Source organism: Martes martes, assembly GCF_963455335.1.
Source record: "Martes martes genome assembly, chromosome: 1".
Lineage (NCBI taxonomy): Eukaryota > Metazoa > Chordata > Mammalia > Carnivora > Mustelidae > Martes > Martes martes.
This window is the reverse complement of record NC_137888.1, coordinates 150,248,490-150,373,250: the sequence shown is the minus strand read 5'-3', so window position 1 is coordinate 150,373,250 and position 124,761 is coordinate 150,248,490. Positions and strand designations below refer to the sequence as shown.

At 38.5% G+C, this 124,761-nt stretch overlaps 1 protein-coding gene and 1 pseudogene across 6 annotated transcripts in view; one reads left to right on the top strand and one right to left on the bottom strand.

Annotated features, from left to right (window-relative positions):
- Positions 1–1,487, bottom strand: part of LOC308346645 (SAP domain-containing ribonucleoprotein-like) — a 19,781-nt pseudogene extending 18,294 nt beyond the window's left edge. Inside the window, exons 1-2 of the transcript in view lie at positions 1,465–1,487; positions 164–287 (exon numbers count right to left, since the gene is read on the bottom strand). The product of the transcript in view is annotated as an SAP domain-containing ribonucleoprotein-like (transcript). The remainder of the gene's footprint in view (positions 1–163; positions 288–1,464) is intronic.
- A 1,757-nt stretch (positions 1,488–3,244) lies between these two features.
- On the top strand, positions 3,245–104,909 carry OXSR1 (oxidative stress responsive kinase 1). Of its 5 annotated transcripts, XM_080821523.1 has the most exons (18): positions 3,245–3,705; positions 24,691–24,803; positions 35,520–35,628; positions 44,031–44,172; positions 56,911–56,966; positions 71,231–71,340; positions 74,678–74,779; positions 77,147–77,280; positions 81,883–81,931; positions 82,580–82,645; positions 85,314–85,436; positions 90,561–90,596; positions 93,668–93,814; positions 95,286–95,350; positions 99,306–99,358; positions 100,843–100,911; positions 101,762–101,826; positions 102,235–104,909. In XM_080821523.1, the coding sequence occupies exons 1-18, from the start codon at positions 3,636–3,638 to the stop codon at positions 102,307–102,309; spliced, it is 1,584 nt and encodes a 527-aa protein (XP_080677649.1). In that variant the 5' UTR covers positions 3,245–3,635; the 3' UTR covers positions 102,310–104,909. The 5 variants fall into 5 exon arrangements, with proteins under 5 accessions (XP_080677649.1, XP_080677648.1, XP_080677650.1 ...); XM_080821522.1 differs by lacking the exon at positions 102,235–104,909 and having other exon boundaries at positions 3,258–3,705; positions 101,762–102,068; XM_080821524.1 differs by lacking the exons at positions 93,668–93,814; positions 102,235–104,909 and having other exon boundaries at positions 3,258–3,705; positions 101,762–102,068.
- Positions 104,910–124,761: the final 19,852 nt, after the last annotated feature.

Below are 124,761 nucleotides of genomic sequence, written 5' to 3'. Positions count from 1 at the left end.
CTTGGAGACACTTCCTAAATAAACTATTTGCATCCAAATCCTGGTTTCAGTGCCTGATTTTGGGAGAAACCAAAACTAACACAGAGTCTTCTTTGAAAATGTGAGGAAAAATAAGGTCTCTTCCCCCAGGAAAATATGTCATGCTTTCAAGAAATCTAGGTACGATTTGGTGAACTTTTGATATTAGGGCCAGGCTTCCAGAATCACCTAACTTCTCTCCCTCCTCCCACTCCCCATCTTCCAAAACATTACTGAGGGAGTCATATACAAGGACCAGCAGCAGGATACTAACAGGAATGAAAGTATCACTTTAATAGCTTCAAAAGTGCCTAAAACCCCTTTACCTATTTAAAATACTCTCTGTATGGTAGCTTCCTCTAGAGTTTTCTCAAAAAGGGTGTTGGCTAAACTCCTTAAGTATTTTCTAGCATGGTATACACACGGTCTCCGATTTACAATGGTTTGACTTACAATTTTTAGACTTCATGATGGTACATTCTACATTCGGTAGAAACTACTTCAAATTTTGAATTGGATCTTTGCCCAGGCTAGTGCTATGTGGGACAATCCTGTCCCATTAAGCTGGCCAGTGGCAGATGTCACAGCTCCCAGTCAGCCACATGATCACGAGGGTAAACAACCATACACTTACAACTATCCTGTACCCATACAGCCATTCTGTTTTTTTACAGTATTCAATTACATGAGATAGTCAACAGTTTTAAAACAGGCTTTGTGTTAGATGATTTTGCCCAACTCTAGGTGAATGTAAGTGTTCTGACCATGTTTAAAGTGGGCCAGGCTAAGCTACGATGTTCGGCAGGTTAGGGGTAGTAAGCACATTTTCAATTATAGTATTTTCAACTTACGATGGGTTTATTGGGACATAATCCCATCATAAGTTGGAGATCTGTACTGGCCTTTTCTGCATGATGCTTTGCAATGATTTACATATTTGCTTAGTTGTTTACTATTTCTCTACTAGACTATATGCTCCATGAACACAGTAACTAAGTCATTTTGTTTACCACTGTATACCTGGAGTTTATGACAGTGTTCTCACATGGAAGATATGCCATGCGCTGAGAACGAGGTTGAGGTTTGGACTCCTGGGCTCTAATAGTCACCAATTCCTCGCTCATAAAGAACATGGACTCTTAACCTCTATCAGGCCACATGGAGATAGTCAAAAGTAAATGACCGGATCTGCAGAGCAGATTCTGGCTCAACTACACCATCAGGCTATGTGTGGAGGAGGGAGAGAACTCACTGATGAATGTATAGTGACTCTTCCCCCAACCAAAAATGTGGGTCAATTCATAAACTATTTTCACTATTAGGTTTGTAGCTCCTTTCCATTGGGGAAGGGGGAAGGAGGAAGGTGGTCAGAATCTCTCCCTCAAGTATATATTATTCTGCGTATAATTTCAAGGGAGCAAAACAAAACAACAACAAAAAACTTACACAAACTTCTGAAGTCTGTCCATGGTCCATGCAGGCTAACAATCCCAGGTTAATAATCTCTATGGATTTTTTTTTTTACTGGTACAAACCTCGAGATCTCTAATCTTTACCATCAGCTTTAGCTCCTATCTGATATATTTGATCCTCATCCCTCTTCTCCCTGCAAAAAGAAAGGCAACACATGGCAGTAAATGTGTCAGTGGTGACGGCTGAAACCAATTGCTACAGCAAGGCCTGTGTTCTGCTTTCAAACTCGGGCAATGGCTCTTTGGCTGTCACTGGAATATTCCACCTTCTCAATTTCCACCTGTTGAAATCATGCTACCTTTGCAGGGCCTGGTACGAATGCCACCTCTTCCATGAGATACGTTCTCCAATTCCACCAACCAGGTAGAAACCTAACAGTTCCACTCCTGCGGCTCCTAGTTGAGTACTTTTGTTTTGTGGTCATCGGCCCTTCTATAGCTGAGCTCAGCACAGGCATTCCGGGCCTGGCAGGGTCTTGGCGAAGGTCCCTTTTTCTTTTTCTTTTCTTTTTTTTTAAATTTTTTAATTTTATTTGTTTGACAGACAGATCACAAGTAGGCAGAGAGGCAGGCAGAGAGAGAGAGAGAGAGAGAGAGAGGAGGAGGAGGCAGTCTCCCTGCTGAGCAGGGAGCCCGATGCGGGGCTTGATCCCAGGACCCTGGGACCATGACCCGAGCTGAAGGCAGAGGCTTTAACCCACTGAGCCACCCAGGCGCCCCGAAAGGTCCCTTTTTCTTAATGACTACTATTGGCCTGAAAGATGCTCAAGAGGGAACAGTTTCGCACCTGGCCCAATTCATGCCGATACTCTTTCTTCCATTTTACCAAGCGCACTCAATTTTCACCTCAGGGATTTCCCCAATGGACCTAAGTGGTCAACCTCAGAAAACTCAAGTTAGGGGAGGTCACACAAAAGCCGAGGCCCTTGCAACGATGCCAAACCACAGGGACCGAATCTCACTTGTTTAATGGCCCAAGCCGCGGCGGGAGAAAAGGCCCAACTTTTCGAGCCCCGCCTCGAAAAGACAGGTGCCCCTTTGAGCTCTGGACTCAAAGCTGAGACTGGACAAGAACTCCCTCCCTACCCAATAAGGTAACAAAGAGGGCGGCGATAGACGCTGCAGAGAGCACTTCCGCCTTGAAAAAGGTGTCGTCAAGGGGCAAGCTTCCAGTTCCATTCCTTCTCACAGCTCAAGGCCTTTCATCGTGGGCTGTTGTCCACACCCCAAGGCTACCACACCCAGCTGCGCCCTCCAGCTTCTCCACACCCTCCCGAGCCGTTTGCACGTCTCGAGGGTGTGACGGTTACGCCGTGACATCACTCCAGGAAAAGGGCAAAACGAGCAAGGTACTGGCGATCTTCATGCAGCCCTGGCGCCAGGAAGCGCGCGAAGAGTCCGGAGGCGGGACTAACTTTGACTGACGTCCACACTCACCCATTGCCTTTCCGAGCCCTTCTCAAACAAACCAATAACTGAGACGACGGAGACGGCAACGTGCCCCAGCCGCCAGGAGTGGCTCCGCCCCATTCATTGGGTCGTCTTTTGGTCGCCATGATTAGTGTGGCTGCCACTTTCTTGCTACTTTGGGCTCTCTAGCTATCTGATATCCTCTCTGAATTCCTTCTTGAGCCTTTGTTCCCTCTCACTGTCAACTTCCACTTTCCCGGGATTCTTGCTGGTTCGGTGCCTCTATAGCCACACTTGAGATGGCGGCCGGAGGCGGGGCCTGCCCGGCGCGGTGACGTCAGCGCGCTGCGTGTCGGCAGGTGGAGGGAGAAGGGAAAGTTTGGCCCGTGCGTGGGGCTGGGGTGGAGGGCGGGACAGAGGGGTTGGGCCCGGGCGAATACCCTGTCGCTGCTGCAGCTGAGGCCGAGGCCGGGACCTGAGCGGCCAGGGAGTGCTGGTCGCCGAGGAGCAGGAGGCGAGGTCCGCCGGAGCTTCGAGACCCCGCCGCTCTGCCGCGCGGTGACCCCGCGCCCAGACGCCGTCCGACCCGTGGTTGTTCCCGAGGCGGTTGGTGGGGGCGCGGCGGCGGCGGCGGCGGCGGCGGCGGCGGCGGCGGCGGTTGGGGGTGGGGAGAGGCGCGGCGAGGAGACGAGAGGTCAGCGAGTTTGAGGGAGGATCGCGAGCTGTGCAGCCGTCATGTCCGAGGACTCGAGCGCCCTGCCCTGGTCCATCAACCGGGACGATTACGAGCTGCAGGAGGTGATCGGTGAGCGCTGGCGCCGCTGAGGGGGGAGGCGCCGCGCTGGGCGGCGGGTGACACGCGGGAACGTGGGGACTCGCGGGAGCTCGGGGAGCCCAGGACTCACGGATACTCGTGGGCGCTCGTGGGGCCCTGGGTTTGTAGGGCGCGTGGGTGAGGCTCTGGGTTTGTGCGGCGCGTGCGAGGCGGGGAGGGGATTTTGTGGCGAGCCTGTGAGGCCGGCGGGATGGGGTTTGAGCGGCTCGTGAGAGATTTAGGTAGTTCCAGATATTTGAACCTGAGCGATAGATGGGTTTGGGAGGGGAAGAAAAGTGCAGGCACAGGACAGGCCTTTAGCAGGCTGTGTGAGAAATAGGCTGTTGGAATTGTGGGCACAGCCACCTATTTGGGGGATTGTGGGACGGGGGCTTTAGTTCATTCCCGCGCGGGTGTGAGATCACTTGAGTGCCCACGAAGTGCCAAACATTACTGGGGTGGAGCTGGGGATTCTCTCCGGATGAAGCTGAAGATGCCGGGCACCGAGACAACCTAGGCACAACTTCCCACTGTTTGGGAGTAACTTTCTGGTCAGAGAGGTAGACATTGAATAACCAGACAAATGAAAAGAATTTCAAGGTTTGGCAAGTGCTAGGAAGGAGATAAACAAGATGTTCTGATAGAGAGTGACCTGAAGACCTAGTTAGGGTGATTTCAAGGAAAATTCTTTTTCGGAGGCGTTGACATTTAAGTTGAGCGCTGAAGGATGAGTCGTCTTCGGATTCCAGGGAAGAGTTTTCCCTGCTGAGGGATGAGGAAGTGCAAAGGTCCTGAGGAGGGAAAGAGCTTGATGTGTTTCAGGACCTGAGGGAACACTGGCACGGATAGAAAGGGGATCTTATCAGGCTTGGTAAGGATTTTGGAATTTTATTCTAAGTGTATTGGAGGGCTTCAGGCAGAGACAGGACGTCATCTGAGGGATCTGGCTGCTGTGTGGAGTGGATTTGAGGTCCAGGAATACCAGTTGGCAGAGACCAAAAATTGCACAAAGGTGGATTGTAATTCTCAGGCACAGTGATGGGGGAAGGGTGGGGACTTGGGATGAGGGGAGTATTTGTTGGACAACAATAATCCAGTGACTTTAGAAATCAAAAGGGGGTAGGTTTAGCTACACAGAAGCTCAATCTCACTGACATGAGCAGACCCCTCTGTATTGGAGGAAGGAGATTGCCTGCTTTGCTGGATCAGCATCCTGTCCTAAAATTAGTTTTATAACAAAGACTGGCTGAAAGCTCTTTAGCTGCCTTAGAGGTGTGTTTATTGCAACGTGGCTGTATTTCAGAGAAACTTTATCTCATATATATATATATGTATATAATTATTATTATTTTTCTTTTTTTGCCTCTTGTTTCAAAACAAATCTGGGCTAAGTTTTATCTGAAAGAAATCACATCTTTTTCCTTAAGCCACATCGTGGGTGTCCTTTTTGGGTATTTGACATACACTGGTTGGTTCTAAAGACAGCTCGCTAGGTGTCTGTCTTGATTGATTGCTTCTGGGTCCCTCAGTTTCACATTGAAGAAAGAAATTAAGTGAGAGATTTCAAAATGATGCCTGAAAAGTAAAGAAAGGGGATCCTTATCATTGTTTTAGAAGAGAATTTTGCTTCCTTTCTGGGAAGGTATACGTCTTTCTGTGGTCATTTTTTATGCCTAGCCATTAAAGTGGCATAGGGTTCTAGATACTTAAAGACTTATTAATTTGGGATTCTCAAGCCAATAGGGTGTCTGTAAGTGGGCAAAACAAAGTCTTAGTCCTCTGGGATTGGGTTAGTTTTCATCTCATTCTTAAAGTGGACCATGGGTAAAAGGTTACTCCAGTGTGATTTGACCATCTTAGGTTTTTTGTTTTGTTTAAAATTTTTAATTTTTTAATAAACATATAATGTATTTTTATCCCCAGGGGTACAGGTCTGTGAATCGCCAGGTTTACACACTTCACAGCACTCACCATAGCACATGCCCTCCCCAATTGACCATCTTAGTTTTAAAAGTAACTTTACTGAGGTATTATTTACTGCTATAAAATTCACCCATTTTTAAGTACAAAATTCTATGGTTTTTAGTAGATTTACTGTGGTGTGCACCAGCCAGCGTAATCTAGTTTTAGAATATTTTCATCACCCAGTAAGATCCTTGTGCCTGTTTACAGTTAATCCCTGTTCCCACCCCCCAACCCAAGGCAACCACAAGTCTCTATAGGTTTGCCTTTTCTGGACATTTTTCTATAAATGAGATCATAATAACATATTGTCTTTTGTGTTTGGCTTCTTTCACTTCGCATAGTATTTCTTCATTTGTAAAAACAATTTTACTGGGTTATAATTTCTATACCACAGTCCACCTGTATAAGTGTACAATTGTATAATTTTTTAGTAAATTTACAGAGTTGTTCAGTCATCCCTACAATCCAATTTTAGAACATTTCCATCATTCCAAAAAGATGCCTCATGTCCATTTGCAGTCACTCCCTGTTCCCACCCCCTGCCGCAGGCAACCACAAAGCTACTTTCTGCTGCTATAGATTTGCCTTTTCTGGCTATTTCATGTAAATATAATCATATGATATGTGACCCTTTATGGTGGTTTCTTTGACTTGCCATGTTTTCTGAAATTCATCGATATTGTAGCCTGTTATCAGTACATTATTCCTTTTTATTGGATACCACGTGATGAACATTGGCTTATTTCTGCTTTTTGGCTATTTGGAATAATGTTGTTATGAGCATTCACTCAGCAGATCTTCATGTGAACATGTTTCCTTTTCCTTGTGTGGAATTTCTGGGTCATATGGTAAATTTATGTTTAACTTTTTAAGAAACTGATAAACCTTTTCAAAATGACTGTCATTTTTCATTCCCACCAGGCATGTATGAGGGTTCCTATTTATCTTTGTCAGCTTTGTTGTCTTTGATTATAGCCATCCTAGTGAGTATGAAGTGGTATCTGGTGGTTCTGTTTTGCATTTCTTTAATGACTAATGATGGTGAGCGTCTTTTCATGTGCTTATTTACTAGCTTTTCATCTATCTGCTTTGGTGAAATGTCTATTCAAATGTTCTGCCCACTTGGGTTGCCCCTGGGTTATTTTCTTATTGAGTTATAGGGTGTGTGTGTATGTGTTCATTTGGTTGTCAGTCCTTCACCTGATACATGATTTCAAATATTTCTTCTCCTGGTCTGTAGCTTGTGTTTTCATTTTCTTAATAGCGTCTTTTAAGGCAAAGAAGTTTTGAATTTTGACAAGTTTTAATTGTCCCTTTTTCTTTATTGATTGTACTTTTGGTGGCGTATCTAAGAAATTTTTACTAATCCAACTTCACAAAGATTTTCTTTCCTGTGTTTTCTCTTAAGTCTTACAGTTTTAGCTCTTACATTTAGACCTCCAATACATTTTGAGTTAATTTTTTAAGGTGTGGTGTGAGGTAGGATGAACCATCTTGTTTCACAGATGAAGACAGTGGGGGCATAAAAAGGTAAAATGACCTTCTAAAGTCGTAGAGCTAATTACTGGCACAGCTAATACCTGTGTCCAACTCTCCTGTTGCCTAATTCAGCATCCTTTTTCTATGTAGAAATTTGATTGGTTTTTGTATATAAAATGGAAGATAATAGTCATAGTCTGAGAGTTTAAGTGAAATTAATTAAGGGAAATATTCTTACAATGAAGGATTAAGGGAAATATCCTTACAGTGAAAGATCAAATAGGAGCAGATATTTTGAACGTGACCCTTTGGGATGTAGTAGAATTTTTCTTTTGTGTATCCTATTTTAGTTTTAAATGTCACCCCCTCATAAGTTCCTGAAAGTTCCTAATATCCTTCCATTCCACTCCCAAGAGGGAGGGGAAAAATTTTTTTTCCTTGAACTGTAGCTTATTATATATTATTATATATAATGTATTATATCATGATATACAATATATGCACTATATAAAATAATATAATATTATATATATAATGTTGTAATAATATAGCCTCAGCAAAGAGGTGTTTTTTTAAAAAATTAATTAATTAATTTATTTGACAGAGAGAATGGCAGGCAGAGGGAGAGGGATACGTAGGCTCTCTGCTAAGCAGGGAGCTGGACGTGGGACTCGATCGTAGGACCCTGGGATCATGACCTTTGCTGAAGGCAGCCGCTTAATCAACTGAGCCACTCAGTCACCCCAAAGTCGTGTACTTATTCTGGATTTGCTTCCATGCTGAAATATTTGGAATACAGTATTTTGAAATAAGCTATAATCTTCAAAATGAATCTTTGTGATTTCTTCAGATTACACGTAATTTTTTCAGGAAACACGTGATTGGCATTCAGAAAAAAAAATTGGGATCGTTTGAATTTTCTCTTTTCAAAGAATTGTATTTTAAGGCAGTGGTTAAATGATGCCTCCTTTCTGATCAAAGCACACGCTTTTATTTGAAATGTAATTTTTTTTTTTTTTTTACACTTTCTACTTAGCCTGTAATATTTGTAGGATTGGGGCACCTGGGTGGCATAGTCGGTTGGGTGTATGACTTTTGGTTTCAGCTCAGGTCTGATATCAGGGTCATGGGATCGAGCACCTCTTCAGGTTCCATGCTCAGAGCAGAATCTGCTTGGGTTTCTGTCTCCTTCAGGTGACACACCCCCTCGCCCCCCGACCCTTGCTCTCTTTCTCAAATAAAATTTTTTTTTTTTTTTTTTTTTGAGAGAGAGAGATTGAGTGAGAGCACTAGCCAGAGGTGAGAGGCAGAGGGAGAAACAGACTCTCCTTAGCAGGGAACCTGACATGGTACTCTGTCCCAGGACCCTGGGATAATGGGTTATGGGATCATGACCTGAACTGAAGGCAGATGTTTAACTGACTGAGCCACCCAGGCATTCTGAATAATTTTTTTTTTTTTAAGATTTTGTTTGTTTATTTGAAAGAAAGAGACACAGTGAGAGAGGGAACATAAGCAGGGGTAGTGGGAGAGGGAGAAGCAGGTTTTCTGCTGAGCAGGGAGCCTGCTAAGGAGCTCAATCCCAGGACCCTGGGGTCATGATCTGAGCCGAAGGCAGATGCTTAACAACTGAGCCACCCAGGCATTCCTGTCCCTAAATCTTAAAAAATATATATATATTTGTAGGATTAGTTGTTTCTCACATTCTGTTTTGTTTTCTCTCTTTCTGGGAAAATCCTATAGCGAAAAGAAAAATTCCCTTCCTAGAAAAGCATACAAATTGGGAATTCAGAGGACTTCCTTTTAAAGAATTGTATAATCTTAAGCATACTTTGGCAAGATTTGAAGTTCTTTAGTATGATTACTTGTAAAAGGTGTTAGTAGTATTGTCACTATCACTTACTCACCTTTTCAGGGTTTTTGAGCTTCTTGCTAACCATTATTATTGTATTAGAATTTTTGATGTGTTGTACTGTATTTGACATATGTTGAAGCAGCTGGAAGAGTATGGTCTTAAGGTTGTGCTGACCTAGATTCAAATCCTGGCTTTACCTTTTTATTACCTATGTGATCTTGGGCAATTTATATAACTGATTTTAGTGTCAGCTTTTTGTCTATAAAATCGAGATAATGGACTTAAATCATTGGGGCTGTTATGTAGATGAAGCATAATTGTGTACAGAAAATGTTTAGTTTGCATTGAATGCTTCTTTTTTTTTTTAATTTTATTTACTTATTTGACAGAGAGATCACAAGTAGGTGGAGAGGCAGGCAGAGAGAGAGAGGAGGAAGCAGGCTCCTCCCTGAGCAGAGAGCCTGATGTGGGACTCCATCCTAGGACCCTGGGATCATGACCTGAGCCGAAGGCAGAGGCTTTAACTCACTGAGCCACTCAGGCGCCCCTCCTTTTTTTTTTTTTTTTTTTTTTTAAGATTTTATTTATTTATTTGACACAGAGAGAGAGAGATCACAAGTAGGCACAGAGGCAGGCAGGAGGGGGAAGCAGGCTCCCTGTGAAGCAGAGAGCCTGATGGGGGCTTGATCCCAGGACCCTTAGACTATGACCTGAGCCGAAGGCAGAGGCTTAACCCATCGAGCCACCCAGGCGCCCCCACATTGAACGTTCCTTAACATAATGGTTTTTGTTATCTCTTTTTTCTCCTCCTAATGTTTTGTAATTTTTGATATTACCATGAAATATGAAATACTGTGTGATTTGTTGTAATGCTTATTGGAACATTACTGCATCTTTTTTTTTCCTGGATCTTTATTAAAGTTTAGATGGATTTCAGGATTTATGGTGGACATGGTAGTGTAGCTTCATAAGACCCTGCCACCTGTGATATTGTCAACAATATGGTATGATGGCAGATAGAGAAAACAGTCTGGCAGTGGCTGTGCCATGTGCCTTTTATTTTTCTACATCTTGAAAAATCCCCGTAAGTATTCACTGTTTACCTTGGATTAGATTTAGAAAATTGTTCATTAAGATCTATTTTTATAAGGTATGATTTACCTAGCTTTGATATTTGGTGAGGGCAACTCATTAGCTTTATTCTTTTTTTTTTTTTTTTTAAGATTTTATTTATTTATTTGACAGAGATCACAAGTAGGCAGAGAGGCAGGCAGAGAGAGAGGGGGGGAAGCAGGCTTCCTGCCGAGCAGAGAGCCCGATGCAGGGCTCAATCCCAGGACCCTGGGATCATGACCCGAGCTGAAGGCAGAGGCTTTAACCGACTGAACCACCCAGGCGCCCCCATTAGCTTTATGCTCTACTTTCCTCTCTCCTTTTTTATTTTCTTTATTCACTAGCCACACATTTCGATGTCCGTAAGTAGTGGTTGTCAGTTCCAGTTTGTCAGATTTCAGGATCTCACCTATAGCCTCCATAAATGTGAAAGATACGCTCTATCAATAAAATGATGCTTAATGCTTAGTGTATTTTCTCCCCGTGGTTGGGAGATTTCACTATGGTGATATTATCAGTAAAGGCCAGCGTTGGGCCAACAAGTTCATAGGGCTGTGTCAGGTAGGGCTTGCATTGGCTGCATGTGATGGATAACATATAATAGTGGCTTACTAAAGTACCTTTTTCCCCTTCTGTAACTGGAGTGGCAGCCTCTGTGCCCTAATTAAGCACCCAGGCCCCTAGTTTCTACTCCACTGCCCTTAGCACGTAACTCTCATTCTCATAGTTGCAACATAGTTGTACTCCTAGCCTCATTCTTGTGTTCCAGGCTGGAAGAATATGGCAAAAGGACAAAGGCATGTGATGACTGAGTTGGCTCCCTTGCAAAGAACTTTCTTTACTGGAAGCCTTACCCAGTGACTTCCATTTCTAGTTTATTGGCCAGAACCATGTAATTTGGCCATTTGCAAGGGAGGCTATGAAATAAAGCTTGCTGGGTACATTATTACTTCAAACAGAATAGGTCAAGGTTCTCTTATTAAAGAAGAAGGGAAAATTGTATGTTGGATAGGCAACTAAAAATGTTGGCTTTGGTGGTTTTTTTAATTAAAATAGTTAAATTATACATTACGAGTAAATAATTTAACCATAGTAAACAGTTAATAAATGTTAGCTTTAATCTAAGGAGGCAGTTGCTTACCGGTTAAGACCACGGTATTGAGTCATCATGTATTTCTGGTTTCTAGACCCAACTCTGCCTCTTACTAGTTTATGACCTAAGTCTTATTTTTATAATTATTGTTATTATTGTATTAGGTGAAAAAAATGAAATGCAAGTAAAGAAAGTGTTCAGCATAGTACTTGGCACGCAGAATAAGTGTTTGATAGATGTTAATGCTCCTGATGGTAATAATGAGCTCATGCCCATGAAGACTGGGCCATTTTTGTGTTTGCTCAGCCTTAAATGACTAATTTTTTCCTTGAAAATATATGTCACTGCTTGGCCAGTTCATCTAGTCAGCAAGTATTTATTGAACTTCTATTTTGTGCCAGGTACTGTTCTGGATGCTTGGGATACAGCAGTGAAATCCCTTTGGGTACAGCAGACGTAAATCCCTTTTTATGGAGTTTAGAATCTAGTGGTGATAAAGGACAAAAATCAAGCAGGGAAAGGGGTTGGAGACTGCTAGGGGTAGAGGTGAGTTTTTGTTTTGTTTTGTTTTAAAGATTTGTTTATTTTAGAGAGAGAGAGAGAGAGCGGTGGGAGGGGCAGAGGGGGAGAGAGTCTCAAGCAGACTCCACACTGAGTGCAAAGCCCAACCAGGGCTTCATCGCAGGACCCTGAGACTATGCCCTGAACCCAAATCAAGAGTCAGAAACCCAAACCCACTGAGCCACCCAGTTGCCCCTAGAGGTGAGTTTAAAATAAGTCAGGGAAGCGTCACTGAGCAGATGACATTTGAGAAAAGACCTGAAGGAGTTGGAGAAGTGAATATTGTGGTTATCTGCAGGCAGCTTGCTCCGGGCGGAGGGAGCTGCAGGAGTGAACCGCAGGAGTGAACGCCTGGAAGTGGAATAGAAGCATGCTCATGTGACTAAGGAGTAGGAGGCAAGAGTGGCTGGAGCAGAGTGCAGTGGGGTGAGGAGGCAGATGGGAAGAGATCAGAAGAGTAAGGCGGTATGGTTGCGTGGTCCTGACCATAAGATGGGGTGAAGCCGTAGAAGTCATTATGGGTACCTGGCTTTAACTTTGAGTAAGAATGAAAATCATTACAGGGTTTTGAACAGAGGATTAATGTAACTGTGTTTCAGAAGGATAACTCAGGCTTCTATGTAGAGAATAGTTTTGTAAGGGTGCAGGGGTGGAAGGAGAATTTATCCAGTGGAGAGGGGTAGTATTGGAGGTGGTGAGAAGTAATCAGATGCTGGATATAATATATTTTGGAGTTAGAGAGTTGCCATTGGTTTAGATGTATTCTAAGATTCTTAGAATCTTAGAAAAGATTCTAAGCATTTTGGCTGGAGCATCCGGAAGGATGGAGTTACCATCCGTTGAGATGAGAGATTACCAGAGTGAACAGGGGACAGAGAGATGATTCATTACAAAACCATCATGCTGTGTGAATAATTACTCAAAGCATATGGCAGTGTGTCTTATTTTCATCTTTGTGTGGAGAGAATAGCATGATTTTCATGATGACTATTCTTACAGCTGTTTTACCAGTTCTAGGAGCTTTGATTTTCAACATGATGCTGATAAGAGAAAAGGGTTTTCAAAATTGTAATTTCCTTGTATTTTCCCTTAATTCAGGTGATAGTGCCTTAATCATCTTTCAGAATGAAGAGTCTGGCCTGGCTTTTTTTTTTTTTTTTTTTAAGATTTATTTATTTATTTGACAGACAGAGATCACAAGTAGGCAGAGAGTCAGACAGAGGGAGAGGAGGAAGCAGGCTCCCTGCTGAGTGGAGAGTCTGATGTGGGGCTCGATCCCAGGACCCTAGGACCATGACCTGAGCCGAAGGCAGAGGCTTTAACCCACTGAGCCACCCAGGCGCCCCTGGCCTAGCTTTTTAATTGAATGCAAAACCTTACTAAAGAACACTTTAAAAAAATTAAAAAATAAAATAGAAAAGAACACTTAAAATCTTTAGAATATGTATCTGTTATAATGATGGCTGGCCAAAATTTGGAGGAAATTTATCTTCAACTGATTTTATTTTATTTTTTTCCTCATGCTTAGGAATAATATCCATTTTTAACTTTCTTTCTTACATTTCTGGGTCTACTAAAGTGGTCAGATACTAAAAATTTTTTTAGTCCTCCTCATGCCTTTGGGCATCTCCTTTTCTGTCTTGAGGGATGAAGTTACCCAATTTGAAGAGTTTTATTTAGGAGAAAGTTCATTCATATTTTTGTATACTTAGTCCATCCTGTATGTAATGTATGTTAAGACTACAGTTTAAGAGCTCACTAGGAGGGGTGCTTGGGTGGCTCAGTGGGTTAATCGTCTGCCTTTGGCTCAGGTCATGATCCCAGGGTCCTGGGATCAAGTTCCACATCCAGCTCCCTGCTCAGTGGGGAGTCTGCTTCTCCCTCTGCCTGCCCCACCCCCAGCCTGCTTGTGCGCGCGTGCACAGGCTCGCTCTCTCACTCACTCACTGTCCCTCAAATTAATAAAACCTTAAAAAAAAAATAAGAGCTCACTAGGAGATGACAGTAGAGTAGAAGAAATGGAGAGGTAGGGAGTGATGCAGGGAGGATACACACCTGTGTAAAGTATTGAAAGTCTGAATTAGGGTGTATTATTGGAAACTGATTTACATTTTCCATTATATTATTCTTAATATTAGGCCCATGCTTAGTATAGGGCATTAGAGCAGTAGCTTTTACACTTTTAACTAAAACGTTCCTGAGAGATCTCTTTTACAATTGCGTGTGTATTTATACTGAAGTAAAAGTTATACAAAATACCACTTACTTTTACTATGTGCCATGCATGCTGGTATTTTCTGTTTGACTCTATTCACTCTAAGAAAAATGATGGTTGAAACTCTGTAAATTGACTTGTAGTTTTGTTTTGTTTTCATTTTTGTTTTTTGATGTTTTAAGATTTAATTATTTATTTGTCAGAGAGAGCGCAAGCATGGCAGAGTGGCATGCAGAGTCAGAGGGAGAAGCAGGCTCCCCACTGAGCAAGGAGCCCAATGCTGGACTCAATCCCACGACTCTAGGATAATAACCTGAGCCAAAGGCAGCTGCTTAACCAATTGAGCCTCCAGGGCCTCCCTTGAATGGTAGTTTGAAAATTTTCTCATAAAGGAACATGCTTTAAAGAGATGAGTATTTTTAAAATTTGTATCTCTTTCTTTTTAAAAAATAATTTATTTTATTTTTATTTTAAGTAGTCTCCACAGCTAACTTGGAACTTGGACTCAACGACCCTGAGATTAACAGTCCGGTGCTCTACCACCTGAGCCAGCCAGGGGCCCCAAAATTTGTATCTCTAATCCTGTGTTTTCAAAGTCTTTTAAAAAATTGGTGATTAGTTAAAATGATTATAAAGACATTTTGAAGGTATCCTTCCTTATCCTCTTACCTACATTATTGATATTTTCTGTGAGTAAATTTTTTTCTAATGAAGATAGAACATGATTAGCTGTTCTGAATTAGTGGTAATGAGTTGTTACTGCATTACCATAAGACTTTATGTTAGAACTTCAGAATATTTCTCAATTGCTGAATAATGTTTTGGTATTTGGGGAAAATAATATGAAGGTCAATGAAAGTGATTTATTGTTAGCATGGAAGAAGTAGAGCCTGCAAGTCTCTTTTTATCATTAAATGTGGGAAATGCTTATGACTTTGTCTTTTGGCTTTTTATTAAATCACATCTTGCCTCTAGGGAGATTTATTAAATGAGTGATTCTTTGTGTAAAAGAAAGGTATTTTAGTGTGTAGACAATTATGATTGATAATACCTCGGTTTAGTGTTTCATTATTAATGAAATTAATTCTGTGTTTAATAATGACTAGGAATTCATAACAAGTGAACTCCCCAAATTGCTGTGTCTGTATTTTTAATGCCAGCATGGTTTTAGTTTACGTATCATATGTCATTAGTATGTTTAAAGCTAGTATTTCAGATTTTGTATAAATACACAGTAAATAATCAATGCTTGATTATCCAGGGGTAGAGTAACTGGTTTGAGAGTTAATACCAGTTTTAAAAAATACCACTAGGTAGCACATTTGCAAAAATTAAAATGAAATGAAAAAGCACCAGGGAATACATTTACATATTAGAAGACATCTGTTATCTAGGACTGAAGGTACCCTGTAGAGGCCTCATTGTGTCTTCTGTGACTTGAGAATGCCTCTCATCTTAGCCTGACAGATACGTGACCTGCATGATTAGCGTCCTTCCTCTGGGGTTTCCCAGAGTGAGGCAGTAGCCTCTCATTGAAGGCAAGAGAGTTGTTAAATTTTCTAAAGGGATTCCATGCAGAAAGAACTTGAAAAGGAAAGGATGGGAGCGGGAGAATAGTTAATGCCAGGCCCTACTGTACTGCCTAGTTCTGTCCCATTCTCATGTGCAAAACAAAGGAAGTTCAGTGAAGAAGCAGACTGCAAACTATTTCAATAGAAGCCTATTGGAACCTTCTTATCAAGGAATATGTTAGTAGTCCTAAGCTTTTGTCAAAATAATTCAAGTACACTGTTGGATAATGTCATTGAATACACATGTGTTCTTGAATATTGGATTTTTTTTGGATTTTGCATGTCATGAGCTTTGTGCATAGTTTTGCTTAGTTTGTTATAGATGTAATTTGGGTTTATCTGTGTCATTGTTGACTATGGTTGTATATGTATAGCTTTGGTCAGGGACTTTCAGATGGATTTTGGTATAACAAATTCTGTTGAATTATACAACTGTATATGTAAGTTGTTTTCAAATTTTAATATCTGTAGCACATTTATATTATTAGAAATCTGATGTCATACTTAAAGAGATTTTTTAGTAACAGCTTTACTGAGATACAGTTTACATACTATGAAATTTGCCCTTTGGAAGTGTGAAGTTCACTGTATTCATAGAATTATGCAACCATCACCTCTAATTCCAGAACATTTTCATAGCTCTTGAAACTCCATATCCATTAGCTGTACTCCCTGTTTCCCCCTTCCTCTAGTTTCTGGCAACCTCTAATCTATTTTCTGCAGGTATGGATTTGCCTATTCTGGATATTCTACATAAATAGAATCATACTAATATGAAATGTTGGGGTCTGGGAGCAAATGGTCAAGAAAGAATTCTTGAGACTTCTTCATTGCCTAAAAAGTGTGCTTTTATTAAAGCATGGGGACGGGACCTCTGGGCAGAAGGAGCTGCACTGGAATTGTGAGGAGTGACTGATTATATAGTTTCAAGTTGTAAGGGAGTTAGGGATAGCATAAGTCTCTAAAGAATTTGGAACCAAGGTTTCCAAGACCTTGAGGGGCTAGCTTTTGTTAGGAAAAGGTCATTTACTACTACTGTCCAGTGAAACTTTACTCATAAGACTCTTCAGATGTGTATCTGTGGGCCATATGCTTGAAAGATGATTGCTAACGTATATCTTGGGGTAGAGATAAAGGTAGTTTCTAAAGGGATTTTTACAGAATCCTAGAGGTCTGGCTAATGTCAAGCTAAGGTTTCCTTTTGCCTTAGCAAACAAAGTATTAACATTGAGGCAGCAAATAAGATCCTTGAGGAAGGTTCGTCTGCCTGTCTCAAGTAGGGCTGTACGTTGTAAGGAATTTTAATTTTTTTTCTTTTGCCTTTTGTGTCTGGCATAGTTAACTTAGCGTGTTTTCATGGGTCATCCATGTTGTAGCATGTATCAGTACTCAATTCTCTTTATTGCCGAATAGTATCATTGTACAGATATACCACATTGTCTTACTCTGTTCCTCAGTTGGAAATTTGGGTTGTTTCCACTTTTTGGCTTTTATGAGTAATACTGCAGTAAACAACTGCATGAAAGTATTTGTTTTTTGTTTTCTTGAGTATATACATAGGAGTTGAAGTGCTGGATTGTGTGGTAAAACATTTTGAGAACCTGCCAGACTCTTTTCTGAAGCTAATACGTTACTGTACAGTCCTACCAGCAGTATAGGAGGTTTCTCCACGTCCTTACCAACACTTGTTATTGTCTTTTTGATTACAGCCATGAAGTGTTATCTTGCTGTGGTTTTGTGAAGAGAGTTTTAAAATTGAAAACTTCGTATTACAAAGTGTTAGTTATTGTAGCTTGTGTGTTAATTCTTATTCTGAAATATTTGAGGGAATATATAAGAACAGTAAGTAGTAATTAATGAAATAACTTTTAACACTGAAATAAATGATAATTACAGAGGGTAAATTTAAATGACTGTGATGTTTGAGACTGACTTTTTTAGATATTTCACTACTGTTAGACCATATAAACAAAAGTAACTCTCAGTCTTAGTCTTTTTTCATTCCCATATTCTGGTGTTCATGTAAGTTGACTTGTAACTTGAAAATGATTTCAAAATCATTACCAAACTTTTTTTCTTTCCTAGAAAGAAATTTCTGAAATTTCCTAGAAATCCAGGTATCTTCTGGAGGATTTGAATATTTCATTTTAAGATGATGTGGTATCTCTTGGTCTCAATCTGATGGGGCCCCCAAATGTGGTATGACAGCCAGGTAGAAGCCAGCAGTGCAGGCAGTGAAAGGATTCACCCAAGACAGAATAAAGGAGAAAGGAGACAGAAGTTTATTGAATATACCACAAAGGAGAAGCAAGATAGAGAGAGGGACAGGGGAGAGGGGTAAGGAGGGAGGGGGAGAGATACACACACATACAGAGACACAGTGAGAGAGAGAGACAGAGAGATGGATGTAAGTAGACCATGGTTAGTTAGAGCCTATGGGTATTTTGATGTGGGTCGCCCAGGGGCTTGTGGGTCACTGTGGGCCCTTTCTGCATTCCATTGCTCAAGCCTATTTGCCTAAAAGCGGTCTCTACAGATGATAGAAATGGAAATTATTTCTTCTGATAATAAACATAATAGTATGACTTGTAAATTGGGGAAAATGGACATTTAAGGACAGAATACTGTGTATTTTTGTTTGTTTGTCTTCTGCTGATGATAAGCTCCTCCTCTCACTCTCTCTCTCTTAATTACTCTTAATTGTTCCTGTGGATTTTTTCAGAAAACTTTAACACACATATATCCGTTTGTAGAGTGTTTTGCTCTTTGATTTTTTCCACTTAGATATTTAAGTTTTAAAGCCCCAGGCGTTAAATTGCCGTGTACTTATCTTAGATGACCTAATTAGGTCTTTTTTGTTTTTTAAGATTTTATTTATTTATTTGACAGACAGAGATCACAAGTAGGCAGAGAGGCAGGCAGAGAGAGATGGGGGGAAGCAGGCTCCCCTCTGAGCAGAGAGCCTGATGCGGGGCTCAATCCCAGGACCCTGAGATCATGACCTGAGGTGAAGGCAGAAGCTCAACCCACTGAGCCACCCAGGTGCCCCTAATTAGCTCTTTTACAGGCTGTCATATGATCTTATTAAAGTTAATACCTCATTCTCCAAACTGAATGCTCTCCCTGAGAATGTTTTAGTATTTCCCCCCAAATATTGAAAGCGTATTGCATTTTACATGAACCATTGTGCTCAAAGTTATTTTTCTTAATATACTGTGCAGTACATAGAGCACTTTTTCTTTCCCTGTGTTCCCTTTTGCCTACATTTTATCAAAATGTAGGAAGAGGATGAGAGAAAGGAGGGAAAGGGGAAAAAATGTAATGATTGCTCATTTTTTCCTTTTTTAGTGTTTACAATTCATTTTTCAAGGCTGAGTATTTGTACCAGAGAATGTTTAGTCTGTGGTCATACCAATGGTTAAGGTAGTGAGAAACCCAATTTTAATGGAATGGGTATAGATGGGGAGTTTGTGAGGGTAATTTTTCATGCGTTTTGGTTAAAATTTAAGTACCTTAAAAGCATTATAAGCCTGCCTTATGCCAAATATTTGAGACACAGCAATGTCTTTTAACAGTTTAAACATCTAACAAAAAGATAAAGGGTGAAGAAATGAACAATAGTGACATTTATTGAGCATTTATGCGCCCCCCCGGCACACAGGCAGGAAATAAAGACAACTCTGCTAAAGGCAGTGGGGCTGAAGTTTGAATCTAAGTGTGTTTTCCATGGAGCTTCCTGAAGTTGGGTGAGTTACCAGTTGGGCTTTCAAAGGAGGGGCCAGTATGGATTAATACATAGAAAGCAGAGTGAATGGCTTTTACGGAGGCATGGAGATGGGGATAAATAAATTGCATCTGGAGTGTGGAAAACAAGTTAACTTGTTCAGTTATCCAGTGGTATAGTGTCAGGTAGCTGCTATGGTTGAGTGATCTGATGAGTGACCTTATGCAGATGGTGTTTGAAGATTATGTTATTAATGGCCAGAATGGGTTGAGGCCTAGGCTTTTTTTCCCCCCCCGAAACACAGAACTTAACTAAAATTTTAGTAGTTATATGTATACTGTACCTATTTGTATATGTGTGGTCTGTATAGTTCTGTGCAGTTTTATTACACATGTGCTTTTGTGGAACTGCCAGTGAACTCAAGATACTAAACTTTATTCCACCACAGAATTCCCTCAGGCTACCCCTTGATAGCCATACTTAACCCCTCTCTGCATATCCCTATCCCCTGACAACCACTTATCTGTTCTCCATCTTTTTTGTTATTTCAAGAATGTTATATACAAATGGAGTCCTGAAAAAGTGTAACTTTTTGAGATTGGCTTTTTTTACTCAGCATAGTGCCTTTGAGGTTCTTCCAAGTAATTGTGCTGTTAATTTTTTAATAGTCTGTTCATTTTTCTTGCTGATAGTATTTCTCTGTATGGATGGTTCTGTTCTGCCAATACTGCATTGTCTTGTTTACTCTATATCATAAGTCTTTTTGAAAAAATTCATCAATCAGCATTTATTCTTTGAGAACCCAATATGTGTTTTTTTATTGAGGTATAATTGTCATGGAGTATCCTCTTAGTTTCAGGTGTACATCATAGTGATTTGATATTTGATCCTTTTGAAGCAACAATGAGTCCAGTTATCTATTACCATGTAAAATTATTACAGTTTCACTGACTATATCCCCTATGCCGTATACTTTATATCCCCATGACTTAATTTATTTTATAACTGGAAGTTTGAACCTATAATAAGTCTTGAAATTAGATATTATGAGTCCTTCAGCTTTCTTCTTCTTTATAATTGTGTTGGCTATTTTAGGGCCTTCCCTTTTCATATGAACTTTAGAATGAGCTTGTCTGTGTACAAAATACCTTGCTGGTGTTTTGATAGGAATTCATTAAACCCGTATATAGTCATTTTGGGGAGTATTGACATCTTTAGTGTGTTGAGTTTTCTAATCCATGAACATGATAAGTTTCTCCCAATTTTTAGATCTTCTTTGCTTTCTTTCATCAGTATTTTACATTTTTTAGCATACATATCCTCTTCCTATTTTGTTGGATTTATACTTTAGTATTTCCTTTTGAGAGAGCAGTTATAAATGATGCTGCGTTTTAAAACTTTGGTTTCTACTTATTTGTGTTTGCATATAGAAATGAAGTTGATTTTCATGTTGATCTTGTATCTTGCAACCTTGCAAAACTGTCTTATAAGTTTGGGAACTTTTCTTGTGCATTCCTTCGGATTTTCTTCATAGACAACCATACCATCTAAAATAAGGACAGTTTTATTTCTTCTTTTCCAATGCGGATGCCTCTTCTTTCTTTTTCTTGCCTTATAATGAAGTTAGGATTTCTAGTACTGTGTTGCTTACGAGTGATGAGAATGGACATCCTTACCTTTTTCTTAGTCTTAGAAGGAAGGTATTCAGTCATTCACCATTAAGTATGTTGTTTGCTATAACTTTTCCTGTAGGTATTCTTCATGAAGTTGAAGATCCCCTCATTTCCTAGTTTGCTGAGACCTTTTTATTTTGAATGGTGTCGAATTTTTTAAAAAATTTTTTCTATGTCAGTTGATATGATCATATGATATTTTTTCTTTAGCTTATTGATATGTATTGCATTGATTTTTTTTTCATATTGTATCAGCTTTACATACTTGGAATACATGTTACTTGGTTGTGGTGTACTAACTATTTTGGGTTCAATTTGTTAATATTTTCGTAAGGATTTTGCAGCTAAATTCATGAGATATACTAGTCTGTAGTTTTCTTAATTCTTGTGATGTCTTTGTCTGGTTTTGGTATTGGTAACAATTGGTTTCATAAAATGAGGTGGGATGTGTTCCCGCTTCTTCCATTCCTGGACAGCGTGTAAAATGGCAGTTAATTCTTCTGTCAGTGTTTGGTAAAATTCTCCAGAGAAACCATCTGGGCCTGGGGAGTTTTTTAAGAACTTTTAAATTACAAATTTGATTTCTTTAATAGTGTTACAATTATTCAGGTTACCTATTTTATCTTGAGTGAGTTTCGGTAAGTTTTCAGAAAATTGGCCCCTTTTTTTCTAAATTGTGGAATTATGAGCTAAAGTGTTTTTTTGTTGTTGTTTGTTTGTTTTTTAAGATTTTATTTTAAAGTAATCTCTACACCCAGTGTGGGGCTCAGACTTAAAACCCTGGTTTCAAGAGTTTTATGCGCTACCACCTAAGCCAGCCAGGCACCCTGAGCCAAAGTTTAAAGTTGTTTGTACCTTTTTTAAGAAATTGAAGTAGAAGTTGTATAACATAAAACCTCCCATTTTAAAAGTGTACATTTTAGTGGTTTTTAGTATATTCATGGTATTTTGCAACTGCTGTCTAATTCCAGAGTATTTTCATCACCCCAGAAAGACATCCCTTTCCCATTAAGCGGTAACTTCCCATTATCTTCTTTCCTAGCCCCTGGCAACTAGTAATATATTTTCTGAATGGATTTGCCTGATGGGACATTTCATATAAATGGAGCTATACAGTTTGTGATTGGTTTATTCCACACAGCATAATGTTTTCATGTTTATCCATGTTGTTGTGTATACCAGTACTCAATCTTTGGTTCATGGTCCCATCACTCTGACCTCTGCTTCCATTATCTTATCTTCTTCTCTGACTTTTCTGCCTTTCTCTTATAAAAGAAAGACCCTTATAATTATCTTGGGCCCACCCAGATTATCCAGGGTAATCTTCTCATCCTTAATTTGATTTAATAACACGTGCAGAGTCTTTTTGCAGTATAAGGTAACGTTAACAAGTTTCAAGGATTAGGACATGGATACTTTGTGGGAGGCCATTATTTTACCTACTGCACGGACTTTAGATTTTTTTATATTATCCACTGCTCTCTGAGGCTCTCTTTTTTTTTTTTTTTTCCAGTCCATTTTCTCTTTCTTGTTCATTTTTTATTTTATTTTATTTTCGGGGGGGTTATCAAATTTTATATCAAGATAATGTTTAACAATATACACTTTTTTAAGTATAGGAAGAGATAATTCTAGCTGCTTGGAGAAACAAAAGAGCAAGTTGGAATTTACTGACAGTTTTAATTTATTTACTTAATTTGTTTATTATGTTATGTTAGTCATCATACGGTACTTCATCAGTTTTTGATGTAGTGTTCCATGATTCATTGTTTGTGTATAACATCCAGTGCTTATTGCAATACGTGCCCACTTCAATACCCATCACAGGCTCACCCATCTCCCCACGCCTTCCCCTCTAAAACCCTCAGTTTGTTTCCCAGAGTCCACAGTCTCTCATGGTTTATCTCCCCCTCTGATTTCCCCTCCCTCATTTTTCCCTTCCTTCTTCTAATGTCTTCCATGCTATTCCTTATGTTTCACATATGAGTGAGTGAAACCATAGGTGAGTAAAGTGTTGATCTTGTCCTCAGGACTGAATTTATCCTCCTTCATCTCCACTGTTGAACCTATATACATCACTATTTTTATTTTGGAAGTTGCATATTTCAGTTTTATACATAATTTCTGTTTGGTAGTTTTTTTAAAAAATAACTTCTGTTTCTTTGTTGAAGAACAGCAAGCTGAAATATTCTATTTTTTTATTTAAGAGAATTCTTAATTGTTTATTGAAGTATTTTTATGAAGATAGCTGTAAGATTCTTGTCAGGTAATTCCATATTGTGGTTCATTTTGGTGTTGACATCAGTATGATTCTGTTTCTTATTCGTGTGTGTTTTACTTGGTGTGTGATTTTTAAAAAATTTTATCCTGGACATCTAAGATATTAATATGAAGAGAGTCTTCATCCTGCTTAAGTCTTCTATTTTAGTAGGCAATAACTCTATTTAGGGTTAGTGTGTAGGTTCTGGCCTGCTTTGGGGAGCTGTGTATTTCCTGTGATAATTTAGTTTTTGGAGCTCTTGCAGTGCTAGTCTCTTTATTTTTCTGGCATCACAGGAGCTCCTGCTTGATCTCTACAGGTGTTGCCTGGGCTGGTTGGTGGTTTGGGTCCCCATCTCTGCTACTGCTAAGGGCAGATTGGCTGGACATTGCCCCAAGTGTGGCAAATCTGGCCCACTGCTGTCTGGGGATGGAGTGGAGACCCTGCTGATGCCGATGTTGTAGTGAATTGGGGTCCCCTGCTATCCTGGATAGGGGCTGGGGAGTCCTGGGGAGGGTCTGTCTCCCCGCTAGGTCTCTGCTAATCTTTTACAGCCCTTTGTCCAGAAAGCAAGATTTTCTCTTTTGTCTATCTGTGTTGGTGGTTCTGGGTTTTAGGCTGTTCATGGATATGTGGGAGATAAGAGGAAAACCCAGTGAAGTCATAGTGGTGCTTTTCCTCACATCCAAAGGCCCTTAACTCATCACTTTCTTTCCACCTGTTAGGGTCATTGTATGATTGTCTGTTGAATTATTTCTAGGGTATTCAGTTGTATTGAGAGGAAAGGAACAGGGAAGCGCGAGCCTGTGCCATCATACTCTAGAATTGGAACTGTAGCCATTTTGATTCTTCCTCCCTGCTGGTGTTTATTAGGAGTTCTATGAGGGGCGCCTGGGTGGCTCAGTGGGTTAAGCCGCTGCCTTCGGCTCAGGTCATGATCTCAGGGTCCTGGGATCGAGTCCCACATCGGGCTCTCTGCTCAGCGGGGAGCCTGCTTCCCTCTCTCTCTCTCTCTGTCTGCCTCTCTGCCTACTTGTGATCTCTGTCAAATAAATAAAATCCTTAAAAAAAAAAAAAAAGGAGTTCTATGAAATGGTCAAGGCTTTGGCTTTTATTGACTGACACCTTACTTTTTAGGGTGTTATCTGTTGTTGAGTGTAGGAACAAGGTAAGAATTATTCTCTTGTTTATTTTATTATTTATTTTTCTTTTTAGAGAGAGAGAGCATGTGCATAAGCTGAGGATGCAGGGGAAAGGGAGAGAGAACGTCTTAAGGGAGCCCAGTGTGGGGCTCAGTCTCACAACCCTGAGATCAGGACCTGAGCTGAAATCAAGAGTTGAATGCTTAACCGACTGAGCCACCCAGGCGCCCTGAATTATTTTCTTGTTTAAATTGTGTGGGAATTAGAAATGTCATGTTCTTATCTATTCATCTATTAATTTACTCATTTATGTATTTATCTTTAGGGAGTGGAGCAACGGCTGTGGTCCAAGCAGCATATTGTGCCCCTAAGAAGGAGAAAGTGGCAATCAAACGGATAAACCTTGAGAAATGTCAAACTAGCATGGATGAACTCCTGGTATGCACATCTCATATTTTTTATTGAGAAATATACTCCTATTTGTATTCATGTTGGAGTGGGAAATAACCTGAAAATTTTGATTACTTTTCAAAAAAAAAGGTGTTGTGATTGGCTCAGTAAATAATTCTTATTGTAAAATATAGAAAAATCCAGGTAAATAGGAAAAATTAGTTGTAATCCTCCCATTCTGAGGCTAACACTTGCTATATAGTCTTTCAGAATATAAATACAAATATATTTCATACATTAAAATATCTTTGTATTTTTACGATAATATCATTTAGTTGTTCTTTTCATAGAAAAATTTATCAAATTCTATCTATAAATATGAATTAAAATGCCTTTCATTATGTGTGTAGTATTCTGTTGCATTGGCAGACCACATTTTATTTAACCTATTTCTTGTATCGGACAATTACCTTTTTCCTCTTTTTTGTTGTTTTAAATAATGCTTCTTTACTTTTCTCTTTCCTTAAACTAGTTTCATGCAATGAAACTGGTCGATGGAATATGCTTTGAAATGCTTTGGCCTCCTAGGAACATGGTACCAATCTGCATTATGACCATTGATGCAAGATGGGAAGTAGAAGGTGGTGTTGCCTTCTCCAAAGGCTATGGAAAAAGAGAAGAAAGGGAGTCTCGGGGATTAATAGCTGCAAGAGATGTTCTGTGGCATTAAAAGCTAGACACACAGGGATTTTGTACTTCTTTATGAGCCATGGAACCCAGATTTGTTTGAAGTATGTAGTAAGTGCTCAGTAAAGGATATGAAGTAAATTTTCAAATTATTTAACTTTGTAAATCCTGTTTCTTTGGCTTAAAATGGAAATAATAACATCTGCTTTGTGTACCTCATGAGGTTTTTCTTTCTTTCTTAAAAGATTTTATTAATTAGTTAATTTACTTAGAGAGTGGGGAAGGGGCGAAGGAAGAGAGAATCTCAAGCAGACTTCACACTGAGTGTGGAGCCCGATGCAGGGCTTGATCTCACAACCCTGAGATTATCACCTGAGCCAAAATCAAGAGTTGGATGCTTAACTGAGTGAGCCACCCAGGTGCCCCCTCCATGAGGTTTTTCTTGAGGATGAAATGATCTAGTACTTGAAATGTATAAACTGCCATACAAATAGAGACTAATGTTATATTATTAAGTATTTCTTTTATTAAGTATTTCTCTAAGGTCACATACAGCTAGTGATAGAGAGGCAGGAATTAGCACTGAGGTGTTCTGACATTCCAGAAGTCATTGTGTTCCCAGGTTGGATTTAATTTCCGGTGGAGCCTGTACTGAGTATTAGGGAATATTGGAATAAAAGGAAAAGAGATAATAGAATTATGCATTGAACTTTTAGGAGATTAAACAAAAGCATGTCGGGGTGCCTGGGTGGCTCAGTGGGTTGAAGCCTCTGCCTTCGGCTCGGGTCATGGTCCCAGGGTCCTGGGATCGAGCCCCGCGTCGGGTGCTGTGCTCGGCAGGAAGCCTGCTTTCTCCTCTCTTTCTCTGCCTGCCTCTATGCCTACTTGTGATCTCTGTCTGTCAAATAAATAAATAAAATCTTTAAAAACAAACAAACAAAAAACAAAAACAAAAAAAAAACAACAGCATGTCTTCAGGAGTTGGTAATGTGTGAGTAGAAGCTAAAGAAAAAATTTGCTATAGTGATCTTGAGCCGCTTTCGTGAGAGAATATACACTTGAAAGGACATGCCGATGGAAATCGTAGGTAGTGATCTTGCATTTAGAGAGGCCTACAATACCTTGGAGCATCATTTGGATATTTGAACTGCAGTCATCATAAAAGAAGGCTGTAAATTGTAAACTAATTATTTTGAGGGAAAATCAGAATTTTTAGCCTATATATATTGACTGGAATTTGAGAAGCCCAGTATGAATTTGTATCATTTGCCAGTTATTTTACATAACCCATAAGGAGAGCATAAAGGTGAATGAAAGTCTTATTTATTACCTCATGACTAAAGAAATGGAAGTTCAAAGTTTAAATAACTTGACTGTGCTCACATGATAGTAACAGCAAACATCTTTTTAGTGATAGGCCCTTAAGTGTACTTTACCCTCATAAATGCCTCCATGAGACAGGTGGTAGCTCCATTTTAGATGAAGGAAGTAAATCATACAATAAGTGACAGTCTGGATTAAAAATCAGGTCTTTCTGAGTAAGGTCTGTTGTTTTCTACTTCATCTAATAGTAACTAATTATAATCTTGGTTCAAAAGTCAAAAGAGCATCTGTCAGATATTTGACATCTTGAAAATAATATTTGTGTTATTACACTAGGCCTTACTTGTAGAGGAGTGCAAATTTGGTATAGCATAATAAAAGAAAAAAAAATTAGACCTTCATCATTTTGTCTGCATAGTCCAGTAAGCTTTATATTACAAATACAGTATTTATATATTTGGCAAATAAGTAAGGGGGGGACGTGACTTTTAGTAAAACATTTAAAAAATTTATTTATTTGAGAGAGAGGGAGCATGAGTGGTGGGGAGGGGCTGAGAGAGAGGTGAAGCAGACTGTGCTGAGCACAGTGCCCCATGCAGGGCTCGATCCAAGGACCCTGGGATCATGACCTGAAGGCAGACACTTAATCGACTGAGCCACCCAGGCGCCTCTTGGTAAAAGCAAATTTAAAACAATTGGCCTTTTTGGAGGGCAAACAAGTAAGATCCCACTAAAGTCTGAAGAAACATTGGGAATATAAAGAAGTCTGGTTTATTTGTGGTGTTTGTAGTGTCAGGGACCTGAGATCTGAGTGAGAAGGGCTCAGTTTCTAAGAGATGAGAAGCCCTTTAGTTTTAGATCAGCATACCAAACTTGTGGTGTCGTGATTTTAAGTTTGTTTTCAAAATGGTCTCTGCTATAATGTAGAAAGGGTGCTGATGCGAACTATGTTCTAGGTGTGTATCCTGTGTGACAGTTACTGGTGAGGAGGTAGTATATTGCTCCTTTCTCTTGTCAAAATGTTTTCTTCCCTGACAACCTTTGCTAGGTGTGATGGGAAAATCAGCTGTAAAATCTTACTACACTTACCTTTTCCAGAGCTGTTACTCACAGGCACACTAGGCAGTGTTTTGAGCTTTTTCTCTTCTCTGGTAGTTGCTAGTACTAGATTCATTGGCCAGAGAGCTGAAGGGAACACAGGAGGCATAAAATGTCTCTCATTCTACTGGGAAGCTCACAATCCAGTTGAATGAAGAGTTAACACTCTTGTCTCCTGTACAGGACCGAGCGGGACAGATGCGTAGGAGAGGTGTCAACCACTGTGAAGTAAGAGGAGGAGGTGTGCTCCTAGTTACAAAGATGGAGGCCTCTGTGGAGATTTTTGTGTTCTGGCCCACCAGGGCTGGGGACACTTTGAACAGACAGAGATAGAAACTTTACCAGACAGAGGTTTAGAATTAGAAAAGAATTAGTTATGTATATATTCATAAATAATAATGTATAACTGAAACAATATTTTCATAAAACAGTTCTTGATTATATTCTGTAGAACGCACTCTGATTTTCTATTTCTTTTTTGTTTCTAACTTTATCTACTTAGTTTGTGTCGTGGCCTGTGTGGGTTGCAACCCATGGTTTGAGGTACACAGGGCCACACAAAGAGGTATTAAGACTCTAAACTCAGGCAGTGACAGTGATAAGGGAAAGAAAAACACATTTCCTAGACATTTTATAGATGGAAGAATTGTTAGTTTTATTTATTTTTTATTTTATTTTTTTAGTAGGCAGCAAAGCAGGGTTTATTGAGCAATAGCAAAGTGATAGCACAGAGCTCCCAAGGAGGGAGGGGACCTGAGAGGGGTGCCTGAATTGTTAGTTTTAGAACCCTGAGGGCAGGGACTTTATTGTGTTTAGTCAATAGGAATGAACGAGTAAATTAACATTGTTTGGGGACTGACTGAATGGTGTGAAGTGGAGGTAAACTGTTTGTGTTGGGGTAATTAGAAAACCAGGAGTAAATGTTAGAAATCAAGATGAGTGAGTTCCAGGAAAGAATGAAAAGTCGGAACCAGAAAAGACCTCGAATAGCCAAAGGAATATTGAAAAAGAAAGCCAAAGTCGGTGGCATCACAATTCCAGACTTCAAGCTCTATTACAAAGCTGTCATCATCAAGACAGTATGGTACTGGCACAAAAACAGACATATAGATCAATGGAACAGAATAGAGAGCCCAGAAATAGACCCTCAACTCTATGGTCAACTAATCTTCGACAAAGCAGGAAAGAATATCCAATGGAAAAAAGACAGCCTCTTCAACAAATGGTGCTGGGAAAATTGGACAGCCACATGCAGAAAAATGAAATTGGACTATTTCCTTACACCACACACGAAAATAGACTCAAAGTGGATGAAGGACCTCAATGTGCGAAAGGAATCTATCAAAATCCTTGAGGACAATGCAGGCAGCAACCTCTTTGACCTCAACCGCAGCAACTTCTTCCTAGGAACATCGCCAAAGGCAACAGAAGCAAGGGCAAAAATGAACTATTGGGATTTCATCAAGATCAAAAGCTTTTGCACAGCAAAGGAAACAGTAAACAAAACCAAAAGACAACTGACAGAATGGGAGAAGATATTTGCAAACGACCTATCAGATAAAGGGCTCGTATCCAAAATCTATAAAGAGCTTATCAAACTCAATACCCAAAGAACAAATAATCCAGTCAAGAAATGGGCAGAGGACATGAACAGACATTTCTGCAAGGAAGACATCCAGATGGCCAACAGACACATGAAAAAATGCTCCACATCACTCGGCATCAGGGAAATACAAATCAAAACCACAATGAGATACCACCTCACACCAGTCAGAATGGCTAAAATTAACAAGTCAAGAAATGACAGATGCTGGCGAGGATGCGGAGAGAGGGGAACCCTCCTACACTGTTGGTGGGAATGCAAGCTGGTGCAACCACTCTGGAAAACAGTGTGGAGGTTCCTCAAAAAACTGAAAATAGAGCTACCCTACGACCCAGCAATTGCACTCCTGGGTATATATCCTAAAGATACAAACGTGGTGCTCCGAAGGGGCACGTGCACCCGAATGTTTATAGCAGCAATGTCCACAATAGCCAAACTGTGGAAAGCGCCTAGATGTCCATCAACAGATGAATGGATAAAGAAGATGTGGTATATATACACAATGGAATACTATGCAGCCATCAAAAGACATGAAATCTTGCCATTTGCGACGACGTGGATGGAACTAGAGGGTATCATGCTTAGCGAAATAAGTCAATCGGAGAAATATAACTATCATATGATCTCTTTGATATGAGGAAGGGGAGATGCAAGGTGGGGGGGTTTGGGGGGAGGTAGGAAAAGAAAAAATGAAAAGATGGGATTGGGAGGGAGACAAACCATAAAAGACTCAATCTCAAGAAACAGACTGAGGGTTGCGGGGGGGAAGGGGGACGGGAGAGGGTGGTGGGGAAATGGACATTGGGGAGGGTATGGGCTATGATGAGTGCTGTGAAATGTGTAAACCAGATGATTCACAGACCTGTACCCCTGGGGATAAAAATACATTATATGTTTATTAAAATAAAAAATTAAAAAAAAAAAAAAAAAGAATGAAAAGTCATCATTAAGCAATGCTTGAGAAAGCTTCAGGTGGAGAACAGAGAAATCCACAGGAAAGCTCTGGCAGCAGCAGGTAACAGGACTTTAAAGAAAGTCCTTTCAGTGAGACGGATGGAATTCACTTCAGTGTGGGAGGGAGCTACTGGGAAACTTGAGTCAGAGTGAATATAGCACTTTCACAGAGCACTTACATACTTATTTTTGCTTTTGAAAGGAAAGGGAAAAGGATAACTCCAATGGGAGTTAAGATAAAGAAACCCCTCTCTACCCCCACCTTTAAAGAAATAGAAGAAAGGAAAGAAATATTTAAGGCCCTTCCAGAAGTTTGAATTTGATGGTTCTCTAGTAGTCTCCTGTTAAAGGACCTTGGTGGTTCCCTCTCTCAGGGTAGAGCTGAAAATGAAAATCCTTAGCTTCACTTTTAAGACATTGGACCATTTGACCCCAATTCTATGTGCATGAATTGTCACCCTCTGTCTCCCCTACCCTGTCCAGTTGGTCACCAAGTCCTGTGGTTTGTACCTCTTCAGTATATCTCGTGACTCCTTCCTTTCTTTCCATTCATATTGCCATGTACTTTTAATTGATTTTTATTTACTTATTTGACAGAAAGAGAGAGCACAAACAGGGGGAGCACCAGGCAGGGATCCCAATGCAGGGCTTAATCACAGGACCCTGGAATCATGACCTGAGCTAAAGGCAGATGCTTAACCAGCTGAGCCACCCAACCATCCTACCATGTATTTTTTAAAAGCTATTTTGAGGTAGTTTAAACTTCTAGAAGAGTTGCAGAGGAAGTACAGAAAGTTCCCAGATGCTGTTCACCCATCTTCTCCTAATAGTAATGTGATCACAGTGTGATTATCCAGACTGAGTGACTAGTTATTTATCATTTTTTTAGGCCACCATGGTCCCTCACCCAGGTCATAGCAATAGCGTTCAACAGTGTCTTTGGCTCTAGTCTTGCTTTCTCTCATTTATTTTCTATATTGCAGCCATAGTGATTTTTATGAAACAGTATATATTAATTAAGCCTTTGATGTGTTCCTTTGCTGTTAGGATGAAGCCTAAATTCTTTTTTTTTTTTTTTTAAAGATTTTTATTTATTTATTTAACAGACAGAGATCACAAGTAGGCAGAGAAGCAGGCAGAGAGAGGGAGAGGGGAGCAGGCTCTCTGCTGAGCAGAGAGTCCGATGTGGGACTCGATCCCAGGACCCTGAGATCATGACCTGAGCCGAAGGCAGCGGCTTAACCCACTGAGCCACCCAGGCGCCCCACTAAATTCTTGAACACAGTTACACGGTCCTTTATGATATGGTCCCATGTGATTAAACAGTCAAACCTATAAAGTCTAGTTACCTTTCCTGTGTCAGTGTAGTAAAACTTCTTATAGGAAGCCTTCCCTGATTATCATTCCTGTTTTCTGATAATTTGCCTCTCCAGTGAAGTCATGCAGTATCTGGTACTTCTCCTATCCAACTGTTTATCACTGTGTGTTGTTAAATTCATATTTGCCTAATGTCTTCACCAGACTGTGGGTTTCTTGAGGGCTCACTGTTGTAGGCAATCACCTAGCACTGTGCCTGGCACCTAGTAAGCGCTTGGTAGATATTTGTTGAAAGCATGAACCACTTACCCTAGACAGGTCTACTCATTGCGTCCTAAAATATGTCTTGTATAGTTCATCTTTCTTTCTTTTTTTTTTTTTTGTAATTGTGTGTGCCTTGCAGTGCTGTAATTTCCCCATATCCTGTAGAACTAACCCTCCCCTGAGAGGACTTCTTGTTTACCTTTACTCTTCTTTCCAATGAATTCTTGTAATATTTACTATCTTTACCACTCACTGGGAATATATGTTGCCCTATATTTCTCTCATATGTCTTCTCTTATTTCTTTTAATCTTGTGTAACTATGTCAACAGGGAGGTGCTTACTTTAGTTTTACTTAGTTTTTAGTTCAGAAGACTGTGCTGGTGACTTCGGAGGTTGCAGAAATGTTTATGACAAAGACCTTGCTATAAAGGAATTTACATTCAGTTAGAGAAGATGAGACAAGAAAAACTAATGTTCATGGAGCATTGCTTTTGAATCCAGTTTTGGGCAACTTCTACACAATTTATTTTTACTATACAAATATCAAGGTCATAGGGCAAGTACAGTACTTGAATAAGTAAAAAGTTTTATAAAGCACTATAGGATTTAATTCATTCAGTAAATATTTATTGTAGGTGTACTGTGTGCCAGGCAGAGTGATAAGTGCCAGGAATACAGAGGCTCAGCTTTCATTGAGCTTAAAGTTTTGTGAAGGATACAGAAAAATAAGCAATTATAGTATAATATGATAAGTTCTGCAGTATTTAGGGAATCCACCTTTTTTCATGGATTTTTTTTAATTCAAGTACAATTAACATACAGTGTTACATTAGTTTCAGGTGTGCAGTGTAATGATTCAACAATTCTGTGCATTACTGGTGCTCATCACGATAAATGTTCTCTTAATTCCCCTTATCTCTTTCACCACCCCCCTCACCCCACCCCGCACTTCCCCTCTGGCAACCACCAATTTGTTGTGTGTATTTAAGAGTCTGGCTTTTGTCTTTTTATTTTGTTTGTTTTGTATTTTAAATTCCACATATGAGTGAAACCATATGGTATATTTGTCTTCCTCTGACTTACCTCACTTAATATTATACCCTCTAGATCCATCCATGTTGTTGCAAATGGCAAGACATCATTCTTTTTTTGACTGAGTAACAGTCCTGTGTGTATATGCGCGTGTATGCATGTAATATGCACCAGCTTGCATTTAGGGATCCACTTTTAAGTACTTGCTTTCTGGAGTTCTCAGTCTACCAGGGAGGGATAGATAAATAAGTACCCAAGGTACTACCCAGTGCATATGTGCCATGATGTAAAGAGATACACAGGGAGTTTGGAAGATAAGAGATACCTAACTCAACTTGGGGAGCTGGTGGAATTGATATTTTGGCTAGATTAGAAGGAAGAATTAGCATTTTTAGCCAGGGTAGAATAATGAGGGAGGTGTATTTGAGGTAGAGGGAGCAATGCCATTAAATATCCATGGTTAGAAGAAGCATGGTCACCTGAAGATTTACTGTGGCTGGATTGTAGGGGTATATTGGGGTTGGGTCAGTGAGAGAGTAGGATTAAGATGAGAGAGGTAAGCAGGGCCCAGATCACTCAGGGCTCTGTAACTCCCTTTATCACACCCAAGCTAATCTAAATTCATAACCTGAGGTAGAGTAAGCTTAGAGGGAGCTCACATTTCTACTTTGGACTGGGTTTCTGACCTTGCCGTTTCAGGATATTTCTTATTAGAGCGAGAATTGTTGTTGTTGTTGTTGTTTTTTAATTTTTTTATTTTAATAAACATATAATGTATTTTTATCCCCAGGGGTACAGGTCTGTGAATCGCCAGGTTTACACATTTCACAGCACTCATCATAGCACATACCCTCCCCAATGTCCATTTCCCCACCACCCTAGAGTGAGAATTGTTAATTATTTCACAAAAATGGGAAGAAATAGTATTTTCAAAATAAAACAAAACCCACAAACCAAAAAGCACCCTCTACCTGAATAGACATTTTTCTAAGGAAGACAGCCAGGTGGCCAACAGACACATGAAAAGATGCTCAGCATCACTCATCACCAGGGAAATGCAAGTCAAAACCACAATGAGGTATCAACTCAAACCTGTCAGAATGGCTAAAATAAAAAAGACAAGAAGTAACAAGTGTTGGTGAGGACGTGGAGAAAAGGGAACTTTCTTGCACTAGTGGTGGGAATATAAATTGGTGCAGCCACTGTAGAAAATAGTATGGAGGCACCCCAAAAAATTAAAAATAGAACTACCATATGATCCAGTAATTAATTCTGCTCGTGGGTATTTACCCAAAGAAAATGAAAACACTAGTTTGAAAAGATATTTGCACCCCTATGTTTATTGCCATAGACAAGATAATGGAGGCAACCCAAGTGTCCATCTATAGATGAATACATTATGAATACATTAAAAAAGAGGTGATTTTACACACACACAGATACACACAGTGGGATACAGCTATAGAATGAATGGCATCTTGCCATTTGTGACAACAATAGGTCTAGAGGGTATTATGCTAGGTGAAATAAGACAGAGAAAGACAAATACCATATGATTTTTCTTACATGTGGAATCTAAGAAACAAAACAAGTGAACAAAGGAAAAACAGACTGTTATTTGCAGAGAACAACCTCACTGCCGTCGGTTCCAGAGATGGGTGAGACAGATAAAGGGGGTTAAGAGATACAAACTTAAATAAGTAAGTCACAAAGATGGAAAATACAGCATGGGGAATATAGTCAATATAATATATTAATATAGTCAATATAATAATGTATGGTGACAGATGTGACTACACTTGTGAGCAGTGAGTAATATATAAAATTGTCAAATCATTATGCTGTATTCCTAAAACTAATACAACATTGTATGTCAACTGTACTTAAGTACTTGAGTAATAAAAGTAAAGTAATGGGGTGCCTGGGTGACTCAGTCGTTAAGCATCTCCTTCGGCTCAGGTCATGATCTTAGGGTTGTGAGATTGACCTCCGAGTCTGGCTCCCCACTCAGCGTGGAGTCTGCTGGAGATTTTGTCTTCCTCTCCCTCTGCCCCTCCTCCTGCACATGTGTGTGCACGCTCTCTCTCTCTCTCTCTCTCAAATAAATAAAATTTTAAAAGAAAATAGACACTTTAAGACATGATAAAACAAAAACAAAACCACCCTCTATTTATTAGTAATTATCCTCTGTGGCTGTAAAACCAGATTTCCCAAGAGAGTTTTTCAAGAGCACCTTAAAGAAAAACGTGTCCTAGTGGAGGCCTCTGTGGTGCGATGTAAGGCTGTGATAAAGCGGGCGTGTTTCTAGTTAAAGAGGTTATGAGTGGAATGATCAGTCAGAATGGACTGAGGGAGTTTTTTGGTTTAACTGTAGATCTTGCAAAGGTTGTTACATAGTCTTGGGATTTTTAAATCTGAATTCACTAACTCGTAGTGTTGTTTAGGCTTGCATCTAATATATTATCATGTTTTCTCTTCTTCGTAGAAAGAAATTCAAGCCATGAGTCAGTGCCATCATCCTAATATTGTGTCTTACTACACGTCTTTTGTGGTAAAAGATGAACTGTGGCTAGTCATGAAGCTGCTAAGTGGAGGTGAGTAGAGTACAATGAAATGCTAACTTCCATTGGTTGGAAAGCTACTAAAAATATTCTTCTTTATCCTGGTTTGGTGTTCATGGATATTTGATTTTGAGGACATACTGAAAACATAGTATCTGCTAAAGATGCTGGTATATGAGTTGAGACAGGTTTCACACACTGCATTTGGTTGCAAGCTCTTAATCTGTGATGATTCCCTCCAGCTTCCTCTGTTCCATGACAGAAATTTGTTGAAGGTTCTAGTCTGAAGGGTCTGAGAATAACTGTCTTGTAGAATGACCCACATTTTGGATTTATCTGCTTATTTCTCTCTGGTGATATTTAACTTGATTTGTATTCCCCTCTTTATGCAAATTGAAAATTGGACCTAAAGGCTGATTAGATTTAAGTTAAAATTTTTTTGACAGCATTTTGTGGGTAATGCTGTGTATTCATAGTGCATCACACCAGGAAGTATTTGCTCTCTTGTTATATCTTTAATGGTGGTGTTACTTTTGATTGCTTAAGGTTTTGACAGCCAGGCCTCAGCATGGAAAGGTTAACTTTTTTTCCCTTTGCAGCTAGCAGGTAATCTGTGAGATGATACTTGGGCACTTGTGAGTATCCAATTCCCCACCTAAGTCAGTCAGTCTTTCTTTCTCTTTCTCTTTCTTCATTTCATTTCATTTCATTTCTTTATTTGAGATAGAGAGAAAACATAGGCAGAGGGGAGGGGCAGAGGGAAAGGGAGAAGCAGACTCCCTGTTGAGCAGGGAGCCAGACACAAGGCTCCAATCCCACATGACCTGAACAGAAGGCAGATGCTTAACCGACAGAGCCAGCCAGGTGGCCCCCCCCCCCCCGCCTAAGTCTTTCATTTAATAATTCTAGCATCCATTCACAATCCTTATTTGAGTCAGTTATTCTGTCAAGGTTTGCAGAATGGAGACTTATTGCATCCTTTCTTTTACACGTATAAACTAGCATTCTTCTGTGTAAAGGAACTTATTAACTGGGGCTCTTTGATTAATCTGTATTGTAGTTCCTACTAAAAATGGAAGATACATAATTGATTCTTTTTACTTAAGTACCTAATTTTCAGAGTAAAAAATTGGTTTAGTATTCACCTCCAGTGGTAGCAAATGAGAAGGTTTTTTTTTTTTCCATGTTGGGTAAGGCTTTCATTTTTTTTTTTAATGTCATTACATAGACACAAAGAATTTTACATATTTAGTGACTTCCAGTCAGTTTTACTGATGCCCAGATTATCCGAAACTTTGTCAGTGGGTCTCCCTTTAAGCTTACTCTTATGTCCTTTTGACGTGAATCCTTTAGGTTTTGGTTCAAGCTTTCTTAGGGTCACATTTCTTTTGCTTTTCCCAGACCCAGAATCAGCCAGTACTCTAAGGGGTTCTGATCTTTGTTAGAAGAAAGTTATTTAGAGAGCATAACTGGGATGTCGGAGATGTTGGGGATGTTCATTGCTACTACGTTGTCATCACTTCAAGTTCTAATAACTTGGAAATGCAGTGTATTAAAAATTATGATTTAGAATTAGTGTTTCCAGTTCAAGTTTAACATTATAGACTTTTAAAACTGCTTAAAATTATACTTGAATCTCTTTTCTCTTACACAGAAAATTTTGATCCCCAATATTAACATAGTTAATTATGGTGCTTTATCCTACAGTATGTATACAATTATTTCTGCTCAAGCCTTTAGAATAAAATGTAAGTATTGCTGATTGCCAACAGCGGACCATTGTCATGTATAGATTGAACATTTTGTTATGGTTACCTGAAGGCCCAAGTCATATAGTGAATTAGACATTTTGCCAAGGCATGGACTTGGATCATGAAGCAAGATTGGGAGGACCAGTGAGTGATGGAGCCACCAACCTTTCCATCACTATGCTTTATTTTTATTTGCATATGTATTTTGTATGGGAACATGATTTTCATTTTAGAATTGATAATACTGTATTTCATTGAACACCTTACTTCCCCAGAGAGGCTGTAAAAGAGCTCAGGCTCTAGAATTAAATCCCACTTTCCTACTTAGCAGGTTTATGTCATTGGGCAAACTTTTTAAACTCTTTGAACCTGTTAACTTTTCTGTCAAACGGGGATACCTTTCTGTATTTTAGGGTGTTGGGCTGTAGTCAATGAGGTGACGTATGTCAGGCATCTTTCATTGTGCTGACATGTAGATGCACAGGAAATTTAGCCATTAATAATAATCCCTTGTTATTTGATGCTTTTCAGTGTAGCCAGAATCACCTTTTTGTTTCAATCCCATTAGTGACACACTGGAGAAACTGGATGGCTTTGTTAAAGGCCCTGTTCATATGATGGTTGGAATCCTTGCTAACACCAACCACCTTTCAAGATGGTGGTCAAGCATGGTTCTTTCAGTATGGACAGATATGGGAATATTAGGTAATACTGTATCTTTCATTATTGATCACCTATAGCATAATTTGCTTTATTTGTAATTTACAAAAAATGTATAATACAAAGTTTTTACTGTTTTGCTAAAAAGTCCTTTGATGAATAGGAATACATTGTCTTGCTTTATTCCTTCATCCATACCGGTATGCAAACCCATCCTTTCTGCTACTCCTAAGCAGAATGAATATATATTTTTTAAAGAATCTCTGTTTTTCTCTGGGAATACATATCCTGATCTTAGAAGGGGCAGAACATGTAGGTGGGTGGGATGTCTTTTAAATGTACCTCTCTGCCTTTCCTGGTCTTAGGTTTCCTGGGACAGGAATTTTTCCAGCCCTGGACTCAGCAGATTTCCTGGAGGATAATTTTCAAACATGTTCCAGCCATTAACTCTCTTTTTAATTACTTCAATTTCTATGAGTCAACATAATCTTATATCTAAACCTTTTAAGATATTAAAGAATTGACATCTTAGAAAAATGAAGTCTTGCTTTTCTAGTTATAAAGTGAGTAAACATTTAAATTGAAGAGATACATTAAACTTTTTAAAAGCTACAACTAAGCAGAACTTTAAAATGCTTTTAAAATACAGAGAAACTGCCAAGATTTAGAGCTCAATTAACATTCCATTCATCAAATACTTATTGATCACCAATATATTGGTGAATCATACCCTTAGTTCCTTGCTCTTAGGGGCCTCATAGCTAGTAAGGAAAAGTTACAATTAAATAATTATGTAGAGGACCAGGAAGAAGTTTCAGGTGCCATGGGAACAGGTACCAGGAGAATGTAACCTAACTGAGGGAGAATGCATGCAGAGGGGTTAATGAGGACTTCCCTCAGGAGGTGATGTTCAGCTGAGACCTAGAGAATAGGTCATAATTAGCCAGGTGAAGTGGGAGGTGGAGGTGGTATCAAGGGAGAGATGGGGGAAGTGATGCATATAGAGGGAACACTGTGCAGAGAAGGTTCTGGAGGCAGGATGGAGGAGTATGGTGTGAACTGATGGGACCTACACCTGGAGCCAAAAGAGTGAGAGGAGAAGACCGTTGATAAGCAGAGGCTCCCTTTGAGTAATTAAATAATATAAATAACCAGAGTTGACAGAAGTATGTTTAGGCGACCTTCTTTCACATCAACTTTTTTAGCCAAACAAAAGCATACTTTTCATTTAGCAACATTGCATTGATGTAAAGTTTAATAAGCTAATAAAATTGTAAACTGAATTGCAGCTATCACTCTTACACCTACCAAGCAGGTGGACATCATGGTTAAAGTAAGTTTAGATTCAGTGTGTCAATATTATAGTCCTTTTTTTAAAAAAAAATTATTTATTTATTTGACACAGAGAGAGAAAGAGATCACAAGTAGGCAAAGAGGTAGGCAGGGGTTGGGGGAAGCAGGCCCTCCACTGAGCAGAGAGCCCGACTCGGGGCTCGATCCCAGGACCCCGAGATCATGACCCGAGCCAAGGCAGAGGCTTAACCCACAGAGCCACCCAGGCGCCCCTATTATAGTCTTCTTGTTGCTTTCTTGTAACTGTGATACTCCTCTGTGAATTAAACTCTGATATTGAATTTTGGAATTCATTAGTGTAAGAAGTTAATCTGCAGAAATTAGAAGCAGTTCTGATCTAAGTAAATATTTCTGCAATTTATTAGCACCAAACTGTAAGAGTTTCAGAAATCAAAGTAATTAAGAAAACTGCTGAAAGGAGAGGAGAGAGAATTATCTGTAGGACTTAGAGGTATGAATTGTGACACTGAAGAAACCTAATTTAAAATCACTATCTTAGTGAATTAATTTTGTTCTTCAGGGATGCTCTCAACTTTGTCGTCTTCCATGGGAACTTATGTAATATCTAAGCAGGACCCAGGTAAAATACCTGGTATTAATAATAGTCACCAACTTTGGTTGTTCAAGCAACAGTGGAGGAGCATGTCTGTTTGAAATGGAATACTGAGCCCAAGCAAATTTTGTCACCTTTGAAACCTTCCATGGCTCAGGAAGACAAGAACAAAGCCCAGTGGCTAAATACTGGTTAAAGCTTCTTGGCAGAAATTCTAGTAACCAAAATGAGGCAATTTTGGATTCAAAGAGTGTTTTTTCATAAAAGTAAACTGAGGAACATGTTGAATGAGTAATTTGAGCTGTAATTATGACACTTAAGTGTCTAAACCAGCAGCTGTTTTGCCACTTTTTCAATATTATTTTAATATTTAAAAATGATTTTCTGTGCAGTTAAAAGTTTTGCATTGCTTTTTTTTTTTAAGATTTTTTTTTTTAATTTATTTGCCAGAGAGAGAGAGAGAGAGTACACACAAGCAGGCAGAGAGGCAGGCAGAGGCAGCGAGAGAAGCAGGCTCCCCGCCGAGCAAGGAACCCGATGCGGGACTCGATCCCAGGATCCTGGGATCATGACCTGAGCTGAAGGCAGCTGCTTAACCAACTGAGCCACCCAGGCATCCCTTTGCATTGCTTTTTAAATGTTCTATGCCATGGGCTAGGAAAGCAGACATGAGATGGATTTTTTGGAATAGGTGTCTACATTTTAACTTTCTGCTTTGTTACCTGATTTGTACCCATTCCCTCTTATTTTCTATTCTGCTTTTACTCTGAGAAATGCTTAGATTTCAGTGGACACTGTTCGTCAGGTAGTCAAGTTTGTTAAAATACATCTTTTGGGACCACCTTATATCTCTTGAATGACAGTCTGCAAGATCTGGAAATCTGCATTTTTAACCAGTTTACCAGCTAATCCCTTCATGTGTTAAAGTTCGAGAACCGATTATCCCTGCGGAGTATTTTTTCCAGATTGTGCCCAAGGACATAAGATTGTCTTCCTTCATTATTCCTTCCCTCATTCCTACTTTTCCTTAGCTGTTAATTGAATCATCCAGTGGTATCTACAGTCTTTTTTTTGCTTAACATATTTTACCTTCACATTTCTTAGTTGATATGAAGAGATCTGTGTAATTTTGATATTAGAGAAAGGAGGATTGTAAGCACCATCATCATGTTAGATGCTGCAAGATGCTGAAGAAATCATATGGGAAAAAATGAACACCTTCTGGGACCAATATTTGTCAGCTAAAGATCAGGGTCTTTGTGACATAAATATCTTTCCACCTATAAGGGAAGACTGAAATGGAAAAGAGACTGTATAAGAAGAGGGGACTTCTTGGGGCACATGGGTAGCTCAGTCAGTTAAGTGTCTGCCTTTGGCTAAGGTCATGATCCCAGAGTCCTGGGATTGAGCCCTGCATCAGGCTCCCTGTTCAATTGGCACCCTGCTTTTCCCTCTCTATCACTTGTGCTGTCTCTTGAATATGTACTCTCTCTCTTTTTTCTCTCAAATGAATAAAATCTTAAAAAAAGAGAGAGAGGGAACTTTTTTTTTTTTTTTTTTGAGAGGGAACTTCTTATATAGCTTATTCAGAGTGTCTGTCCTGGACGCGTAGACTGGGAATGTGCACTGCTTTAATTTCCCTGTTCATCATTAATGATATGAAATCATTAAAATCTTGGAGGATTTTAGGGGCACCTGGGTGGCTCAGTGGGTTAAGCTGTCTCCGGCTCAGGTCATGATCTCATGGTTCCTGGGATTGAGCCTGGCATCGGGTTCCCTGCTCAGCAGGGAGCCTGCTTCCCCTTCTCTCTCTGCCTACTCGTGATCTCTCTCTCTCTGTCAAATAAATAAATAAAATCTTAAAAAAAAAATCTTGGAGGATTTTAAAAATGAGTCCCTCCTTCAAAGTCATTAAAAATACAGATCTAATAACGTTCTGTATGCCCTGGGATACCAGGGTGGCTCAGTCCATTAAGCTGCTGCCTTCAGCTCAGGTCATGATCCCAGGGTTGTGGGATTGAGTCCCACATCAGGGATCTTGCTTATTGGGGGAGCCTGCTTCTCTCTCTGCCTCTGCCTGCCACACTGCCTGCTTGTGCTTTCTCTCTCTCTTCCTCTCTGACAAATAAATAAATAAATAAAATCTTTAAAAAAACAAAACCAAAAACTTTATGCCCTAAGTCTCTATTACTCCATGTTTTTATCCCCCAGACTAGAAGTTCCCAGAAAGTCAGCAATTATACCATGAGTATCTTGACATATTTTGTGGTACCCAGAGCTAGGTCTTGCATATAATATGGCCAAATTTTTGAATAGATAAGTTGTGTTAATTTTTAATTCCTAGTAGGAATTTCTCCCTTTGCATTCCTTATTTTAGATGTTCTTTACATTACAAACATATAATTCAGTTGGCACTTATTTATATAAATGTCTTCTTACTAAGCAGTTCCTGTGTGGCCTGAATTTCTCAGAATGAAACATACGACCTTTTGGTATAGTTACTTTGCTTTGGGGACTAATATGTGATTGATTAAACTAAGCAGAACAAAATGTCTCCTTTAGGCCTCACCCTGTGTGAGTCACAGTCTCGTGAATCCCAGCAATAAAGAGGGGAAAGTGTGTAATAATGTATTTGAAAATGCCACTTGGAATCTGGAGCCTTCCTGGTTCATTGTCTCCAGAGAGTAAACTGTCTCCTGCAGGACGTGGGGAGTGGGAGGGGCTTCCAGAGAGAGGGGAGGAATTTGGGCATCTTTCTTCCTGGATAAATGAACTTTCAACAGTTTTCCTGGTTTCAGCCCTATTCTTCAATCCCCTTTTACTTCCCCTTAGGTAGACTTTGCTGTATGTATGTGCTCTGTAGGGATATGCTGTTTCGTAATTAACACACTCTTCCACAGGCATCTGGGTTTCAGATGGCTCTACTCTGCTTAGTTAGTTAACTTGTTCTGTTTTCCTTCCTCCAAAAAATGATTGATGTCTCTCCTCTTTATCTTCTTTGTTTTCTTTTTCATCCTGGATTTATACCTTTTTTTAAAATCAAGTTTATCAAATTAGTGGATTTCAAGTGGGAACTGAAGTAAATGTGTGTGTTTTGAAGGATTCCATCTAGACCCTTCTTTCCCTCTATTTGGAAATACATTTTTTCTTGTAAGTGTGTGAAATAAAAGCCCCCACTAGGGCAAATTTTCAACATAACTGTGTGGTTTAATTTTAGTCTTGATCATTGAGGTCTTGTGCCAAGAAATGGAAATCGAAACTTTTTTGTGCCATTTGTGTTATATTCTACTCTTTGGCATGATTTCTGATATCAGAGATGATTTTGTTTTGCTTCTCTGCTCTTTATGGGCCATTGTACTGCCAAAAATCTTAAGAATCTCTAGCAAACTTTTTTGATTATAATAACTAATTATGGTAGTCAGCAGTCTGTGATTTTATTACTGCGTAGGTGTTTTTTCTCTGTCTCCCCCCAGTTTTTAGTCAGAGTGTTATTTCAGATCCGGGGAAGAATAGGAATGATAATATATCTGGGCTGTTATTGAAAGAGAACTGCCGTTTTTATCCTTTACATTTTTTTTCTTGTCGTACCTATTTTATTATTATTTTTTAACCTGAAGAGTAATTTTAACCCTTAAGTTGGTTTGCATACACATGTGATCTTTACTTGCCAAGCGTTTCTTCTGTAATTTGACCTGCATTGTAATTGTATTTTTATGTATTTATTTATACAGTGTTGCATAATCTGATCCAATATTGGAAACCTAAATTAGTTTGTTGTATCTTACACTAAAGTGTTATTGATGGGTATGGTTTACCTAGGTATTTTTCAGATGCGGTTAAAAATCCTCTTACCTTTTTCAAATTCTTATTTTAATAGTCTAAAGGAAATGCTGGTGTAACACTGCTGTTTGGATATTAGGCTGCTTTCTGTTTTAGATTGCAATCAAGAATAAATTAATAATTTTATTAAACTTCTATATTTCTTTGTATTTGCTCTTTTTTCCTTTCCTACACATTTAAGTTTTTGAAAAGGCTTACATGTGGTTTGATTTCAAAATGTCTCTGAATTATATTGAACGATTCAAAAATTCATATCAAATTTTGTCTTCTGTTTTCAGGTTCTGTTCTAGATATTATTAAGTACATTGTGGCAAAGGGGGAGCACAAAAGTGGAGTCCTAGATGAACCTACCATTGCTACAATACTCAAAGAAGTGCTGGAAGGGTTGGAATACCTGCATAAAAATGGACAGATTCACAGGTACGTAACAGACAACTCTGCTTTTTTGGAAAATGTAGTGGTAGTTGTGCTCTATCATTTTGTTGAGACCATTCCCCATTCTTCTGCAGAATTGATCAGAATCTCTGAGTGTTATCATGGCTTTTTGTATCACTAGTCTCAGCATATTGTGGTTAGGGTTTTAGTTAAACAGCTAGCGAGTATTTAAAAAGTAACAAATATTTTAGTCAAAATGGAAAATACAAAAACATCATTTCATGCTGTCAAGAGGCAAGCATCACAGTCACTGGTGACATTTTGTAGTATTTCTTCCCAATTTCTTTTATATGCTTAAAAGATATAGAAAACAGAACTATGTATAATTTTGTCTGTTGCTTCTATTTTTTTTAATATTTTACCTTGAGTGTTTTTTCAAATTATTAAAAGCTCTTTATAAAATAATTTTTTGTTAAGACTTCTATTTTTTTTTTTAATGTGAAAAGATATGTATCATTGCATGGTCCAAGTATTCCTGGCTGCCTCTCTCTATTCAGCCTCTAGGTAGAGATAATAAGAATCCAAATGATGGTGGAATCTGTGTTACCCAAATCTATTTAATCCCTGGATTTGGCTTTCCTTCATATCAGGCAATCTTTTTAGTCATTCTTAAGGATAGTCTCACTGGATATAAGAATTTGCTGCTGACAGTGTTTTTCTCTCAGCAATTGAAAGATGCTGTATTACTTAATTCTGGCCTCCAGGGTTTCAGATGAGAAGTCTGTAGTTTGAATTGATCTTCTCATAATGTTATTTTCCCCTGGCGTCTTTCAAGATTTTTTTTGTCTTTGGTTTTTGAAGTTTGATTGTGATGTCTTGGTTATGGATTTCTTCAGCTTTATTCTGTGTTGGGTTCCCAAACTTCTTGAGTCCGTAGGATTTTGCCTTTCACCGAGTCTGGGGAGTTTTCAGCCGTTACATCTTTGGCTAGTTTTTTCAACCCATTATTTCCCTCCTCTTTTTGTGGGACTCTGTTAATACAAATGTTACCTGTTTTGTTATTGTACCTTAAGCCCTGAGGCTCAGGTCAATTTTTGTCATCCTATTTTTTTTCTCTGTTCAGATTCAGTAAATTCTCTTGCTTTGTTCTCAAGTTCTGATTCTGACCTCTGCATTCTGTGCTAGAACCCATTGAGTTTTTTCAGTTATTATAATTTTTTAGATAATTTTGTTTTTCTATGGCTTTTCTTTGCTGAGATTTTCTGTTTTTCATGTTTTGAAAATCCCAAACTGCATGTTGAAGCATTTTTATAATGGCTGCTTTAAAATTCTTTTCAGATAATTCCAAGATCTGATTGATCTCAGTGTTGATGTCAGTTGTCTTCTCTTATTAAAGTTCTTCCTGGTTCTTGGTATGACAAGTGATTTTTTTTTTTTAAAGATTTTATTTATTTATTTGTCAGAGAGAGAGAGAGAGCGCGCGCACAGGCAGACACAGTGGCAGAGGGAGAAGCAGGCTCCCTGCGGAGCAAGGAGCCCGATGCGGGACTCGATCCCAGGACGCTGGGATCATGACCTGAGCCGAAGGCAGCCGCTTAACCAACTGAGCCACCCAGGCGTCCTGACAAGTGATTTTTTAAATTGTATCCTGGATATTTTGGATATGTGTTCGGAGACTCTTGGTCTCATTTAAATATATAATTTGGCAGGTGTTTTCCCTGTTTGGGTAGATATAAGTCTTGGTGTATTTTGGTGGGCTGTAGTTCCAGTGACAGTTTGAGTTTTAGAGCTCTTACAGTGCTGTTCTGGTTTGTTCTGTTCACCTGGCACTGCTGGGGGGTTCTACTCAATTTCTGCTGATACAGTCATTGAGACCAAAAGTGTGCGTCCCTGGGTCTGGTGCTGCTAGGTGGAAGGTGGGAGATAGACGCTGTACCTGTGGGTCTGTGAGCACTTTTGTGGGCGTACTCTATGGGCCAGGCCACTTGTGCCAGTGGGGCTCCCATTCGTTCTCTGATGGTATTGCCTGTGGGGTTGAAGGCATATGCCTGAGCCACCTTTTGTTGCTGGGTTGAGAGTTGGGAGACACTGGGCCTGGGTTGTCCTTTGCCACTGTGTGGAGGGCCAGAAAGTGTTGGGCCTGGATTGTTCTCTGCAGCTGGGTAGCAGGCTGGGGTTGCTGGTGGGGCTATTGGTGCTGCTGGTGTGGGCAATACGGGCCTACCTGCTGCCGTGGATATAGGGTGGAAAATGGGGTTTTCCATTTGGGTTTTTCATTTAAACCTCTGGTTCAAGGGACGCCTGGGTGACTGAGCTGGTTAAGCATCTGCCTTCGGCTCAGGTTGTAATTCCAGGGTCCTGGGATCGAGTTCCGTGTTGGCCTCCGAGCTCTGCGAAGGAGCCTGCTTCTCCTTCTCCCCCACTTGTGCTCTTTAGCTCTCTCTCTGTCTCTCAAATAAATAAATAAATAAAATCTTTAAAAACCAACCAACCAACCACCCAGCCTCTGGTTCTGGCATAGTGGGCCAGCTTGCAACTCCAGCTGTGGGTTCCTTTGCTAAGTCTGTGCTAGGTTGGCTCTTTGCTGCTCCTTTGGCTACAGAGAGCAGGCTTGGAGGGTTTTTTTCGCTTTTGTTTTTGTTTGTTTGTCATCTATGCCTATTGATGCTAGTCCCCAGTTCAGGATATGTGAAATGAAAGGAAAACTCAGAGAAGTTGTATAGTGCTCCTATGGTGCTGCTGTACACTTTGGATTAGTGTAAATGTTTATAGCAAACTCTAGGGCAGCCGCTAAAAAAAGAAAAAAAAATTGATATACTGAGAGGGGAGGAAAATGGAATCTTGTAAAATGCTTAGTTAAAATCAAGGCAGAAAAAAGGTAGAAGACAAAATAAGATTGTTATCTTAAAAATCATCTTCCTTTAAGGAACTAGAAAAGAAAAATAAGAATAAATTAAGCCCAATGTTAGCAGAAAGAAATAAATAAAAAGATCAGAATAGAAATACATGAAATACAGATGTTTTAGATGTGACACTAATAGCAAAGGCAACAAAAGAAAAATTAAACAACTGGGACCACACCAAACTAAAAAGCTTCATGGCAAAGCACACCATCAACAAAATGAAAAGGCAACCTATGGAATGGGAGAAAATATTTGCAAACCACATTATCCAATAAGGGGTTAATATCCAAAAATATACAAGAAACTCCTACAACTTAGAGACAAAAAACCATAAATAACCTAACTAAATATGAGCAAAGGTTCCAAATAGACATTTTCCCAAAAAACGATATACAAGAAAAAGTATTCTACATCACTAATCTTGGGGAAATATAGTCAGAACGACAATAAGATACCATCTCACATCTGTTAGGATATCTGTTTTCCAAAAAGAGATAACAGATCCTGGATGAGGATGTAGAGAAAAGAGAACTTCGGTGCACCGATGGTGGCAGCATAAACTAGTATAGCCGTTGTGGGAAACAGTAGGGAGGTTCCGCAGAAAAATTAAAAATAGAACTACCATATGATCCAGCAATGCCACTTCTGGGTTTATACCCAAAAGCAGTGTGAAATCACTGTCTCAGAGCCAAGCTATGAAAATGACTTAAGTATCCATCAGTAGATGAATGGATAAACATGTGGATTATTATCGAGCTGTTTAAAAAAAAAAGGAATCTTGCAGTTTATGACAACATGGATGAACCTGGAATGCATTATGTTAAGTGAATTAAGCCAGACAGAGAAAGACGGATACTGCGTGGTATCACTTAAAAGTAGAATGTTAAAAAAAAGTCAGATTCATAGGAACAGATAGTAGAAAAGTGGTTGCCAGCTACTGGACGGTCAGGGAAATAGGGAGACAGTGATAAAAGGTTACAAACTTCAATTATAAGATGAGTAAGTTCTGCTTAAAGAGTAGAACTTAAATGTTCTCACCAAAAATATGTGAGGTGACAGATGTGTTAATTAACTTGATGAGGGGAATACTTTCCCAGTATATACATATATCAGACTATCACATTGTAACACTTTAAATATCTTAGAGTTTTGTCAGTTTTCAAAAAAAATCACCTAGTTAACCCTAATCCTTTGCCAAAAATAAACAAAGGCCCAGAAAAATAACTGATTAAAGATCAGGCAACTGGGACCCCTGCATGGTTCAGTTAGGTGTCTGCCTTTGGCTAAGGTCATGATCCCAGGGTTCTGGGATCAAGTCCGACATCCGGCTCCTTGCCTCTCCTGCTCCCTTTGCTTGTGCGCTCTCTCTCTCTATCTGACAAATAAATAAGTAAAATCTTAAAAAAAAAAAAAAATAAATAAATAAAGATCAGACAACTATCAAGTGCTAAAAGTGAGGTTTTAAAGAATAATGAGGCTATGTTGGGGTAAAAAAGCAAGGTATCGCCCCCCCCCCAAAACTTTAATTAGGTTTTTCTGAGAATAGGACTGTTTTAAAGAAATCACATCAGTGAAATTAGCCCATTTATAAAAGTATCTTATTCTAGGAAAACATAATGCTTTCTAGTTGTCTAAATTTTCCAACCAGCTTATATCTTAACAAAGAAGAATGAGCTCCTCTTGTGGTTTTGAAGCAGAACAGTTGACTCTAAGAAATAATACATTAAACTAGAAATCTTGGAAACATTGAAGGCATACTCTTCAGACAATAGGATTTTTCACCTCAAATTATATCCATTCGTTTCATATCTAGTTAAAATAATATGTTAACAGATGACTGGATAAGGACATGACCAAAGATTTGGGAATATATTTCCTGCACTGTCAAGAGGAAAAGGTGCCTGGGGTGCCTGGGTGGCTCATTTGGTAAAGCGACTGCCTCAGGTCCCAGGATCAAGTCCCACATCAGTCTCCCAGCTCTACGGGGAGTCTGCTTCTCCCTCTGACCTTCTCCCCTTTCATGTTCTCTCTCTCTCTCAAATGGATAAATAAAATCTTAAAAAAAAAAAATGAGGAAAAGGTGCCCTGAAAAACAGGATTCCCATCCTCTGGATAGTGGTAACCCTGTGGATCCATACTTTGATACTAGCAATTAGTGTAATTCAGCTACTGATTCCATGTTCATCGAATAATCTTCTAGGAAAAAAAAGTGCCAGAAGCTGCTAATTTGCCCCTAGCCTGTCTCCTCTTCTTTTTGAATTATAAAAACATGACATCTTTACCAGGCATGTGACCATCCAGAAGAAAGGCAACATTTCATAGCCTCCTGTGAGGATCAGATATTACTGTGTAAATTAGTTTCTAGCCACTGTGGTGAAAACAAAAATGTATATACTACTTCAGAGTTGTTCTTTTAACAGGTTTTGTCAACCCCCAGCCCTACTGACATTTGAGATGGACAGTGCTTTGTTGCAGGGGCTGTCCTGTGCATTGTAGGATATATTTAGCAACATCCCTGGCTTCTACCCATTACATGCCAGTAGCTCCTCTCCTGCCCCAACCCAATGTGACAACCAAAGATGTCTCCAGACATTGCTAAATGTCCTGAGAACCACTGCTAATAGAAGGTGACATAACCTCTATTTCCTCTTTGCTTCCTTCCATTGAAATGTTGAGGTGGTGATAAGCCATCTTGGACTGTGTAACAAGAACTTAGAGATGGTAGAAGGAGTGTGAGTCCCTGATTCTGTGGAGTCACCATATTGAACTGATGTCACTTATGCCTTGACTATTACATGAGAGAAAACCAATCTTCTACAACCATATAGATCATCAGGGATTGACAAACACACGAGTTAAATCAAGTCTGATGACTATTTTTTGTGAAAGCAACAACAAAACAGTCATGCCCATTTATTTACAGATTGTCTATGGCTGCTTTAGCACTGTGAAATTAAAGTAACAGCGACAGAGGGGTGCCTGGGTGGCTCAGTGGGTTAAGCCTCTGCCTTCGGCTCAGGTCATGATCTCAGGGTCCTGGGATCGAGCCCCGCATCGGGCTCTCTGCTTGGCAGGGAGCCTGCTTCCCCCTCTCTCTCTGCCTGCCTCTCTGTCTACTTGTGATCTGTCTCTCTCTGTCAAATAAATAAACAAAATCTTAAAAAAAAAAAAAAGTAACAGTGACAGAGAGCATCTGGCCCACAAAGTGTACAATATTTACTCTTTGGCCTTTAAGAAAATGTTTGTTGACCTCTGGTATAGATGATAACAAGCATTCACTGAAACTTGTGTGCCATATAGTAGTCTAAGTGCATCCTGTATGTTACCTCATTTAATCTTTATAGTAATTTTATGAGGTATATACCCTCTCCTCCACATTTTACAAATGAGGAAACCAAGGCAAAGAGAGAGGTAAGTAATTAGCCAAAAGTCACCCACCTAATGACATAGCTGGCAACTGAATTTAGGCAGTGTGCTTCTAAAACCTGCTAGGAAAGAAAGATGAAACTAATCCACGAATCTGGGTATACATTAGTTTAATATCAATTACATTTTTCAGTTACTCAATAGAATTTAGATCTGTCACTGGGGTTATTTTATTTAAATATCCTGTGTGTTGTCTTATTTACTATATCCAATCCCTATTTTAAATGTCAAAATCTTCACTTCAGAACACAAATAAAAGTACGTTCTTTATCCTAAAACTTTACATATACAGACTTTATATAGTTAAAGGAAGTTAACCCAAAATATATATTAAGGTCACTGTCTTTTTTAGAAAGCGAAGAATAGACTGATAGCAAGTTCAGGCAAAAAGTCAGTCTCTGGGGGCGCCTGGGTGGCTCAGTGGGTTAAAGCCTCTGCCTTCGGCTCAGGTCATGATCCCAGGGTCCTGGGATCGAGCCCCGCATCGGGCTCTCTGCTCAGTGGGGAGCCTGCTTCCTCCTCTCTCTCTGCCTGCCTCTCTGCCTACTTGTGATCTCTGTCTGTCAAATAAATAAATAAAATCTTTAAAAAAAAAAAAAAAAAGTCAGTCCCTGCTCAGTTTTGTATGACCGTAACATCTACTTTGAATATATATTAGCCCTTCTTTAGCTAAATGAATAAAAGAGCGAGAAAAAATACCGGAAGAAATAATGGTGGAAAACTTCCAAATCATGAGCCATGATGAGGACAAATACAAAGAAATCTATGAATAGACACACTATAGTTACACTGTTGAAACCTAAACACACAGAGTATCTGGAAAGCAGTAAGATTTGGAAAACAATTCATCATGTAGGAGGAGTACAAAGACAGAATGTTTGTGTCTCCTCAGAATTCATATGTTGAACTCTAGTCAGCATTGTACTGGTATTCAGAGGTAGGGGCCTTTGGAACGTGATTAAGTCGTAAGGGTGGTGCGCTCTTATGAATGGGATTATCCTTGTAAAAGAGACCCCAGGAAAAAAAAAGGATACCCCAGAGAACTCCCTTGCTCCTTCTGCCACGTGAAGACATAGTGAAAAGATGGCCATCTTTTGTTAGAAGGTGGAGGAGGGTCAGTAATGTATCCTTCACATTGAAAAGGCACTTGGAGACCAAAAAACATGCACCGCTCCATGCTGTTTCCACTGTTCTATTTGGAGTAACTTACTGATGGGGCGTTGCATGGACTGACAATCCAGGCACCTGTGCAAATATTCTCTGCCCCCATTCTCTGTCTAGTCCAGATCTTAACCCACAGTTTTTATAGTGTGAGGGGCATGGGGGTGATATCAAACAGTAGTTATCTAAAGTGATGCCTTCTGTATGCGTCACTTTAGGGAAGATCAGAATGAGCCTTCCCACATCTGGTCAGGGCATTCATTAACCTCTGTGGGGCCTGGAACACATGTCTCTGATGGAGAGAATTGAGGGAAGAAATATGGAGTCCATGTTGTCAGCTCTCCTATGCTTATGAACCGGAAAGTGGATCCTCACCAGACACCAAATCTGCCACTCCCTTGATCTTGGACTTCCCAGCCCCCAGAACTGCAACAAATAAATGTTGGTTGTTTAAGCCACCCAGGCTGTGATATATTTGTTATAGCAGCCTGAATAGAATAAGCTAAGACAATAGCAATATGATTGAGAACTGACTTCCTATTAGAAAAATGGAAGCCAGAGGTTATGAGAAGGAGCCCTACAATCCAACAACCCCTTCAGGATTCTTATCTTTCTGGTGAATTATTCCCATTTTTAAAATTATATAATGGCCCTTTTCATTCCTCAAAATGCTTTTGTGTTAAAGACAATTACATCTTATTTCAGTATGGCTATACTAGCTTACTTTTGCTAAGCATATCTTTCACTGTGGCTCATTTTTCTTCTAGGGTCCCAATTTTATGAAGGGGTCTCAAGTCTACTTTCAACCTTAAACTAGTCCAATGCCATGTTTTCTGTTTAGGGGGTGGGTTTTGAAACCTGAGGTTCCTAGCCATTTGTCCCCTCTCTCCCAAGGCTTACTGCTCTGGCTCTAAAGTGTCCCTTTGATTTCTGAAACTTGAGGATTTCCTTGTCTTTATTTTATGTCCAGCTATGTGACAATTTCCCTTCCTAATTTACCCAGCATTTCTTGTTTGTAGCAGAGGGATGGGGGGTTTTCCCCTTAAGTCCTGGGCAGTAGTGATGACTGTTTGCCACGTTGCTGGAATGGATTCTCGTACTCACACTTTAGATCAAAGACTCTCATTCTTGGCTGCATATTGGAATCACCTGGGAAACTTCAGTAAGTACTGATTCCTGGATGCTTTGCAAGAAATTCATTTAGTTGGTCTGAGATGACACATTGACATTGGGGCTTTTAAAGGCTCCCCAAGTGATTCTAATGCAGCCAAGGCTAAGAACCCCTGCTTACACTTCAGCAGCAACCACTCCAAGCTTTGAGTTCCACTGAGGCTTCAGCAGGCTTGGGAGGTGGTGGTCTTACTAGGGCAACAGCTGGACCTGTTTCGTAGGTTTCTCCACTCTTCATCTTTATTTCTGGTCCATTTGTGTGTTGTCCTGGGGATCAGATCAGATAATTTTTCTCCATCTTCAGTGTGTTCCCTGCTGACGTCTCTGAACTAGACTTATGCTTTTCTCTCTGTATCTATCTACTCCAATATTTTTCCTGTTAAAGAGGTCAGCTCTAACAGAAATGTTGGCTTGTTGGTTTAAGATGCCCAAATGCAGTGTATTTTCCAACTTTTCATTTTGATTCATTGCTGGTCTTGACCTTTTTCAAGTTTTCCACAGACTGTGCCTATTGATGAGTCATAAAAATGTCCTGGGCAGTAACTTGTGCTGTGTGCTAATGAAAAAATTAAGCATGTCCATGATATTCCTTTTAATTTTACAAGGAATTTGTAACTTTGGTGCAGTAGTGACATGTGAGAAATGGCATTAAGCTGTAAAAAAACAAAACTCACTGTTCTTAATTTAAGATTGGATGGTAGATTTAACTGTTGGGGCTGCTGGGTTGTTTGATATTCTTTGTGGCAGAGTGAAAAAAGGTTCTTAAGGACTCTACTGATTTCTAGATATTTAGTTACAAATCTTTTCCTTGAAAGGTAAGCTATTCTGTTGGGTAGGAGGACAGACTGGTGTGTTTGATCGTCCACTGAGCCATTGACCTTCATGATGTTCCTTTGCTTTTATTCCTGGAAGCTGTTCTACAGATTGCACTTTAGTTTCTTTCTTTTCTTTTCTTTTAAGATTTACTTATTTAAGAGAGAGAGAGAGAGAGATTGAGAGCATGCAAGTGTGAGTCAGGGGAGGATCAGAGGGAGAGAATCTCAAGCAGATTCCCTGCTGAGCATGGATGCCAATGTGATACTCTATCTCATGACCCTGAGATCATGACCTGAGCCAAAATCAAGAGTTGGACCCTTATCCAACTGAGCCACCCAGGAGTTCCTGCACTTTGGTTTCAAATGGGAAACAGGAATTGGTTATCTGAAGATTTGATAAGTAGTCACCCAAAGCGCATGCTCTACTGAAAATGGATTACCCTGTCTTCACTTATGAAAGACAGAAACTTATAAAACATTTGAATAGGTAATACATATATGTGACTTAAAAATTGAAAAAGCACAGAATGGTATATGATAGGGTGCCTGGGTGGCTCAGTCGTTAGGCTTCCGCCTTCGGCTCAGGTCATGATCCTAGAGTCCTGGGATCGAGCCCCGCTCAGGCTCCCTGCTCAGTGGGCAGCCTGCTTCTCCCTCTCCCTCTTCCCATGCTTGTGTTCCCTTTCTCGCTCTTTCTCTCTGTCAAATAAATACTTTAAAAATAATGGTATATAGGGGCACCTGGGTGGCTCAGTGGGTTAAGCCTCTGCCTTCAGCTCAGGTCATGATCTCGGGGTCCTGGGATCGAGCCCCGCGTCGGGCTCTCTGCTCAGCGGGGAGCCTGCTTCTCCCTCTCTCTCTGCCTGCCTCTCTGCCTACTTGTGATCTGTCTGTCAAATAAATAAATAAAATCTTCAAAAAAATCTTCTCATTTTCTGTGTAAATCTAAAACTGTTCTAAAAAATAATGTAGTATTCTTTAGAAAGTTGTCTTCCTTTCCTGAACCTCCAATACCCTGGTTTAAGGTCTTGTGACTCCTTTGAGAGAGATTTTATGCCAATATAAACACAATATATGTATATCCCTCTTTCTTCTGCTAAAAAAAAAAAAAAGGTGGCAACATACGTATATAGTATTATTTCACTTAAGTATATTTGGTGATTTTTCCATATTATTTCATATGTTCATTATTGTTCATAGTATTTCATCATATAGCTATACCACAGTTTAACTGGTCTCCTGTTGTTGGGTAGTTAGGTTGTCTTGTTTGACTGCAGGTGATTAGTTTATAACCCTATCATTTGGAACAGCAGGTGGGAGTTGGAATTTGGGATGGTGGGGAGGGAATAGTCAAGTTTTATTTTGGTATTTAGTTGGATTTATTTATTTATTCATTTATTAATTTAATACTCCACTTATTTCTGGAAGAGGATTTGAGGGAGATTGTTTAGTTATTTAAATCTATTTGGTGAATATCTCAGAGATGCCTCCTGTGTACTAATAATGCTGAGTAAGTGCGGGTGATACAGAAATCTCTTAAGGTTCAGGTCCCGATCTTAGCTCATGGTGAAAGAGATAGTCCTAAGAATATAATCATATTTTTGTAGTCTCTGCTAACACTGTGCTGCAGAAACAGAAACAAGGAAGTGACCAAACTAGACATTTTGAGTTTTAGATGTCATTCCAGATGAGCTCAAAAGGCAGTTGAAGGTTCATGGTTGACTCATTTGGATGGTTTTTGTCTTCAAGGAAGGGAAGGTCCTCAGTTTTCTTCTGTTCGTGGTACCTGGAGTCAGAGACTTTATGTTTGTAGAGCAGACTTAGCCTGCCTCCACTCTGAGGTAGCTACTGGGAGAAGTCCTATCGATTGCTTACCTTCATAAGCAGTGAAGAATACTCAGTAGCATGATTTCCTTATGCTTCAGTATGCATTCAAGGAAAGTATTGGATACTGTGGTTTGGTGAAGCTACTACACACAGTTGTGGAACCATTGTTGATTTTCTTCCCCCAAGGAATGGTTCATCCAGGAGAAGGCATGGGTAGGGAAAAGGATGAAGTGTTATGCTTTTCACTGGTTCCTTTTCATGACAAGGCTTTCTTCCATGAGCTAGAAGTCTCGCTTCAAAGAGAGCTTATTTAATTATATAGTTATTTTTAATTACAAAATAAATACATGATTGCATTTCCACAAGATATTCAAACACTGTTTGCCTTGACTCCAATTCCATTCCATTCCACAGAAGGAACCATTTATTGCATCATTTGGTGTATATGGAAAGTGTGTGTGTGTGTATGTTTGTGTTTTATTGTCCTACAAAATACACTATCCTCTTATTTGATTTGTTCACTTAGTAAAATGTATTAGATAATATTTCAAGGCATAACATGTTGATTGACCTTATTCCATTGTTATGGCTATAACAAAATTAGTTCAAACTTTCTGTTATTGTTAGCCTTCTAGATTGTTACCATTTTTGGTTTATGATTATGAACAGTGCTGTAGTGACCCCTTTGTACATTTTGGGGGTTTCTCTGGGTTATTAAGAGGTGATTTTGCTACTCATAAGATTTAGGGATTTTAAATTTTGCCAGATACTTATAACACATTGTTAACATGAGAAACAAAAGTTGTAGATTTGAATGGATAGTGTCATATCATTTATGTTGGAAGAAAAGCCCACATATGTCACAGCAACATATTCTATTGGCTAGACTGGTAATAGTTGAAAACCTTCAAGAAGATACTAGATTTGAGAATGCTGGTCAAAGGGACTTTGGCCTTTTCAGTGATATTTAGGTTTTTATAAGAAGAATGTGTGCATGTCCTATTCGAATTATAAATAGTTACCAATAAAAATATAAAAATGTTTAAAAAATTTTTATCTATCTTTATGCCTAAGGCATAGAATAGTCCTGTTTTTAACCACACACTGACCATTTAAAGTTTTGATCATGTGTTAGGGTGTGGAAAAAAAAACAGTATTTTTCAAAAAGTGGAATTAGGTGATGGTAGGTGAGGGACACGTTCTTTGGCCGCTGTTATCCCAGTCAAGTATTTAATCATCTTGGGTTTTCCGGATTTTATAGTAAAAAGCTATCTCTTATTGTAGCTTTCTGTTTATAATATTTAGATTCTAGTACAAGTGACTAAAATTTTAAAAATTTTTACTATTGACCTTAATACTCTTTAATGTAAAATAAAGTATTTAGATATTGCCAGTGTTGTATGAATACAGTACACAATTGCTTAAATTATGTGACTCCAGAGAATAGGTGTCTTTAATACATAACTTTTTTTTTCTTCAAGAGATGTGAAAGCTGGAAATATTCTTCTTGGAGAAGATGGCTCAGTACAGATTGCAGGTAATGATTAGTATTTCTTTTTATTTAATGGTCAGTAGAACCACCTTACCTATGTTTTGTGTTTTCAGGGCTAGTTTTCCTTCTAGTCCCTGGACTGTCTCTAGTCAAGCAGCCTATATTATTGGCACATCCCTGCTGACTCTCAAGATATCCTCCACTACTCATCCTTCATTTTTGATCTCAGACATTTTTCTGTCCATTAATCATTACCTTCCAGTTATCACTCCTCACCCCCGTGAAGTCATCTTCTGTGGGTTCTCACAGCGTTCTGTGCTTTCCTTTGAAGGAGAGATAGTCAGGAATCCCCACCATGTGTATGAATGAATACGCTGTGGAGGAGTGATACTGAGCTGCCTCTGTCCTGGGGCGATTGGGGTATTTGCCAGTGAGGAGGAGGCATCTGAGAGGCAGAAGTGCACTATTGGCAGACTCAGAGCTGAAGAGATAAGAGTTGGCGTTTCGGGCCTACCAGAGGTGGCCATGCTGCTGAAATGCCCCTCCTGCAGGCTGAGACTCCAGAGTGGTTGTACCACAGGATTGTTGAGCAAGCCACTCATCTGAGGCCTCAGCTTGGTCCCACACCACTGGGATGGTCAGGTGTTTGGCAGGAGGAAAATAATCACCCAGACCCTAACTTGTTTCTTTAGCTTTAGAGGATAATTTAGGTGCACATCTTCCTTCATGTCCCAACCTAAGGAAATACTTTAACAAAGCCACATAATGCTTCAGCATAAAAGAAAATATTGATAAATTTGACTCCTTTAAAATTCATAGCTTCTATTTATTGAAAGGAACAAATGGTTTATCACCATTAATAAGCAGAAAGGCAAACCACGTAGTAGAGAGGATATTTGCAGCATGAAATAACTGATATCGGGCTCAAATTTAGAATACATAAAGAACCATTAAGAAAAATCAGATAAGAGCGCCTGGGTGGCTCACTTGGGTAAGCAACTGCTTTTGGTTCAGGTCCTGGGGTTCTGGGATGGTGTCCGACATCTGGCTTCCCCTGCTCGGGGAGCCTGCTTCTGCTTCTCCTTCTTCTGCCTGCCACTCCCCCTACTTGTGCACGCTCTCCTCTTTCTCTTTCTTTCTCTCTCTCTGTGTCAAGTAAATAAATAAAATCTTTTTAAAAAGAAAGAAAAAAATCAGAGTAAAAATGAGCAGAAGATGGGCACCTGTGTGGCTCAGTTGGTTAAGTGACTGCCTTTGGCTCAGATCATTATCCTGGAGTCTCAGGATCAAGTCCTACATCAGGCTCCCTGCTCAGTAAGGAGTGTGTGTCTCCCTCTGACCCTACTCCCCTCTTGTGCACTCTCTCTCTTTTTCTCTCTTAAATAAATGAAATCTTTAAAAAAAAAAAAATGGGCAGAAGACTTCCCAAATGAAGACAGCAAAACATAAATGTAATAAAAGGTGTTCAACGTCAACAGTAATCAGTTAAATGCCTATATTATAGGCATGCCTTGTAGATATTGTGGGTTTTGGTCCAGACCACCACAGTAAAGCAAATACGGCAATAAAGCAAATCAAATGGTTTCCCAGTGTGTATAAAAGTTATGTTTAGGGGCGCCTGAGTGGCTCAGTGGGTTAAAGCCTCTGCCTTCGGCTCAGGCCATGATCCCAGGGTCCTGGGATCAAGCCCCACATTGGGCTCTCTGCTCAGCAGGGAGCCTGCTTCCTCCTGTCTCTCTGCCTGCCTCTCTGCCTACTTGTGATCTCTGTCTGTCAAGTAAATAAATAAAATCTTTAAAAATAAATAAAAGTAATGTTAACACTATTCTATAGCCTATTAAATGCACAATACAGTATTTTTAAAAATGCATGCTTTAATTAAAAATACTTTATTGCTAAACATGCTAACCATTCTTTGAGCTTTCAGTGAGTCATAATCTTTTTGCTGGCAGAGGGTCTTGTCTCTGTGTTAATGACTGCTGACTGATCACGGTGAGAGCTGCTGAAGGCTGGGGTAGCTGTGGCAGATTCTTAAAAGAAGACAATGACATTTGCTACATCAGTTGACTCTTCTTTTCACGAATGATTTCTCTGTAAGCATGCGGTGCTGTTTTACCCACAGAACTTCTTTCAAAATTGGAGTCAGTCCTCTGAAACCTTGCCTTATCAGCTGAGTTTATGTAATATCTAAAATCTTTGTTGTCATTTCAACAATCTTCACAGCATCTTTACCAGAAATAGATTCTATCTTGAGAAACCACTTTCTTTGCTCATCTGTAAGAAACAACTCTTCATTCATTCAAGTTTTATCATAAGATTGCAGCAGTGCAGTCCCATATGCAGGCTCCACTTCTAATTCTAGTTCTCTTGCTGTTTCCACACATCTGCACCTGTGTTCTCCACGAAAGTCTGAACCCTTCAAAGTTGTCCATGAGGGTTGGAACCAGCTTCTTCCAAATCCTGTTAATGTTGTTATTTTGAGCTTTTCCCATGAACCATGAATGTTCTTTATGGCATCTAGAATAGTGAATTCTTTCTAGAAGGTTTTCAGTTTACTTTGCCCAGATCCAGGAGAGGAATCACTAGCTTAATAGAATGTGTTTGTTAAATAATAAGACTTGAAAGTCAGAATTACTCCTTGATCCATGGGCTGCAGAATGGATGTTGTGTTATCAGGCATGAAAACAATACTAATCTCATTGTATGACTCCGTTGGAGCTCTTGGCTGACCAGGTGCATTGTTAGTGAGCAGTAGTAGTGTATGTATGTATGTATGTGTGTGTGTGTGTGTGTATATATATTATTTTTTTTTTAAGATTTTACTTATTTTAGAGAGAGAGCATGTGTGTGTGTGTGAACAGAGGAAAGGGAGAGAATCTCAAGCAGACTTCATGCTGAATGCAGAGCCCAACATGGGTCTTGATCTCATTAACCCTGAGATAAAACCTGAGTCAAAACCGAGAGTCAGTCGAATGCTTAACCAGCTGAGCCACCCAGGTGCCCCAATGAGCAATAATATTTTGAAAGGAATCTTTTTTTCTGAGTAGTAGGTCTCAACAGTGGGCTTAAAACATTTAGTAAACCTTGTTGTAAACAGATGTGCTGTCTCCAGGTTTTATTCTTCCATTTACAGAGCACAGGAAGAGTAGATTGAGCTTCATTCTTAAGGCCCTAGCATTTGTGGACTAGTAAATGAACATTGGTTTCAACTTAAAAGTCACCAGCTGCATTAGACCTCAGCAAGGGAGTCAACTTGTCCTTTGAAGCTTTGAAGCTAGGTATTGACCTCTCTAGCTAATTAAGTCCAAGATGGCATCTTCTTCCAGTAGAAGGCTGTTTTGTCTACATTGAAAATACGTTGTTTAGTGTAGCCACCTTCATGAATTAACTTAGCTAGATCTTCTGGATAATCAGTACTTGCTGCTCCACCATGCACTTTTATGTTATAGAGATGGCTTCTTTCCTTAAACCTCATGAACCAACCTCTGCTAGCGTTGAGCTTTTCTTCTGCAGCTTCCTCACCTCTCTCAGCCTTCTTAAAATTGAAGAAAGTTAGGGTCTTGCTCTGGATTAGGGTTTGGCAAGGAAATGATGGGGCTGGTTTGATCTTCTATCCAGACCACTAAGACTTTCTTCACATCAGCAATAAGGCTGTTTCGCTTTTCTTATTTGTGTGTTCACTGGAGTAGTAGCACTTTTAATTTCCTTCGAGAACTTTTTCTTTGCATTCACAACTTCCCTAACTGGTACGAGAGACCTAGCTTTTTGTCCATTTCGGCTTTCAGCGGGCCTTTCTTACTGAGCTTAATCATTTCCAGCTTTTGATTTAGAGAGACTGTGTGACTCTCCCTTTCACATGAACTCTTAGAGGCTCTTGTAAGGGTCTTTAATTGTCCTAATTTAACTATTGTTGTGTCTTAGGGAAGGGGAGGCCTGAGGAGAGGGAGAAAGATGGAGGAATGGCTGGTCAGTGGAGCATTCAAAACACAACATTTATTAAGTTCTCCATCTTATAAGGACCTGGTTTGTGGTGTCCCGAAAACAATTACAATAGTAACATCAGAAGTCACTAATCACAGGTCACCATAGCAAATACAATGATAATGAAAAATGTCAAAATATTGCAAGAATTAATAAAATGTGACAGAGACAAGAAGTAAGCAAATGTTGTTGGAAAAATTGTGTCAAAATTGTGTCAATATACTTGCTCAGTGCAGGGTTGCCATAGACCTTCAGTTTGTTTAAAAAAAAAAAAAACCACACACACACACACAGTATTTGTGAAGCCTGGTGAGGCAAAGCATTAAAAAACTAGGTATGCCTGTGAAATCACATTAGAATACCAAGTTATACTGGCTGACCTGGCCTAAACATCTGACGCTGCAGTTTGTTAGTGTCATTGTAAAGCAAGGAAAAAAAAATCTCCTGTTCCAATGGTGAAAGAATAAATATATTAAGTTGAAGTATGCATATCCTAAATATATTATCCTAATATATTAAGTTGAAGTATGCATATCCTAAAACTTTGGCTTCTAGGTGTATGGCCTAGAGAAGATCATGGTTATGTGTGTCACAGTGCTTATAAGCATTGAAATTGTGAAATAGTTCCAATACCCTTCAATAGTAGAATGAACAAATATAAATAAATTATGGTTAATTTATGCATTGGAATATATACAGTGATGAATATAGATGGAACTACAACTACTTTCAAAAGTATTAGTAAGTTATACAAAGATAAGGTGAAAGAAAACAGTTGAAATAGAATATATAGCATATGATTTCATTTATATAGGTTCAGAACCACGCACAATTATGCTTATTGTTTAGAAAGGTAAAACCAAGTGATCAAAACAAAACAAAACAAAACACACGAACTAAAGAAGAGGGGATTCTGGTGAAGTAGGAAACACCAGGAATCTCTCCACATCTAGACAACAGCTGAACCAGCAGAATGTGTCTGATGTAACTTTTGTAATTCTGCAGTTCCTCCAAAGGTTTGTAAGTTCTAGGGGAAGATTTGGAAGGTAAATTGTGGTAAATTTCAGTCAATTTCAGAGCTGTGTATCCCCTAGCCATCAGCTTGCTGGCAGGCAAGCAGCTATGCACCTGTTTTTGGAGCAGCTTGCACACACCCTGTGGCACCCACAGTGGGCAAAATGGACCCTGTCTTCGAAATACCAGGGATCTGTGCTCTGATCACTGATTGCTGCTTCTGATCACATTGGTGCAGATAAAGATAAAGAGGCAGACAGCCGTTGTTGTGGCACACCCTCTCCCCAAATGATTTCCAGGGACTTAAAGGAGCAGCACCTGTTTTTTTTTTTTTTTTCCTTCCCTTCGTTTTTCTGTTCTTCCCACTTTTAGAGCCAGACATTAAAAAATAACTACATTGGTGGGGAAAATTGGAAAGTGACTGTACATGCCAGGAAAAGGTGCAGAAAAGTCCTGAGAAGAGCTTGTTTATACTTTGAGTTGATGCTTGACACAAAGATAGTCTATAACAACAAAAATAAAACAACAAAACTTAAGCATCAAACCCTGAGAAAGGGAGATAATCTGATTTCCAGAATAACTACATCATTAGACTCAAATGTCCAGTTTTCAACAAAAGAAATCAAAAGGCATTCAATGAACAGTAAAGTATAACCCATTCAAAGGAAATAAATAATAGAAACTGTCACTGAAAAGGTCCTGACAGCAAATCTATTAGACAAAGAAAACTAAAGGAAGATGTGAATAAACTCAAGAAAACAATGTGTGGATAGGAGCTACCAATAAGGAGAAAGGATTAAAAAACAAAAAAGAAATTCTGGAGCAATAAAGTACCGTAGCTTGTATTATGATATGAAAAGCCCACTAGAAGGATTCAAATGCAAATGCAGATTTGAACTGGCTGAAAAAAGAATTGATGAATTTGAAGATGGGAAAATGGAAATTATCATGTCTAAAGAACAGGAAGGACAAAGATTGAAGATAAGTGAACAGAGCTCAAGAGATCTGTTTGACACCATCAAGCAGACCAACACACATGTGGGAAGTTCCAGGAGAAGAGAGAAATGGGCAGAGAAAATATTTGAATAAATAATGGCTGTAAACTTGATGGAAAACATGAATATAAACATCCATGAAGCTCAGTGATCTCCGAGTGAGATGAACTCTTAAGAAACCTACACAGAGATACATTATAATCAAACTTATAAAAGCCAAAGAGAAAGAATCTTGAAAGCAGGAAGGTAGAAGTGACTCACCATCTACGAGGTATCCTCAATATGGCTGTCAGCAGATGTCTCATCAGAAACTTTGGAGGCCAGAAGGCAGGAGGCCAATATATTCAAAGTGATAAAAGAAAAAAATTGTCAATCAAGAATCCTGTATCTGGTAAAACTATCCTTCAAAATAAGGGATAAATTAAGACATTGCCAGATAAACGAAAGCTGAAGAGATTTGTTTCTGATAGATCTGTCTACAAGAAATGCTCTCGGGAATCCCACAAAGTGGAATGAAAGGACACTAGACAGTAACTCGATGCAGTGTGAAGAAGTAGAGATCTCATAAAGGTAAATACATGGGCAAGTATAAAAGTTAGTATTATTGTAACAGTGGTTTGTGACTTCACTTTTTTTTCTACATGATACATTACTAAAACCAGTGGTCCAAAAGTTAATATTACTGATAACTGGTTTGTGAATCCAAAACATGTTTTCTACTTAAGAGACCAGTGTTATTTAAAAGAATTATTGGGGCGCCTGGGTGGCTTAGTCATTGGGTGTCTGCCTTTGGCTTGGGTCATGATCCCAGGGAACTCACATCGAGCCCCGCATTGGGCTTCCTGCTCAGCGGGAATCCTGCTTCTCCCTCTTCCACTCTCCCTGCTTGTGTTCCCTCTCTTGCTGTGTCTCTCTCTGTCAAATAATAAGTAAAATCTTAAAAATAAATAAATAAGCTTTTTAAAAGAAAGAATTATCAGTTCGTGTTTTTGAGCACACAGTATGTTAAGATGTAATTTTGTGACAGTAACTAACAGAGGTGGGAATAGTGCTGTAAAGAAGAGATTTTGTGTTACTGAAGTTAGGCTGGTATAAATTCAAGATTTTTTTAAAAATTTTTTTCTTTTTTAATTAAGTAATCTTTATGCCCAGCATGAGTCTTGAACTCACAACCCCAAGATCAAGAGTTGTGTGCTCTACTGACTGAGCCAGCCAGGCGCCCCTAAGCTGGTATATATTCAGATTAGAGTGTTGTAACTTTAGAATGTTAAATGGAATCTCTATTGTACCAAAAACAAAATAGTTACAGAATATAAACAAAAGGAAATGAGAAAAAAATTAAGCATTTCACAACAAAAAGTCAACTGAACAGAAAAGCAATGCAGGAAATGAGGGACAAAAAAACCCTAAGACAGATGGAAAACAAATAGGACAATGACAGAAGTCAGTCCTTTATCAGTAGTTGCTTCAAATGTAAGTGGATTAACTCTCCAATCAAAAGACAGAGATTGGCAGAAAAGGTAAAAATACTTAATCCAACTATATGCTGTCTGTAAGGGACTCATTTTAGATCCCAGACACAAATACATTGAAAAGGAAAGGAAAGGAAAAAGATATTCCATGAAATAGTAACCATGTTTCTCATGTCAGAGAAAATAAACTTTAAGTCAAAAAAGGGTTACAGAACAAATAAGGACTAAAAAAACAAACCAAAAAAATAAGGACTTTACCTGTTAACAAAAGTTTCAGTATAGCAAAAAGATGTAACAATTATAAATATTTGTATATATACTAACATGCCAATAAAATACATGAAGGAAATACTGACAGAACTGAAGGGAGAAATAGCTCCACATTAGTAGCTGGAGATTTCAATACTCCATTTACAATAATGGATACAATAGGCAGGAGGTAAGAAAATGGAAGACTTAATACATTATAGTGCACCACCTAGAGCTAACAGACGTACAGAGCTCAACAGGATCAGGATGCACATTCTTCTCAAGTGCACACAGGGCATTTTCTGGGGTAGACCATGTTAGACCGCATATTAAGTCCTGATAGATTATATATATAATCTATATATATATAGATTATTTTAAGATTTATTTATTTTAGAGAAAGAGTATGTATGAGCTCGGGGAGGGGCACAGGGAGAGGAAAAGAGAATCCCTAAGCAGACTCCTCCCCACTGAGCATGGAGCCTGACATGGGCCTCAGTTCCAGGCACCTGAGATCATGACCTGAGCTGAAATCTAGACTTGGCTGCTTAACCCACTGAGCCACCCAGGTGCCTTGAGTCCCAATAGATTTTTAAAAATATTATACAAAATACTTTCTCTGACCACTGTGGAGAGTTAGAAATCAATGGCAGAAGACTAAAAATTTCACAAGTTTGCAGAAACTAAGCACACACTCAAACAACCAATGGAAAAAGGAAAGCTTCACAAGGAAAATTTAAAAATACCTAGAGACGAATGAAAACAAAATCAATATATCAGAACTTATGGGACAGCTAAAGTATTGCTAAGGGGCAAGTTTTTACCTAGAGATGAATGAAAACAAAATCAATATATCAGAACTAATGGGACATAGCAAACGTATTGCTAAAGGGCAAGTTTATAGCTAAAGACACTTTATTTAAAAAATAAGATAGCAAACCAACAATCTTACCTTACACCTTAAGGAATTAGAAAAGGAAGAAACTGAACCTAATGCTAGCAGAAGGAAGAAAATAATAAAATTTAGAGAAGAGATAAAGGAAATAGAGAATAGAAAATCAGTAGAAAGGTGATTCTTTGGAAAGATCACCAAAATTGACAAACCTTTAGCTTGATGGACTAGGAAAGAAGGAGGGAAGACTCAAGTGACAAAAATTGCAAGTGAAGTAGATACATCAAAGTGGACTTCAGAACAAAGATCATAATAAGAGATAAAGTAGGGCATTACAAAAGGATAAAGGAGTTAATCTGAAAAAAAGAATAAAACACCTGTGAATATTTATGCACCCAACATTGGAAGCATCTAATTTTATAAAGTAACTATTAATAGACCTAAAGGGAGAAATAGACAGTAGTACAGTAATAAGAGTAGGGAAGGGGGCTTTAATACCTCCACTTTAATCAGTGGATAGATCATCTAAACACAAAATCAAGAAGGAAACATCCACCTTAAATGATACATTAGGCCAGAGATAGACTTAATATACATTTACAAAACATTCCATCCTAAAGCAGCAAATACACATTCTTCACAAGTACACATGGAACAGTTTCAAAACAAATCGTATGTTAGATGACAAAATAAGTCTTAACAAACTTAAGAGGCCTGGAATCAGAGCAAGCATTTTTTCCAAACATGCCTTTTAGAAGCTAGAAATTTATGTGAAGAAAGTGGGAAAACTTACAAATATGTGGGAATTAAACAACATGCTTCTGAACAACCAATGGGTCATTGAAGAAACTAGAAAATACCTTATGGTAAATGAAGTGGAAGGGTAACATACCACATTTGTTGGATGCAGCGAAAGCAGTTCTTCCCCCCGCCCCCCACCTGAATCACCAGTCACTTGGTTCTGAAAATAAAAGCAGTTCTTTTCTTTCTTTCTTTTTTTTTTTTTAAGGTTTTATCTATTGATTGAGAGAGAGAGAGAGAGTGAGAGAGCACAAGCCAGTGGGGAGAGGGAGAAGCAGGGAGCCTGACCTGGGGCTTGATCTCAGGACCCTGGAATCGTGACCTGAACTGAAGGCAGGCGCTTAACCAACTTAGCCACCCGGGCACCCCAACAAAAGCAGTTCTAAAAGGGAAGTTTGTAGTGATAAATGCCTACCCCAAGAAATAAAGTCCTGAACAACTTTATACCTCAAGGAACTAGAAAAAGAAGAACAAATGAAACCCAGTTAGCAGAAGGAAGGAAATAAGAAAGATTAGAACAGAAGTAAATGAAATAGAGACTATAATGACAATAGAAGAGGTCATTGAAACTAGAACTAGTTCTTTGAGAAGAAAACAAAATTAGCAAACCTTTAGTTTAGATTTACCAAGAAAAGAATATTCAAGTAAATAAAATGAGAAATGAAAAAATAGAAGTTACAACTGATAGTATAAAAAGGATCATAAGAGACTACTGTGAACAATCATATGCTAACAAGTTGGGCAATTTAGAAGAAATGGATAAATTTTTGGAAACATACAACCTACCAAGACTGAATCATGATGAAGTAAAAAATCTGAGCAAACCAATTACTAGTAAAGAGATTGAATCAGTAATCAAAAACCTCCCAACAAACAAAAGTCCAGTATTAGACAGCTGCACTGGTGAATTCTACCAACCATTGAAGGAAAAATACCAATCCTTCTCAAACTCTTCCAAAAAATAATGAGATGAGAACTCTTCTAAACATATTTTATGAGGCCAGCCTTACCGTGATACCAAAAGCAGTCAAGAATGCCACAAGAAAAGAAAATTACAGGCTAATATTCTGATGGACATAGATGTAAAATCTTCAACAAAACTGTAGTAAACTCAGTTCAGCAGTACATTAAAAGGACCATACACCTTGATGTAGTAGTGGTCTTATTCCGGGGATGCAAGGATTGTTTAACCTATGCAGATTAGTCAATGTGATATACCACATAAACAAAGTGAAGGATACAAATTATATCATCTCAGCAGATGTGGTAAAAGCATTTAACAAAATTTAATATCCATTTCTAATTCTCTGTAAAGCCAGTATAGGGGGAGCATACCTTATAGCAAAGGCCATGTATGTTAAGCCCACAGCTAACAATATACTTAGTGGTAGAAAGCTGAAAGCATTTCCTGTAAGATGATGAACCAAAACAAAGATGCCCACTTTTGCCACTTTCATTCGGTGTAGTACTAGCAGAGCAGTTAGGCAAGAAAGAGAGATCAAAGGCATCCAGATTAGAAAACAAGAAGTAAAACTGTCACTGTGTGGAGATGACATGATATTAAATATAGAAAATCCTAAAGACTCCCATCAGAAAACTTTTAGAATGATCAAATTGCAGGATACAAAATCAGTACATGGAAATCTGTTGCATTTCTGTACATTAATAATGAATTATCAGAAATTAAGAAAATTATCCTATTTGTAGTTTCATCAAAAAAATAAAAATACCTAGTAATAAATTTAACCAGAGGTAAAAGACCAGTACATGGAGAACTATAAGACATTAAAGAAAGATGTTGGAGACATTAATAGATATTCTGTGGTTATGAATTGGAAGAGTTTATATTGTTAAAATGTCTATACTACCTGAAACAATACACAGATTCAGTATAATTTCCTTTTTTTTTTTTTTAAAGACTTTATTTATTTATTTAACGGAGAGAGAGAGAGATCGCGCACAAGCAGGCAGAGTGGCAGGCAGAGGGAGAGAGAGAAGCAGGCTTCCCGCGGAGCAAGGAGCCTGATGCGGGACTCGATCTCGGATCTTGGGATTATGAATCTGAGCCAAAGGCAGCCGCCTAACCAATGGAGCCACCCAGGTGTCCCGATTCAGTATAATTTGTAACAAAATTATAATGGATCATTTTTTCAGAGAAATAAATAATCCTAAAATTTGTGTGGAACCATAAAAAACCTCATATAGCCACAGCAGTGGTGAGAAAGAACAAAGCTGGAAGAGGCATCATGCTCCCTGATTTCAAAGTATGTAGATAAGTATATTGTAATAATTAAACAGCGTGATACTGGCATAAAAGATATCAATGGTACAGAATAGAAAGCCCAGAAATAAACCCACACATGGGTAATTAAAATATCCTAGAGGAGTCAAGAGTATACAGTGGGTATACAGTCTTCATAAATGGTGTTGGGAAAATTAAACAGCCACATGTAAAAGAATGAAGGTAGAGCACCATTTTATATCATGTGCAAAAATTAACTCAAATTAAGGATTTGAATGTAAGAAATGTAAAACATTGAATGTAGGGACACGTGGATGGTTCAGTCAGTTCAGCATCTGCCTTCAGCTCAGGTCATGATCTCAGGGTTCGGGGATCGAGTTCGACATTGGGCCCCTGCTCAGCAAGGAGCCTGCTTTTTCCTCTGTCCCCTCCTCCTGCTTATGCTGTCTTTTGGTTACATACACTCTCTCTCTCTCTCTCTCTCTTAAATAAATAAATAAATAAATAAATATCTTAAATTAAAAAAAAAAAGACGTGAAGCAATAAAACACCTAGAATACACGGATAGCAGTCTCCTTGATATAGGTCTTGGTGATGTTTTTTTGAATCTGACACCAAAAGCAACTAAGGCAAAAATGAACAAATTGGGAATATCAAAATAAAAATGTGCACAGCAAAGGATATCAACAAAATGAAAAGGCATCCTACTGAATGGAAGAAAATATTTGCAAATCAAATATCTGGTAAGGGACTAATACCCAAAATACATAAAGAACTTGTACAACTCAATATCAAAAACTGAACTACCTGATTAAGAAATGGGCAGAAGATCTGAATAGACATTTTTCCAAGGAAGACGTACAGATTGCCAACAGATAAATTGAAAAGATGCTATATGTCATTAATTCTTAGGGAAATGCAAATCAGAGCCTCATACACAAGATACTGTCTCACACCTGTTAGAATGGTTATTATCAAAAAGACTGGAAGCAACAAGCATTGGGAAGGAATTGGAAAAACCAGAACCCTTATGCACTGTTGGTGGGAATGTAAATTGGTGCTGCCAGTGGAGAACAGTATGGAGTTTCCTCAGAAAATTAAAAATAGAACTGTTGTATGACCTAGTAATTCCACTTCTGGGTATTTATCTGAGGAAAATGAAAATACTAACTCAGAAAGAAATATGTGAGTTAATTTCATGATTATTTATAATAACGAAGAATATACAATGGGGAAAGGACAGTATCTTCAATAAGTGGTATTGGGAAAATTGGATAGCCACATGCAAAAGAGTGAAGCTGGATTGGATCACTCTGTTACACTATAGATAAAAATTAACTCAAAATAGATTCAAATCTTGAATATAAGACCTGAAACCTTAAAGCTCCTAGAAGGAAATGTAGATAGTAAGCTCATTGATACAGGTCTCAGAATGGATAGCGAGATTGTGGTGTATACATACAGTGGAATATCATTCAGTCATAAAAAATAATGAAATCTTGCCATTTGTGACAACATGGATAGACCTTGAGGGCTTTGTACTATGTATAATAAGACAAGAGAAAGACAATACTATGTAATCTCTCACATATGGAATCTAATATATCTATTCAACACTAAGCTCATAAATACAGAGAACAGATTGGTGGTTGCCAGAGGCAGGGGTGGGGGACAGGAAAAATGAATGAACTGGTTTTGGTTTTAGTTTAAATAAATTGAATTTTTTAGAATATAGGCTTAAGTAGACATTTCTCCAGAGAGGACATACAAATTGCTAGTAAGCACGTTAAAAATAGGTTCAACATCACTAATCATTAGGGAAATGCAAATCAGAAATACAGTGAGATCCAACCTTGGATCTATCAGGATGGCTACTATTCAAAAAACCCCCCAAATTAGAAAATACAGAGGATGTGGAGAAACTGGAATCTTTGTTCACTGTTGGTTAGCAACATAAAATGGTACAGCTGCTGTGGAAAATAGTATGGCAGTTCCTCAAAGAATGAAAAGCAAAATTACTATGTAATCCAGAAATTCCACTTCTGGGTATAGAATCCCAAAGAACTGAGGGGAGGGACTCAGATGATTATTGGGACACCCCTTTTCACAACAGCATATTCTCCATGGCTAAAATGGGAAAGCAACCCAAGCACCCATTAACACATGAAAGAATACACAAAATATGGTATATACGTATTACATCAGCCTATAAAGGAAGGAAATTCTGTAATATGCTGCAAAATGGATAAACATCAAGAACATTATGCTAAGTAAAATAATCCAGCTACAAAAGACAAATACTATATGATTTTACCTATATGAGTCCTTAGAGTATTCAAAATGATAGAGACAGAGAGTTAGAATGATGGTTGCTGCTGGCTAGGGAGAAGGAGAATTAAGAATTATTGTGTAGTAGTACAGATTTTTAGTCCAGGGGATGCTAATTGAATGGAGTGGAGCAAGGAGCAAGGAGAAAAATCGGTTGAGATGATCATGTGTGAGGGTGGAGAGTGGAGTGAGGGACATGTTAAGCTATGTCTTTAGTCAAGAATTTCAGTGGAAAGAAGAGAAAATGTCATGTTGTTTGTATGTAGACTATTTATTATTTTCCTGTCCACCGGCATTGATATACTTCTAATACCTTGCTCTTTTATCTATTTCAGACTTTGGAGTTAGTGCTTTTTTAGCAACTGGTGGTGATATTACCCGGAATAAAGTGAGAAAGACCTTTGTTGGAACTCCTTGCTGGATGGCGCCTGAAGTTATGGAACAGGTACTTTGTCTTTCATTTTTTTAAAATGGTTTATGGTTTTGTACAGAATGAAAAAAATAACAGCAACATTTGCTTTTGTTTGGTGTACCGTTGTACAGGTATCCCCCACTAATGGAAAGTAGTTTGTTCTGTGAAACCCTTTGTAAGCTGAAATGGCACAAAGGAAAGAAACAGTGACCACTAATTTATTTGTAAAAATTTTTTAGCATTTCCAGACACAAAAAAATAACCTCTCTTAGGCCTTTCTGATACCATAGAACACATCTTGCTATTGGATACACAAAATAAATTGAGTTAAAACAAAGATACTCACATAATTCAAAGCTTTGGTGGATTGACCTGAATGTGGTTCCCTGGGAAGGAGCTGAGCTACACCAGGCTCGTTGCTCGGCTGGGGCACTGCCTCCGTCATGGCGAGCACTGAACGTCATTTTCACTTTTTTCGTAAAAGGGAAAATCCTTTCCTGATTTCTTTCCATAGTGTAAACAGGAACTACTATAGTTCTTTCATATAAGCCAAATGGCTTAATGGGGTCTTTGAAAAAGTGGGGATACGTATGCTGGGTTAGCTTCGGGAAATAGATGTTTCTGTTCCTCGGTTAGGATTTGGGTCCACCCTTCAAAACAGACCTCTAGATCTTTACAAATGATATATGAAACTCAGGATTTATACCAAATACAACCTAAGGAATAATGAAGATTGGTTTAGTAATAGTTTCCGTGTTACAAATTAAACGACCTAATCTTTGTACACATAGATTCACTGCTGTGGTTCTTGAAGGACTAGTTTTGTCCACAACCCCATTTCCCATTTGCTTTCAAACAACTACAGTCAGATGTTGCTCATGTAGTCATTTTATGGAAACTCTGCTAATTCTCAAATCAGGGCTCATTTCTTATTCCTTGCCTTACTTGTTCTCTTGTCATTTGAAACAGTTGATCATTTCCACCTTTATTTACATCTTCAGCTTCTCTAGTGTAATTTCCTCATTCTTCCCCTACCTGTCCGGCCAGGCTGTGTCTCTGACTTCTTTTCTGCCTTCCTTCTACTTCCCAGGACCTGTTCTTGAATTCTTCTCTCACTAATTAGCCTCATCTCTGCTTCCCACCCATTCTATTTTAAGTTTTTTATGTTTTTTTAAAGGTTTTATTTATTTATCTATTTATTTTACCTTAAGTAGTCTACACACCCAGTGTGGGTCTTGAACTCCACAACCCTGAGATTGAGAGTTGTGTGCTCTACGGACTGAGCCAGCCAGATTGCTCCTGAAGAGCACCTTTAGGAGTGCTTAAACAAAATTATTTTTTTTTTAAGATTGTATTTATTTGAGATAGAACATGAGCCAAGGCAGGGGGCAGAGGGGAAGGGAGAGGGAGAAGCACACTCCACAGAATGCAGAGCCAAATGCAGGGCTCCATCTCATGACTCTGAGATCATGACCTGAGCTGAAATCAAGAGTGGGTTGCTTAACTCACTGAGCCCCCAGGCACCCCCTCAAGATTTTATTTTTAAATAACCTCTACAAAAACAAATCTACATTTATTTTTAAGTAATCTCTTCATTTTAAGTAATCTCTACATTTTATTTTTAAGTATTCTCTATATCTATTTTAAGTAATCTTTGCAGGGTTGTGGCTCCAACCCACAACCCTGACATTAAGAATCATAATGCTCCACCAACTGAGCCAGCCCGGCGCCCCATCTATTGTATTTTCTAAAGTATATTCATTCTAGTCTTATTTCCTAAACCCCTAGATGGAAGTTTCAAGCTTCCTCTAGATGTTTTATATATGTATCTTTTAAGTATATCAAAGTCAGTATGTAGAATGGAATTCACTTTTAACTCTTACAATGCTTGTGTTCACCCTGTTGGTGAGGGAAGCATTCCCACTCTAGGGTTATGCAGATGCTGGACACCTCACACTGGACTGGTAAGACTGATAGCAGTTCATTCGTCACGTACACACAGAGCTGCAGGGAGGAGGACGCGACGTGACACATGGGGCTCCTCTCGGGAAGAGAGTGGGTAAACGGTTGCTGTGGGAAACAGACCTTGTACTATCAAGAGAGTGAGGTGCCCCTTGGTTTCCTTGCAAAGGTAATTGGCTCATTTGAATAATTCTGAGGGCTGGTGGGGAGCTGAAACCTGCTACTCAAGGCTGAGCAGGAACTTGGCCTGGTCCAGTAGAGCAGGATTGTTGGGCTAAGGGACCTTATCCTTAGGAACAGACTGGGGAGGGGAACTTGTACTTAGTTCATTAGGGACCCACCTTCTTTTGCCACATGTCAAGGCAGCACCTTGTATGGAGCTTTAATTTCAGGTCCCAAACCACATACTCCCCCCATATATTTCTTCTCCTGTGTTGCTTAAGATAGAAAATGAAAATATTTGGGGTGCCTGCGTAGCTCAGTTGGTTAAGTGACTGCCTTCGGCTCAGGTCATGGTCCTGGAGTCTCAGGATCGAGTCCTGCATTGGGCTCCCTGCTTGGTGGGGAGTTTGCTTCTCCTTCTGACCTTCCCTCTTCTCATGCTCTCTCTCTCTCTCTCTCTCAAATAAATAAATAAAATCATTTAAAAAAAAAAGAAAATATTTAATTTTATAATGTGCTCATGACAGTATAAAAGGACAAATTTGGCCACATGTTCACATCAACAATTGAAAATATTCAGACCCCTTGTGTCTTTTTTCATTATAAAAATTAAGGAGATTAAATAAGACTATAACATAGAAAATTTGGAAAACCAAAGACATAGTACTACTGCCTAATAGTTTTGTTCTAGTTCTATCCTTTTCCTTAAAAAGAAAAAAGATATTATACACTTTTGTAATGAGTATCAAAACTTGTGAGGAATTTTGTATCCTTTTTTCTTCATAAATGCTTTATCACAACTAGTTTTCCGTTTTTTCTTTTTTTTTTTTTTTGGTTTTCCGTATTTTCATGTAGAATTCATTTACATTGTTTTTAGTTAACTAACATTTCTTTTAAGTGAGTATTCTGTACTTAACAATTTCCCCATTGTTGGGGAACATTCATTCTGATTGCTTTTTCTTTCGTCTGTTACCAAATATATTTAGCCTTTTCCTACTCTAGATTACTTTATTGATTTAAAGCGAATGAACAGTTTAATGGTTCTTGATAAGTATTAGAAGTTACTTTTTATAAGTGCTTTTAGGGGTACTTGGCTGGCTCAGTCAGAAGAGCATGCTACACTTGATCTCAGTCATGGGTTCAAGCCTCACGTTGGGTGTAGAGATTACTAAAGAAAAAATAAATTTAAATTAAAGTGCTTCTAGGGTGTTAAAAGTAATCATATATATCTTTATGTTCTTTACAGGTCCGAGGCTATGATTTCAAAGCTGACATCTGGAGTTTTGGGATCACAGCAATTGAACTGGCTACAGGGGCAGCTCCTTACCATAAGTATCCACCAATGAAGGTGAGGTTCATAGTCAAAGTACTATCCCAGCCCATGTCCCAGTTTCTTTTCAGAGCCTACTCCTAGGAAATAAATGGATTTGAAAACGGTGAGTTTTTAGAACTGTAAAGTGGGAAGCTATTTTAAGGCCAAAGGAATGGTTTATTTTTTAAAAGGAGGTGGGGGAGGAGATGAGATTTATTTTTCATCCACCAAAGGCAGTGAGTCCTATAATTGTAGCCAGACATACACATGTTAGCCTATTTGCCCAGAATGAGAAATACCTCCCATCTTTTAGTAATTCCATTTCAGTAAATATAAATTGAATCTGAAAAGCAAGTATTAGTTCTGACTACAGCCCCTTTTTTTCTTTAGTGTTAACTTTGTGTTTAGAAAGTGGCTTATGTGGGGTACCTGGGTGGCTCAGTGGGTTAAACCGCTGCCTTCAGCCCGGGTCGTGATCTCAGGGTCAGGCATCAGGCTGGCTGCTCAGCAGGGAGCCTGCTTCCCTCTCTCTCTCTGCTTGCTGCTCTGCCTACTTGTGATCTCTTTCTCTGTCAAATAAATAAATAAAATATTAAAAAAAAAAAGAAAGTGGCTTATGCTTCTATAAAGAAGTCACACAGTTTAGAAAAATCACCCCGAATCTCATTATATAAATATGACCTTCCTTATTAACACCTTTGTGCATCAAACTAGTGTGTTGCCATGAAAGTCAAAGAAGGAAGAGATTTAGGATGGACAGAATAATCAAAACTGTCAGTTACCACAGAGAAGGTAGGAGGAGTGAGAACTGAAAAAGGGAAGCTCTGTTAACTAGGTATTATCAGTGGTTTCTCAGGAATGGCTGAGGAGAAGACATGAACAGACATTTCTGCAAAGAAGACATCCAGATGTCCAACAGACTCATGAAAAAGTGCTCAACATTACTCGGCATCAGGGAAATACAAATCAAAACCACAGTGAGATACCACCTCAACACTAGTCAGAATGGCTAAAATTAACCAGTCAGGAAATGACCGGTGTTGGCGAAGATGCGGAGAAAGGGGAACCCTCCTACACTGTCAGTGGGAATGCAAACTGGTGCAGGCACTCTGGAAAACAGTGTGGAAGTTCTTCACAAAGTTGAAAAGAGAGCTACTCTACAACCCAGCAATTGCACACTACCCTAAAGATACAAATGTAGTGATCCGAAGGGGCACGTCACCTGAATGTTTATAGCAGCAGTGTCCACTGTAGCCAAACTATGGAAAGAACCTAGATGTTCATCAACAGGTGAATGGATAAAGAAGATGTGGTATATGTATACAATGGAACACTACCCAAATCTTGCCATTTGCAACACTGTGGATAGAACTAGAGGATATTATGCTAAGTGAAATAAGTCAATCAGAGAAAGACAGTTATCATATGATCTCTCTGATATGAGGAATTTGAGAGGCAGGGCCGGGGGGGGGGTTGGGGGGGGAAGGGAGGGCAAGTGAAACAAGATGGGACCGGGGAGGGAAACAAACCATAGGAGACTCTTAATCTCAGGAAACAAACTGAGGGCTGCTGGGGTTGTGGGGGGCAGGGTGGGAGAGGGATAGGGTGGCTGGGTGATGGACTTTGGGGAGGGTATGTGCTGTGGTGAGTGCTGTGAATTGTGTAAGATGATGATTCACAGACCTGTACCCCTGAAACAAATAATACATTATATGTTAATTAAGAAAAAAAAAAAAGAGTGGCTGAGGAGTTCTGGGAAGAGAAGGCCAGATTACAAAGGGTCATGTTAAAACAGAGCCATGAATAGGTAGAATCAGCAAGATCACATTTTTAATTTTGCCATGGTTTTATTTATTTATTACTTGATTGTATTTTATTTTTAAATTTGGTATGATTTTAACTGTTTTGTAAAATTTTTTTTAAGATAAGGACTTTTTTTTTTAAGATTTATTTGTTTATTTGTCACATAGAAAGAACAAGCAGGGGAAGCAGCACGCAGAACAGACAGAGGGAAAAGCAGGCTCCCCTCTGAGCAAGGAGCCCAATGTGGGACTTGATCCCAGGGCCCTTAACCGACTGTGCCACTGAGGCATCCCTGATTTTAATTTTTTTTTGCAGGTAGTTTGGCAGTATAAGAATGGGGACAGAGGGCATAAAGAAAGGGTTCTTACTAAAAGGCATTCAGTGCTGATACAGTTGAGCCCTTGCAGCCTCTTTACCTGGGAAACCAATTATCTGTAGGATATTATTTGTGTGGAAAACACCTAAATAACTCTGTGTCCAAATAACTGGTCGAGAGTGAACTGCTTATATATTGGGAGGTTGTCTATAGAAGAATGTTGACCACAATATTTAACTTAATGAGACATCAGAAATTTTATATTATATTGAAAATTTTTCCAGGTTTTAATGCTGACACTACAAAATGATCCTCCTTCTTTGGAAACTGGTGTTCAAGACAAAGAAATGCTGAAAAAATATGGAAAATCATTTAGGAAAATGATTTCATTGTGCCTTCAAAAGGATCCAGAAAAAAGGTAAATAGGAGATAAAGCACCTAATACTGTAAACCATTGTGGGAAGTCTAAGTATCAGATACGTACATTCATGTGCAGGAAGTTATTTGTGCATATTCAAATACATTTGTATTTATTTAAATATAAACTGTAGAAAAAATATACAGGGACTGTTACACTAGATTGGAAAGGAATGAATTACTTTCTCCCTTCTTTTTAGTATATAGTGTACTCTAATAGTTCAGCTAGTTCCTGGCTCATTTTTCATATATTTGTGTTTTGTGAATTCTGTGTTAATAAAATATCATGTTAGTGGGAAGGCTTGTTTTTAATGTATTTAAAAGTCATAAGCAAACAAATATTTTGATGCTGTTTACAATTTTAATAACAAAAGAAATACACAAAGCAAATGTTATATGTAATACCAAATAATCATATGTATTTCCTTATTGGAAAGATATTTTGATGAGTGGACCAAAAATGCAAAGCACTTACTTGTTAACACTAGACAGATTGGAAGGCAAGTAAGTGAATAAACATCATCTAATGTCTGTATCTTTATGAATTAAACAGAACCAAATGGTGTTGGAAGTCATTAAGTATAATCTTTTATCTTTAAGGTCAGTCAGCTACCTAGTCATTGAGGTGGGACTTGAATCCAAAACTCCTGATTCTTTACCTGGGGCTCTGTTTCCACTGTATCTCATTTTTCTGTTTCACACATATATTCTACTCGGTTTTTCAGCACTAAGAGTTTTTGAATTTTGATTTCTCTGACAATCAACAAAAGTAAAAGATTTTAATTGATACCCTTGGTCACATCTTTAGTGTATTTCATGGGGCTTCAGAATTTACTGTTGGAAATACTGGAAAGGACAAGAAAAACGGGTAGCAAAGTTCAAACCTGTGCTATTAGAACTTTTTTTTCTTTTTCTGAATAAATTAGTATAAAAAAATGGAATACTTTTTTTTTTTTTTCAAGATTTTATTTATTTATTGGATGGGCAGAGATCACAAGTAGGCAGACAGGCAGACAGAGAGAGAGAGGAGGTAGCAGGCTCCCCGCAGAGCAGAGAGGCCGATGCAGGGCTCTATCCCAGGACCCTGGGACCATGACCTGAGCCAAAGGCAGAGGCTTTAACCCACTGAGCCACCCAGGCGCCCCAACAGGGAATACTTTTGCTTCTGCCTAGTTAACTGACTAAAATAACAGGATTTTTTTGTCACAAATACCCAGAAGTGCTGAATAAATTTATCAAACTTAAAAACCAAACCCAGAGATAAGCTTGCACCTCAGGTGCTAGAAATAATGAGGATGACCTAATTCAGAGAAGATGTGTCATGAACTGATCCTGTGGCCATCCTCAGTGGGACACTGTTCATTCTAATAACATACTCAGTTAGATTTCTGATTTCCAGGTGGGGACTGAAAATGAGATACTGGCCCAGCCAATGGGGATTCTGAACTGAGATCCCTGCTTGTGGCTGGGACCTTTGCAAGTCTGCCTTCTGAGTAAAAGGACAGACCGGAAAACAAAATATGGTCCATCATCACAAAGACACAACAGAATTTCTCCTGAATAATCCAGTCCTCTGACCTGGACATTCCATAAGTTGACAGTGGGAATTTATATGGCCCATATTATCCAGGAGCCCACAAGATTAGAGAGTAAAAAAAGTTTTGCCAAGCCAGTTTTATATCTGGCAATTAGAAAACTATACCATTCGAATTGTTCTAAATTCCAGATCCATGAGATTCCTGCAAATAAAGCCCCACTGAAGAGACCAGAAGCTGAAATTATAGAACACATAGTAAAATGCTACACAGTAGACCAGAGTCAGCAGACACAGCAAGCAGAAGGATTAGTGCTCCGAGAACTTTGGATAATGCAAAGATACCTGAAAAGACTATAAGTATATTTAAAGTAATTAAAATCCTAATGGAGGAAATCAAAACTGTAGGAAGAGAATATGAGTATGACCAAGAAGACAAAACAAATGGAGCTACTAGAAATGAAAAATACAATAACTAAGATTTGAAAGTGGACACCTTCTTCACAAGTGATCCAGGTTAGCATTAGCTGTAGTAAGACATATTTATTATTACATACTCCCAGATATTGATACCAGGTGCAGGACATACCACTCCTGAGGTATTCCTTCCCTAGATCTTTAACTTCAGTCTGTAATGAGAAAACATCAGACAAAGCCAAACTGAGGAATATGCTGTAAACTCCCTGACCACCACTCTTCTAGAAGAGTGAGGAAAGGGATGACTGAGAGAGTGGCAGAGGTTGGAGGAGATGAAAGAGACACGAAGACTAAAAACAAAATGATGTCCTGGATTGGATCCTGGAGCAGAGAAAGGATGTTAGTGCAAAAACTGGGGAAACCTGCATAAAGTCTATAGTTTATAATGTTGTACCAGTATTAATATTTTAAAGTCTGTAGCACTGTTAATGTTTTTAGGTAATTTCTTGATAATTATATCACGGTTATATAAAATGTTAACATTGAGGGAAGCTGGTGACAGGTATGTAGGACCTCAGTATTATCTTTGCATCTCTTTTGTAAGCCTAAAATTATTTCAGAAGAAAAAGAAGCTGTAGAACATCTTATTTCCAGCTTGTAAACCAAAATTAGACCTTGTTTAGAACATTCCAAAGTTAAAAAGGAAACTAAACTTCAGTGGATTGGTTAAATAGAACAGCCAATAAAACAAAAAAGAGATAATTGTTGACTACTAATCAAGTTACCAGGCACTTCTGTAAACACAACATATATCATCTCATTTAATTTTTACAGTACTTGTATGAGGAGGGTGCTATTATTTTTCCTGTTTTACAAATGAAGAAACTGAATCACAGAGTTGTTAAATAACATTGCCCAAAGTCACACAGTTAATAAATGTTGGAGCTAGAATTCCAACCCATACAATTTGACTGTGGACTTTCTGCTCTTACTTAATCACACTATACTGAGGAAATTGCTCAGAATGAAGCACAGAAAGATTTTTTTAAAAATGGAAATATAAAAAGAAGATGAATGGGAAGGTTCAGTGTGTGGGGGCACACACATGTACATACACATACACATGTATATGTATCTGTAGACTTTAAGGAAAGATTAGGAAGATCAGGAGAAGCAATATTTAAAGCAATAATGGCTGAGAATTTTCTAGAATTGATGAAATACTTATAGCCATCCCTCCCTCCACCAATTCCAAGCAGTATTTCCCTTTTCCCATTTGTACACAAGTCTCTAAACTGCTGGATTCAAAGGCAAAGAGAATCTGTTAAATGCAAGCTAAGGGGGCAGATTACCTACTGAGGAATATAGCAGGTAGACTAACAGCTACTTTCCTAATGACAGTTAAGGCCAGAATATACTGGAACAATTCTGAGAGAAAATAAAAATGCAGAATTCCCAGTCTAACCAAACTATTATTCAAGAATAAGCATGAAATTAAGATTTTTTTCAGACAAAAATTGAGTTTCCAGTCATGTATATCACTTAAAGAACTCCTAGAAATGGTACACTAGAAAGAAGGAAATGAACTCAGAAGAAAAGGATTAATCATATAAAGCAATGTGATGCAAACTGTTGAACATACTGAAATCTTGATTGAATGAGAAAATAGGAAGGATAATGTCTGCTTTCAGTTTACATAACACTTTCACATCTCTTCTTTTAAACTGTACAATAATCCTCTGAGGCCCTGGTTCTTAAGTGTGAGCGTGCATTAGAATCACTCAGGGAATTTTAAAAAATGATGTGTGGGTTTTGCCCCCACAGATTCTGCTTTAATTGCTATGGGCCTCGGGATTTGTTTTGAAAGTCCTAGCTTATTATAATGTACAGTAATGTTTAAGAACACTGCCTTCAGGAACTTGACCAGGTAATACAGAACCTTGGAGAAGAGATTTACTGAGGGTTATATGGTAGGTGTATGGTGTAATCAGGTCCAGTCTCTTAAGTGTAGTATTGTTTATCCTTTATTCTGTCATAATATTTACAAGTTTGTATAATTGACAATGATGATGCCTTTATTCAAGCAAAGTCGAGCAAAAAACTGAGTGTAGATTCAGTATATATATAGAATATATACATTACTTCCAGAATCTTCAATCTTTTTTTTAAAGAAAATTGTTAGATTTATTTTTAAGAATATGTAGTTTCCTAAGTTGAAGGCTGGCAAGCAGGCATGTGTCAAGAGGCACAGGGCTTGACTTGGTCCATTTCCTCTTTGTGAGGTTACATGTATTTTTATGCCTTGTTAAAGTAGATACTGCCCACTTTTTTTGGGAAATGATATTCTTGGCAAAATAATAGCAAATATGTTGAAAGCCACGAAGAAGTCATGATTTCAGAAGAAACATTTCACTAACGAATTTTGCAAAGGACCTGTAATAATTATCAGATCATTTCTATTTGAGTTTTCTTCTCTACTCCGTGTCTTGTACCGAGTTAGTTTATCCTGCTTTTTGCTTTTTAGCCCGTTAAGGAAAGTGGAGAACACTGAGATTTTATCTCGCTGCTCAAGAAATCCTTTTCTCATTTTTGAAGATGGAAACCCGCAATTACACTTGAATTAACTATTAAAACATTCTTTTCTGGTTTTAGACCAACAGCAGCAGAACTGTTAAGGCACAAATTTTTCCAAAAAGCAAAGGTAGGAAATTCTTTTGATTTTATGTGTTCATGTGATCCTCCTCATTACCTAATTAGATTTACTGCTAAGAAGTTGCTTTTTCTTAAGGTGATGTTTGGAAAAATGATGGTAGATCAGATAATTGCTGGGGGCATTATCTTATGACCTTTGGTAATTAAGACACATGCTTTCGAATTAGTAAATGTATTTTTCGTATAAATTAATTTGAACATCTGGTTAAATTTTAACAGGAACAATTGATACTAAATTTTGCCAGTAGTAATATAATCTATGAAAAATACTCAACTGTCATTTCAAAGTTTGCTGCTGAGTTAGTTAACATCTCATTTCCCAAAGAGGAATAGATAAGTGGGATGTTACTGTAGTTGAAAATGTGGGACCATGATCCTGAGGGACATATGGTAAAGCAAACTTCTCATATATAATGGCTCACACAGTACACTAAAGCTTTGTCTCAATCTGTGAAACTCGATTTGTGAAACTCCTTTTCTAAAGGAGCTTTAGAATTAAAGAAAAAAGAATGGAAACTTTCCTCAAACTTCTTTATAAAACAGTTACTATATCACATTTTAATTGTAGTGAATATTTGTGTCAGCTTCTTTGGTTCAGTAAAAACTTGTAAGAAGAAAACTTACTTTTCCTCTCCAGAATAAAGAATTTCTTCAAGAAAAAATACTGCAGAGAGCACCAACTATTTCTGAAAGAGCTAAGAAGGTAAATGGAGATTTTACTCTGGTTTCCTAGGAAATTGGTTGAATTTACTTCCGCATTTTGAAAGTATATGTTCAAAAATGCTTTGTTATGTTATGTATATGTTAAAAAATGCTTTTTTTAAGTGTTACTCATTTTTTCCTTTCTTTAGTGTTCTTTGATATATTCATTTAATAAATATTAGCCTACAGTATGTCTAGGTGTGCTGTCTACTAGAATGAAAAGGTATGTCACACAATTGATTAATTAATTCTAGACTCTGTTAAATCACTGTCTGTAGCTACCAGAGTGAGTTGTGAAGTTCAGCCCTTTCCTCACACTACACAGAAAACCACGAAGACCCATTAGGATGACTGTAATAAAAAAGACAAACAGTAGCAACTGTGATAAAGATGTAAGGAAATTGGAACCTTCACACACTAATGATGATAATGTGAAATGGGCAACCACTTCAGAAAGTAGTCTGGCAGTTTCTAAAAACACTAAACAAAGCTGCCATATGACCCAGCAATTCCATCCTAGGCCTACTTGGGAGAATTGAGCACATGTGCACACAAAGCTGTTGTGTACATGAATGTTCCCAGCAGCATTAATTCATAATAACTAAAAAGTGGAAATAGCCTGATTATCCATCTGTAGATGAATGGATATATAAAATGTCATGTGTCCATAATACAGAATATTATTCAGCAATTAAAAATGAAGTACTGATATATGATAGAATATTATTAAGCAATAAAAAGAAATGAAGTACTGATGCATGTCATAACATGGATAAACCTTTAAAACATTATGCTAATCATGGGAGCTACTTACGAAAGACCACATATTATATGATTCTGTTTATGTGAAATGTCCAGAATAAGCAAATGTGTAGAGACAGAGAGTAGATTCAAGGTTACCCAGGACTGGGATTATACGGAAATGGGCAGTAACTACTAATGGGTCTGGGGTGTTGTTTTTGCCATGTGGAGGAGTGAAGAAAGTGATCTAGACTTAATTATGGAGATGGTTACACAACTTAGAATATACTAAAAATAATTGAACCTTAAATGGGTCAATTATATGGTATATGGATTTTATCTTAACAGAGCTGGTACTTAAAAAAGGAGCATCTGGACACTGACACCACCATAAACAAAAAGCTCTCAGAAGTGGAAAACATTATAGAAGAAATGAAAATAGTTAATATGGTTGTATGGTAAAGCTAAGAAAATTTCCCAGAAAATAGAGCCCCAAACACCAAGAGAGAAATAACAGAAGAAAAAAGACAAGAGCATTAGAGGATCATTTGAGAAGGTTCAATTTTGAGTAAATAAGTTCCAGAAAAGCAGAATGGAGGAAAATAGAAGAAAGAGAATCACTGAAAAAATAATTCAAGAGAAATTTCCAATTGGATAGTCACAAATTTCCAGATTAAAAAAGCACAAGTACGTAGCAAAATGAATGGAAATAGACCAGCACTAAGACACATTGCTGGAATACTAGAGGCAAAAAGAGGATTCTATAGCTTCCAGAGAAGGGGGAAAGATTGTGGACGGTGTTGGATATCATAATGACATCAGTAGCTCCCCTACAAGCCAGGTCACAGCGAAACAGTTACATATAGTGTTATGAAAGAAAATGATTTCTACCAACCCAGACTTTTTTTTTTTTTTTTTAAACCAGGTAAACTGTATATTCTGGGGATGGAATCAAAGTTGAGAAATGCATGGCTTTAATTAGTGTGCCATGCTAATAATGGAGGAAGTACTTAAACTGAGGAAGAGAAAGTCATATGGCAGGTGATAGAGGGAGACCTGAGAAACCAGTCTAGGGTGGAGCAGATCAGGAGGCTGGGGTAGCAACTTCCTCTAGAAGGTGATCCTGAGAAGTACCTACTGTATATGAATGTGGTGAGAGGAGATTTACACGACTGGGAGACAGTGTGGGGCTAAATATGATAAGTACATGAAAATAAGCAAATATTATTAATTCCAAGGGAAATAAAAAGGTTACACAAGAGAGAAAAGTAATTGTAATATACAATAAGGCTTAACTGTCTCATTAATGAAATCATGTGGTGGAAACACTGAATATTGGTTTAACCAAAATTTCACTGTATCTTGAGAAAAGAGTTATGGGGGTTGATAATAGGGTTAAATTCTCATCTTTCATAGTGGGAAGTCCAGTAGGTAATTCTTAAAACAAAGAATCAAGGGGTAATAATAATACATTACTTAGAGGAATATGAATTTAAAAAGAATATGCTACAATGAGTTGAAAGTGGTTCCCTGTAAGAGGATAAAAGAAGATTGCTGTTTTTCTTAACAAAACTTGCACAGATACAGTGCTCTTGAAACTGCAGGTATAATTGTGATTTTTAAATTTAAAATTTTGAAAAAACCAGAATCTTCTCTGTCTTGGGTTTATTTATTTTGGGGGCTGAAGAAAAATTTTGCAAATCTCTCAACTTGAAACCATTAATAAGATTTGATCTGTGACTTCACATAGGAAGGATTTGGTTGGTGCTTGGGCCCAAGAGTATAGATGTATAGGGTAAGTCAGTGGTTAGAGTAAAGACAGGTAGGTAGTGGAGCACAGAGAGCAAGGGAGGGGTGCAAGACACATGCAGTATATATAGTAAATATCAAACACTACCATAATCCACATCTCTCTTCCTCATGTGCAGGTTCGGAGAGTACCAGGTTCCAGTGGCCGCCTTCATAAGACCGAAGATGGCGGCTGGGAGTGGAGTGATGACGAATTTGATGAAGAAAGTGAGGAAGGGAAAGCAGCAATTTCACAACTCAGGGTAAGTCTTGTTAAACTCTATGTTTAAGATAGAGCTCTATCTTTTTGTTTGAAGCCTCTGAGATGATACGATATTCTCTGGTTCTGTTCAGCTTAACCATCTAAAACATAGAAAATACAAGTGTTAATGACAGAATTTCCTTGAAGAAGTTATTAACCGTAAGAGCCCATTTAATCCTACATGGAAGAGTGGACTGACACATCTGTTTGAATATGATATTTATGGTATATAAAAATGACCAAAATCTAGAGATGTAAACTGTGTCTGAGATGAGAGTACACTAGATAGGACTGATGACTGATTAAACATTGTGGAAGAAGTGATCACGGAATAGTATACCTTTCTTTAGTTGCTATATCCTGGATGGTTGTGTGTGTCTGTGGATGTGTTTGCTTGAAGCAGTGAAGACAGAGCTCTTGTTTTGTTTTTTTCCCATCACTCTTTCCTCAAGTTAATGCCTCAAGTTGATTGTTAGGACTCATTCCCAGGAATAGAAATATGTATGGGAAATATTAATATTTGAGGTTCATCACAGCCTTGACTGCCTAAAACCTTTCTGTGGTATTAGTGGTGGGTAGATGGTATATCTCTTCCTGCCTGTAAGATCTCCTCTGCCATAGCACTCATGACTTTGCTGATCAGCACTGAATATTTGTTGATCTTGTCAGATGAAGTCTTTTTGCAGAGCTAGAAGTAAAGCTTTACTTTGTAGAGACCTTGCCAATGAGAATCGGCAAATATTTATTACATTCTAACCTTGGAAAGTTCATTAAAAAAAATATATATATAAACATTTGTTTACATTAGGATTGTGAGTTTATTAAAATGTGAGACAGGTTTCTTTTCTCCTTACTTTTTATATGATTCCTCCTTAAATTGATATTGTTTGATAATGTTACATTGAAGTGGTCAAAGGAAGCCAGAGGTACGTGAATCTTGAAGTTTTAGCTTACTTTGAAAGAGATTTTCATAGGAATTTTTCCTCTGACCAACAGATTTTATTTGGGAAGATAAATTATAATGTCTGATTATTATCCCCTAGCCATCTGCAAGAGAAATTTATTTAAAATTTTGTAGTTTGGGGGGTGCCTAGATGGCTCAGTCCATTAAGCATCTGCCTTCAGCTCAGGTCGTAATCCCAGAGGCCTAGGATCGAGCCCTGCATTGGGCTTCCAGCTCACAGGGAGCCTGCTTCTCCCTCTCCTCCCCATTTGTGCTTTTTCTTGCTATCTCTCTGTCACTCAAATAAATAAATAAATAATCTTTAAAAATAAACGAAAATAAAATCTTGTAGTTCTGAAATACTTTAGCTTTTTTATAACCTAATACACTGGTATGTAAATAGCTTAGAAAATTATAGAATTTGTTCTCAAAATAAGTAATTTTCTGTATTTCTCATATTCTGTAACTATTTTTGAGGACATGAATTCTTTTGTAGAAGGAAAGTCTTGTTTAAATTGAATTACATTGAAAATGCACACTATCATCAAGTGGGGTAGTCTGCAAGGATGGTTCAATATTAGGAGTTCTTATCATATTAATAGGCCTAAAGATAGATGAAAAAACTTTGACAAAATCTAATGGCCTACTGAGAAGACAAATCATACTCTTATTTTCATATGTTCTGAAAAAACTTTGACAAAATTCCACACATGTTCATTATAGACTCTTGTGTAGATCCAAATTTCCATCTTTATATCATTTCCTTTATTCTGAAGAACTTTCCTTAACATTTTTTGTGATGTGGATCTGCTGGTGTTGATTTCTTTCAGGTTTTTGTCTGAAATGTCTCTGTTTCACTTTTGTTTTGCAAAGGTATGTTTGCTAAGTATAAACTTTTAGATTGATAGGCTCTTTCTTTCAGTACTTTAAAGACGTTGTTTCACCATATTCTTGTTTGTATTGTTTCTTTTGAGAAATCTGCTGGTATCCTTGCCTTGTTCTTTTATAAGTTCTATGTATCTTTACCCTGGCTGCTCTTAAGATTTTTTTTCTTTTTGAATAGAGTTGAGCAATTTGATGCCTGGTTTGGTTGTTTGGTTGGTTTATTTACATGTTTTTCTTGTGCTTGGGGTTTATTGAGCTTGCATCTATGGGTTTATTGGTTTCTATCAAGTTTGGAAATTTTTTAGCCGTTATATTTTCAGATACTTTCTTCTGCCCTTCATGCACTTTGGAGACTCCAGTAACGTGTATATTAAGTTGCTTTAAAATTGCCAAGTCAATGATTTTCTTTTCATTTTTTAAAAATTCTCTTTTTACTCCATCCCATTTTGCACAGTTTCTATTGCTGACTTTCAAGTTCATTCATCTTTTCTTCTGCGGTGCCTAATGCTGCTAATCCCATTCAATCTATTTTATATCACAGACATTAAATATTTTAAGCTTGATTTTGTGTTTGTTCATTTTTATACCTTCATGTCTTACCTTTTGAAGATAATGTGGGATGTAGTAACTGTAGTATAGTTAAAATAGCTATGTTAGTGTCCTTCTCTACTCATTCTAACACTTATGTCAGTTGTGGAGCAGTTTTGTTTGATTGATTATTCCCTTCATTATAGCTTGAAGAGTGTTTTCCTGAGTTGAGGAAATAGGGCTAAGGATCCAGGGAGACTAAGGCAGATGAGATCGATAAGGTAGAGTACCAGGGAGGAGAGAGCTATACAGAGAGAGAAGTTTAGAAGTCTACAGAACTTCCTTTTTGAGTGTTCAGCAGAATACTCTTTAAGAAATACATGTGAGAAAACCACCTGAGACTGGGTGACAGTGCTCAGTGCTCTCAGAGAGCCAAGAACAGTGCCTCTTCCACTAGTCAGAGTGGAGAAGCCTGTAATTCACAAGGCATTGAGTAGAGTTCTCAGAAAGGTCTTGTCTAAGTATTGGGGAGCATATGGCCCTATACTGAGCCCTGCTGCAGATTCAACTAACAACTCATAAAAGCAAGATCCAAAAGGCTTAAGCCATTTCCAAGTAACTTTACTGTATTCCAGAACAAAGCTTGAGAAGATTTATAGCAATACAAAATTATCAGCCTGCAACAAAGTAAAATTCACAACATCTGGCATCTAATCAAAGATTATCAGGTATGCAGAGAGTCAGGAAAGCAGTAACAGTGAGCTCACTTTATGCCCAGATCTTGGTCTTTAATGTCATTCTCTACTAAAAGAATGAGGGCTCCTTGGAGAAATGGATGATTCTGAGGCTTACATGGGGAAAATACAAGATGAATCTGGAATATCTTCTTTTGTGAAAAAGAAAGGTTTTTTATTAAAAAAGTCATAATTTGATAACAGGTGCACCAGGTTGAATGAGCTCCTACTCACCAAATTAGAATTTAACTATCAAAGTCATTAAGTGTAGTAATAGATTAATTGTAAATCATTTAAAAAATTGGAATCCATGAATCCATGCCAATAATGAATAGATGGATAAATAAGTGGGGGAGAGGGTTGCTAATTCTTCATTACAGTAAATTGCCAGTGCTGACTGGTAAATGCGGAAGAGTATTGGAGGGGAATATCATCATTTTATAGCCATGATAAAGCAGTCTAAAGATTAGGTCAGACAAGGATCATCAGCAGTTGCTAAATATAGGGGAAATTCTTGATGAGCAGGATATTTACAGGGCTTAAAGTGTCTCTTCAAAATTGTCATTAGCTGGAAGGGGAATATAATTACTACATACTGGAGAACTTGGAAAAGCCTTGACTAGGTGATTAAAATTGACATTATTGTGAAATTTACTGAAGCTGATAACTTTAGTAGTGTGAATTTACATAAGAGGATATCCCTGTTCTTATGAAATACACAGTGACTGTTCAATGGTAAGCAGCTAGGACATATGCAACTTACTCTCAAATGGTACCGGAACAATATGACCGGTTAAATATGTATGTATATCTATTTAAAAAGAGAGAAAGTGAACATCTTAAATAGGAAAGCAGATAAGGAAGAAAGGCTAATGATTCTCATTCTATCAACTTTTCTGTAAGTTTGAAATTGTTTCCAAATACTAAGTTTTTTTTTAAAGGTTTAGTTTGGCCAGTATAGTTGCTGTGATGAGTTAGTTATCACCTGAACCTTGATTCTCCTTAATAAAGTGGTGATGAAAATTCACAAAAACCTAAGCTGGATAATCTGACCTTTTAGGTAGTCTAAATTGATGCTTGGTAGCATTGACCGTAAATTGGTATTTGTTTAGATACAGGATAAGGGTGTTCTGTTTTGTTTTATTTTGTTTTGTTTTGTTTTTGTATTCTCCAGTTGCCTGTATCCAGAATCACTGATGTTATGATTTACTAAATAAATTTAGCTTAGATGTTCATATGGCAGATTACAACTGATTTTTCAGTTTTGACTCGAGAGTTTTCTTCATTAAAGCCCATAACCTGAATTACTCTGCTTTGAAGATTTGTTGGATAATTAGCTTGAAGGCTTACATTTGGTCTGGGATATTATATATATAATATGTTCCTGATAACACTGGGTGTTAAACACAACTGATGAATTATTGAACTCTACATCTGAAACTAATGATGTATTTTTTGTTGGCTAATTGAATTTAAATTTAAAAAATAGTATGTTCATGATTAGTAGAAAGAATTGTACTTTGAAGAATGTGACCTCCTGTTGCCTGAGAACTCAGTCCCATTATGTTTGGTTATAAACCTCAAGTTGTGGGGCGCCTGGGTGGCTCAGTGGGTTAAGCCTCTGCCTTCAGCTCAGGTCATGATCTGAGGGTCCTGGGATGGAGTGCTGCATCGGGCTCTCTGCTGGGCAGGCAGCCTGCTTCCCCCTCTCTCTCTGCCTGGCTCTCTGCTTGCTTGTGATCTCTCTCTGTGTGTCAAATAAATTTTAAAAAACAACAAAACAAAAAAACAAACCTCAAGTTGTGAACTTTTAAAATACCATAAGACATTGATGTATTAAAAGCTTCCTGGACAAAGAATACAATAGTATCATGATATTTTCTTTTTCCAGAAAACTCACTGGAGTTACCAGTGACTTAACTTATGGATCAGAATGAAATGGAGTTTACTTGCGTTTCAACATTCTGTGCAGTTTGGAACTGACTACAAGTAACCTAAGTTTTGAGTTAATAAGCCTTTTTTGTATTTCTTTTAGTCTCCCCGAGTGAAAGAACCATTATCAAATTCTGAGGTAAGTAGTTGTGGTTTTTGAATCATTAAAAAACCAGTCATTTTGTTTTGGTTTGGTTTTAATGTTAAGCACATCTTTTTATATGGGCCTAAGTGAGAATGAGAATTTATAGCAATCAGATTTCACCAGAGGTATTGATTCTGAGTTTAAATGGACTTCTCCAGTAAGTTGGTGCTGTTGCAGTAATTTAAAAGTTGACCTAAAGGCTCAGAAAGTTGTTCTTCCTTGTTTGCCTGATTTTATGAATTACTTTTCTGGCTTGGGTAGCTTGATGTGGAAAGTCGTCTTATTGCATTAATCTGTCCAGGGATTTGTCATATGCTACTTTTTGTTTTTGTCTGCCCCCCCCCATTGTCTTTTGTCATGTAGATTCTGTTGTCTTTAGTTCTTGCCTTTTGGTAATAGGAATCCTACTAAACAGAGTCCTGTTAGGCTGGCCTGCCTTATGCTCATTTCTTGAAGATAACAGTTATTTCTGGAGATACATTCTGTGATACATTCTTCCTTCTGGCAGCCTGCATTGCAAGCTCAGTATTTGGTTTAATGATACACATCTTGCCCCCTTAAATCAGTTTGATTTTGCCCCGGTACTTAGAAGTACCTATTTTTCTACTTGATTTGTGTGGGTGGCATACGATTTTTGCACACCGTTAAGTACAGGATTTGTGCACATAGTTTAAGACTAAAATACTGTACTGTAGCATATTTACAGGCCAGTATCTGAAACTTAATAGCAGAACTGCAGTTCACTAGGATTTCTGGCTCCTCTTCTTGCTACATGGTGGAATTGCATCTCCCTACCCCTTGAAGTTACTCATGCTCATAGCAGTGGCTTTGGGCAGGGAAATGCCAGCAGGAAGAAGAGCCCTTCTGTTGTTCCCTGGGTGCTCTGGCTCCTGCCACCACAGCCTGTATCCCCGAACGAGGATGGTACCAAATTTAGCCTCTGCTGGCCAGAGACGGAGATGAAGTGTGTGCAAGAATAACTTTTTCTCTTGTAATCTTCTGAGACTTTAAGATTATTTTTTACTCTTACTTTATCTTGACTAATTCTTAGTTTCTCCACAGTTGATGGAGAGGGCATTTTATAGATGATCCGGAGTTGTTCTATGATCTTCTCCTTGTCCCTTTGCCTCAGTAGCACCCCCACATGGACTCTCAGGTGCTCATACTCATACTCCTGCACTCCTTATTTTGTCGTTGGGTTTGAAATCCCTGGTGAAGTACACATAACGTAAAAGTTACCATCTTCACCATGTTTAAGGGTATAGGTCAGTAGCGTTTAGTACATTCACACTGTTACGCAGCTATCCACTGTCCTTCTCCAGATGAACAATCATCCCATGTTTTCCACCCCCTACCCCTGGCAGCCACCACTCTACTATGTCTGAATTCTACTGCTTTCTGTATACCTCATGTAAGTGGACTCACACAGTATTTGTCTTTTGTGACCAGCTCATCTTACCCAGCATAATGCCCTCTAGGTTCACCCATGTGATATGTGTCAGAATTTCCTTCTTTCCTCCCTTTTTGAGGCTGAATAATATTCCATTGTATATATCTACCACATTTGTTTCTCTGTTTGACTGGACAGACACTGGGTTGCTTTCACCTCTGGGCTATTGTGAATAATTCCACTGTGAACATGGCTACATAATAAATATTTGTTTTAGTTCCTGCTTTCAATTCGTGGGGGTCTGTATCCAGAAGGGGATCATTCTATTTTTAATTTTTATTGAGGAATCACCTTACCGTTTTCCATAGTGGCTGCACTATTCTCCACTCCCACCTGCAGTGCACAAGGTTCCAGTTTCTCCATATCAGTTCATTTCTTGATTTTGTCTAACATTTCTGTTCTTATTATAGGTAAACACATGTATGCAATTTGGAGGCTCCTTTTGAAATAATGCTAATACTTAATGTTACCATTTTCAAAAGTAATCTTAATGTTCTGTTTTTCTGTCAAAATCCAGAACCAGAGTTACTTTTAATTTCCTCTCTATGAAGCTAAAGGAACACAAAATTATACTACTTTGTCTCTTAGCTTTGTTTATATAATATCAGCTATTAGACCTCTTTGTTGCCCTTTCAGTTTTTTTCTCTTTCAATTCTAAATTGTAGCCAACTTTAGTATTTTTTTCACCAACTTGTAATTTTGAATAGTTTAATTTTATTTTTGACTCAACATCAGTCATTTGTCCCCACATTACATAATTAAAATTTATAAAATATTATAAATTTAAAATTTATAAATTTAATATTTATAAGTATTAAAATTTTATAAAATTATATATATAATGTCTTTGTTGGTTATAAAGCTTTGTATCTGTTTTGAAAAGCATTTCAGATTCGTTAGTGAATCACTGATTACTTGTCTTTCTTTTTAAGTAGTGGAAGGTTTTCAGACCTAGAAAAATGTAGCTTCTGTAGAAGAAGATTTACTACTTAAATCTGTGTCTTAGAGGTGCTATTTTATTGGGCAAAGGAAATAGAGTAGATGTAGTTAAAAATAAATATGATGCAATGAAATTTTATTCTGAAGGAATAAAAGCAAACGATGGGCTATAATACGGCTAAACCTCAAAACATTGTGCTAAGTGAAATAAGGCAGACACAATAGAGTGCATACATTTTATTTATATGAAGGATTCGGAAAAGACAAACTGATGGGGACCGAAAGTAGGTCAGTGGTCACCGAGGGCTGGGTGTGGGAGCAGGAATTAAATGTAAATGGGCACAAGAGAACTTTCTGAGTTGATGGAAATGTTCTAAAACTAGATCGTAGTGATGTTTGCTAGAACATCATCTAGAAATCATCCAGTTGTATACTTACAGTGGGTGAATTTAGTGGGATGTGAATTACACCTCAAAAAAGTTGTTATAAACAATAAAGCCTAGTAGAAATATTTGACTTCCATTTGAAATAGATGTATTCAAGAGAGGTAGGGATGTGGCAGTACACTACACAAAAACTATTTTGAAAATGTCATCCTGGGAGGCTCTGCTTGCATCAGTAGACCTGCCTCCTTTTCCACTCAACTAAGCAGCACTGTGTGTTGTTTCTGTTACAGCTGTTTCCAACAACTGATCCCGTGGGTACTTTACTCCAAGTTCCAGAACAGATTACTGCTCATCTACCTCACCCAGCTGGGCACATGCCTGCACAGCCAACTCAAGTCTCTCCCCCACCCCCAGCAGAGCCAGCAAAAACAGCTCAGGTAAAGCAGGAGTGAGCTTCAATGGCCAGTCTTCTGGGTAGAGGAAGGAAGCAGAAATGGATGTGGAGCAGCACTTTATATAATAAGATTGATGTTGTGGTAGTTTTAAAAACAAGTTAGAAACTCTGTTTTCACAGTTTTCAGTGTATGCAGATAAGAGAACTTTTCAAGGATCATATAGGCTTTTAAGCAGCAAAACAAGTTAACAATGGAAACATTCCAAATATCAGAAATTTGGGGAGTTGGTTTTATTGTAGTTATGTAATATAGTCTGTGAATGCCCATCACCATTCACACACAGACATCATTAAATCCTCATACACTGAAAGCAGTCAAGGGAAGGTGGGCAGTGGCCTCCTTGTCTGTGAATTGCTCCTTGTCTTCCCTCGGGAAACTTCAAATACTGTGCATAACACATGATGTGAGGTTTCCAGAGTCTGTTCATTTATTAAATATTAGAAACTTCATTTTTTTTGTTCTAACATTTTAGACTGAAAAATGTAAAGATGGGGGCACCTGGGTGGCTCAGTCAGTTAAGCATCTGCCTTTAGCTCAGGTCATGATCCCAGGGTCCTGGGATCGAGCCCCGCATCGGGCTCCCTGCTCAGTGGGGAGCCTGCTTCTCCCTCTGCCTGCCTCTCTGCCTACTTGTGCTCCCTATCTCTCTGTCAGATATATAAATCAATAAATCTTGGGGGGAAAAAAGAAAGAGAAAGGAAGGAAGGAAGGAAAGGAAAGAAGAAGAAAGAAGTAAAGATGGAAGTTCTCTGATTTTTTTCTTTTGCATTGCGGTGGTGATCTGCCTTTGGAGGCCACTGCTCTGAGAGCTTCCAGTTAGTCATGGTGCTGGCTTCATGTAGTCTTTTCATCAGACCCAAGCTTTCCATTTCTTTCCTTCATATCTAAAAAGATACAGTTGTCGTAGGAACACTGATGGAAAGATTGGATTTACTTTATAAACTACTTAAATAGAATATATATTCTCTAGTACACAGGGGATAGCTTACAATGCAGAGAGGATTAATTTACCCATTAAAAGATCTGGAATCTCAGGCTGGGTGGATTCCTAAGGGGCAGATGATTTAGATCCTACCTTGTAAATTGCTACAAGATACACTGGCAGATTTTATTTTTAAAGGAAAGAACCCCAGTTTTAGTGTCTTTCACCCTTGTGGAGGGAAAGAGGAATCTGAGTAAACAAAATATAAATGTGGCTGTGTATGGAATTTCATGTGGGTTTGAGAATTCTCTTTTTAATTGTGCTTGCCTCAGGTTGACATTCAGCTCTTGCCACTGCCTCAGAGTGCACGTCCTGCCACAGCAGGGAATGTCCCAGCCACTGGTCTGGGTCTGGCCTCACCGAGAGTAAAGGAAATTGCTGCCATGTGGGCATTTCCTCTGCTGATGACTATTAGTCGCCTTCATGCTTAGTAGTCCAGACACTGACTTTATACCTTTCAATGTTTTTTAGGCTCTGACTTCAGGAGCAGGCTCACAAGAAACCAAGATCCCAATCAGCCTAGTACTCAGATTAAGGTAAGTAAACATCTTCTGTTTGTTTTCTGCATACTCTAAATGTGCTACTTTCTCTTTGAAAGGGATTCTTTTTTCTAATAGTCTGTGCCTGAGAGTAATTGGACAAGAATTGTGTGCCCCCCAGTACCAAGTGCTGGGCATCGCAGGGGTATTGTTTCCCTCAGAAGTAAGAGCTACAGGGCCCCTGGGTGGCGTAGTTGGTTGAGTGTCTGATTCTTGGTTTTGCCTCAGGGTTGTGAGGTCAAGCCCTATATCGGGCTCCACACTCACTGCCTAACATTCTCTCTTCTTCTGCTCCTCCCAAATAAATAAATAAATAAATAAAATCTTTAAAAAAAAATTATAGCAACATTGCAAGGACCTGGATGTTAACACATTCTCTTAGCTGTTTTTCCATTAGTCGTTTTTTTCAATACAGCTAGTTTAGGTTCTGTAATTGAGTATGGTCTGTAACTGAGGAATTGTTTTTAGGGGAACAGCACTGGTTGGCTTATCTGAAGATTAGGCTTGTAATTTTGACCATATATCATGGGCTCTGCAATCAACTGACCCAAGAGTGGAGTGCTTTCTGATTGTGATAGATCATATTAAGGCCTTGTTCTTAAAAGATGAAAGGAAAACCCTCTGAGAATATATTTGGTCTCTTTGTTTTACAGCAGGTGTTCTGAATCGGTGGTTCTTCGTGGGGCTTATAGCCAGGCTCTGACAGATTGCTCACAGAAGTGCCATAGGTGGCAGTCTGTTCATTCTGACCCTCTCCTCTTGGAGGTAGTTGGGTTAGGATTGCAGAGCTTTCTTGTTAGACTAGCAGTGGCTGTTATATTTTTCTAACTGGGTCCCGTTCTGTTTGTGAAATTAGAAGTATCACCGGAGACAACTCAGACTTTCTTTACTACTAACATTTTTTAAAAGGGTTTCCTTGAATTACCATGGACTCATTCCTCTTCCCACATACGAATTCCTAGTCTTCTTCTCAGTATGACCATAATCAGAGATAGAAGCAGGGAGACCTTTTTTGAGAATGTTTTGATTCTACCACGTAGAGCAATGAAACTGTGCCATCAGTGTGAAGAAAGCAGATTGGATTACCTTTCCTTTACAAAAGCCTAGTCAGTATACCTAGTCTCATCACAGATAGTTTTGGACTCATTAAAGTGTCTTGATAATCTTGTCCAATTCTGATTGTGCAAAAAGAATACCATTTGTCTCTTTTAAAAACTTTTTTTTACATCATGTAGCAGGTACTAGTACAAAAATTATATTTGACCTGTGCTTCAGGAAGTTAGAGAAGATACTTACTTGTAAGTGATACAACTAGCTTTTTGAGAGAGTGGTTTTTTAGTGGGCTGTGTTCCAGACTTGTTTATGGAAGAAGAAACTATGTTCTCTCTCTCACTGGTGAAGACTCTGAGGTGAAACCACTAGAAGAGATGGTAAACATATTTAGTCCGATTTAGTGTCTTGCTGTCTCTGAAGGATTTGTGCTTAGCATGCCAGCTAAATCACTAAAATGATGCTGAATGTTCAATCTTTTTATTCAGCTTTCAGAAAGAATGGATTGACCAATTATGTATCAAGAAGACCGTATATCACACTGTTGGTTATTGTGGCAGGATACTAAATAAAGAGTGAATAAAATGCCTCACTTGTTAGTCAAATCTAGCTTGGAAGCTGATTTGTATTACGTACTTAGCACAGGTTAAAGACACTTCGGGTGGTATGCATGCAGAAGTATAAATCTGTATACAGGTACAAAGAGAAGGCAGTACGAAGGGGAAAATCATTTGGGGATAGATTGTGTTAGAGATGGGTAGCTACATTCTAAACACAACTTCAGGAACATCTTCAAGTATCCATCAGGTGGGACCTGGCCCTCTGCATTGTTTAGATAAAGTGGATTTGGGTCTTTAGTGATCAAGCATGTCTGCCTTTACTTATAGTATTCTAAATGCCCACCTTTAACCAGAACCTCCAGGGAGCCTGGTTAATCTCAGTATATGGTTTGCTGAGTGATTATGGTAACTGTCCCTTATCAGGTACACATTTAAATCTCTGGAGCCATGTATTAACTCTGCTGCCAGTATGGGTCCAACTCCTTTTCTCATCTTTTCCTTCTCCCTCATTTTCTGAACTCCTGTGGAATTTGAGGGAGCATCATGTATATCATTTTGTGAGGCTGCCAAGACTGAGCACCTATAGTAGGCAAGGCAGTCTTCTAGGGGAGCCTGGGGTGGGAGTGAGGAGGAAAAGGGTATCCTCTATTTTTTTTTAATGCTGCCACACATTAAAAAAAATTTTTTTTAATTCCAGTATTAAAATAATTTAATTCCAGTTAACATTTGGTGTTCGTTTCAGGTATATAATATAGTGATTCAATAATTCTGTATGTAGTACTCAGTGCTCATCAAGATAAGTGTACTCTTATCACCATCACCTATTTCTCTGTCCCCCTTCCCACCTCCCCTCTGGGAGCCATCAGTTTGTATAGTTAAGAGTCTGTTTTTTGGTTTGTCTCTTTTTTCCTTTGTTCATTTGTTTTGTTTCTTAAATTCCACATAGGAGTGAAATCATATGGTTTTTGTCCATCTCTGACTGACTGAGTTCCCTTAGCATTATACTCTGTAGCGCTATTCATGTTGTTGCAGATGGCAAGAGTTCATTCTTTTTTTTATGGCTGAGTAATATTCCATTGTATATACACATATCTTATCCATTCATCAATCGATGGATACTTGGGTTGCTTCCCTATCTTGGCTATTGTAAATAATGCAACAGTAAACATAAGGGTGCATGTATTCCTTTCAATCAGTGTGTTTCTGTTCTTTGGGTAAATACCCAGTAGTGTAATTATTGGATCATATGGTTTAAGTTACTATTTTTAACTTTTTGAGGAATTTCCATGCTGTTTTCCATGGAGGCTACACCAGTTCGCATTCCCACCAACAGTGTGCAAGAGTTCTATTTCTCCACATCCTTGACAACACATGTTGTTTCTTGTATTGTTGATTCTAACCATTCTGACAAGAGGAAGGTGATAACTCATTGTGGTTTTGACTTGCATTTTCCTGATGATGAGTGATATTTAGCATCTTTTCATGTGTCTGTTGGCCATCTGGATGTCTTCTTTGGAAAAATGTCTGTTTATGTCTTCTGCCCATTTTTAAATTGGATTATTTGGGGTTTTTTGGTGTTGAGTTCTGTAAGTCCTTTGTATTATTTTGGATACTAATCTTTTTTCATCCTGTATCATTTTAATTATACCTTCCTGTGCACGTACATTTTCCTCTTAGTTTATATGATATCTTAATGGGACTAAGGATAGAAGTAGGCATATAAGAATCTCCTCAAGGGGTGCCTGGGTGGTTCAGTGGGTTAAGCCTCTGCCTTCGGCTCAGGTCATGATCTCAGGGTCCTGGGATCAAACCCTGCATCGGCTCTCTGCTCAGCGGGGAGCCTGCTTCCCTGTCTCTCTCTCTGCCTGCTTCTCTGCCTACTTGTGATCTCTGTCTGTCAAATAAATAAAATCTTTAAAAAAAAAAATAAAAAGAATCCCCTCAAAAGCATGAGGGCTTTTGGTTTTTGTTTTTTTTTTTCTTACTTTGTGCTTAGGTAGTTTTTCTCCCCATTTAAAGTATAGTGCTATATTAGTTCGGGTGTATAATATAATGATTCAGCAGTTCTGTGCATTATTCAGTGTTCCTTACAATAAGTATAGTGTTAGCACGAGGTTTTCATATTGACTACGAGAGGACATAAATTAAAAGGGTTGTAGGACAGTTAGATGGTCACTCTGAGTAGTTTACTCTGAGCCCTGCAGTGTGAGCTCATTAGGATAGGTCATAGGATCTATGGGAATAGAATGTTTTCTTGAGGCATAGGTTTCCTGTTATATGTTGGCAGAGTCATTATGCATAAATCCAGAAATTTATTTTACACATTCCCTTTTCTTTTGTAGGAATTCAAAAAAAGAACTAAATGATATTCGATTTGAGTTTACTCCTGGGAGAGGTAAGCCATCAAAAACATTAAAAACAAAATCACATCTAATTTATTTAATGAAATGTGTTGTGATGTTTTTTGTCCTTTAGATATATTTTGCCTTTAAAAGATGATGAAAATGTTCCTGGTTTAAAGGGTTTGGGTAGCATATGAATAAAATAAAAACTCAATTTATTTACTACTAACCTCACTTGTAAAACCTAGTATAATACAAACAGTAATGAGTGTAGCTCTAATTTATTGCCTACCATAGTAGGCCAGGCATTGTGCTAAGTTTTCTATCTTTAAATTCTCAGAACATTCCCCTAAGGAAGATTATTGTCCCCCTTATGTAGATGATGAAACAAGGCTTAGAGCGAGGGGAGGTAACTTGTCATTCACACAGCCGAAAGAGGTGCCTCTGGAATCCATATCCACACTTGTCAGGGTGCAGAGTTCTCGCTCTCAGTACTGAACCTGGTTGTACTTCTCCATGACAGTAAAGAAGAAACAAGGCTTCTAGCCTCCTCTATTCCCAGGCTGAAGCAGAGTCCTGTCAGGCATAGTTTCTGGCCATGAACTTCTCCCTGGGATGAGACTTGTTTCTTTCTTGCCTTTGTTACTCAAGTGTCCAGATTGGGGAGGTGGCCAGCAGCCAGCACATTCATCCTGTGTGCAGTGCTCATTCTTCATGCTGTCTCGGTATCATCAGCAACTAAGTATGAAAGAGGACAGAAGCAGGTGTGCAGAGGTGTATCCATTTCACTGTTTAAAACCAGGAAGAGTCCCATTTCAAGGAACTAATTCAAGTCACTGGTCATCAGCGCAGATGTATGCCCACCCACTCCCCAGAGGTCCTCCTGTTCTTTTGGGCTCAGTGTTCAGCCCTCAGGAAGCAGCAGCACTGACTCAGTTGGAGAGGAGATCAGTTAGGGATGCTGTGTCCCTGTCTTTTCGTTTCTATTAAAACCATTGATCAGACTATATGATGTAAAATCACTAGATATGAAGAAAAGCCCACCAGAATAAAAAAGAAAATGATGTTAGCAAAAAACTTGGGATGTGATCTCTGAAGAGAAGAGATTACAATTTGTTCTTTCAAGATGTGCTTGAAAAGAAATCATTCCATTATACTAGCCCTGAAGATGTTGCACACACATCGTCACATCTCAGAGCTGGTGGGGCTTGGGGCCAGGGCTGCCCTCAGAATGGGACTTTTCCTCTGTAGCATCACTGTCAGTTGCAAGTTATCTTTACAGTGAGTTGATACTGGCCATCTGGTTGCTAGAGATTCTGCGCTCTAGCTAGACCTAAGAGAATCTCTCACTTGAGGTAAACCCAGTGGTTGGAGAAACCTTTGTGTGGAAGGGAACACCCACCCCACCCCCCCGCCGCCTCTTTGGTTCTGTGAATTTAGCAGCTAGCTTGGGCCTGGCAGTGCCAGCATCTGCTCTAGGAGTTAGCAGTAACATGCATGCACAAGAAATGGAGCACCTTCTTTTTTTTCCTTGCAGATACAGCGGAGGGTGTATCTCAGGAACTCATTTCTGCCGGCCTTGTCGATGGAAGGGATTTAGTAATAGGTAACTACTTTGTGCTCTGCCCTGCGCCCTGGTGTCTCTGTCTATGTATTTAGGACCTAGAAAACGGGCTTTGATTCCACTGAGCGGATCTCACGGGTCTTGGAATGGTCTTGGCATTGCTGAAATACAGGTATTGGTAATAGTTCCTCACAAAAAAGAAAATCTCATTTCAGAGTTCACTTTGTGACTTCCAGTGACAGTAGGTGAAAGCTGGGAGACTAGTATAATTGATGACGTAATCACAAGTTAAAGTATACTTAGCCATATCTAGTTCTTTTTGGAGGGTGAAACTCTGCCCTTAACAGAGCAAGAAAGTAAGCAAAACTCATTAGAGGCTTATTTCTAGAATAAGCAGAAGGTAAGAAAAGGTACAATCGGCCCCTGTGTACGTGTTATTGAAGGAAAAGACCATTGTCTAGGGCTAGTCAGCAAAATTTTTCTGTAAAGGACCAGTTAGTAAATAGTTCAGGCTTGTGGGCCATTCACTGTCTCCAGCCTCTTTAAACCATTCTTAGCCCACAGCCAGACTAGAAATAGGCTGCAGGCCAGAGTTCGACAGCTCCCAGGATAGAGCTTTCTGGCCCATGAGTAGGCAGATCCTTCCTCTTTGACCTGTGTGTCTTGCCCCAGTTAACACAGCATCTTAAAGAAAGTTACTTTGATCATGATTCGAGATTTATTTGTGCTACTTAGAGTTGAGTTTAAAAGATCATTTTTGTTCGGGGAGTGAGTTATCGTTCCACTTCCATTTTGGTTGAACATAGATTCTGAGCTATCATTTAAGTTTTTAAAATATGGTAGGAAATGGATTTACTTAGGTTCTTATTACTTTCTGTTTGTATGATTACAGTGGCAGCGAATTTGCAGAAAATTGTGGAAGAACCTCAGTCAAATCGATCTGTCACTTTCAAACTGGTACTCATTTCTTCCTCTTTATTAAACTGTCCTTACACAGCAGCAGCTTCTGTAGACCAGCTTCTATATTCCCTGAGCACTGAGAATATTAAAATATGGTGGATTGTGTTCATTTAGCCTCCCTAAGGCCTTAGGCCAGTGTCTCCTTTTGAGTGGCCTCCCTCTGTCCTCCCTCCAGGAAGCCTCCTACCCCAGGCCCTTGACTCTTAAGAGAGAGTGTTTCCAGTCTGACTCCAGCTTTGTATCCAGACCCCACCTTTTCTGGAAGAGACACCTTCATCTGCATCCTCGTATCCCAGGGACCTGTACCCTGCTGTCTTCCTCCCCACAGTCCTTATATCAGTTTTAATTGCTATGTGCAATTTTGTTTACAAATAACCACAGCTTCTTATTTTGTTTGGTTCTTAGGCATCTGGTGTCGAAGGCTCGGATATTCCTGATGATGGTAAACTAATAGGATTTGCCCAGCTCAGCATCAGCTAAACCACAGCCCTGAAAGAGGCGGCCTAAGGAGATTCCACACATGCGTATCTCTGTTGCTTCTGTTGGCCTAAACCCACTACTGCCAAAGAACCCAGCAACAAACCTCCCGGCTAGGAGCTTTAGAGGTCTTTCTTTATGTTCTTCCTGCCATCATTCCCCCCTTTTCCCACAGGGAAAGAAAAGTTGGATCACCAGTGGCCAGCATCCCTTTAAAGAGTTCCGTTAGTAAACTTACTGCGCATGTCCCCTGTCTTTCTCCAGCTGAGAAGGGGACTGTGCCTCAAGGCTCAGGAGGGAGATCTGGCAGCTCATCTTGCCTTACTCCAATGATGGCGCTGGGTGGAAAGTAGCAGCTATATTGGGCTTCCTCATCCTGCCTGTTCTCCCACACCTGACAGGATGTGGGCATCTTGGGATATATCTTCACCACTGAAGTAGCAATTAAAAGTTGATTGTTTATCTGGAGCCCAGAGAATTTAATTTAGTGATTTTTTTTTTTTAATCTGATGTGAATTCTAGCAACCTTTGTTAGGAAAAAGCACAGCCTCAGAAAGAGGCAGCCTAAACTGTGTTCTTGTTTTGTTCATGTTTCTAAGCGTTTTGCTGAAGCTGCTCTCAGGCACCCCTCTTCATCACTCCCTCCAGAAAGGGTTGCTAGCCTTAACTTCAGCTGGTGCAAAACATCTGACTGTAGTCGAACTTCAGCCATCAGATCCTAAAAAGTGGAACTTTGGACTGTTTTTAGTGAAAACATCAAGTAATGGCTTGTAAAAGTGAATTTCCCCAGCAGTGGTTTTGAACAGGAAAAATCATAACTCATATCATTGTGGAAGTATTTATTTTCAAATCTTAAAAAATTCAGTTAAAGAAAAACTGCTCCTCAATCCTCCCATGAAAATTTGCCTGGCCTCCACGTCATAAGGAAATGCAAGGCTGAGCTTTCTACAGCAATAAAGGAGACTCACCAGGCCAGCGAGGCCTGCCTTCTGGCCCTTTCCTGCACTGACCCTTTGGAGGGGCTCCATACTTCTGTGCGCTGAACCTGACCCAGGATGGAAAGTGAAACCACATGTGCCGAGACTTTTAGGATTTATGAGTAGACAGTGTTCATTTGATTTTCTATAGAAATAATATAAATTATTCTTTAGGTTTAAAAACAAGCACTCATAATGCAATATGTGAGTAATCGGTGGGGCCGATTTTCTTTCCTACTGTTTCACAGTCAACCTCTGTCTAACTGCAAGTAGCCCTAACAGTTTTTGTATAAGAAAGGAACACTCAGTCTGGCCTTAAAACGACACATGAAGATGGGCTTTGGCACCATGGAAAGGGGAGAGCTGCCTCTTACAGAATCACGCAAGCCCTTTCCAGTACCATTGGTCTGTGAATAACAAGATTGCTTCACCTAGTTGTCTCTTGGAATATCTCTGGAAGCTTTCCCCACACCTGAGTTATCGAAGCTCTTGTTTGGTTCTGAGCTTGTTTTAGTCATGGGCTTCCTTTCCCTGTCCTGGGTGCAGAGGCATACTGGGAAAGGAGTGGATTTTGGGGAGAAGGATGGGATGGGTTTGGAGTGGCCGTTGGGAGGAAAGTAGATGAGAGGATCAGACACCAAAGTCCAGGGTCCCAGCAGGATTGGTAAAAAGTGGGAGGCCTGCCAAGCCTAGAGAGGGAAAAGATTGATCAGTTTGATGGAAAAATACTTAGCTTTTCTTTTTCTTTTTCTTTTCTTTTTTTTTTTTTTTTTTAAGAGGGATGGGAATAACATATGAAAAGGAGATAGTGTCCTCTGGCACAAGGCTCGTGGCTTACCTTTGAGTCTGTATTTTGGTCTCAATCAAGCCATCATCATCTACTTATTGATAAATCCAGAGGGTGGTGGCCTCACTCTGTTCTAGCATTCTGTTTGGAAGTGGTCTGGAGCCCAGGCAGGAGGTGAGCAGCAGCCCATTGCCGTGTTCAGTTTCCCCAGCCAGCCATGACTTTTTAAACTGCAGTGGGACAAGCATGCCAATAGAAGTGGGCTAGGGCTTTCTCTTTCTTTTCAGTTCATTTTTTGCCCTGCTGGGAATTAGGAGCCAGACACCAAGACCCAGGACAGTGTTATTTCTTCTGCATGATGTATGGTGGACTCCCTTTGCTGACTTTCGCAGCGATGCTGAGAGAATACGTGAACAGAAACTTCCCAGGTTGGACAGCACGCGACCTAGTGAGTGACCTTGCTCCTTTCAAGGAGCAGTGGTCCAGGGTACACCTCTGTCTTTAGGTCTCCAGGATCCCTTGGTCCCTGGGGGTAGGGACTAATTTAGCACAAGGTAACATGTGCCAATGCTGTTTGTGAAATGTATGGTCTTATTTGAAATGACTAATGGATTTGTTTGGGTTTTTTGCTTAAGTTTTGAACCAAATCCTAGAGCCAGCTGATACTATTTAATAATCTGAGGATAGAATAATGGTGTATCAATAAATGGAGGTTCCTCCTTATGACGTATGCTAGATTATGGAAGATGTAAAATATTTGACCTTCCCTTCTCCCTTTTTTTGACTTTGTATTTTGCTGCATGTTTCCTTCATTTTTAATCAATAAAGAGTAAATTGTCTGTGGCGGTGTGAAGATTCTTTACTTCAGTGCTTGCTGGTGGGGAGCGTGAGGAGTGGGTCAGGGAGTCACTACTAACTTAATTCTTCACACAAATGGAGAAAAAGTGCACATAAACTAAAAAAAATGTGTGTATTGACCTACAAATGATCTAGGACAGCTTAAAATCATTGTACAAATGGGGACACTGAAATCTCAAAAGGGAGAGATAAGATATGGCCAGGGAAATTTCATAGCATGGGGCACAAAACTCCTTGTACTGTTTCTGTTTGATTCTGCTTATGCAGTTGAATAGGAGAAAGAGGCCACATTCAAGGCTTTGTGAGCCCATTTTGGAAAACTGAGAGCAGGGCTGAGCTTGTCACTATTTGACTTTGCTATTGAAATGGTGGGATTACATGTGAGAGTCTAGGCTCCTCTGTATTCTTCCACCTCCCATGTAAGTAATCTTGATCATAATACCTTCTCCACAGAAGGGTCCTTCTGGGACAGGACTGCTTGTGGATTCTTGTTAATTCAGACCTCAGGCATTGACAGGATTGTATCTGAGTGATTTTGCTCTCAAGATAAGCAGGTTGTAAAAGCGGACTCTGAGGCACCTGGATGGCTAATGATCTCATTCACCTTAATTAAGTGAGTTTAAATTATGACTCACTTTTTCTTCTCAGAGCAGATTGTAAATAATAGCACAGAATTTCAGTTGGCTTAGATAAAATTGTTTGATTAATTAAAAGTTTTGACTGATGTTCCTTTTGTGTGAAATATACTTAGCAGTTCAAAGTGAAAAAAATCTAATCCTGGAAAGGATTGTCATCATAGAACTTGAAAGAAATATTGACTTGGGGGCGCCTGGGTAGCTCAGTGGATTAAGCTTCTGCCTTCAGCTCAGGTCATGGTCTCAGGGTCCTGGGATCGAGCCCCACATTGGACTCTCTGCTCAGCAGGGAGTCTGCTTCCCCTTCTCTCTGCCTGCCTCTCTGCTCACTTGTGATCTCTGCCTGTCAAATAAATAAAATCTTAAAAAAAAAAAAAGAAATATTGACTTGGTAGTTTCCTAGTTTATGCTCAATACGAAATTCCATTTCATTTGGTTTCTCAGGAATGTCATCTATCCTTTAAATATGAAAGATGATTATACGAGAAGAAAGATGTCTTATGACCAGAAACCTAGAACTTGAACATATTCTCTAATTTCCCAGATGATAAGGGCCACTCCTAGTTTACTGAGCTCCATATTGTACAGATTACAGGCTTTTTGTCCCTTAATTGAAAGACTAAAATCTTAAAAAAAAAAAAAAAAAAAAGCAGGTTGTGAAAGTGAACTCTGAACCGCCTGGATGGCTCAGTTGCTTAAGTGTCCTGCTCTTGATTCTGGCTCAGGTCATGATCTCAGGGTTGTGAGATGGAGCCCCCTTGTTGAGCCCCATCAGGTTCCATCCTCAGGGCAGGGTCTCCTTGAGATTCTCTCCCTCTTGGCCCCACCCCCCCACTCACTCTCCCTCACTAAATCTTCTTTAAAAAGTAGACTCTGACTATTGTTGGGACAGAGGAGGTGCTAGTTACTCAAAAGTGACCGTGGTGCATGTGACAGAGGTGGCAGGGCAAGAGTAAATGGAGCCTTTCTGTTGGCCGTTCTCTAACTAAAGTTCAGGCATTCTCAAGAGGCCTGCTTCCTTAGCTCTGCCTCCTCATAGTAGCAATTCTCAGTGCAACAGTTTATGCATTTCTCCTTCAGATCAGTTCATCTACACCACACTTTCTGCCCTTTAAAAAAAAAAATAGGCTTCATCTTTTAGAGTAGTTTTAGTTTCATAGTGAAATTGAACAGAAAGTACAGAGTTCCCATATCTAGTCACATATCTTGACCCCATCTAGTCACAGCTTGCCCCACTGTCAACAGCCTGTGCCAGAGTGGTACAGTTGTTACAACTGATGAACCCACATTGATGTCATTATCACCCAAAGATGATAGTTGACATTCATGTTCACTCTTGGCTGTTGTATATACTATAGATCTAGACAACTGTATAGTGACATGTAGCCATCATTGTATAAAATAGCTTCACTACCCTAAAATTCCTTGTATTGCACCTATCCATCTCTCCCTTCCCTCTAGTCCCTGGCAACCACTCATCTTTTTAGTGTCTCCATAGTTTTTCGCCTTTTCTGCAGTATCATGTATTTAGAATCCTACAGCATGTAGCCTTTTCAGAATGGCCTCTTTTACTTAGTAATATGCACTTACAGGTCTCCATTTTGTGTGTGTGTGGGGGGGGGTGGTGGTTAATAGCTCTTTTTTAGTGCTGAATAATATTCTATGCCTGGATGTACCACAGTTCATTAATCCATTTACCTATGGGTTGCTTTCAAGCCTTGACAAATTATGAACAAAGCTGCTGTAAACATCTGTATGGAGGTTTTGTGTGGATATGAATTTTTAAACTCCTTTTGGTGATTACCCAGGAGCTCAATTGTGGATTGTATGGTAAAGGAATAGTTTCATAAGAAACCATCAGTTGTCTTTTACAATGGCTATATACTATTTTGCATTCCCACCAATGAATGAGAGCTTCTGTTGCTCTACATCCTTGCCACCATTTGGTGGTGTCAATGTTAAAGACTGGCAGTTCTGATAGGCCTGTAGTGATATCTTGTTTTAATTTGCAATTCTTTAGTGAGGTGATGTGGAACATCTTTTCATATGTTTATTTGCTTTCTGTATTCTTAAGTGAGGTGCCCATTAAAGTCTTTTGCTCATTTTTAATAAGATTGTTTTCTTATTGTTGAGTTTTAAGAATTCTTTGTATATTTTGTATAAAAGTCCTTAATCAGATGCAAGCGTACCTCATTTTACTTTATTGTGCTTTGCAGATAACTACGTTTTTTAGAAGTTGAAGGTGTGTGGCAACCCTGTATTGGGCATGTCTCCTGGTGACATTTTTCCAAAAGCATTTGCTCACTTTGTATCTCTTTGTCAATAAAGTATTTTTCAATTAAGGCATGTATATTGTTATTTTAGACATTATGCTATCACACACTTATTAACCTACCACATAGTGTAAACATAACTCTTATATGCAGTAGGAAACCAGGAAAGTCATTTGACTGCCTTTATTGCAATGTGGGCTTTCCTGCAGTGACCTTGAATCTAAACCTCATTATCTCCAAGGTCTGTCTTTTTATATCTACAAATATTTTCTCCAGTCTGTGGCTTGTCTTTTTTTTTTTTTTTTCCTTTTTTCTTTTGGCAGAGCAGGAGGTTTTAATCCTAATGAAGTCCAGCTTATCTATCATTTCTTAAATGGATCATATTTTGGGCTCTATAGCTTAAAAAATCATTACCATACACAAGGTCATCTAGATACTTGATTGTGTTATCTTCTAACAGTTGTACAGTTTTGAATTTTCTTTGAAATCCATGATCCACTTTGGATTAATTTTCTTGAAGAGTATAAAATCTGTATCTAGAGTTATTTTTTGGCCTATGGGTGTTCAGTTGCCTACAGGTGTCCACCACCATTTGTTGAAAAGACTTTTTCCTCCATTGTATTGCCTTTGCTCTTTGGTCAAGATCGGTTGAATCTATGATTTGTCTCTGTTTTCTGTGCCATTGATATGTTTATTCTTTTGCCAATACTATACTCACTTGATTACGATAGCTTTATATAAATCTCGAAGTCAAGTATTGTCCTTTGACTTTGTTCTCCATCAATATTGTGTTGGCTCTTCTTGGTCTTTTGCTTCTCTATATAAGCTCTAGAATCAGTTTCTCAATTTTCACAAAAAATTAGTGGAATTTTGGGACGCCTGGGTGGCTCAGTTGGTTAAGCAGCTGCCTTCGGCGCAGGTCATGATCCCAGCATCCTGGGATCGAGTCCCACATCGGGCTCCTTGTTTGGCAGGGAGCCTGCTTCTCCCTCTGCCTCTGCCTGTGCTCGCTCACTCTCTCTCCCTCTCCCTCTCTGACAAATAAATAAATGAAATCTTTTAAAAAAAATTAGTGGAATTTTGATTGGAATTGCTAGTTACAGATCAAGTTGGGAAAAACTGACATAACTATCCATACATTGAAATCTCTCCGTTTTCAATTCATTGATTTTCTTTATCAGAATTTTCTAGTTTTCCTCATGTAGATCTTTTACATATTTGTTAGATTCTATTTCATTTTGGGGGTGCTAATCTAAATGGTATATTTTTTATTTCAAATTCCACTTTGTTGTTGGTATATGGGAAGTGATTAGCTTTTGTATCTTAACCTTATATCCTGTAAACTTACTATAAACACTTAGTTCCAGGAGTATTTTTGTCAATTCTTTTAGGTTTTCTAATAGATACTAGTGTCTGGATTATTATGTCATCTGTAAACAAAGACCATTTTCATTCTTCCAAATCTATATATACCTTCATTTCCTTTTGTTGTTGTTGTTGTTAAGATTTATTTATTCATTACAGCATGTGTGTGCAAGTGGGGTGAGGGGAAGAGGGTGAGGATCTCAAGCATAGAGCCCAATGGAAGGCTCAATCTCAAGACCCCGAGATCATGACCTAAGCAAAATCAAGAGTTAGACTCAACTGACTGAACCACCCAGGTGCCCCTCATTTTCTTTTCCTGTATTGTGTTAGCTGGGGTATATAATAGGATGTTAAAAAGCAGTGGTAAGAGAGGATATTCTTTTCTTGGTCCTGATTTTAGTGGAAAAGCTATTTTCTCATTAAGTATGATGTTAGCTATAGAACTTTTGTAGATTTTTTTATATAACATTTTTAAAATTTGAATTCAATTAATTAACATAATGTATTATTTGGTTCAGGGGTACGGCTCTGTGATTCATCAGTCTTATATAATACCCCGTGCTCATTACAACACATACCCTCCCTAATGTCCATCACCCAGTTACCCCATCCCACCACCCCTCTTGCCTCCAGCAACCCTCAGTTTGTTTCTTGTGATTAAGAGTCTCTTATGGTTTATCTCCCTCTCTGGTTTCATCTTGTTTTATTTTTTTTCCTCTCTTCCCCTATGATCCTCTGTCGTGTTTCTTAAATTCTACATATCAGTGAGATCATATGATAATTGTCTCTCTCTGATTGACTCACTTCACTTAACATAATACCCTCTAGTTCATCCAGGTCATTGCAAATGGTTAGATTTCATTTTTGATGGCTGCTTAATATTCCATCGTGTGTGTGTGTGTGTGTGTGTGTGTGTGTGTGTGTGTGTGTGTATGCCACATCTTCTTTATCCATTCATTTGTCCAATAGAGCCAATAGACTCTTTCCATAGTTGGCTATTGTGGACATTGCTGCTATAAACATTGGGGTACAGGTGCCCCTTTGGATCACTACATTTGTATCTTTGGGGTAAATAACTTGTAGTGCAATTGCTGGGTCGTAGGGTAGCTCTATTTTAAACTTTTTGAGCAAACTCCATACTGTTTTCCAGAGTGGCTGCACCAGCTTGCATTCCCACCAATAGTATAGGAGGTTTTCCCTTTCTCTGCATCCTTCCCAACATCTGTTTTCCTTACTTGTTAACTTTACCCATTGTGACTGGTATGAGATGGTATCTAACTGTGGTTTTGTTTTTTATTTCCCTGATGTCGAGTGATGTTGAGCACTTTTTCATGTGTCTGTTGGCCATTTGGGTGTCTTTTTTGCAGAAATGTCTGTTCATGTCTTCTGTCCATTTCTTGATTGGATTATTTGTTCTTTGGGTGTTGAGTTTGATAAGTTCTTTATAGATTTTGGATACTAGCCCTTTATCTGGTATGTCATTTGCAAATACCTTCTCCCATTCTGTTGGCTGTCTTTTGGTTTTGTCAACTGTTGCCTTTACTGTGCAAAAGCTTTTTATTTTGATGAAGTCCCAGTAGTTCATTTTTTCCTTTGTTTCCCTTGCCTTTGGAGACATGTCTAGCAAGAAGTTGCTGTGGCTGAGGTCAAAGAGGTTGCTGCCTGTGTTCTTCTTAAGGACTTTGATGGATTCCTGTCTCACATTGAGATCTTTCAACCATTTTGAGTCTATTTTTGTTAATGGTGTAAGTAAGTGGTCCAGTTTCATTTTTCTGCATGTGGCTGTCCAATTTTCCCAGTACCATTTGTTGAAGAGACTGTCTTTTTTCCATTGGCTATTTTTTCCTGCTTTGTCAAGTATTAGTTGACCATAGAGTTGAGGGTCCATGTGTGGGTTCTGTATTCTGTTCCATTGATCTATGTGTCTGTTTTTGTGCCAGTACCATACCGTCTTGATGATTACAGCTTTGTAGATAGAGCTTGAAGTCCAGAATTGAGATACCATCAGTTTTGGTTTTCTTTTTCAACATTCCTTTGGCTGTTCAGGGTCTTTTCTGCTTCCATACAAATTTTAGGATTATTTGTTCCAGTTTTGTGGAAAAAGTGATGGTATTTTGATAGGGATTGCATTGAATGTTTAGATTGCTCCAGATAGCATCAACATTTTAGTAATATTTATTCTTCCAATCCACGAGTATGGAACATTTTTCCATTTCTTTGTGTCTTCCTAATTTCTTTTATGAGTGTTCTGTAGTTTTCTGAGTACAGATCCTTTGCCTCTTTGGTGGGTTTATTCCTAGGTATCTTATGGTTTTAGGTGCAATTGTAAATGGAATCAGCTCCTTAATTTCTCTTTCTTCTGTTTCACTGTTGGTGTATAGAAATGCAACTGATATCTGTGCGTTGATTTTACATCCTGCCACTTTGGTGAATTCCTGTATGAGTTCTAGGAATTTTGGGGTGGAGTCTTTTGAGTTTTCCACATAGAGTATCATGTCATCTGCAAAGAGTGAGAGTTTGACTTCTTCTTTGGCAATTCAGATGCCTTTTGTTTCTTTTTGTTTTTTGGTTGCTGAGGCTAGGACTTCTAGTACTATGTTGAACAACAGTGGACATCCCAGCCGTGTTCCTGACCTTAGAGGAAAAGCTCTCAGTTTCTCCCCATTGAGAATTATATTCACTGTGGGTTTTCATAGATGACTTTATGATTTTGAAGTGTGTACCCTTTGTCCCTACACTGTAAAGAGTTTTTTAATCAAGAAAGGATGCTGTACTTTGTCAAATGCTTTTTCTGCATCTATTGAGAGTATCATATAGTTCTCATTGTTTCTTTTATTAATGTAGTGTATCACATTGATTGATTTGAGCATGTTGAACCAACCTTGCAGCCCAGGAATAAATCCCACTTGGTGAATAATCCTTTTTATTTTTATTTTTAAAATTTTATCTATTTATTTGACAGAGAGAGACACTGCAAGAGAGGGAACACAGGCAGGGGGAGTAGGAGGGGGAGAAGCAGGATTCCCGCTGAGTAGGGAGCCTGATGCAGGGCTCTATCCAGGACTCTGGGATCATGACCTGAGCTGAAGACAGATGCTTAATGACTGAGCCACCCAGATGCCCCATGAATAATCCTTTTAATGTACTGTTGGATCCTGTTGGCTAGTATTTTGGTGAGAATTTTTGCATCATGTTCATCAGGATATTGGTCTGTAATTCTCCTTTTTGGTGGGGTCTTTGTCTGGTTTTGGGATCAAGATAATGCTGGCTTCATAGAGTTTGCAAGTTTTCCTTCTATTTCGATTTTTTGAGACAACTTCAGAAGAATAGGTATTAATTCTTTAAATGTTACATAGAATTCCCCAGGGAAACCATCTGGCCCTGGACTCTTATTTGTTGAGAGGTTTTTTATTACTGCTTCAATTTTCTTGGCTGGTTATGGGTTTGTTCAGGTTTTCTGTTTCTTCCTGGTTCAGTTTGGGTAGTTAATATGTCTCTAGGAATGCATCCGTTTCTTCCAGATTGTCTAATTTGTTGGCATATAGTTGCTCATAATATGTTCTTATAATTGTTCATATTTCGTTAGTGTTGGTTGTGATCTCTTGCATTCACGATTTTTTTATTTGGGTCCTTTTTCCTTTCTTTTTGATAAGTCTGACCAGGGCTTTATCAATCTTATTAATCCTTTCAAAGAACCAGCTCCTAGTTGTATCTGTTCCCCTTTTCTTTTGGTTTCTATTTCATTGGTTCCTGCTCTAATCTTAATTTCTCTTCCTCTGCTGGGTTTAGGTTTTATTTACTGCTCTTTTTCCAGCTTCTTAGGTGTAGGGTTAGGTTGTGTATTTGAGATCTTTCTCGTTTCTTAAAAAAGGTTTGTAGTGCCATATACCTCCTTTTTAGGGCCGCCTTTGCTGCATACCAAAGATTTTGAACAGTTGTGTGTTCATTTTCATTTGTTCCCATGAATTTTTTTAATTCTTTAATTTCCTGGGTGACCCATTCATTCTTTAGTAGGATGCTTTTTAGCCTCCATATATTTGAGTTCTTTCCAGCTTTCCTCTTGTGATTGAGTTCCAGTTTCAAAGCATTGTGGTCTGAAAATATGAAGGGAATGATCCCAGTCTTCTGGTATCAATTGAGACCTGATTTATGACCCAGGATGTGATCTGTTCTGGAGATTGTTCCATGTGCACTTGAAAAGAGTGTGTATTCTGTCACTTTGGGATGGAATGTTCTGAATACATCTGTGAAGTCCATCTGGTCCAATGTGTCATTCAAAGCCCTATTTCTTTGTTGATCTTCTGCTTAGATGATCTGTCTACTGCAGTGAGGGAGGTGTTAAAGTTCCCTACTATTATTGTACTATTATCTATGCATTTCTTTGATTTGGTTATGAATTGTCTTACATAATTGGCTGCTCCCATGTTAGGGACATAAATACTTACAATTGTTAGATCTTCTTGTTGGATATACCCTTAAATTATGATATAGTGTCCTTCTTCATCTCTTATTACAGTCTTTGGCTTAAAATCCAATTTGTCTGGTATAAGGATTGCAACCCCAGTTTTCTTTTGATATCCATTAGCATGATAAATGGTTTTCTACACCCTCTGTCAATGTTCTTTACCAAGTTGAGAACATTACCTTCTGTCCCTAGTTTATTGAGAGTTTTTGTTATAAATGGATATTGAATTTTATCAAGTGCTTTTTCTCATTATGTGATTTTTTTTAGCCCATAGATGTGATAGATTATATTAGTTGATTTGTGCATTTTGAACCAGGCTCACATATCTGGGATGTCCTACTTGGTCATGGGATATAATTCTTTTTTTACATTGTTTGAATTGCTATGCTAATATTTTGTCGAGGATTTTTGCACCTTTCTTTGTATTTTTCTTGCAAGTCTTTGGCTTTGCTATTAGACTAATGGCCGGCCTCATAGAATGAGTTTGTAAGTATTCCCTCAGCTTATCTTCTGGAAGAGATTGTAGAGAATTGGTATAATTTCTTAAATGTTTGGTATAATTCATCAGTGAACTCATTTGGGCCTGGTGATTTCTGTTTTAGAAGATTATTAATTACTGATTCAATTTCTTTAGTTGATACAGGCCTGTTCAGATTATGTATTTCTTCTTGTGTATGTTTTGACTTGTGTCCTTTAAGAAATTGCTCCATTTCATTTGGGTTATCAAATATGTAGGCATAGAGTTATTTACAGTATTACTTTGTTATCCTTTTAGTGTGTATTGAATCTGTAGTGATACCTCTTTCATTTCTGATGTTAGTAATTTTTGTCTTTTCTCTTTTTTTCTTAGCCTGACTAGAAGCTTATCAATTTTATTGATCTTTTCAAAGAATCAACTTTTGGTTTTATTGGTTTTCCTATTATTTTCCTGTTTTCTATTGCACTGATTTCTCTGATTTTTACTTTTTTCCTTCTGCTTTCTTTGGATTTAATTTGCCCTTCTTTTTCTACTTTCTTAAGACTTAGAAATACTGTGTTTGGATCTTCTTTTCAGTGCCATAAATTTCACTCTAGACACTGCTTTTGTGGTATCCCCATGATTTTAATATGTTGTATTTTCATTTTCATTTCATTCAAAATATTTTAAAATTTCTGTTGAGATTAATTTTTGGGTCCATGTGTTATTTAGAAGTATGTTGTTTAATCTCCAAATATTTTGAGATTTTTCATCTATCTTCATTTTGTTGATTTCTAGATTAATTGATTGTGGTCTATATATATTTTTTCAATTTAAGGTTTTTTAAAGTTTAAGATGTGTGTTATGGCCCAGAGTGTGGTCTCTCTTGGTAAATGTTCTATGTGAGCTTGAGAGGAATGTGTATTCTGCTATTGTTAAATGAAATTCATCATAAATGTCAGTTGATTCATGGTGTTTCAGGTGTGTCCTTACCGATACTTTGCCTGCTGGTTCTGTCCATTTCTGATAGAGGGATGTTGAAGTCTCCAGCTGTAATAGTGAATTAATATCTTTCTCCTTGCAGTTCTATCAGTTTCTGCCCCATGTATTTTGATCATTTGTTTTTGGTGAATACACATTAAGAATTGTCCTCTTGGACTCAAAATCAGTAATGAAAGAGAAGAAACAACAATCAACACCACAAAAATACAAAGGATTATAAGAGAATGTTATAAAAAATTATATGTCAATAAGTTGGACAAATTAGAAGAATTATATAAATTCCTAGAAACATATAGCCTTCCAAAACTGAATCAGAAAGAAACAGAAAAGTTGTACAGACTGATGTGATGAAATTGATTCAGTAATCAAAAAAACTCCCAAAAAACAAAAGTCCAGGACCAGTTGGCTTCATGGGTTAAGTTCTACCCAACATTTAAAGAGTTAATACCCGTTCTCGAACTATTCCAACAGGAGGAAAGAAAGCTTCCAAATTCATTCTGTGAGGCCAGAATTACCCTGATATCAAAACCAGATAGACACTACAATGAAAACCACCACCCATTTTCTCTGATGAACATAGATGCAGAAATCCTCAACAAAATGTTAGCAAATCAAATCCAACAATACATTAAATAAATCACAGGATCAAGTAGGATTTAATCCGGGGATGCAGGATGGTTCAATATTTGCAAATCAATCAGGGTGATTCATCAGATTAACAAGAGAAAGGATAAAAACCATATGATCATCTCAGTAGATATAGAAAAAGCATTTGACAAGCTACAGTATCCATTCATGATTAAAAATTCCCAACAAAGTAGGTTTAGAGGAAACATGCTCAACATTCTTAAGGCCATATATGAAAAACCCACAGCTAACATCATACACAATGGTAAGAAACTGAGAGCTTTTCCTCAAGATCAAGAAAAATAAAAGGGTGTTCACTCTCACCACTTTTTTTCCACATAGTACTAGAAGTCCTAGCCACAGCAATCAGACAAGAAAAGGAAATAAAAGGCATCCAAATGGGTAAGGAGGAAGTAAAACTGTCACTATTGGCAGATGACATGATACTACATACAGAAAATGCTAAAGATTCCACCAGAAAACTACTAGACCTGACAAAAGAATTCAGTAAAATCTCAGGATACAAAATTAATATACAGAGACCTATTGTATTTCTTTATACTAATAATGAAGTAGCAGAGAGAGAAATTAAGAAAACAATCCCATTTACAATTGCACCAAAAATAATAAAATGCCTAGGAATAAATTTAACCAAGGAGGTGAAAGACCCATACTCTGAAAATCATAAAACATTGTTGAAAGAAACTGAAGATGGTACAAGCAAATGGATAAGTATTCCATGCTCACAGATTGGAAGAACCAATATTGTTAAAATGTCCATACTACTCAAAGCAATGTACAGATTTAGTGCAATCCCTTTCAAAATATCAACATTTTTCACAGAACTAGAATAAATAATCCTAAAATTTGTGTGGAACCACAAAAGACCCCCAAATAGCCAAAGCAAATAGCCAGATGTTGAAGAAGAAGAACAAAACTGAAGGATGTTATAATCCCAGATTTCAAAATATACTACAAAGCTATAGTAGTCAAAAGTGTTGCTCTGACACAAGAATAGACACACAGATCAAAGGAATAGAATAGAAGCCCAGATAGAAACCCACACTTAATCTATGACAAAAGAGACAAGAATATACAATGGGGAAAAGACAGTCTCTTTAACAAATGGTTTTGTGAAAACTGTACAGCTCCATGCAAAAGAATGAAACTGGACCACCTCTTATACCAAACACAAAAGTAAATCAAAAATGGATATGAGGCCTGAAACCATAAAACTCCCAAAAGAAAATAGGCAGTAATGTCCTTGACATCAACCTTGGAAACATTTTTCTAGAACTTTCTCCTCAAGCAAGGGAAACAAAAACAAAATTAGATTATTGAGACTATAGTAAAATAAAAAGCTTTTCCATCAGCAAAACAAAAAGACAACCTACTGAATGGGAGAAGATATTTGCAAATTATATATTTGATGAGGGATTAATATCCAAAATAAATAATGTATAAATAATGTATATAACTCAACACTGAAAAAACTTTCCTGTTTTAAAATGGGCGGATGACTTGAATAGACATTTTTCCAAAGAAGCCCTATAGATGGCCGACAGACACAAGGGAAAAGATCCTCAATATCACTCATCATCAGGGAAATGCAAATCAAAACCACAATGATATATCACTTTACAACTGTCAGAATGGCTAAAATCAAAGAAACAAGAAATAACAAGTGTTGGTGAGAATGTGGAGAAATAGGAACCCTCATGCATTGTTCATGGGAATACAAACTGGTGCAGCCTCTCTGGAAAACAGTAGAGATTCTTCAAAAAATTGAAAATAGAATCACCATATGACACAGTAACTCTACTAACTGGGTATTTGTCCAAAGAAAATGGAAACGCTAATTTGAAAATATATGCGTACTTCTATGTTTATTACAGCATTATTTACTAGCCAAGATATGGAAGCAACTCAAGTGTCCATATAGATGAAAGGATAAAGAAAATGTGGTATTATATGCAATGATCTGTTACTCAGTCAAAAAAAGCACAAGATCTTGCCATTTACAGCAACATAGATGGACCTACAGGATATAATGCTGAGTGAAGTAAGTCAGAGAAAGACAAATAGAGTATGATTTCACTAATGTAGAATTTAAGACACAAAACAAATGAATAACAACAACCAAAAGACCACTCTCAAATACAGAGAACAAATTGGTGGCTGCCAGAGGGGAAGTGGTTGGGGAGAAGGGGAATAAAATAATGAAGAATATTAAGAGTAGATTTACCTTGGTGAGCACTGAGTAATGTATAGAGTTTATGAATCAGTATATTGTACACCTGAAACTAATATAACCCTGTATGTTAATTATACTTAAATTTTTAAAAAAAAATTGTCCTCTTGGAGTATTGACCCCTTTATCATTATGTAATACTTTTCTTATCCCTAATAAAAATCCTTGCTCTGAAGTCTGCTTTCTGAAATTGATATAGCTATTCTTAGTTTTTGGGGGGATTACTATTTGCATGATATATCTTTTTCCATTCATTTACTTTTAATCTTTATGTGTCTTTATATTTAAAGTGGTTTTCTTTTAGACAGCATATAGTTGGTTCTTGTTTTTTTTCCTCTGACAATCTCTGTCTTTTACTTGATGTAGTAGACCATGAATAGCATTTAAAGTGCTTATTAATATAGTTGGATTAACTATATTAACTATATAACCATATTTGTTTTCTATTCTTGCCCTTATTCTTTGTTCCTATTTTTATCCTCCCTTTATCTGTTTTTTTTTTGTGGTTTTAACTGATAATTTTATTTTTTAATACTCTTTTAAGGTTTATTTATTTATCTTAAAGAGCATGCCTGAGCAGAGGGTGTGTGAGAGAATCCTCAAGCAGACTCCTCACTGACTGGACTGGAGACCAATCCCAGGACCCTCAGATCATGACCTGAGCCTAAACCAAAAGTCGGACACCCAACTGACTGAGCCACCCAGGCACTCCTTTAACTGAGAATTTTATATGGTTTATTTTCTCTCCCTTCTTAGAAGTATATCAATTATACTTTTTTTTTTTTAAGAGGGTGCCCTATGGTTTTTGATATATATTTAAAATTAATCCAAATTCATTTTCAAAGAACATAATACACCTCCCAGGTAACATTAGTACAATATAATAACAAAATAATCCTACTTCCTTCTCTTGTTCTCTTTGTATCATTTGTATCATTGTTGTCATTCATACCATATATAGGTAAGTGATCCAAGGGCAATGAATGTATTTATGTGTATATACATACTCATATATATGTACTCGCATTGGTAATCTAATCATTCTTGTTCTTATTATTGAGCAAATTGTTATCTGTTAGATCAGCTGAGAAAAGGAAAACTAAAAGCTTTTGTTTAACCTTTACTTATTCCTTCTCTGATGCTCTTCTTTATGTAGTTCTAAATTTGACTCATTATCATTTTTCTTCTCTATGAAAATCTTCTTTTGACATTTCTTGTAAAGCAAGTCTATTGGCAGCAAATTTCCTCCATCTTTTTATCCTTCATTTTTGAGGGATAATTTCACAAGACAGAATTTTAGGTTAGTGGTCTTTTCTCAACACTTTAAATATTTCATTCCACTTTCTTCTTGCTTGCATGGTTTCTGAGAAGTGGATGTAATTCTTATGTTTGCTCCTATTTAGGTAAGGTAGGGGGAGTTCCCTCCCCTCTGTCATCTTCCAAGATATTTTCTTTAACTATGATTTTCTGCAGTTTGCGATGTGCCTAGGTGTAGTTTTGGCATTTAACCTGTTTGGTGTTCTCTGATCTTTCTGGATCTGTGGTTTGATGTGTGACACTAATTTAAAGAAATTCTGTCATTATTGTTTCAAATATTTCTTTTCTTTCTTCTCCTTGCTGGTTTTCCCCAGTATGCCCATGTTATAACCTTTGTACTTGTTCCACAGTTCCTGTATATTCTGTCTATCCCCCCTCCCCACCTTTTTTCCCTTTTGCTTTTGAGTTTTGGAAGTTCCTACTGACATATTCTCAAGCTCAAGGATTCCTTCATCACCTGTGTCCAGTCTACTAATGAGCCTTTCAGAGGAATTATTCATTTGATTGCTCACATTTTTTTCTCTGTTAGAATTTTCTTTATTCTCCTTACAATACCTGTCTGCTATTGCATGTTGTCTGCTTTTTCTATCAGTTGTTAGCATGTTTATATATTTTTCAAAATTCCTGATCTGATCATTCCGATATTCCTACCTCCAGTTTTTATTTACTAGCATCATTAATTCTCAAATCTGAAAGAGATTTGAGATACCATCTAGTGCATTTCTATAGGGCATTTTCAAGGACCACCTCCCATTACTAACACCCCCCACACCACCTTCTACTCCATGGACAGATGATTGCCATTGATTATCCTGAACACTGCCTATAAAGAGAGCATGTTAAATTGCTCTGGTGGCTCAAAAACTCTTGTTATACCCTCTTTGGTCTTAGTTGTGCACTTGAATGATCAAAGGTAAAAGGAGAGGAAGAGGAGGGATACATCCTGTAGGTTCCCCCTGAAGGGCCAGAAGCAACCCCAGTCCTATCCTGTAGTCTTCCATAAGGTGGTATGGGTGACCAGACTGCATTGGGAAGTCAGAAGCCAGCAGTGCATGCTAATATTGGGCTCATACACCCATGCTAGTGAGACCCCTGGGGTAAAGAAAGTTTGCCGGGGTGACAGCAATCCTGGGAGGGCTTCCTCCAAGAAGAGAGCTGATTGTGGGTCTTGAAGATTCATGGAGAGCTTTGACATGCTGGTTAGGATTGGGGACAGGGTTACAAGGAGAAATGAGTTAACCAGACACTTGAGATTCAAGGGATGTAGAAGTGAAGCCAGTGGCATCCAGAACCTCAATACCAAGATTCAGGAATCATAACCCTTACTGTGGAAGGTCTTCAGTTATGTCTCATTCATCTGTCAAGAGTCTCATCGTCTATTTTAGTATCACATATCAAGAAATGGAAAAATCCTTAGAGACCATCTAGTTCAAGCTTTCCCTTTACATAGATGGAGAAATTGAGGCCCAGAGGGGTAGTAGGGTGTTAACAAATAAAGAACAGGCCCAAAATGGAGTCAATTGTGCTGAGACCTACATCAGCAAACCAAGGCAATACATAGTTGAAGTTTCAGCCTCTCCCAGGAGTGTGACCTTTAACTTGTGAGGTAATCTGCCCGGTAGACCCCCACTTTCTCCCAAAGGAAGGTCATCTTGCCAGGAACAATCCATTCGTTGCTGGAAATTTCCTTTTTCTTCCCCCTTCTGCCTATAAAAGCTTTACATTTTGCGCAGATCCTCGGAGCTCCTTTCTACAGGCATACTTTGGAGATGTGCGTGTTTGATTTCAGACCACTGCAATCAAGTGAGTATCACAATAAAGCAAGTCAAATGGGTTTGTTGGTTTCCCAGTGCCCATAAAAGTTGTGATTACACTATGTTGTAGTCTATTAACTGTGCAATAGCATTACATCTTTTTTTAAAAAGTCTAATAAATAAATAGTACCTATATAACCTTAATTTAAAAATATAGACACAGAGGGGTGCCTGGATGGCTCAGTGGGTTAAGCCTCTGCCTTCGGCTCAGGTCATGATCTCAGGATCCTGGGATCGAGCCCCAAATCGGGCTCGCTGCTCAGCAGGGAGCCTGCTTCCCCCTTTCTCTCTCTGCCTGTCTCTGCCTACTTGTGATCTCTGTCAAATAAATAAATAAAAATCTTAAAAAAAAAATATAGACACAGACACATGAATAAATGCTGTTGGAAAAAATGGTGACAATAGACATGCTCTATGCAGGGTTGCCACAGACCTTCAATTTGTAAAAACAAACAAAAAACAACAAAAACAAAAACGTTGTGGGCAAAGAGCAGTAAAATGAGGAATGCCTTTGGTTGCTAGATGGGTTGCTGTCCCATTCATGAACTGTTTACTAAAGCCAATTAGATCTTCAAATTTACTTGGTTGAATTTTTATTTTCTTAACAGATTTGGTGGAAATGGTGTGGGACAAGAGCGGACAGCTTCAGAAACAACAAGAAACACATGTACTCGCAAACCCATTGAGTTCTCTGTCTTTCTCACCATTTCCAAAGTTTGTGGGTAGGTTCCTCTCAGGTCTGAGCTCTGCTCTTTGCATCCAGCTCCTGGTCAAATTGTTTTTCTAGTCATTCTCACATTTGGAGCTGCTGGTAGTTTGACCACAATTCCCCATTTGTATAGAAACCCCAGCCCTTGGTTCTGTCCCCGGATAACACATTGGGAACTGCTGGTGGTTTAGGATGCCATTCCCCAGTTGTATGGAATCAGTCCATAGTGTCCATTCTTCTGGGTCTGCTGGTTCAATCCTTTCTCCAGTCCCCAGCTCCACTTTGGTGGTAGTGGACACAGGGCCTCTTCTTGGCCATGCCACAGTAATATCTCTTAGTTACTGCTGGCGTGGCAAGGCCACACATTTGTTTGCCTTGTTTTCTGCAGATACAGGTTATTGCTAATGAGAATCTCAGAAGCTAAAAGCTATAAAAATTGGTGAGAATGGGTTGAACATTCAAATGCTGTTAGGCACTTACCACCTAACCCAAAGACTCCTGTATTAGGATGGATTGGTCACAGACTGGGTTACATTAATAGTAGGTCATCTTTCAACCTTAAGAAAATGTAGTGTGGTATGCTAAAATATCACACAATCCCCAAGTTTAGTACGGTCCTGAGAGACCCAAAGACTTAGCTTTAATTAAAATAATAATACATAAATAAATACATATTTATATAAGTATAAATATATATATAAATACGTGTGTGTTTGTGTGTATACATATATATCTTTTTGAAGTTCCCAGCACCTTTCCCAGAGCTGGCACAAAGCAGATGCCCACCAGATACTAAAAAAGGAAAAAAAAAAAAGAAAGAAAAGAAAAACTTGCCAAATCTGACAGATATCAAAGCTATGCTCTAAACCTATTCAGAGCCTGCAGATGGGATCCTGGGAAATACAGGCAGAAGCTGGCCAAAAGTAAGAGTTCTTAGCAGTCAGCTCCCTCCTGTCTCTGTGTATAGTACCTGGTGGAGAGACAAAAATAAAATTTCACGTTGTCCCTTTCTAAATCAGGCCTTTGGTTTTTGATCTTTGGCAGTGTCTCTGGAGCCTGTGAAGATAATATCTTTTGTACCCTCTTTGTGTACCTCTCTTGGGTCCCTCTGCTTGCCTAATAACTGCCATAAATATTTACTGTTTATTTTGGTTGAAACCTGATATTTGAAAGGATTTAAGAGCTCTGCCATTAGAAGACCAACCAAATTGGAAGCTAATTTTCAGTCTTGATAGGAATTTTTTAAAGCCTTCTCTCCTAAGCTAAATGTACCCAGAGGGAAAGAAGAACATTCCAACATGGGTGTATGGGTGTGTCAGTGTTTCCATACAATTCTGACTGCAACCCAATTCTTTGAGGAATTAGAAGCAAGTGTACTTAACCTACAAATATTTGCAAGACCAGAAGAGTCGCTCTAGAAACAATTCAAGGTCCACTTGTTCTTTTTTACAATTAACCTCACCTATTTCATCCCCAAAGGTTTGTAGGTCTGGTAAAATTCTGGCCTTCCAGAACCAAAGTCCTTGGAGGAATTTGCATTCTTTCCATCTTTGAGATGTAAAATTTCTACTAGGTCCTCTCTTATCTTCTTATCTCTTATCTTCTCATCTGTGTCATCTTCTTGAAATGCAAACTTCAGGGAGGTAATTCTGACCAAGAGGAAAAACTTTAAAAGGGAAGGGGCTTTAAAAAAGCGAATTGTTCTTTCCTGGTGAAAAAACAATGAATACTGTTACGCTGAAAATAAATAAAAAATTTAATTAAAAAAAAAAAAAGCGAATTGTTGCAGAAGTTCTCTTGCCCAATACAGTCCACAGCTCTTTGAGATTCTTTGTCCAGGACAAATGCAAATCTCAAGTGTCTTCTCCACAAACATCAACAGAAAGAGCTTTGACAACCTGAGGTAATTATTCTAACTCTTCTTTTAAAAGCTAGTGAGTTTTGCATTATTATACCCATCCCGTTATTTTAAAAATTTTTTAAAGTTTTTATTTTAGTTCCAGCTAACATACAGTCATGGCTAAATTTTTTTAATGAACATTTTAAGGCTTTTGTGTCTGTCTATGTATTTATGTAGATGTGTGGTATTTTCCTACTTTTGGATGTCATTGCCACAATTTGCAAAAAAAAAGCTCTATTTAATCAGCTTGAGGAAAATCACTTATATGAAATAAGGACTTCAAAAACTCTTAGAAATATAAAAACTTAACCCAAATATTTTTCAAGTTCTGTGATCTAGGATTAATCTTTAGTAAATAAAATCTAGTTTAAGATTGTTGGTTTAATTAAAACGGGCATGTCTTGGGTACATGGGTGACTCCGTTGGTTAAGTGTCTGCCTTCGGCTCAGGTCATGATCCCAGGGTCCTGGGATCGAGCCCCACATCAGGCTCCTTGCTCAGTGGGGAGTCTGCTTCTCCCTCTCCCAATGCTGCTCCCCCTGCTTGTGTGCATACACACTCTCTCTCTGTCAAATAAATATATAAAATCTTAATAATGATGATGATGATGATGATGATGATGATGATGGAAACATCACTGTGGGGCAGCCGGATCTTGTGGAGTACGGGGGGGGGGGGAGGGGGCGGGGGGGGCATGCAGTGAAAGAATTCACCCAAGTCAGAACAAAGGAGATAGAAGTTTATTGAATACACCACAAGGAAGCAGTGGGCAGGACTCAAAGGAGAGACTGACGGTCTGGAGGCAGTGGTGGTGGGGCATAGTAAGGAAGGTAGGTGAGGAGGTATGGGAAGGTATGGACTTTTCCTCTTTTTTGCTACCTGTGTCCAAGTGTAAGTGGACCATTGGTCAGCTAGAGCTCGTGGCTATTTTGAGGTGAGTCACCTGATGGGCTTATTTGCATTCAGCCCGCGGGTCAGGGGTCATTGTGAGCCCTTCTACCTAACTGAAGTTTCCAGT

What these genes read in the sequence shown, in the direction of transcription:
- OXSR1 (XM_080821522.1), top strand. Translation starts at nt 3,636, where the DNA reads ATGTCCGAGGACTCGAGCGCCCTGCCCTGGTCCATCAACCGGGACGAT. An exon ending in CGAGCTGCAGGAGGTGATCG is followed by an intron (nt 3,706 to 24,690) that starts GTGAGCGCTGGC and finishes ATTTATCTTTAG; the next exon opens with GGAGTGGAGCAACGGCTGTG. An exon ending in CGCCTGAAGTTATGGAACAG is followed by an intron (nt 71,341 to 74,677) that starts GTACTTTGTCTT and finishes TGTTCTTTACAG; the next exon opens with GTCCGAGGCTATGATTTCAA.